Consider the following 142,536-nt stretch of genomic DNA (forward strand, 5'->3'; position numbering starts at 1 on the left):
AGTGGTTTTCCATAGAAGATAACTCAGCCTCGTGGGTCAATGCACAGATTTTTATCCCAGCTCTGAGCTCCCATCAGCTCTGTCTGCAATGGTTGTGTCTGTGCTTGGGTTTCAGCTTGATCTCATGTTTTACCCACAAGTGAAAAATCAGAGTGGATTTATCCTGTGGGAATGACTCTGTCCTCTCTGGTGCTGGAAAACCACAGGATCTGGCCGATTGCTTTTGGTTGGAAAAATAACCACCCATAAAACTTAATTTTTTATTTATTTCAAATAAAAATTTCCATTGAGGACACCCTGAGAGTTGAAATATCCCAGTAATCCATGGGCATCTCCCAGGGAATCCCTGCAGAGGAGTATCAAGGGTTTTTGGTTGGATTCCTCAGGCAGCAGAGGACAAAAACCAAATTATGGAAACTGCTTATCAGACCCTTGGCAGGAGCAGTTTTTTCCAGACAGATCTTGGATATTTCCTTGTCGTCCCCTCTCCTTGGAAAGTCTTTTCAGAGCTTCCATGGCAAGTCTGCCCCAAACCCAAGGAACAGCAGAACTTTTGGCTGCAAAGCTGTGCTGAGATTTTGGGTGCTCATCACTTAACCCGCTCTGAGTGGGCGATTCCATGGCACCTGCTGGAATCCACCCTGGAACGCTCCCGAGGAGACACAGGAGGAATTCTTAGGATGCATTTCCCTCAGACCACAATATATTCCATATGCTCCCAGTGTGGAGGAGAAGGGAGCTGGGTACATGGAGTTGCCTCTGGAAAATCCATCATTCCCAGCTGGGGGGACAGCCAGGGCTTATCAGGGTTTTCCCGGACTTTCCAGCTGGAAGAAATTTGCAGCCCAAGGCACAGTGGTGGTGCAAAGGAGGGATAAGCCCTCCCCAGCCGTGCTTACAAGCTCCAGTTGTTATCAGAGGATCAGGGGGCTTTGGAGCCCCTTTATTGCTGCCCACCAAGGGCTCCTCCTCCAAGGGAGCCACTCCCTGTGGGATCCATCCCAGGAGCTTTCCCAGCAAGAGCCTGGGATGCTGCTTTTCCAGCCCCTGGAACACACCTTGAGGAAATTCCCATTAGCTGGGAGTCTGCACCTTTCTGAAGGTGCTGACAGAACAGGTTTTGTCCCCTCCCTTCAAACTCCTTCCTGGGAAATCCCACAGCCAAACCTCTCTTGCTGCATTCCAGATTCGTTTTCTGCTGGGGAGTTTTCCAGAGTCTCCCTCCTGTTGGAGCTTGGCAGGTTCTTCTTTGCACGTCCTAAAAATGAAACATGGCTGGAACCCAAATATCTGCTTGATTTGGGACTTCTTTGGGATCTCACCTGAGCAAGGAACATTTTATATCCCAAATCCACCTTCTGCTTTTGGCAAACTGGCAGCGCCTGAATATCCAGCTACAATTTTACGATTTAAAATTTTGATAAGCAATTTTTTTTTTTTACCATGCAATTTTATAGGCTTTTCAATTATTTACCTTTCAGCAGCTGTCGTTGATCTCTGGGTTTTAAAACCATTGCTGAGCTCTCCCAGTCCCACATCCTCCCATGGAAAGGTGAACTTGGCTGAGGGAGCCCTGCTCAGGTCATCGAGGCTGGCGTTGGGAAATGGGGCCTTGGGGAGGGCAGCGAGATAATGATTGTTATCTAAACAATCGACTTGTTTACAAGCACCTGTTATAATTAACTTAATTGTTCTAATTAACATTGATTGTTTCTATTTAAGTGGTCATTATCTAAATTGTCATCTAAACTACAGGCAGGTTAGGCTGTGCTTAAAATGTCCCGTGTCTTTGCAACCAGCTTCTGCTTTTAAATACTATTTATTAAAACTCCAATAAACTGGAGAAAAAAAGTTCAGTATCTCAAATATGCTGGTTTGCCATCAGAACTAATTTTTTTGCCTTTGATTTTTGTTTTTCAGCTACATAAAAATATCTTTTTGCTGCCTTGCAATAACAAACCCTGTATATACCTGTGCACGTGGGCTATGATTCCCAAAAAATCCTGATTATCATTAACCCAGCGTTTGCAAAGTGAAAACCAAACACAAAAACGAAGTGTGGTCATCACAGAAGGCACGAACAGCCATGAGGAAGCAGATGGAAAATTCAGGCTTTTAATACACTCCAGCAATGAAAAAAATAATAACTTGAAAAACACCAGGGCCAAGCTCCACCGTGGCACAACTCCACCAAAACCAGTGAGGATTTTGGGCCAGCAGTGGATGTTCCCTGGATCTGAAGAGTTTCTTTTCCTCCTCTCGCCCCAGTTCTCTGTCACTGATGGATGGGTGTCCCAAAGATGCTGAGTGGAGGAAGGCAGTGCTGCCAGAGCCGGGTTTTGCTGGGTGAAAGCAGAAGGGCTGGAAATGGCAAAGGGATTTCTGCAAGAGCTGCCAAAAAAATAGATTAAAAAAAAAAAAAAAGGCTAGAGGTTGTGCTTTCTGAGGCCACTGCCAATTTTTTGAGAAGATAATCCCAGTAGATACAGCATTAGATGACAAAAGTCCCGTTAGAAAATGCTGCCAAGTTTTGAAACATCAGCATTTAATCTCTTGGCAGCAACACCAGTCCAGCTATGGTTTAGCTTTATTTTTTTATAGTCAGCAACAAGATATTTGCATAAATTACACCAGCAGCCCGAGGAAGGTTCATTCACTCTGCAATTAATAGCAGCATGAAAACCTTCACACAGCAAATACAGGCTGAACAAACAGACAGAAATCCATCCGTGTTAGAGCTGGAATATGGAGAGAAAAGGGATATTTGCCAAGCACCTGCCTCTATTTCAACCTAATTTTCATCCCAGAGCAGCAGGTGAAGGACGCAACAGGTTAAATCCAGTTCTCCTGGTTTTTTTACAGATGGAATTTTCTAGGAATTGCAAAGAAGATTTAAGGAGCTGGGACCCAAAAAGGACTTAGGGCAGGGAGCAGAGCACAAAGCCAAGACCCTCATGGCACCCCATGGCAACAAGGGTGAGCTGTAATGAGAGGCTGAGTGGGAAGAAGCCAAGGTGAAAGGCTGGGGAGCCACTGAGCTCTGAGCAAGGCAAGAAACCCCTTGGAATTATTTTTATTTATATGCAAAACCTTTGAACTTTGGCAATATGTAGAGAGATACAACGTTATTGCAGGGCCATGACAAAGCAGAGAGTGACTTCGCAAAGATGTAGATGTTTTTATCTGCATTTTATATACAGAAGATATAAAACCAAACCCAGTTTCAGCTCAGCTCAACTGGCACTGCTGTCCCACTCTTCCCAAGACAGAAAAGCTTTTATTATAATTGAGAGCTACTCTGATTTATGGCGCTGTTTTTTAAACACCACTTAATTCAGTGGTAGAACTCATTGAGAGAGGAGGTTGTGCAAGCCAAGAGCATAAATGGGTTCAAATAAGAATTAAAAACATTGAAAGATCCAGCCTGGGCAATTAATTCCACACGAGGATGTGGATATGACCTCTAGCTCTGGAAGTCCTTCAGCTGCAAATTTCCAGGAGTTGGAATGACCACAGGAAGAATCACGAGGGACTTGCCATGGTTTTGCCCTGAACATTTGCTGCTGGCACCATTAGAGACAGGATTTGGGGAGAGAGGTGTCTTTGATCTGAGCCATTCCAAAGTCTCCAAAAACAAGACCTTTAACAGATTTACTCTTTCCAAAAGATTGTGGTTTAGGGCTGCAAGATACAGACCTGTCTCAAAAGCTGTATCTTCTCCATCTGGAGACTGAGCCAGAACCTCAGGTCAGGAGTTCAGGATATCTTCCAAGCTTCAGCCTCAAAAAGTCCCTCAAGAGCATGTTTTCATTAAAGGAATTTTCTAAGGTAGAAAATCTTGATAAACAAATATTGCAATGTTTGGTACAGATTTACAGATTGCCCAAGTTGGCAATGCTTTAAAAAAAAAAATCCAGGGAGAACAGGGGCACCATTCCCTGCAGATGAGTTTTCTTGCTGGCTCCTTGGCATGGCACAAACCCAAAAAGTGGTGAACATTCCACTGAAGAACACACGTGGAGTTTCCCAGAACATACTTGGAATTTCCCAGACCTCAGCTCAGGGTCTTCTTCAGATGCTCCAGATCCTCTCTTCTGTAATAAAAATGGGCTGAAGGGAACCAAATTGTGCTTATTATTTATGTTTATGAAATCTTTGACAGAATCTTTTCATCCACGCAGAGGCTCCATGGGAAAGCAGGGTGTGAGGCTGAGCGTATTTACAGGAATTTTTCTGAGCTATAAATGATGACAAAAAATAAATCACAAAGGAAAATCTGGCCCTACAATTCATGGACATGCCTTTTAGTGGGAGGGTGTTTTGCAAGGACAGAGATGTCATAACCAAAGCTCACTTGTTTTTAAATGGAGATCAAAGGGCCCATCATCTGAGAAGTCTCAGCATTTAATCTCTGAAGTTTTCCCAGCCACTGATTTTTGGCCAGCCCAGGTCTAGGGGCTGGCTCAAGAAAGCCTCAGCAAATAATAAATGCCAGCCTTGAGGGCACAGAGAGCTGGGATTGCACTTCCCTGCCATGAGGCTGGGACAGTGAACAGCACATTGGGCAGCACAGAGGGGAGGTGACAGTCCTGGGAAAGCCACAGCAGGGTGACAGAGAGACTGGACTGGAGGGTGGGCAACAGCCAAAGAGAATCATCTTGCCAGTGCTTGGGTACCTCCTTTTATTTGAGCTTTTTCCAGTAAATAAATCCCCCTTATTTATAAATCCAGGTGGAACCTGGATGTCCCCAGGCACCACCATAATAACCCAGCTGCCCTAGAACCACACACCAAATACAGGAAATTCTTATTTCCCTTTTGCCAGGGAAATTTTGAGCGTCCAGTTTTGTCAGCAGCTGCAAGACAGAAGCATAGACCAGAGAAGAAATATTTTGGCAAGTGACTAACGTGGCACACAGCTGGAAAATAAGGTATTCTAGTAAAAGAAGTATTTTAGGCTCCCGAGAAGGCGGGATTCCTTTCAACTTTCCAGACAGATTATAGTGGCCATTTCACATAGCATTTATCACCTTGCCCAGCAATTTACAACCTGCAGAGTTTGCTCTTTTTAGCCCGACAAAACACTCCTGGCTTGGGAGAAGTCAGCGAGCTGGCACAGGTGACACTGCTGAAGTCCTGAGGTAACAGAAAAATCTCATTACAACAAACTTGCTTAGGCAAATGAGCCAGCTAAGATTTCCTATGGCAAAGGACCTCAGAGCTTCTACAGACCCAGCTTCAAAGCTGCTCCTGAATTTTAAAAATCCCTATTTGGAGAAGAAACAGGAGGAGATTTTGTTTGTATGCTTGATTTCCTCCTCTATTTCTGATTTAACATGAGGGTGTGCTTGGCTGGAGGGGCCCAAAACACTTTTGCAAAGGCACAGCCTTCCCTCCAGGCAGCCAAGCTGGGGATTTGCCCTCTCCTCTCCAGAAATCCATGGCACAGCCAGATCCCTTCAGCCAGGAATGCAGCCCTGTCAAATCTCAGCCCCCGAGCAGGACTGCCCTGACCCTCTGCTCCCTCCCAGCTCTGCTGGGCTCTCCCTGATCCCTGACCCCTGTGCCAGGAGGTGCCACTGCTGCTTCCCTGAGCACCCATTCCTGCTGCTGGGGGTGCTCACAGGCCTGGGATCTGCATCCCTGTGCTGGGATCTGCATCCCTGTGTTGGGATCTGCATCCCTCTGCTGGGATCTGCATCCCTGTGTTGGGATCTGCATCCCACTGCTGGGATCTGCATCCCTGTGTTGGGATCTGCATCCCACTGCTGGGATCTGCATCCCTGTGTTGGGATCTGCATCCCTCTGCTGGGATCTGCATCCCACTGCTGGGATCTGCATTCCTGTGTTGGGATCTGCATTCCTCTGCTGGGATCTGCATCCCACTGCTGGGATCTGCATCCCTCTGCTGGGATCTGCATCCCTCTGCTGGGATCTGCATCCCTGTGCTGGGATCTGCATTCCTCTGCTGGGATCTGCATCCCAGTGCTGGGATCTGCATCCCTCTGCTGGGATCTGCATCCCACTGCTGGGATCTGCATTCCTCTGCTGGGATCTGCATTCCTCTGCTGGGATCTGCATGCCTGTGCTGGGATCTGCATGCCTGTGCTGGAGGATGCCCAGGTGCTCCCCTGGCCGGAGCTGTCCCTCCAGCTTTCCCCTCCTTGCTGCCTGACCAAGCTCAGCACTGTCCTCCATGTCAATGCTGGAGAAACCCAAGAACACTCTGGCTGTGAGCGCTTCCATCCTGGCTTGCACAGAGTCTCCCAGAAGAATGCAGCTCTCTCAGGCCAGGATCATTTTTGTAAAGCAGGAGATAGACTCTTTTCCTGATTTATTTATTCATTGCCTATAACGGCTTGTCCACAAACATCCCAGCTTGGTTAAATCTTTGACATGTAAAACATTTCCAGAAATTCTTGCTGCCAGCTGACAAGACAAATGGGGAAGACTTGGCTTAATTTTTTTTTTTTTTTAAGGCTCCTCACTTTTCTTCGGTTTTCTCCTTTCTAGTGTGACTTTGTCTCTGGCTTTCCCAAAGCAAGGCACTCATTTATCAGGCTTGCAAGTTCTTAGGGATTGGCAGACTCCGTGGCTTTTCCGCTTGGCTCGGGCCTTGCAGCCACCATATGGAATGAGTTGCACATTTTCACTCCTTATCGGAGTTTAAGATGGAAATATTTCCTTGGTTCTTCTCGGGGCATTTCTGCAATTGCACACATGCTGCGAGTGTTTAACCCTGACATTGCTGATGAGGAGCTGCTCCTGTTCAAATGCCAGCCAGGGCTGAGCTGGGAATCTTTTCCAGGGAGCTCTGCCAGTGGTTTGATTCTGTTCCTGGTTACAAATCACTCCTTCAATAGTTTGGGAGTTCTGTGCACAGAACGGAGGAAAGCTGGCTTGCTGTCTGCTTGTCTGTCTGCTCGTCTCTCTGAAGAGACAACCTTCCCTCCCTCCCTGCACACTGAGCCAGTTGTGCTGCCGTGCTGGTGCAGTGATGTCTGTGAAGGCAAGGAAAGCTATTCCCTCTCCATCCTGCCCTTGTGGAAGTGGATAACAGCTGAGGACAGACAGCTCTTCAGGCACAGAACTTCCATGCATGAAATCTCCCATTGCTGTTCACCTACTGGGGCATTTCTGTCTGCTCCCTGTGAAGCCACATCCCACTCAGGGTTTGGTCCAGCCTTTTTCCTTAGCCCAGGTGTGGGAAGTGGGGTGAGCCCATCCAAGGCAGGCTCTCTGCATCCTCGGGGGTAGAGGTGCAGCCCCCAGGTTCCCTGCTGGCCCGGAAAGCCCAGGGGAAGGTGAGACAGGGTTGGATTGCAGCTCCAGCTTCCTCAATCCCTCACATCCACAAACCTGTAACGGTATCAGGAGGTTCCTTCCACTGCCACCAGGATGCTCCCAGACACTTCAGGAGATGCTGCAGCCAAACCCAGCCCCAGGCAGAGACCAGGAATGGCTGCACCAAGTCCTGATGTACAAATCCACAGCTCTGCCCCAGTGAACAGGAGCAAGATCTCTCCTGCTCCTCCCTGTGCCCTTTCTCATGGCTGCAGCACCTTTTTCTGTTTAACTGTTGCTTCCAGCTCCACATCCAAGGCACAGATCTTTCCTCATCAGACATCCAAGCCTGGAAACCCTTGGATAATATCAGTGGTGACAGATGTGTGCACTTCTTTTCACAGCTGTAAACCAATTTACACATTTAAAGTGAGCTGAAAATGAAGGATAAAGTTCCTAAATTTACAGAGAAAAATCACAGCAAAAATGAGACACTAAATATGATGCAAGATCTTAAACTTCAGTGTCTCTTCCTCAGGGTTTCCTTCATGAAAGTGAGAATCTTCCACAACAAAGGCCTGGGGCTGGATTGATGCAGCCCTTGTTGCATTTGACAACTTGCTGCAGCTCAAATGCATCATTGGACTCTGTAAATCCAGATTTTTACACTTGTCAGTTCTGCTTTTCCCATCCTCTGTGGTGCCTGGCCACGTCCAGCCCAGCTCCCTGCTATCCCAAACCAGCCCACAGTGGTGGAATACACAGGCCTTCAGTGGGAAGGGAACTGAACTCCACTTTTAGGCTCAGGAATGCTGCCAGGAGCTTGTAAAACAATATTATAAACAGAAAGCAGGCTCTGGTGTCCATAGATCTGAGATTGGTTATTCTTGGTCAGGTTTCTTCCATACTATTATTATTATTATTAAATTACCTGATTTGCTTGTCTGGCCTGTGAGTATTTCATGTGAGCCCCATGTTTTTCCATCAGGCTCGACATCAGTCCCACGGTTGATTTCCACGTTCGATCCAGTGGTTTCAGCACTAGCTCCAGCTGCCAGCACTTCACCTTTAGTGAGCACACATCACCAGCAGTCTCCAGAGCAGCTAAAAACCCCAGGTTTCCATGGAAATCATTGCTTGTCTGGTTTTCTTTTTTTTTGTGCCCACAGTTAATGGAGTAGAAAAAAACCTACATGCATCTCAGTCTTTTAAAATTTCTCTCTTCACAGTGGAAAGGCAATAATGTGTAAAAACTTGAGAAGAGGGATGCAGTCTGATTTTCACATCCAGAGCCCACAGCAGCTGCTTTTCAGGAGCTGGAGCCCCACTGATGCTGTGCCAGAGAGCTGCTGCTTTCCTTGTCATGTGTAAGAGGGATGGGAAGTGCAGAGTTTTCCTTTATATTTCATCTGTATTAACCAACAAATTTCCCTTCCTCTTGCCCCTCTGGAGGAAGAAAAACCACCAAATAAGTGCAAATTTTTCCTTTATATTTCATCTGTATTCACCAACAAATTTCCCTTCCTTTTGCCCCTCTGGGAAAGCAGTGCAATCTCAGATCTCCTCGGACATTTGGGCAAAGTCAGAGGAAGAAAAACCACCAAATAATTGCCAACTTTAACCTGCATTAGAGGTTTAAGAGCCTCATTCAACTTCCCATGTGCTTGTCTCCTCCCACTCCAGCCTCTCGCAGAGGCAGCTGACCCAAGAGAGAGTTTGGGTTGAGTTCCTTGCAGGCAAATGACATTTCCCCACCTCTGGAAGACTGGAAGGGCACTGGTGGCACTGTCCAAGACAATTTTTTCCTCATGTTCAAAGGATTCATTTTCTAAATCACTTTCCAGCCCTTTCAGCGAACGGGAGGCTCTGAAAACACTCTGAAAGCTTCTCCTCATCTTGCTGCATCTGTTCTGTTTCTCCTCCATCTGGACAGAGCACAGGTACACAGCCCAGAGCCTGGCCTTTGGCCGACACGCTCTTTCCAAGGAATTTTTGGATGCTCAGTGAAAAATCCATCCAAAGCTCACTCTGCAAAGGGCTTTTATTTCCATTTGAGTCCACTTCAAGGGGCTGCAGTGGGCTTAGTGATGTTATTTTTGTTCCCCTTTCCAAAAGGACAGCGGAGCAATCCAAAGTTTGGATTTGGGGAATTATTGGGCTGTTGCTGAAAAGGAAAATAGGAGGAGCTGCCTCTCTTCCCTTGTGTCTCGGGAGCTGAGCTGACCACTAATTGTACACCAGATTAAGTCCTCACTGTCATTGCCTAATTCCAGATCAGACTGCTGGCCTGACTTCACAGGGCTGGATGAGGCTGGAGTAAGAGCTGGCAGAGCCCAGAGATGCTGTTCTTCTCCAGCAGGAGGAACAGAGCTCTGGGAGTGACACTGGCACCTCCTGGAAGCAAGATGGGAATGCTGGCTGGGAGATGGCACCTGCAGGGAGCCAGGACAGAGGGCACAAGCTGGCACATCCCAGATAATTCCTGAAGCAGAGCGCCAGGTACTTCAGGAGAGACAGAAGGAATCCTGTCTACCTGCAATTTAAAAACAAAATCATCATTCCACTCCAGGAAGGACATCTCTGCCAACTTTCCTCCAGGATCCGAGTTCAGAGCAGGTGTTTTGGCTTCCCACAAAGCACTTTGGAATCTCAGGGAAGGAGTGGATGAGCTGAAGTGTGGGAAACTGGAGAAGCCAAGGTTTGCCAGCAGGGAAGCTCCACAAGGAGGTTGGGCAGAGGAAAGCAGCCTCCAGCTGCACCCTCCTGTGCCAGGAGCTTTGCTGCCAACAGGGACACAGTGACATTGTGCCCCAGGGTTGGGGACAGGGCCACCAGGAGGGCTGGGAACACCCTGGCAGGAAAGGCACAAAGGAGGAGGAGGTGAAGCACACCCATGTGCTGCAGATGAGAAACCTGAAGCTTGCTTTTCCAAAATAAACTCTGGGCCTTCCGAGGCTGACCTCCTGCCTCCCAAACAGCCAAGACAGGATTCCTCCCGTGGAACCAGCCACCCTTTCCATGCACAGAAACACTCCTCTTTTTTCTCCCTCTCTGGGGCCAGAGGGGAGGAAGCCTTTAGTTCTAGATTCAAAACTGCCAATGGCTTTTCCAGGCCTGGGAGATGAGAGAGTCTCCCCAGGCAGAGCACACAGCCTCTGCCACAGACTGGAATTAGACAAGAATTTCCTCTTTCAAGACCATTTCAACCACTTCCTTTTATTTTATTCTCCTGTCTTTGATCCTGGGCGGGGTGCAAGAGGAAGAACAAGGCTTGGATTATAGCAGAGATTTAGGAAGCTCAGCTCCAGACTGAAGTACTTCTGACCAAACAGCAGCTGCCTCTTTGCTGCCCCGTCCAACAGTGAATTTTACCTGGAGAACCCTTCCCTGTCCCAGTTTTCTGTTTTGCAGAGTAGCTGATCGTGCCTGATTCCTGGTGACATCCAGGTTGTGAACCAGCAGCTCGTCCAAGCACAGCAGGATTGGAGCCAGGTCCTCGAAAGCTTTTTTGTGGTTTCTACAGCAGCCATTCCCTTTTCCCTCATGAATTGCCTTTCCTGTTCATCTTTGAACACAAGAAAAACCAAAACCATTTCAATTTTGACTCTGGAGCAATGTTTTTCTTTCTCTCTACTCACTTGGGCCAGCGAGAAAGTTTCCACAGATTTTCCCAGGTCTCTTCTTCGAAAACAGAGCAGAACAATTCATGGAAAGCAGTGTTTGTGTTGCCTGCTGCTGTTTGTTTTGGAGGGCAGGAGCAGGGTGGAAAAAGGAATTAGATATCCTCATGTAGCTCCTGAGCTCCTGGATTCACCTCTGGAAAATGGCTGAGCAGGTGCAGGACTTAAATCGCTACTGGAAAATGAAAAAGCACATGGAGAATGAGCTACACCCAGCACAGGAGCAGTTCTGGGGAAGGCATCTCTCAGAACATCGAGCTAAATTTGATGCTCAGCACATGCCCAGCAGCAGAGATGGCTTGAAATTTGCTGCAGACAAACACCATGAGCCCATCCTATCTCATGGCCAAGGTCTGGATGTTCCCTTGAGGTCGAAACAAATGTGTGATGTTCAGTATGATGGGGTTGTGCTGGTCTGTGGGCAAAGGTTTGGCTTCAGAGAGGCTCCTTCCCTCTCCTGAGAACCTCACCAAGTGCAGGGAAAGCCAAGAGTCTGGAGAGCCACATCTGCTGGAAAAGCTCCCTGCTGCTGGCTTTGCAGTCTCTCTAGGTGCTGCTTTGGAAGGGGTTTGTCAGCTGAAATGAGCAGTGAGAAAAAGCAACAGAGCCCAGGAGGGACCACGTGTGCTGACCCAAAAGGCACCCAAAGCTCCTGTTTTCCAAACAGAACGAGGAGTTTGTCTTTGTCATTGCACTGGATGATCGTGGAACTGTCTGCTAAGGAATACATGGAATGATTTGGGTTGGAAAGGACTTTAAAACTCATCTCATTCCACCCCCTGCCATGGCAGGGACACCTTCCACTGTCCCAGGTTGCTCCAAACTCCGTCCAGCCTGGCCTTGGGCACTGCCAGGGATCCAGGGCCTGCCCACCCTGCCAGGGAACAATTCCTTCTGTACATTCTGTATAATATCCATCACTTTTCTGACACTGGTGACTCCAGAGCTCCCTTACACCCAAAATGAACGGCAGGTCTGGCCCAAATTGCTCCAAAGCCCGGCTGTGCCAGTGCTGTTCACCCCTGAGCCCCATCCCCAGCCAGTTTGGGGACAGCAGAGCTGTTGCAGTTCTGAGGAGCACGTTGACCCTCTGTCCATCAGACACAGCACAGAATTTGCTCTCAGCTTGCTCCAGGGGGCTCCTGGCTGCTGGAGCCCCCAGCCAGGGCTGGGGGAAGCCTGGGGCTGCTCGGGTTCCTCTTGTAGAGCTCTCTCTATCTCCCTTTCTATTTCCAGTGCACTTTCAAGTGCAGGGCTGTGTCTCCTTATCTCTTCCCAGCAGGGCTGCAGCAGCAGCAGCAGGCAGCCCCAGCCCCTGCCAGAGCAGGATTTAGGAGCCAGGCCGAGTGGACATGTTTTTTATTGTTGCTGTGATGATTATTGTCTCGTTGTTGACTTGCTCTCCGCTTTGGAGGAATGCAACCACCCCCAAGAGCAAATATCAGAGGAGAAGCTGCATTTGTGTTGCTCCAGCCACTGTTTCCCATTTCTGTTTATCTTTCTGTCTCGGCCTACGAGAGGCTCCGAGAAGAAATCTGAGTCTGTGCCAGCTCCCTGTCCTCACCCAGAGCCAGAGCATTGTTTTGCACTGCTGGGGCATCCCTACAAGCACCACATGCTCCCTCTGTATTTTCTGCTGACCTGTGGAGCCTCCAGGAGCTGAAGGACACACGCTTATTTCAAAAAAGCCTGGATGAGTAGCTTAAACTTGAGGCAGAAATTTGAAATTGCTAAAATTAGCTGCCAAGGACTCCCACAGCCCTGAGTGCAAGAATCCCAGATCTCTCTCAGAGGCAGAGCTCTCTCCGTGGGCTGTTCTGGGCTCAGATAAAGTTAATTTTCAAGGAAAGCATCTGTGGGGATGGGGTCACACTGCAGCCATCCCCTTCTGCCCTGGGAGAGCACTGCAAATCCTGGGACATGCAAGGTAAAAGCTCCCAGGTGTATTTTGAGGGTTTAGAACCTTTTCCTGCAGGTTAATGGTGATGGTGCTTGGAGGAAAATGCAGGAGCTGGATGGAAGTAGAGGAAGCAGCTCCCAGGGACATTCCCCCAGAAAAGCTTTATGGCCTCTGCTCTATCTGGGCTTGCTCTTCCCAGGAACTGATGCAAGGCAGCTTCACATGAACCAAGCCAGAGTGGGAATCTGCTTGGAAAGCCCCTTCCATGGTGGGGTGAAGGAGATCAGGACACAGATCTCAGGCTCACAGGTCTCTTTGGATCTGTGAGCCCCAAAACACGTCCTTGTTCCCTGTTCCCACTCTGTCCAGGATTGCTCTTTCCAAGAACTGGTCCAAGCATCTTCACAAGAACTAAAGCAGAGTGAGAATCTGCTGGAAAAACCCCTTTCAGGTAGGAGTGAAGATCAGGACACAGATCACAGGTGACTGGTCTCAAACAGAGCTGTGAGCCCCAAAACACGTCCCTTTTGCCACTTAGTGCATGGTATTCCCCTCCTTTCCCTGTGAGAGTCCCACATGCAGTTATTTTCTTATAAAAATGTCTGACTGCATCCTAAAAGCACATGGGACCTTTGTGGCCCTCCACCATCTGACTGTGCTGCCAGGGAAGAGTTTTGTCTGGAATTCCCTTTTTTTTCCTAATGGTCCCACTGACTTTGGACCTTCCCCATATGTGTTTGGGCCATTGACCATGTGGGGTCTCTTCCTAAATGGAAAAATTTCAGGGGTTTAGGTACCCCCATCAAAGAGAACACTTTGGAGGTGGACTTACCCCAGGTCGTAGGGCAGTGAGATCCTCCCTCACCACCACAAACCAAGGCAGGCTCAGGCTTCTTTTGGCATGCCAAGGTGATGCCATAACTGTATCTGGCCTAAGTTCCCAGCTGATTCCTTGCTCCAGGGAAGCACTGTCCCATATTCTTGTGCTGGCTGTGGTTTTTATCCCATTGTAGCTTTAGAACTGAAGGCATCAAAAGATTTCTGGGATTTATGAGGCAGCTTTAGGCCTTCCTCCTTTCTCTTTTGTCCTAACAGCCTGGCTTTTCAATATGACCCAAAAACCATTCTGATGTCTCACTGGATGGATTCAGAAGTGCCCATTTTTGTGCCAAGAAGAGTGATTATTGATCAGGAATTGAAGAGCTCTCATTGTTTAGGTTCTGGGGGGAAGAGCAGAAGGAAGCTGGTGTGGAGTGAGAGCAGAAGCCCCTGAAGCTGCTGGCCTCTCCTCCCTCCCTTCTGGACACAACTCTCAATCCTCCACCTCCAAAAGTGAAATTCCAAAAGACACAACCTTATCAAAGGACAGGGAACACAGCCCAGCCCTTCTGATTCCCCAGAGAATTTCAAATGGCAAGGAAACAAATAAAGCCAGAGATTACATTACAGAAATCTCCCCTGATCCATTTGAAAGGCAGTGCACATTCCAGACTCTCAGGCACTGCAAGCTCCAGGGATGCTCAAAATCCTTCATTTTGCCAACATTTGTAAGGCATATCTTGAGGCCATTGATCACTCCCAAAAGCCAAAGTTATCAACCTCTCTTATCTGCTCGCTGTCTTTCTCCAGCTGGAAACCACTGTGTGCTCATTGAAGCATCCTTCAGGCAGGGTCTGGTTATTCATCATACCTTAAAAAGGGGAATTCAGTGCCTTGGCCACAGTGAAAGCACTTAAAAAGGCAGGGATGGATCTCTGCATCTCCCACTTCTGAAACCATCCAGTGAGACATCAGAATGGTTTTTTGGTCATGTTGAAAATCCAGGTTGTTAGGAGAAAAGAGAAAGGAGGAAGATCTAAAGCTGCCTCATAAATCCCAGAAATTTTTTGATGCCTTAAGTTCTAAAGGTACAATGGGATAAAAACCACAGCCAGCACCCCCTGATCCCAGCTCCACCATCCAACACACTGGGGAGCAAAAAAACCAACCCAAAACTCAAGTCCAAAGGGGCCTCCTGGGAGTGAATCCCTAAAATAATCTTCTCCCAGCTGAAGCAGGCAGGATTCAAGCACAGGGAATTGCTCCCTGCTGCCAGGAAGGAGGAGCAGGAGTGGCTGTTTTTGGTAAATAATTAGATGGACAGGCAGATGGAGACAGATAGATATGTATTTATATTTTTACACATGTGTTTCTATTGAGTTGGATGCACTGAGAGAATTCTCCAAGCAGGTTTGTGCCCCACAGCTTCTTTGACCTCTTAGTCTGTTTCCCCCTCTCTGAGTGAATAATCTCCCTCCTGGAACCTTATCAAGTGATGTTTGACAGTCTGGGAACTCGATTGCATCCAGGAGCTTTCTGTCCTGCACCATAGCAGCAATATCTCCCAAAAACTCCTACTAAAGCCAGGCCCACTCCTCATAAATCACAGGCACACATTGGCTGTCTCTTAATCAATCTTCCCCAGGTGTTCCCTCACTCAGCCTCACCACCAGCATCTTGAGGCTTTTCCTGCAAATTCTATATTTTTTTTTTTTTTTCCTAAAGCATGCTCAGGGCTTTTGGATTTTCTCTGTTTTCCCTGGTCATGTCCTGCTATCAATTTTCTTTTTGCAGAACTCCCAAGGGTCCATAGATATCTTCTACAAATGTCTGATGAGTTAGAAACTCCCCTCAAAAATATCATGTTGCCATTTCTACCTCTGTTTGGTTGTCCACCAATCAAGCAGATTAAAAAGAATTTCAAAGAGACCTTAAAATACTTTATATAAATATATAAAATCAGCTCACTTCACTTGTTTTCTCTGTCTCCACAACATCTCCAGGAGCACTTTCCTGGTACCCAGAGAAAGCTTTTCTTCTTGAAATGATTTTTCTCCTCCAGGAAGAAAAAGTGATTTTTCAACAGAATGATAATTTTTTACCTTAAATTACCTGGTCTATTTGAAGACAGCTGATAAATCACTAAAGAAGTAAAACACTTCTCTGCATTGAATCATCTTGTAAGGAAAAAGATTAATTTTGTCATAGCTTCATTTCTGGATTTTTTTTTTTTTTGGTGGCTTTTAAGTGTCTCATGAAAAACACCCTGTTTGTAACACGCCTGCTCCATTTCAGCTTGTAAAAAAATAATTTTAAAAAAAATCAATGAAAGCATTTTTAATTTCTATTTTAGGGAAGAGCCCAGGCTTAGCAGCCTGACAAAGCCAGGCAGGGCTGGCTGAGGCCCAGCCAGCAGAGGGGACAGGCAGTGAAGGTCGTGGATGCTTGGAAAACCTCCCAGAGACATCCCCCAAAATTCCCTGAGCTTCTCTGCCTAAATCCACAAGGTGATCCCCCTCCCAAAAAAAAAATCCATTTCTGAGAGAGCTTTGATAGCCTTCCACAAAAACAAGTCAAGGTATGACCCAGGGATGCTCCTTGTCCCCCTTCCCTGGCTGTTCCCTGTCCCCAGAGCTCCTTGGAACCCTCACAGCGCTGGGACATCCCTGTGCCAGCACCTGAGCTGTCCCAGCCAGGGTCACGGAGCCCTCTGGGCACAGATGCCACCTCCCAGTGACATTTCAAGCGCTGGAGCACAGGCAGGGACCTTCTGCAGGGCTGCACGTGCTCCCCAGGCAGAGCTTCCCAAATTCCTGCGCTGAGCTGGGACCAGCCAGGCCCTCCCCAGCTGTGTAAAACACAAAAAGTGGCACAAATCAGGGGGGAAGAGCCCTTCTGTGCATTGTATCTATTGAACACCAAATGTTTGGGTCAAAAGCTGGAAAATTGGTGTTTCTCAGCTTGACTGTTTTGTTTTCTGGGTGGTAATAAACCCTGCTGTGCATAAAGTCACGTCCTGCTCCCCTTCCCTCACATGAGACCCCTGCTCTGAGCCACCCTGGAGCTGCCTGAAACCCCAACAAGCTGAGCCTGTTTAGGATGTTTGAACAAAGGGGATTTCCTAGAGGGGGAAAAAAAAAAAAAAACAGGAAAAAAAAAACCTATAAATCCTATTTCTAAGCAGCTTTAATAGAGAGCCCAACTCCTGTGCAACTGAGCCTGTTGTGTCTGAAGTATCAGGCACTTGAGATAGCCCAGGGAAGTCGTGGTCCTTGCCCTTTTTATATCCATTGCCTAGTTCTGGAAAGCATCCTGTGAGGAGCCACTTGGACTTTAATAGGATGAATCATTGTTAAAACCAGCATGTGCTTCGAAATGTTTACAAGAGGGGGCCTGAAATGGAGATACCAGGAGGAGAAAAAAAATAAATTCAGCTACAAGCTGCAGGCAGAGCTGAGAGACACTTGTGTGGAAGGTTTCAGATCTGCTGGTTCCTTGTTTGAAATCAAAGTGTCACCTCAAGTAGAGAATTGCTAAACCCAGCGTTTGGGGGATCTCCAGAAGCTCTTTCCCCTGCTGATAAATGACCCTAGGACCAGCAGTGCCTGATGCAGAGGGAGGTAATTCAAAGGAATCGACATCTCCTGGCTCTGAGAGCCACAGGATTATTCACCTGGAAGGAGATAAACCTGCTATATGAATCTCCCAAAAATCACTGAAAAGCAGCAAAGAGCAGAAAAAGAGCAGCCTGGCAATGCCTCCCTCCTGAAGAGCATCCAGAGCACAGCTATAACACAAATCTCACTCTAACAAGTGATATTTTCCTCTTGCCTTTAGGAGAAATTGCCATCAACCCCCGTCATTAATCCGTGTTTTTCTTGCTTTGTATTCCACTCAAGGCATCACACTGGGTATCTGAGATCAATTCTAGCTTTGGGCCAAAGTTGAGGAAGCATTTTGAGGCTGTTTCTTGCAGCCAGACGTGTTATTTTTAAACGCCACGTGCACCCAGGGTACTGCCAGACAGGCTGGGTATGTTTGAGGGCAGGGTAAAACAAAGCTCCTGAGGGCTGGGGGTGAGATTCCCACCAACTCCAGCAGCTTTGAGATCAAACCCTCCAGGAGATAAACCTCAGGCCCCTCACAGACTGCTCTGGGATCTGGGAGCTTTGCCCTTGGCTTTGAGACTTTGAACCAGGGCCAAGCGATTGCAGCTCCTGGTTTAGGGGAAAAGGAAACAGAAAGGAACTACAGGCTTAAAGGATTAGAAGGAAGAGCTAAAAATAAAGTACCAGCAATGCCAGACCCCCAAATTTACTGCTTTCCTGCGAAGAGGATGGGTTTTCCTGTTGTTTTAGTGAGGGGAATCAGCTTTCTGCGTGACTTGGAAGAGCAGGACACCGATGGGCAGCTGAGTGCTGTAACTCTCCAGGAGCACAGTTGTTCCTGTTGTTCTTCCTTCCTCCTGGAACTCATCCTCTGCCTGAACATGAAGAGCAAATGGGTCTTGGGGAGCATTTCCCAGCTACTTCAGCTGATTTCAGTGAAGGCTTGCAGGCACAGTTACAGATATTGGACATTTCTGCTGGGGGAATTCCCTGCCTTGACTTTTCCTCCATGCTGTCCATCTCCTCCTGCCTTTTCCTTCAGCCCTACATTGTCCTTCCAACCTGGTTGATCCTGTCTTGGAGCCTGGATGGCCTTTGTGGGGTCCTCCAGATCCTATCTCCCACCCAGCCCTTTCCAGGGACCGCAGCTCAAGGAGAACAGGAGCAGGTGCCACCAAGACAGGCAATTGAGGCTCACCGAAGGAACTTTCTGTGAATAAAAGGAAAAAGCTGAGGGTGGCTCTCTGCTGCTTTGAGCAGGCAGTTGGCTCTTGAGAGGAAGCCCAACACTCAGCCCTAAAAACTCTACACACACAGATATGTTACATATTTATCCGAGGCAGAAATTGGCCAGGAAATGGCTATAAAACACACATTTTGAATAAAAGGGGGGAGATTTATGGCTCTTTTGTGAATCTGAGTCATATCTTTCTGCATCCCCCAGGCAGGAATACTCTAATCACTAACATACCCCAAACATGGACGCACAGTGGGCCGGGAATTGCTTCCTTCTGGCCACAGCTCCAGCTAAAGATGTGATAGGGATTGAGCTACTTTATCTGACAGTTGGTAAATGAATTGCCAATTCATTCTGAGCTCGGAGGGGGAGTTTTTCCCCTTGAAAAAAAAGGGTCCTTTTATATATGTCTTTGATCAGGCAGGGCCTTGACAAATTATTTTCCAAGGAATTTCTTGAGCCCTAATGCCACGAGAAGGAGAAAGGGGGGGTTGGAAAAAGAAAAAAAAAAAGTATTTGCTCTCAAAGAGAAGCTTTTATGTCTCCAAAAATCACAGCAATGTAAGGGATTTTCTGCCATTTCCCTTCATTCCCTTGGCTTCAAGGGAGGGAGGCAGGTAGCTTGAGGGTTTTTCCACGCCAGGGGAAGCCAGGAGGAGGTGGATGGAGAGGAAGCAGTGCCAGCTCTCCCAGGCTGATCCCTCCCCACTCAGGGGGAGCTCGGTGAACTCCAGCTCGGGCTGAACATAAAGGTCAGGGCCATCAGTGACACTGGGAAAGAGCCCCTTCAGCACCAGCACCAGCCACGGGAGCAGGGGACAGCTCAGGGTCGTGGCACCACTGAGCTGCTCCTTGCCACGAGTGCTTTGGAAAGGTTGGGAATCAAGGGAGCATCTCCTGCCAGGGTCACTCCCAAGTGTGAGGAGAGAGCAGCGTTTGCTTGTCTTTTACTGGAGTCTGGGGGGTTTTTCCTGGCTCTGCCATTTTTATCCTCCCATTTAATCCCTCTCCTCCAGGCAAGGATCATGTCCTTGATGGAATCCCAAGTGAGTTGCACAAGCCAGGTCTGGACAATGGCTGTGCTTTCTGTTATCCCTAATATACAAATCATTTATTCCCCTGTTATCCCACTCTTCTGTCCTGAAGGAGAACAGATCCCCACAGCACAGCATTCAATAAATACATTTCTGCTGCACTGAACTTCATCAGGATGGATTAAGCAAAAAAAAAAAATTAAAAAAAAAAAAAACACACATGACCTTTGTCTCCACCCTAACTCTTTGTGGGCCTGTCTATCTAAAAGAATATTCCTGTTGGAATTCCCAGCAGCACCCCTGCTATGGACAAAACTGATGGATAAAAGCTTCTGGTTAAGGAATAGTTGGTGCAGAGAGTCAGGAGTAGCTTAATTTCCTAAAGAAATGGGCATCTGCAGTTGTCTTTTGGGATCTTCACAAGCAAAATTCAACCACCTTCAACAAAAACCCAGAAGAATTTCAGGTTGAATGTTGAGGGTCCTCAGTCAAATGCCATTGAGCTTGGAGAGTTCCTCCAGTCGATTCATTCTTTAAATAGTGCCTGCTCAATTTTTCCTGGCTCCCAAACTCTGCAGATGAAGCCCTAATTTAGGTTATATTTAGCTACTGTCCCATCCCAGCCTGCTGCAGCTCTCAGGCAGAGTTACCTGTCCTGAAGTTCTCCAGGATTCTGTCCTGAGAAGTGCAGCCTCCAGCTGGTGATCCAAGGGGCTCTGCCCCATCCATCAATAGCTGATCGAGCTGTTAAAAGCCCTAAAAACTGCCACGGCCAGGTGAGAAAGGACATCTCACTTTCCTGTACTTTATTCACAGCTGTGCCAATTGAACAAAAATCCAAGCAAACCAACCTTAAAAATAATCCCATATCAGGCTCAGGAATGACCTGGGAGGGTGATAATCCTGCTCAGACCCAGAGCTCAGTTCCTTATGGGTCAAAACCTTCAAGTAAAGGCACAGACTGAACCCCAGTGTCTGGAAGACAGTGGGGAAATACTTGAGATTTGAAATTATTATTTACATTATAGATTATATTAAACTATTATATTAAATTGCTTAATTACTAATAAATATTAAATTATATATTAAACATATTATCTCTAATTACTATTAAATAATAATAACATATAGAATAGCTGTATTATAACACAGCTAAGAATCATTTGATCCTTTTTGGTTCCTGACTTCCCCATGTTTTATTCCCTCTTTGAATACTCTTTACAGCTGAGCAACAAGTTGCTATAATTTATGCCAAAACCTAAGCAGCTCTGATGCTTCCTCTTCTAGCCCATGCTTTCCATAAAAGCCAATTGATTGTTTCAGGTGATTGGGTTAAAAATGGAGGAGAAAAGAACAACTGCTACTTTGTAAGTGAAGCAATGATGTCATGCAGGGCTAAAAGCAGCATTCTGCTGCTGGTTAAACACACCCAAAAAGCACAGGTACCCACACAGGTCCGACAGTGGTATTTACCCTCCTTTGCCAAGTGTTTTTGGAGGCTTTGAAAGCCACCCAGCAGTGCAAGGTTGCTTCAGCCTGGAGCTACGAGGTGGTGCTGCCTCCCTGCTTTACTACCCAGCGCCAGGGCAGGACTTGGAAATGTCCCACACCAGTTTTATTCTTTGCTCCCCACGTAGGCAAGGGCTGCAGGCACTGCCAGCCTGGGTTTGTCATCATCCCGTGGGCTGGCAGCACCCCAAAATCAATACTGGGGCTGTCACTCAGCCTGTAAAGTGTCTGTGCAGAGCCATTCTCTGTCCTGGCTCTCCGAGCAGCTCCACACTGTCCCAGCAGCACAGATCCCACATCCCACACCCACAGCATCCTCTGCCTTCAATTAAAAACTCTCCAAGTCTGGATTTACCTCTCCTTCCCCGTCCAGGCAGGGGAGCCAACACTACTGGAACAGCCCCAAATTCATCCTTCTACCCATCTTTGGAACCAGGCTTCAGCTGGGCCTGCTTTCTCCACACAAAAACCATCCTGGGTGTTTGTGGGCTACTTCTTTTCTAATTAGAAGCTCTGATGAAGAAGTTGCAGCCAGACATCTCAGGTGTGAAGTGCTCCAGAGATGGGAAATGCTGGGGCATTCCCAGTGCGAGTTTCTGATGAAGATCAGGACCTGACACTGCCTTTTACAGAGATCTGCAAGTGCAAACTGATGAGGCAGGGACTGGGTAAATAGACAGCAGAGAGGGTGGAACGTTTCCTGGGCCAACAGATCCCAGGGGGATCTGTAGCAGCCAAAATTCCAGGTGGTGGTTGGCTACAAGCAGCATCCCTCAACCATCAGTATTGGCACCGACGATTTGCAATAACTTCATTTATTGAAGCCTGGGATGATGGGACAGGACACCCAGTTCAGGGAGCAAAACATTGGAAAGCAGAGCTGCTGCTCGGATGGATCCCAAAAAACTGGGGAACTCCCCCAAATTTGCAAGGCAAAGCCCTACCCCGGCACGGGCAGTGCCCTGAACCAGCTGGAAAGAAGGAGCAGGAAAAGAGGAGCTGGGATTCCATCTCGTGCCTTTTGCAGGAGAATGGGAAGACCCAGGGGCAGCAAACAAATTCCTGATTCATGGCAGTGCAGCTCTGAGGAAAAGCTGAAGGGAAATTTGCATTTAGGGTCGCTGATGTATTTAGGGTCGGTGACAGGGACATCACCACAGCACCACGGGGACACGGGCACACATTGGTAGAGGCATTCTCCACATGGCACCTCCCACCAAACAGAGAGATTATTGCAACAACAATAATATTAATTAATTATAATAAATCATTATCCTTAACTAAAATATTATGATAATTTAAATAAATACAAAATCAGTAAAATGTGTTATTAAATTATAATAAAATATAAATAATTAAAATATTAAAGTATTTTAATGAATTAGTATTAGAATATAATTATAATTGTTATTATGATGATGGTAGTACTACTACTACTACTAATAATAATAATAATAAAATAAAAATAAAAATAAAAATAAAAATAAAAATAAAAATAAAAATAAATATAAATATAAATATAAATATAAATATAAATATAAATATAAATATAAATATAAATATAAATATAAATATAAATATAAATATTAATATTAATATTAATATTAATATTAATATTAATATTAATATTAATAACAATATTATTACTACTACTACTACTACTAATAATAATAATAATAATAATAATAATAATAATAATAATAATAATAATAATAATCTGGTTTTACCATAGACAACAAAACCACATTTATGAATACAGGTACCCCCAAGCCCTCAGTCCCTTGCTGTTGAAGGACTCACCATGTTTGCCTCTTCCTCCCTCCCACCTTAGAGCTGTACTTTTCATAATTCAAGCAATATTTTTTGCCCTGAGACAGATGACAGCTCATTTCTTTGGCTGTAGTAGAAGCAAATGCCTCTGGGTGAGAGCAGTGCCCAGGTGACATCCACAGTGACCAATTCCCATATCCTCACCACATCCTTTTTTTGATTTTTTTTTCCTTTTGCTCACTTGTGCTCCCAACAGAATCTCTACAAGGAGCTGATGCAAAACCCCACCCTCCTCTTCCCCCTGCCTTTAATCCCTGTGCTGGGAGGGCTCCTCCAGGGGCAAATGGGGCTGGTAGGAAACTTTGGGATTGTCTCCAAGGAAATCCCAAGGGTTTTCCCAAGTGTTCTCAGGAGAAGTTTGAGCCAGGATGTTCAAACCAGCCCTTCTGATTGACTGTGGGAAATGCACCTTTATTTCTGCATTTATCTGTCTCAGGAACACTTTTATATCCACTCTTCTGTAGCTGAGGCCTTGCAGGGCAAAATCTCCAAACCTCACAGCCAGAACCAGGCACTGAGTCTGAAGGATTTGTTTCAACCAAAAAAAAAAGGAATAGGAAATATTGGAGCCCCTGGGTGAGATGGGTTCAAGTGAAACGTGTCCTTCCCAAATGACTTCAGGTTGGAAAATTTCAATGGAAATTTTGAAAGAGTAAAATCTAAATTTGAATGAAGTATCGTCCATCTTTGGGGGTGGGAATTTATTCAAACCACTCTCTGAACATTTGCCACTCACTTCAACTTTGTCATTTTTATTAGTCAAAAGTAATGCAGCAAAAGCATTGGCTTTAAAAGAGAAAAATAATTTTTAAAAGCAAACAATCAAATTCTAAAAACCCCCAAAACTAAGTATTTCTGAGCCATGATGAGCTCTAGCCCCACCTCCCCAAGTCGTGGTTTCTCTGCCTCACCTTTTCTCTCCAGTAAAATTTCCAACTTTACAGTATATTCTAAAATCAAACAAAAAGAAATCAAAACCACGGCAGTGGGGGAAAGACTCGGAATCCTTTGAGAACCTCATATATTCACTGGTCTCCAGGAGCTGGAAATTTTAGGAGAAAAAACTAAACCACACTTTTGCAAATCACATGAGACCCATCATAAAATTGTCAGAGTTGGCAGCACTGTAAAATCTATGATATTGTGGGCTGGATTTATGGACAAGAATCCTGAGGCTTTGGGATATTTTTTTCCCTCAGCCCTCGAGGCACAACAGCAATTTTTGGGAGGTTGGCTCTGCCGTGGGAGCAGCCTGAGCAGCAGAGGGGTGACTTTGCCCCCTACAAGCCTGTAGGAAAAGCTTCACCAGTGCAGGTTTGGGGGCTGCTGGTGGGGAAAAATCATCTCAAAACCCACCCTGCACTGTGGCTGGTGACACCTGAAATGTGGAGTGATTGATAGGGGCAGACAAAGAGCTCTCTGTGCCTCTCAGGGCATCAAAATCCTCCCCAGGTACCCAGCAGGGAGTGTTTGAGCCCAGGGAGGCAGCTGGAAAAACAGCATTGTGACCACAGCCTGGAATTGCTGCTCGCTCTTTCAGAGGTGTTCTCAGCACGGGTTGGGTTTCCTGCTCTGAGGAATTGCTCAGCCTGCTCTTGTTTATTCTGCTTCATCCCTAAAGGCCCGTTTGCCTTCTGCCTGGTGATGTTGCACAGCTCCTCTCCTCACCAGACTCCCTCTCGAGGGGAGGACGGGCCTCCACTGCCTTCTCCCCCAGCTCAGCAGCTCTCCTCCTCCTCTGGAGCTCCCTTTGGAGGCCAATTCCCTCCTCTCCTGGGCTCTGGTTCCATCATCCCTGTCCCCAGGCCGGGGGCAGGAGCAGCCCAGCCCACCCCCAACACCCTCAGTGGGGTTTATGGAAAACCACCAGAGGATTGGTTGGGGATGGTCCTCCTCAAGTTTCAAGGCTTCTTATTAAAGAATCATGGAATGGTTTGTGTTGGAAGGGATCTTAAAGCCCATCCAGTGCCAACCCTGCCATGGGCAGGGACACCTCCCACTATCCCAGGCTGCTCCCGGCCCCATCCAGCCTGGCCTTGGGCACTGCCAGGGATCCAGGAGCAGCCACAGCTTCTCTGAGATTCCTCTTCCCCATCCTCACAGGGAAAAATTGCCAGTTTAGCTCTGATTAGTGTGAATTTTGCAAGCTCTTTTGTCCAATTCATCCACTGACAAATGTCATTTTTCTCCTAATTTTGCTGTTTATTGTTATCGTCGGCATTATTATTCTTGGCTAAGAAATAAATCCATAAGAAAAGAAATCAAAGAAATCACATTAGGCTCTTTGGAACATCAAAGGGAGAGGATAACCTTCGTCTTGACAGCTCCTGGTGTTGTTTTGGGCCACTTGGGGAAAAGTAGAAGCTCGAGGTAGAACAGGCACATCCACATCCAGGCTGGGATCACTTTTCCTTTCCCATCCTGACTCCTGCCAGTCCTGCCCATGGAAATGGAATTGCCATATGGAAATGCCACGCTGACAAACTCTTCAATAGAGGAGGAAAAGGCTGTATTGGATCCTCCCACCACCTTTCCTTTGCCTTATCCCAGATTTTGCTGCTGTGACAAGTGATGACACTGATGGCCTCCCTGCTCCTCATACCAAAGTGGCTCCACAAGGCTGTATCCTCAGGGATCTGCCTGGTTTTCCAACCCCAAAACCCATCACAGAATCTCAGCATAACCCCAAAGAGCCAAAAACCAAATCTGAGGAAATGAGTGGAGTTGGAAGCTTGAGGCTTTCCTTACAACACTTAAGAAGTCATTTTCCATGGGAGTTTAGTTCTCCTTAATCCTCTTTGAGATGCCTGGCAGGCATTTCTGGGGAGACCTCTTTACTTGCAGGGTAACCACTGCCCCTCTAATTACATGGGAACCACTCGATGGGGATTAGATGATTACATGGTCAGCAGTGGGACAGCAAAGCTGGGAAAGCACAATGCAGATGACAGCTAAATACAGTGTAATTGTTGTGTTCCTTGACTCAAAATGCAATTTACTCATCAATCCTTGAGCCCTGCATGTTCTGTGTGATTTAATGCAACGTTTGGGTGATTCCCTGGGGGTGGTGCATGCAGACAAAAAGATTTGCAAGAATTGAGGTCCCACATGTGGTGCCTGCATCTCCTTGTGCCCACAAATGTTGCTGATACCCAGAGCGAGCTCCAGCATCACATTTTGGCTGTGTCTAACCCAACAATCACGACGTGTAAAAGCACACATCCGAAAGAAGAAAGTTTTATTGGAGGCAGTGCTGGGAGAGGCCCAGAAGATCCCGTGCCCCACATCCCTGGGGCAGCAAGGTGGGAATATCTCTGTGGAGTGGCCCTGCTGATCCTGTGGGGTGAATGCAAGCACAGAGAGCTCCCAAGGCCTCCAACACAGAAGCTCCGAGATAGAGATGGATACAGGGTTTGACCAAAGACCTTGGAGAAGGCTTGAAGCTGTAGAATAGACTAGTGAAATAGACACAAAATAAGAATAAAGAGTTGTAGTTTCAGCAGAAGTATGTTTTAAGCAAGTAGAAATAGGCCTCATATAAGTGAATAAATATGCTAAGCCAAGAGAGTAGAACACAATTAAAGTTTAGCAACAGAACTTGTTAGAGAGTTGATAAAAAGTAGAAGATACAGCAGTAAGTTTCTGTAGTTAAGTGATTGAATAGAAAAAGATGCATTGCTGTAAATCGTGTAAAACTCAGCAATTAGCAATCGGTTAGAAGTATGCTAATGAGCTCTGTGGAAGGTGCTGATTGGATAAGAACTTTATAAAAGACATTGTAATTAGAATTATAATGGCTTCTGATGCAAGGCTTCTAATGTGATGGTTTTGGGTGCAACAACCTTACAGTCCCTCCCTTCCACGAGACTGATTTTGCAATAAACCATCTCTAAACACCTCTTCAGCCGACCCCATCTTTCTGTATCCCAAACAATCCTGCTGCCTTTCTGTGCCTGTGCAGGGTGTCCCTCGGTGTCCCTGCCATGTGGGACAGGCTGGGGACACGTCCTCAGCTCCTTCCCAGGACCTGGCCATGCTCTTCCTGAGGTGATCCTGGCCCAGCAGCCACACAGAGCCAACCTTTCTGTTGGGATTCCCAACTGCAACCTCATCATCGCCCTGGAGCTGATTTTCCCACCTGGTTTCCAGTTCCCAAAGCATCTCCCTTCCTTCACCAAGGCTGGGACACAGCCTCCCCTGGGCCAAACACCTCCCACCAGCCTCATTTCCCTGGGAACAGAGTGGAAGTTCCACCTCACTAGGGATTCCCAGTGCCACCCCAGCACCCACCAAGGTCACTTGGAAGTCTGCCTGGATGGGAAAGTGACCCCAGGCCACAGCCCCAAACTCAGCTCAAGCTCAGCCCATCCCTACCTTCCCCCCGTGGTGTTGCACCTCCTCTGCTACAGCAGAAATCAATAAAAATTAAATTACAGGAATCAAATAGAAGCAAAAAAAAAAAAAAAAAAAAAAATCAGGTAAAACCACCCCAAACCTGAAAATACATTAACAATAGATGGACACTCCCCTGTCACTGAGAGTGTGTGGTATTTAGCAGCCATAAATTGGCACACGAAACCTGGCACACAGCTAGCTTGGGATTATTTTTTTCTCCTTAGCTCCATGGCTTTGGATACTTGTCTATATTCCCTCCCAGATCAGAATTCCCACACATTCCCACCCACATTCCCAGAGGCTGACACGCAGGTATACCTCTTTAGTTAATTAGAATTACTTTTAATTAAAAATATATGTAAATTATATAGAGTGTGCACAGCTTGGAGAGGAAAAAATAAAGAAGAAAAGAAAGCAAACTTCCATTTCAATGAAAATTTGAACCTCTTGGAATCAGCTGCTTTTGTGACATCCTTGGAGTTATTGGAACTCCCACGTATAAATAAATAGGACCAGGAAATTTTACACCCGAAATATTCTGCAGTAGACATTTTTCCTTGCACAAATTTGCTTTTCCTTCTCTTTTTGCCTCCACCACTCCCAGCCTCTCATGATCACTTTCTGCCCCTTTTAAACACATTTATTTAATATCTTGCTTCACACACCCAGACTGATATCCCTTTTTTTTTTTTTTTTTTTTTTTTCCTTTTTCTTTTGGAGAGGAAGCAAAGGAACACAGGAGAAAATGAAAGCCTGGGATTGCAAACAAGCGTCATCATCATTTTGGTGAGCAAATTTTTTCCTCTCAGTGTCTGCATTCTCTCCCCCTCTCCCCCTGTGGCAGCTGGCTCAGAGCCTGGCTTTCCACATGCTGCTAAAAATCCAGCAGGACTCAAGCTGGGGATGTTTGCAAGCTTGGAAATAACCCCACACTTCCGTCAGAGATGGCTGAGGGACCAGGAAAGACCAGGAGATGGGAAGGGAAGAGGAGTGAGAGAATTACAAGTGGGAAAGGAGATGAGGGGATGGTTTATGGAATGGTTCCTGGAGACAATTTTGGGGAATTTGTAAGGAAACACAGCTCCCTGTGGGAGTAATTTCACTCTTGGTGCAATGCCTGGGTGAGGTAGGTACTGGATTTATTGATCTGGGGGTTCTCAGTACCTCTTTCTGTTGAAAGTAAAGATAACACTAACTAAAAAAAAAAAAAAAAAAGAAACACCACTCCAAAATCCACCCTTGGTAAAAAGGGCCGGTGTCTTTTTCTTTTTTTTTTTTTCTGAGAAAATGGAAGGAAAAAATATATATTATTATTTATTATATAACATTGTCAACATCAACACCACAAAAAAAAAAAAAAAAAAAAAAAAAAAAGAGTAACATCCTAATTGTTCTCGTTCAAGCATTCTGACCGTGGTGAGAAAGGCAGCAGGAGTTTGGTGTCCCTTGGAGAGCAAAAAGAGCAGAAGGGCAGGGGGGGGATGAGGGTGGTGGCAGCAACACAAACTGGGTGGGACCGTGGAGGGACAGAAGTGTGCTGGGCCATTGGCTTTTCTTTTGAGACAAAAGAAAACAAAAGGGGGGTCAGGGCAAGTCACAGCGAGGCCGATGACTTCCAGCCGTGGTTTCAGTCACTGTCCATCCCTCTCGAGTGCTAGCGGTGAACATTCACTTCAAGGAGTCTTGCAAAACGCTTTGTTATCAACAGGGGGATTCTTTTCCTTTTCCTTCTCCCGTCTGCTGGGATTTTCCCGTGGCTCTGGCATTCCCTGCCCCCCTGGTTAGCTGTTCTCGCTCCACTCTGGCACCATCCCCACGCCGTGCACCGAGTGGTACTGGTGGGGCGACAGGGTTCGAGGCACGCCGTGGGAATAGAGGAATTCCGCCGGCTGCAGGCTGCTGGGAGGGGACTGGATGCCCGTTTGAGGTCCACACTGCCTGACGATGGGCTGGTGAGAGCTTTGGTGCTGGAACATGCTGTGGGTGTCTGCGATTTGGGGCGACGTGTGGTTGGCCACGCTGCCCAAGCGGGGCATCAGCGGCCCCGAGGTGAAGTGGGCAGAGAAATGCTGGTAGGGTAACCTGTCCATGGGCTGCATGGCAGACACTGTGCAACTGCTGTACGAGGGCACGCTGGGCCACGTGTTACAGCTGATGTCCTCCAGGCTGGGCACGGGCTCCGTGGACGGCGCCGAGCTGGCGTACATGCAGGCCTGGCGCTGCGCCGACTCAGTCCTGTACGACGTGTTCAGTCCCTGCTGCTGCGGGTAACTGGACCTGTAGAAAGGGTCCTCGTCTGCTGGAGAGGTCTCCATGTAGGGCTTCTTGTAGGGATGCTCGGTGGTGGAACATTCCTCATCTGTTGGGAGAGAAAAGTCCTGGTAGCCACCAATGATAAGGCGCCCGCAGCCGAGCATCCCTATCCACACTCCTGCTTTTACCGAGAAAATCTGACACTGCCCTCGGGGTAAATCCCCATCGTTTCCCTGGAACGGATCTCAGTTTATCCTGTGGAAACCCAGCCTTGCATCTGGCCCGCTCTGCTGGAGCAGGGAAGGGCTTAGCCAGGAGCTCTGGGAAGAAAATGAAGATGCTGGAGGGATCCTGAGGTTTATCGGGCTTGGTGATCCCCCCACATGCTCCCCATCTCCTTCCTGCTGCCACTTTTACCTGAGGAATAACATCTGCCTGTGACCTCTGCACCTAGCAGGATCCCCCCTCTCCCCCAGGAGGCTCAAAGCTGATGCTGTCAGCTCAAATCCTTTACAATAAAATATTTCCATGATAAAATATAAATGATAAAAAGAGACAAAAATGGAGATCACAATAAAATCCTCCCAGCGTTGGGACAATCAGATTTGGAGTTTGACAGCCCCAGCCTTCAGCTGTGCCAAGGCAGCTCGGCACATAAATCCACACAGGGCTGTGGGCACATAAATCCACACAGGGCCGTGTGCTGGAGCCAAGGGGAACAAAGGAGAAAAGTAAATTTCACAGCTAGAAACAACAAGGCACATCTTGCAGAGCCCTTTGTTTCCTGCAGCATCCCAGGCCAGCAGAGGGAAGGAGATAAACAATTTAGGTGAAATCTCCAGGGTGAGGCCAAATGAATAAATGAATGTGCACTTATTTATTCATTCACAGGGTCATCAAATGAAATCCAGCTCTGCTGGAATGGATGGCAAAATTCCCAGGGATGAACACTTCACCGAGAGACTTTAAGGACAGTGTGGCAAGGGAAGGGGAGCTGTTCTGACATGGATTAACTTTGCTGCTGCTTCAAAAACAAGATTTCTGGTGCAGGCAGGAAAACATCCCACTTGGTTAGAGCTGTCCTGGCTGCACCCTTTGAACAGGGGTCAAATTTGAAAGAAATTTGGAACAAGTTACCCTTTACAGTTTTTCTCCACCAACGTTTTGAGCTGTAATTTTTTTCACCCCCAAAATACGGTGGGGAAACAATCCCCAAGCAGTTGCACAGAAAGGAGGACTGAGAGCATCTGCCCCACAAGAGGCACAGAGTGTTGCTGCTGGGCTCCTCTGAGGAGAATGCCCATGTCACATCTTCAGGAGAGGCAGGTGGGCAGTGCAGGCATCCTTCGTTTCTTCTAACACGCACATGTACGTAACCCTTATTTCTCTAAACAGCCATGAGGGCTCTGCTGGAAGCTGCACCCTCTCTGCATGTAAAACAACCCCTTCTTCCCACCCAGGGGTCTTCCAAATCCAGCGTGAAACAACTGCTGCTGTTCATCTTGGTCCAACAATCCCACAGAGAGCAGGTACTGAGGGACACCATAGGGACCCACAGTGGCCTTTGGCTCTGTGCTAGCGTAAATTCAGCTGAAAAGCCACAGCCCCGTTTCTTTCTTCCTGACAACATCAAAGCCTGGCTCCTTCACCTCAGCAATGCAGAGCCCTGATAATTGAGTTTCTCCTGTGCCTTCCCTGTGAATTGGGCTGGGAAGCAGGATGAGATAAATGAGCAATTCCATCCCATTTTTAAAACCAGCTGAAACAATGAGCAGGGAGATGCAGGAATGTGTCATCCTCCTTAACCAGGTCAGGTCCCATTTTCGTAGGAGAGGGGAAAGGATGAAGTCCCCTGAAAGCCAAAAGCTGGAGGCACAGGTCTAACCTCTCTCCTGATCTCAGCTCCATGACAGGAGATACATCTGGAAGAACAGCCTGAGCTGGAGCTTTTATGGACAGTGTAAAAAGTTTGGATTCCTGACCCACCGCTGAGTAATAAGAACACTGGGGTGGAAAAACAATGTCTTGTAAAATGCAGCATTGTTCTGCTAATAAAGTTTTCAGCATTAAACCGCATCACTCTGCTGGCACCAGAAATCATTGGCTTGGGGTTTGACTGTTTATTTTATTTTGATTTTTTAAAATATACAACACAAACCAGTCAAACTCTGTTTTTCCATGGTGTAAAACTGCCTGACTTACAACCTGAGCTTGCTGATTTTTCCATTTAGCCCAGACATTTCACTGCCTGCCACAGTCCAGCTGGGCAGAGCTGCAGTGTGACAGAAGCACTTCCAGAATCCATCACAGGTGAAGAGGAAAAAACATGGGATTTCAGTGGAAACCCCATAAGTACCCTCTGTCCTTCTGTAAGCTCTCAGGATCACTCTGCTGGTCCCTCTAGATCCAGGTTCCATTATGTTTTATGTGGAAAGGAGTTTTAAGGTGTGTAAGGACCTTGTTCCCATCTCCAAACAGGACCTAGGCACTAACAAAGGATTGCAGCCTGCCCTAACAGCTTCTGCCTGTTCTCCTGCCCCTCTTCCCAGGGATTTTCCCATTTATGGAGCCCCAAAGTGCTGGAGAGGGAAGAGGATGGTCCATGTGCATCCCGAGGTGGGATGGTGCAGAGCAGAGAGCCTCAGCTGGGGCTGCCTGAGGGATTTATATCAGCCCAGGCTCTCTGGTCTTGTCCCACCACTCCTCACAGAGGAGACCAGAGCCAGCACAGAGCAGCTGGAGGGTGGAAAGGTGACATCTTCAGTGACAAAAGGAGCACGAGACAAACAGGTCTCTCAGGCAATGCCAAAGGCTGCAGTTTCAATTCATCCTCACGGGCTCTGGAGCCTGGACAGCGCAGCTCAAGGGACAATCCTGTCCCTGAAGGTCCTCTTATGTCCTCCTGTCAACGTAAGCAGGACACTGGAGATGTGTGCTGCCTGTTGAGGGTTTGATTGCTGGTGCTGGTTCCCTGACAGCAGCTCCTTGTCCTTTTCCAGGTGCCACTGAGCCCTCAGAGGGGTTGTTGGCTATCCTGGGAGATATCCTGATCATCCCCCCCTTGTTGCTGCTATTCTTGGAAGCCAGGGGTGGTGATCAGCTCTAGGGAGCAGCCCCTCGATGCTGCACAAACCTCAAAAAGCAGGAGGTGCTGCCAAGCAGGGGCAGCTGCCAGCACCAGGGAGAAGCTGCTCTGAAGTGAATCCAAGGAAAACGGAGCCTGAAGAATGGGGTGGAAACTGGCTCCCTCACAAGGAATTTGATGATCTATCTCATGAAGGAGCTTGAGCGAGAGCATGAGTGCTTCCAAGGTTTCCGGTATTTACTACTTCCAGCTGGGTTGTAAATACCACGCAAATGGCCTTTTAAATGGAATTTTCCCAATTCCAAGATTCGGGCCACGTAGAATGAAATGCAAACATGGAAAGCCTCTGGACTTCAGGGTGCACTGGGCCTCCCTCTCCCCCCTGGTGTAAATCAGGAGAGCTCCTTCCCCATACGTGACACTCGGCTCCCCAGGGTGGAAGACAATGAAGAATGGGACACGACTCATTTGGTTTTCAGAGCTCACCCACTCTTCCAGGGCGTTACAGGAGGCTCATCCTGACTTTGTGAGAGACACACAATGGGTGATTATCACTAACTCTGTTGTTTTATCCCGTCTGGATTCCAGCATGGATCTGGCACAAGTCTGAAGAGCCAATAGCAGGGTGCAAGAGTGACAAAGGTTGTCCAAGAAGAAAAGAACAAGGCAGATTCAATCAAAATGAACATCTCTAAGGGGCAAATAAGTCCTAAATCCTAGGACACAGAACCTAAGGCATGCCAGCCATTCCAGCTGCATCTCACTGTCTGTGATATGGCTGTGTTGTGTTGAACACGACAGGGCTGTGGGGCAGGGACAATCCAACCCCCAAAATCTGGAATCTTCTCCACAGGCAGCAAGCTGCCAGCACTCCCTGCAGGGGCACAGGAGGCACCTCTGACCGGAGAGGGGGTTCAGAGAATGGATCAGGTCGGAAGGGACCCCAGTGGGTTACCTGGTCCAACCTCCCTGCTCCAGCAGGGTCATCCCAGAGCACATGGCAAAGGATTGTGTCCAGAAAATTCTGGAGTATCTCCAGGGAGGAGTCTCCACACCCTCCTGGGCAGCCTGACTGGAAAGAAGTCCTTCCTCATGTTCAGGTGGAACCTCCCAGGCATCAGCTCCTGCCTGTTGTCCTGCTGCTGGACACCATGGAGCAGAGCCTGGTCCATGCCCTGGCACCTCCCTGCAGACACTGACAGACCTGATGGGGTCCCCTCTTAGTCAAGACTGGCCCAGCTCCCTCAGCATTTCCTCATTAGGGATATGAAACTACATTGCCACAAGAGCGTGGCTGCTCAGCAAGAGCTGGGTGCACCCCAGCTCCCTGCACATCCCCCCATGTAGGGAGTTCCTTCCTCACCCTCAGTGTCCCACAACCACCCTGCTGTGGGCTCCACTGCATCCCTGCAGCTGCAGCACAGCCTGAGCCTTGGCCAGCTCATCACATCTCCAAACAGCAGCAGGGTGAGCAGCGTGTCCTCCAAGGAGGCATCCCGTGCCCGAATCTTGTCCTACAGATTCTTTGAGTGAAAAAAGCAAAGCTGGGTGGGATGTGGGAGAAGGTGGTTTGGTCAACAAAGAGGTCTGTGCACACTGACAGTGACTGTTCTTGAGGAGAAGGTGGAAAGGCATTGCTGTACCAGCACTGACCTTATCAGAGCAGGAAGGAGAGGAAAGAGAAATCCTTCCCCAGGGTGATGTCCAAGTTAGGGGGCTGAAGGACATGGTCCTTGCTGGTTGGAGCCAGTGGATTCTGCCACATCCCTCTTCTCCCTCAGAGTGCCAACATGACAACTTTTATAACCTCCCCAGGGAGAGGCTGTTCCAGTTGCCTCCTGTTCAGCATCGCAAGCATCCCAGAAATCTGCCAAGTGGTTGGGATTGTGTAAGGCTGGGAGGGAGCAGAGGTTTAGAGGGATGACTATTTAGTCCACAGGATGTCTGAGAGAGAGGATAATACAAGGGAAAACAAGGCCCAGTATCCTAACTGGGATGTGGGGCTGAATGAAAGACACAAGGCAAGCTGCCTGTTGGGCTTCTCCAAGCACAACAATGGGAAAGGGAGAGGTGGAGAACAACCAGAAAAAAAGACAAAGCTCCAACTGCTCTTTATGTCAGCCTAAAAATCCACATCAAGAGCTGAGGCCACTCCTTGACGAGATCCAGGGTTGGAGGTAGTCCATCCTCTCAAGACCAGTGCCTTTGTCACATGCCATCAGCAATCCCAGTGTGGGGCTGGGATACAAGGCAGGATGATCCTTGCCATTCCCCATTCCTGGAACAACAACCCCACTGCAGTGCACCGGGGTCATTCCCAATGCTGTGACCCTGCCCTCCCACCTGCACGCCAGGAATCACCAGATTAGGAGCTCTGGGATGTGTCCTTCCTTCCTTCCTCAGCCAGGAGAGCATCACCTCCCTGAAGCAGGGAAGCCTTCAGAGATAACACTCCCTGGCAGCCCTGCTGCTCTCCCCTAATGTAATTCCATATCAGATCTCCACAGTGAATCCATCTTGCCTTGACAGCTAAGAACAACACTGCCAGCCACAGAGAATTATCCTTGTCTTGGGTCACCAGGAAAGCAGAAGTTGAACAAGGTTCCTTTGAGCTGGGTTAACACAGACCTGTCCCTAACTGAGCTGACCCAAGGCTTGCCTCTGATTGAAGAGGAGGCAGAGAAGCTTCAGGAGATGTCAAAGCTGGAAGGAGACCAGCTTGGAATTCACCCCAGAAGATGCAGACAGCAGCTGGTCTCAAAGCCAGCTGAACTGCCCTCTGCCCCTGAGAGCACTTATCCATAGCCACAGCCTTGGGAAAGGAAATAATCCGCTTGGGATAAATCCTAAACTGCCTGAGGAGGAGTCAGTGCTTGGGCAGTGGGTAGTCCAACACAATCAATAAGATTTCTAGTCCAGAAAATGGACAGAGGGACAGACAGAGCAAACAAACTCTTGCTTTTGAGTTTTCTGAGGTGGTGAGGCTTGATAACTGTTAAGCACAAATGTAGGAAAGCAGGAGTACTATGAAGGGAAACTCAGAAATGAGAGGCTGGAACAGCAAAAAAAAGAGGAACATCATACAGAGGATTATTTTCCCATGTCCAACAAAGATCCTTGCTGGTGCTGGAAGGAAGTTCCACGCTCAGTGACATGAAACCTCGTATCACGCTCTGATTTATCCAACACGATTCGCTCATCTCTAGTGAATTTTTTTTCCTTTTAATTAATTTCACTTTGCAAAGAGCTGCTTGGCAGCTCGGGCTGGCTCTCTGGTTCCCATTAACTTTGTGTTTCTTTCCTCTCAGCCCTGGTGGCTGTTTTCGATTTACCGAAGGCGCGGGGAGGGGAGGGAAGCAGCGGGACACCCAACCTTGGGAAGAAGCCGCGGGTACCGGGCAGGACGCTGCTCCTCTTTGATTAAAGCCTTTGGCGGCTTTGATAAAAGGCCCTTAACTGCTCGTGCCACTCAAGCCATGGCAGAGATAAGGAGGGGCCATGGGCCCTGGGACCAGGCCTCCCTTGGCCGGTCCCCGCACGGGGCGAGGGCCACGCAGGGCAAGAGGGGCCGGGAGCTTTATTCCAGGGCAGATAGCCGTGTCCTCTGTGACAATAAGAGGAAGTGAGATAATTGGGGGATTGAGGGAAACCACCCATGGAGACACCACTTAGCGGGAATCCCAAAACTGGAAGGAAACCTCTGTCGATTCCTTATCGCGTTACAATGCGGAGGCGAATGATGAATTGCCCCGCGGGGCAGGGACGCGCAGCAGTCGGGGATGGTCCCGAGGGCTGGCTGTCATTTGGGCCGGCTTGTTGTGGTTAGTTTTGGAAAAAGGGGAAGAGGAGAGGTGAGAGCTCAGCTCCCAGGACAGAGGGGCTGGGAAAGGAGTCCCAGGAGCTGCAGCTCCCGGCGATGAGGAGGGATCAGGCATCACCTTCCAGCACCAGCAGTGGGACTTTGCAGCACCCCAGCAGCTCACACCCCCAGCAGTGCAGGGGTAAAACAGGCCACACACCCCACCTCTGACCTGGGGTCACTTTGGGTGGCCACTGCATCTCCTTATTCCCTGCCTTACAGCCAACTCAAGGCCAGCGTTTCCAATCCCTGCTCTGACACGTTCTACGTGAGCACAGTCACCTGGTCAGCTGGAGGGGACAGAAAATGCCACCTGTTTTCCATTGTTTACCTCAATCTCAGGAAAATATTAGTATTTCTCAGTTTGTTTGGTTGTTTTTTTTTACTTTGCATACCTGTACACAACCCACGTGCTCCTACAATATCTGGGGGATTCACCAAGGACGTGGGAGAGATTTCCACTGGCCTCCTGCCTCCTCTGCCAGCACTTCCCAGCCTTCCCTACCTTAGACTGTGTGTCTGCACATCCCAGTGCTCCAGGGGTTATGTTGCTAAAAATAATGGCATGTGTCTGACTGATAGGGTTGCGCAGGGAAGCGGGAAGGGCTCTGCTGTGGGGAGAAATTCCTGCTGCACTCAATGCCATGGTGCTTGCTGCCTTCTGGTAGCTTTTCCATAGAGGAAATCCCAAGAAGGGCAACAGGGTTGGCAGAAACCAGCTCCTGCCCATCCCTTGTTACATCCAGCCCTGGGAATCCCCTATTTTTTTTCCAAGTAAAACTGATCTAAAGCTTTTGCTATCTCAATCCTACAAGTGGTGCTGCATTGAAGCATTCCCACTGCTTTGGGAGAGGAGGGCAGAGAGCACAAACCCCTCGCTCCTGCCTAGAACAATTATCCCATCACTGTCAGGGGCTCTTCACGCCAGGACGAGCTGAGCAGTCAGTGGAAAGCCCTCACAGTTTGATCCCTAAAGCTCTGTCAAAGCTGCTCAGTGGCAGCAGGAGGGAAGGACCATGGATATCATGGGTTTCAATCCCAGGCACCCTTCATTAGCCCAAGCATTTTCACAGAAAGAAAACTGTCTCCCAACTGTGAGACAGCCCTGAGTTGAAAACTGGGCAAAATACAAACTGTCAAGGTATCTCCACTTGGAGATTAACCCTGTCTGAGGGGCTGCAGATAAGTCATCTTTATCTCCAGCACCAGCTATCTCTCCAAATGTGGATTCATGGTGGGTGAAAGGCACTGCCAGCCCTCCAGATAGCTCATTCCCAAGCCAGCAGAAATGGGATTTTAGAGTTTCCCAGCCCAGCCTGGGGGAGCTGCCCACAGCCCTCATGCCTCACTCATCCTCCAGCAACATTTGTTGTGTGCTATTTTTGCCAAAAAAATCAACAATTGGGGGAGCGAGACAAAGGAAAGTATTTTCTCACTGAGTATCTAAAATACTCTCTTTCTTTCACTTTGATGTTTTTCTATCCACAAAGGCACTTATCCTTGGAGCTGTCCAAGGGGAAACATCAGGAAAACAATGCTGACAGTCATGCTAGGAGGGGGAAAGCACGAAGCAGGGAGCAGGCAAGCTCTGACCTTTTCTCTTGGTGCAGTGGTAGATCTGGCCGTGCTCCTGGGAGATGGGGTAGGGGTTGGCAGGAGGCAGCAGGTCCTGGGAGGTGCTGGACACCCCGTTCTCACACTGGTACTGGGAGCCCAGGTTGGAGGAGGCAGAAAGGACCCTGGTCTCGCCACTGAAGGGGCTGTGATTCGAGGACACTTTTTGTCTCACTGTGCTCCTGGGAACAACTGGGTACTCTTTACTACAAGCAAAGAAACAAAAGAGAAACAAGTTAGCAAAGCAATCAATTAATAAATAGATCAGAGGATTAATAAATGAAGGCAGCACATTAGTGTAGTGAAGTTTGTTTAGGCTTTCAGGGAAATGGAGATATCCCTCCCAGGAGGCTGCAGCCCCGTCACACTTTATCCATGCAGAACTCGTTATTCCCTTTCCTTTTAGTCCCCTTAAATTCATGCCTTTTCCACCACCAGTATTTTATACACACACATAAAATATATAAATGCAGTTTCAGCAAAATAAACACTATTTCTGTTTACATATTGTAGCATTTATAAGCTGTATGCTGTTTGTAATGTATTTGCAATATGCACTTGCATGTAAATAAAAACATCATTTCTGCCAAACTGACTTGGAAATTAATTAAATATTTAGGTCTATTTTTTTCCCCTTACAGTAGTTGTCCCTACTCTTTTGCCTCGAGTCTGTCAGCCTGGTTGTCCTGGATGGGAGATCCCTGCACCACAGAGCAAGCTCAGAAAAGAGAAATAAATAAATCACTGAGATTTGATGCACACCAGAGCCTCAGCAGAGCCAGGATGGGAGGGAAAGCCTGGACTGTTCTCTTCCTCCCAGATCTGGTTTGAAGTTGGGATGCTTTGCCAGCACAGGCTGGAAATCCCCTCTCCTCAAAGACCCTTTGGTGTTTTCTGGAGATGTTTCTCCAAACACATTGGCAGTGTGGCCTAAAGATGATTGCTACTCTGCAGAGAGAGCTGAAGCTGAACAGGGGGTCTCGGACACTTCAGGTGAGGTAAAAGTCTCCTCCTGAACTCACAGACTTGTTAAAATGCATAAAGATCAGGTAGTTCAGCATCTCAAAATGTCACCAGGCCCCGAGCAGCCACAAAAGCACTGATTCAAACACAGGTTTTCTCCTCTGAGTCTCCAACCACTGGACCAAACTGGCTTTGAGGTACCCCCCTCACCTGTCCAAAATCATTGTGCTCGAGCTCCTTAAATGCCATGCACAGGCTCACCTGGCCATTTGCAGGCAGAGGAGGAGTCCTGAACCTGCAGTGACACCCCTCAGGGGGGAATCTATCACCGCAGAACTCAGAACTTATTTACAAAATTTAACAATAGCAATCATATAAACCTACGCCAGCAGGGAGCTTTCATCCAAACCACTGCTGTGGTTCCTGCCAGAAACATCAGCAACCGAGCTGGAATGGAAGGGAAATTCACCCAGGAGCTCAAACCCAAAGAAATGTGGCTCTGGTTGGGCCATGAAAGTTTTCCCAAGCCGGGAACCAGGGGCTTGCCAAGGAAAGCCTGTCCAAAGGTGGGGTTTCATCCCCTGGAAGCAGCATTTGCTCAGAACTAAAATCCAGGCTGTGCACGAGGAATAAAAGACAGATGGACTGGGAGGAAGCAGAGCTTTAGCCCTCGGATATTCAGGGCAGCCGTGAACGCCAGGATGTGTGGTGGGATTCAGAGGACCTGCCTGTGGACACCCAGCACTTAATTCCACCGGGAGATTTAACAGGAGGGCAGCTTTGGTGGCTTCTGGGGAAGGTCAAGAGCTGTGGTCATCAAACCTCAGGGATGACCCTCAGATCTCCCGGGTTCTAAGGGATCTCCCAGCCCTCTCAGGTCATAGCTTTGAGCTGCCTGTTCCACCTTCACACCGGGATCCTCCATGAAAACTGCACCAACACAACACCCCAAACTGCATCCTCACCTTGTTTCCCTCCCAAGGAGATGTCCTGCCAGGAGGTGACTCCTGGGTGTGCCCTTAGCTCTCCTTCCCGAGGAGAGGCTGTGTGGGTTGGCTGGGTTCATCTCTCTTAGCCTCACATGACCAACACCCAATTCCCAAAAAATTACAGAGCCTCCTTTTGTTTCCCAGGGGGAGCCTGAGCGCTCCAGTGGAGGAGGAAGAGGGACATACCATGGCATGATGCCAGGCCGTGTGACACTTGGGAACATCTTCCACTGGTAGATTTGGCCATAGTGGATAAATCTTGGATTAAATCCTAGAGGTGTTTTCCATCCTCAGTGGATCTATGACCCTTTTCAAAGGATGTCTCTTTTTGCAACATGACCTCCATGAGGATTTGTTACCATAAATTCTCAGTGGGACCCCATAAAGGTCACTGTGCCAAGCCCCACACAAACACTGGGGAGCCATCCCCACCCCAGACACTTCTCACCCAAACCAACACTTTTCTCTCTTTCAACAGAGAGCTGAGAGCAGGGAAAAGTGAACAACCTGATTAGGGATTTTCTTTCTTGATGAAAAACTATTTTCCTAGAATCATGAAGGTCAGAAGAGACCTCCAAGGTTGAGTCCAACCTTTGACCAACACATTTGTTGGAACTCAAAATGTCTCTCAGACATTTTTAGAGGTTCCAGGCCTTGGTCAGAAGCATTTTAGACCCTGGCAGGCAGCTGCAAACAGCTGTGATTTTGAGTTTGAGCCACGGAATGAGTTACCAACTTCGGAGGTGGAACAAGCAGTCACAAAGGGTTAGATAGTATAGGAAAAGTAGTTACAAAACAGAGGGGAAATTTTTTTAGTATTGTACAGGGGGGTTTTAGCACCTGTACAGGGGAGTTTTTACTTTGTACATGGGGGTCAGAAGTTCTAAGATGGAGGAAAGTGGGCTGATCCTGTTCTTCCTCCTTCTTCTTCCTTGCCTCCATGTTCTTGGTGATGTTGGCACTCACAGATTGGTTTAGAGTAGAAAAGCACTTTGTAGTATAGGTAGTAGCTATTGGGGGAAAACTATAAACATGTAACACGTAATATATCATATAAAAGACAGCGGCAGCCCTGGGCGGGGGGAGAGAAGAAGACAGCAGACAGAGAGGATGTCAGGGTGTGTGTGTGCCTCTGCCTGAGCTGCTGAGCAAACTGCAGTAGCCAGAGAAGAAAATCTTTTAGATAACTCACAATAAACTGCCTTGAGACCAAACAGCAAGAGCCTGCACAGTTTTTCTTTGGAAGCACGGGTTGGAGGAGGAATTTCACCACCACATGGGACCCCAGAGCAAGGCTGGGGATCCCACACACATTGCCAAGTGATCCAGAGCACTGGGTGCCACATCCAGTCATTCCTTGGACACCTCCAGGGATGGAGACTCCACCACCTCCATGGGCAGCCCATTCCAATGCCTGGCCACCCTTCCAGTGATGGAATTCCTCCTGGTGGCCAAGGGGAAGCTCAGCTCCTTCCAGACCAAGAAGGAGCTGCTTGTCTGCATAGCACAGGGGTGTTGGGCTCCAGGTTCCTTCCAGACTGCATTTCCCAGGGAATGTGAGAATCTCCATGGCCAAAAGACAGGACTGTGGTGCTCTGGACGCAGCAGGAGAGGAACAGGTTGGAGTCACCACGTTTCCAAACAGCAATTCCCAGGAGGTATCGCAGTAACTTCTCTCCAGACTGAAATATTTCCATTCCAGTCAAAACACGTTGGGTGCTATTTTTGCCAAAAAATCAGCTACTGGAGGAGGGAGACGAAGGAAATGTTTTCTCACTAAATATCAAAAATATTCTCTTTCTTCCATTTTGATGTTTTTCAATTCACAAAGGCCATTATTTCTGTAATTCTACATATTCCTCCTTATAGGAGCTGAGCTGAAATGAATCTTTGGTATCTTCTAAAGCAACAATCATCTTAAAATATTTATATTTTTTCCTGAGCCCACTCAACTTGTAGAGTGTACACCTATCATTTTTAAAGACTAAAACTAAACTAAACTAAAATAGATCAACATCTTTTTTTTTCTAAAAATCACTATTCCCAAATTAGTGGTTGTCATCCTGAGCAATAGTTGAATAGAATGAAAGGTTTCTGTCATATCCAGAAATGTTGCTGTCCAAAAAAACTCTGTAGCAAAGAAGGGGAAAAATGTATTAAAGCTTGACTTAAGCAATGTAGGAAATTGTCCACATAGCAAGGATGAGGTTGTTGATGCTTCTGGGCCAGAACGTTTGTTTTACGTGGGGTGTTAATAGACTACTTTCATTTCTGCATTAAAAATTGCAAAACTAAAAGAATTTTTTTTAAAAGTTGATTGGGAAAAAAATTTACAAGGAAAAAACATGTCCCTGGTCTATTTAAAGTCTGTTGGAGGCTAATAATGAATATTTAGTTAGAAGGGGACAGGAAGGAGCAGCGCAAGGTGCTGTGTAGTATTTTGATTTTTGTTAAAACTTGGGAAAAGAAATAATGAATAATGTCCAAGACTGTCAGTGCTGAAGTCTGGACTCTGTGCTTGCCTCCCACCTGGCCAGAGGTTTCCCAAATCCACAGGGTTGGACAGCAGCTCTGCAGAACTTCCCCGTAGCACCCACATTCCACTTCCAATCCCTCACAGAACTCCCACCCCACAGACCAGGCCCGAATCCCTCCTGCAATCCCCAATCTCAAACCCCACCTGTGCCAGGTGGAATTAGAAACTCATTCCCTTTTCTCTCATGACAACTTCCCCTTTCCCTGGCCAAGTGATGCTTTCACCACAACAGACTCCAGAGTTTTGTAAGATCATTTCTGCTACAAACTCATGGCCAGTAAAGAATTCAAAGGAGCAAATTCAAGATGATTTTGCAATCTTGGAACCAGAAAAACTTTGTTGGCCACTGCAAATTACTAATAACTGGAAAAATGATAAATACAGACCTGCACAGAGCAACATCCAGTTCTCTTTCTTGCTTATTGCTACACTCTAAGAGAATAACAATTTTCCATATATTTTCATGTGCAGACATGAAGTTTCCTGATGTACCAGCCAAGGCATAGTAAATGAAGCTTCCAGACAAAAACCTGGTTAAAAATCTGTTCAAAAATCCACAGTTTAGCATCAGGAAGCTCCAGCATTGAAGCATCCAGTCCCTACTGGCCATCAACAAGTTATTTTGAACATGTTCCTGATATTTCTGCAACAAAAGCTTGGATACCTCAAGGCTTTCCAGAGCTGCTGTAGCTCATGGCAACAAGGCTTCAAAAAACTTATTAAATATCAGATCCCAAGGATCTGCTGGAGGTCAAGGTGAAGCATGAAGTGGGAAAGGATTTCCTTTCCATGATTTTACAGCAGCCTTGGAAATCCCTGAACTGTCTAAATCTCATTCACAATATCAAATCTTAGCCTAAAACCTGACCCAAGGATGAACACAGGGATTCCTCTCCACTCTTTCCAAATTTCCAGATTTCAACTCCTCCTTGGGCAGTCCCAACAAAAGGACAAGTATTTGTCACCCCACCAGTGCTGTCCCCTCTACCCAGCATAGAATCAACCCCCAATTCCAGATGTGCAAGCACAACTCAATTATTTTGGGGTTGATAGTTCCCAGGCCACCAATTGTTGTCCTTCCTGCTGAGGCTCCAGAGGAGGGAAGAGGTGGAAGTCAGCCATAACAGACACAGCAAAAGGAAGAATGGGGAGGAAAAAAGTGCTTGGAATAAACAGATCATCTCCCAGGGAAAAAAAAATATCAAACCGAACCCAGTTGTCAGTGTGCATTCAGCTGATTCCTAGCACATTGAAATAAAATTGAACCACTCTCAAGAGGTTGTCTGGAAGGGGATAAACTACAGCAGGAAAGGCTGTGGTAGGAGAGGAATTCCTGAGGACTTGCAGCAGCCTCAGCCTCTGATTGAACACGAGCCCTCTCTGCGTGGGGACTGGGGAGCAGCCCCGCAGAGAGAACAGCCGAGGCTGGATGTGCAGCAGCACAAATCCAAATGCCACTGAGGAGTACGAGAGTCTGCTCAGTGCCCTGCTCTCCTCAAACACAGCAAGTGCCCTGACCTCCCTGCCAGGACCTGAGGGGCTCCAGGACCCTTGGGCTGGGCATCTCAGGCAGCTGAACAAGGCCAAGTGCTGGGGCAGGGCAATCCTGGGATCCAGGGATGAAATGATGGAGCTGCCCTGGGGAGGAGGGACTGGGGGTGCTGGTGGGGAGAGCTGGACATGCCCCAGCACCCAAAAAACCTCCCATGTCCTGGGCTGCCTCCCCAGCATCATGGGCAGCAGGACAAGGGAATGTTCTGCCCCTCAGGTGAGCCCCACCTGCAGAGCTGCCCCAGCCCTGGCCCAGCACAGGCAGGATCTGGAGCTGCTGGAGCACATCCAGAGGAGGCACCAGGATGAGCAGAGGGATGGAGCAGCTCTGCTAGGAGAAAAAGCTGGGATTGGAATTTGTCTCTGGAAAAGAGAAGGCTTCAGGGTGTCCTACAAGAAAGTTGGAGAGAGACTGTTTACAAGGGCCTGGAGTGACAGGAAAAGGGAATATGCTTTCACACTGACAGAATAGGTTTAGATTGGATATTAGATCAAAATCTGTCCCTGTGAAGGTGGGCAGGCCCTGGCACAGGGTGCCCAGAGCAGCTGTGGCTGCCCCTGGACCCCTGGCAGTGCCCAAGGCCAGGGTGGACAGGGCTTGGAGCAACCTGGGCTAGTGGAATGTGTCTCTGCCATGGCAGGGGGTGGGATGAGATGATCTTTAAAATCTTTAAGATCTCTTCAACCCAAACCATCCCCTGATGATCCTGTGGTCTGTCAGCAACTCCTCTGAGCAGTGCAGCCCAAAGCCATCACTGCAACCAACCCAAGAACCAGCAATGAAAAGAACCAGGCAGAGACCAAGAGCTCTCATTAGCAGGCAAATAAAAATATAAATTTCTCCAGAAAAAGATGCTGGAGTAAGAGAAACACAAGAGAATCTGGAGAATGGACGTGGGCTAGAGGCAGCATCTCATCCCCTCATGCTGGGCTGAGCTTCTGCTGATCAAACCCTGCTGCTGAAATCCCCAGAGGAAGGTCAGTGACAGAAACTGCAGCTACCCTGTGTTTCTTGAGTGGCTTTCTCACTTCAAAAAAAGCTGTGAATAAGTGAGCTCTGCCCAGCTTCCTTTTGGATTTCATCTGAATTCTGTCAAATTCTACAGAACACATTTCAGCCAGGAGCAGGAATATTTCCTGGGGGATGTGTGCTGGAGGAAAGCATCCCCTCCCCAGCAGATGTTATAATGCCAAATCTCACACTGAAAACCTTTCAGACAGAGGGTGACCCCTGGGAGATTTCCCAGAACCTGGGAAATGGAAGTGGATTCAAGATGTGAGGCAGTGAGAAGGCACAAGAAGAACGAGGTGACCAAGACTGATATGCTTGAGTCAGCCTGGTGCCCCTCAGTCCAACAGGACGCTGGAAAGCCAGGGAACACCAGAGCTCACCATTTCTTCTGCTGGCACCCCAAAATGCATTGTCATCTCTGTCACGCTGGCTCTGACTCACGGAGCTGACTTTGTGTCCTCTGTGTCTGGCCCTGTTTCTGCTCTCGATGACACATGGGAATCTTTGGAATAATTCCTTTGGAGCCAAGAAGATTGCTGTGGATTAATGCCAAAGGCAGCAAACTGGCTCGTGATCCTTGTCAGAGAAAACGCAGCCACCACGTCAGACTGCGCTGTCACTCTTCCCTCTCACGTGGAGCCTTCTGGATTTTTTGGTCACTTTTCAAGGGCTCAGAGTACCCACCAAGAGAGCCAAGAGCCACCATTTCATGGCATCATCACCCCCCTCAAAAGCCTTCCCAACAGAATCTTCAAGGCTGAACTGCATTAATTTACAAAATTAATTAAATTACAAAATAACCAGGGCCTTCCAGACTACCAGAAGCTGCCCAGCCCCCAAAAGAACCACCACAGATAACAGGAGCTGCAGGTGAGCAGCAAGAACTGCTTACAGGGCTGACCAGAATTGCTCCCTCCCAGTGTTCCAGACCCACACACGTAGTAAAACTCATATCCCTCTATGTTTTTTCCTTGCTTTTTAGTGTTTTTGAGGGGGGGGATCCCTAATCAATAAAATAAAAAACTCAACCTCATGCTCAGAAACTTGAAAGCTTTGAAAAACCTACCCAGGGGGTCCATCCTACCAAAGAAGCTGCTGAAGGCACCTCTTGTGCTTCAGCAAAGAAAGGCAGTGGGAGGAATAGGAACATTCACTGGAATTTGGATCTCTCTGGACTCGTGGCTCCTCTTTTCCAGTGAAATCCTCTGCTGCTGAAAGTCTTCCCACCACTCCTGAATGAAGTTCTACCTGGGCAGACTTATTGCTTTTTTTTCTGGGAAATCAGAGGAAAAAAAAAAACAATATGGGAGGCCCTGGAAAGGAGAAAGCCATGGAGAGGGATGGACCCAAAGCCACGGTGGGTGAATGTCAGCTCAGAAGTTTCTGGTACAAAAACTCTGCACTGTTATAAACATGTGGGGTTTTCCAGCTACTTTTTTTCATAATGAAGGAATAGCACTAAAAAAGCATCCCACCATCATCTCCAAGGGCACAAATGGACACCATTCCCCTAAAACCAGAATAGACTGACTGGTCCATCACTGGGAAACAACATCATAAACATACATTTATATATTAAAATATATAAAATACATATTTAATTACATTTTAATACATATTTATGTGTCAAATCTATATAAACCCACAAAAGGCAGGGCATAGTTCTGCAATATTCTCAATCCTGAATGGTTCTTTATCTCATAGACACAACCTATTTTTTATAGCTGCAATTTATTTATATATATAACTGATTTTATATATGGTTTTATATATTTTCATATATAATTTTGAATATATTCATATATCTACATAAAAAACCCACAAAGGTGGGCACATATTTGCAACCTTGAATGGGTCTTTGTTTTACCATAATCATCTTCTCCTGCCCTCCCTTAAAAAAATGCCACCTTTGTAAAAGCACACAGCCGTTCCTCTGCTGAGTTATTAAAATGAACATCAGAAATTATCCAGTAAAGGCAACGATTTTAACCCTTCCAGCCCTGCCAGGCCTGAGTGGGTGTATTTATGTATTCCCAGTGTTCCTGTTCCCTGGATCATGGACCGCAGCGCCTGCATAAAAATGCCAATCAATTTTTAGCACGGGCTCAGCGTGGCTTGATGCCATGCTCTTCATATGGCACCGAGCCCTTCCTAAGAGTCCTCCCTGTTCCACCTCCTCCCTCCTGCTCCAGAAACACCCCCCCACTGAATCCAAACCTTCAAATCTTTCCAGTGACTGTAATGAAAGGGTGGTTTGGCAGCAAAAAAAAATATTGGCGGGGGGGAACACATCATCACTCAAGTTCCAGCAGGAGCTGGGAGACTGGCACGGGTGGGGGGAGCTATTTCAAGGGGTAGTGCCACCATAAATAAATAAATATTGACAGATCCTGCCAGGATCTGTTGGAAAGGGCAGGCAGGGAACACAGGACACATTCAGGAGCCCATGGAGATGATTTCGATGGAGCAGATTAAGTGGTACCTATACATTTTTTACTTTTTTATGCATCTGTCTTGGCTTTTCTGGGGCTGAGTCTGAACATGTTTGTACACAGGAGGATATTTGCCCAGTTTGAGTGGGTTCCAGGTGTGTTTGCAGGACTGCAGGAATTATTTGGTGCCTGACAGCAGAATTTTCCTGGCTATGGAGAGCCACACTCAGGTCATCAACTACAACAACCAGAAGTGACCACCTACAGCTGGCTCCTGGGTGGGCAGTGGGAAAACCCCTCCCATCAGAAGGTCCCAAAGCTGATCTCTCCAGCAGGAACCAGAAATAAAGGATCTGAGTGGCTCCTCCCCTCCTAGAAAATGCTCTGAGAGAATCTCCATCTAAGTTCGACTCATGGGTATGGCACCATTCCTGCAAAACATTTGCACCAGGAAGCAGCTTGACACATGGAGAAAGTTCCAAGTGAAGGGAAAAGCATGAAGTTAATTACCAGCAGGACCTGACATTTAGAAAAGGACATTAAACAGGATTTTCAAACAAGATTTAGGCTTGGTTTTCAGCTTAAGTACTTGCAGCCAAACCCGAGATTCGAAAAGGTCTCCTCAGCCACTTGGCCCTGGAGATCCCAACATTTTCTAACCTTTCCTTCTTCAACCTGAAACCACCACACCTCTGCTCCTGCTCTGCACATCCAGAACCCAGCAGGAAAACACTCTCCTCCTGCCAAAGCCCCTCCAAAGCCAGTAACAACAGAGCACAGGACTCTCACCACCACCTCCAGAGGCAGCTGGAGCAAGCTTAAAAACTATATTCCCAAAAGAAGGCTGGGAGCTTTGTCTTTAAAGCACTGTCACCTGGGAGAAAGAACACTCAGGAATTCTCCCACAGTAGCCTGGTGGCCAGAGCTTCTCCTAGCTACTCCAAGTTTTGAGTGGGTCTAAGTCCAGCCTCAGAGAGGAGAGTTTAGTATAAAGCTAAAGGTTCTTCTGGATGGGGACGTGTCTGAAAGAAATGCAAAGCTCCTGTGGCCAAGACACAAGTGAGGTCCTTTCTCTGCCACCCAGCAATTCAAGAATTCCACTGGGAGCAGAAAGTCCTGGATTTTGGCCCCATGTCCTGGGAATATTTCAACGCCCTGCTGTAGAACACCCATGCAGATGCCGAGGCAGGGAGCAGCACCATGACCCGGCACAGCCAGGCCACAAGGGACGTGCCAAGCCAGGCCCAGGTGGCTCTGGTGGCCCTGGGAGGGTCCCCATGAGGGTGACACATGTTACCTCTGCATCCTGGACATCCTGTGGAGCTCCATGTCGTCGCTGCCACGGAAGCCTTTGGCAAAGGGATTGTTCTCGATCTTCAGCTGCGTGATCTGAAAGGGAGGAAACACAACGGGGTCATCGCCAGTCCAAGGCTTGGCCTGGGAGAGAGGGGACAGGGGATATTCAACCCAAGGCAGGTGGGATGGGAGGGAAAACACAGCTTGCAGGATCTCCAGTCATCCCTCAGCTCAGGCACTGACCACTCCAGATGGGCCTTTCCCTGGAATGCTCCACAGGAAAAACATCTCCGGCCAACAGCCTCTCGCTTCTCCCAGGCTTGTCCTATAACAAACATGTGGGACTGCTCACGCACATTTTTCTCTGGAGAAAATTTGCTTTCTGAGAATTCTTACTTTTGTTTTGCTGCTGGGACAGGAAGGGCTTCACTGCTTGGAGGACCAGGGATGGAAGTTAGGTCTGAACAAATCCCAACAAGTATTTTCTCATCGATGCACAGATAAGACCAAAACCTCACCTCTCAGTCCCTTCTCACTCTCTCCCGGGTGTTTCAGACCAGCTAAATGTGCTCCAGGTGCTCTGCATTTCCATCCTGCCCCACACCTGCCAGCACTGCATGGGCTAATTACCTAAATTACTTAGAGAGCAACTTCACCTGTGACCATCAAACCCTGGAGGACTTCTTGTCTCCCCATCACTTCCAGTTTGCTCACCAAATGAGCTGCCTTGAGAATCTAAAGTTTAGCCAGATTAATCCTCTCAGACTCAATTTTGGTCCTCTTAAAACATCTAAATTTAGCATTTAAAGCAGCTTCTAGACAGACCATGCCCTTACCCAAAGGGACTGTGCTGCTCCAAGAGGTTCATTCCCCTCCTGCACTACTTTTCCTGAGGGTTTTGGTGAGCAGGGCTTGTCATTTAAGCCAATATTCATTGTGGACCAACAACACCCTCAGCTACCCTGTGGATTTTGTAAAAACTCACCATGCCATGCCAAATCTCATGCAAATGCTTTGGTGCCTTGGCAGAAGAGGACTGAGCCTGGACCAGGTGTGATATCGCTGCAAAGCCCCAGATATGGGCAGAAGAAGGGAAAGTTCCCTTTTTTCCCCTCTTTTTTCCATCGCTGCCTGGCAGTCTGAGCTCTCAGCAAGGAATCAGAGAGAAGACACTTGCCCGGGAGGAAAGACAAGCCCGTGTTTGCCACTGGAGGAACGTCACGCTCTCCCCACGTTTTATGGAAACCCCGTCCTTCCTTCCTGGTGAGAGTTGGCCAAGGGGAAGGAAAGAGCTCAGGATCCACGGAGGGAGAACAGAGAGAGGTTCATGTTCACCCAGTCAAGCACAAACAGCCGGGCCCAGCTCCCTGCCAAAATCCAAAGAGGAAAACCTGGCTCGCCCAGTGTCAATAGCAAACCTCGCCAGGTGTATGCACAACCAGATTATTTTGCTCTTCTCTTGTATTTTTGCATATTTTTTTCCAAGGGACTTTTGTTTATTTGCCATTTTTGCCTCGTTCAGCCCCAAACTTCTCAAAGAGCCCCCCACCACACTTACACTTATCTCCACAGGCATTCCCATTAAATCAGGACCATACTTCAGCACATAAACAAGCCCTTGGCACTTTTGGCACTTTTTTTTCGGTCCCTCATTTCAGATTTCAAAGAGAAGGGTAAACAAACAATCTTTTGGGGTTGATTTGCCAGTTGAGCCATTCTCTAGCAATAAAACAGAGGTGCATTTTGTAATTAAAAGGCCTGAATTATTACACAACCAGCTGTGTATTTTGCAAAGCAACTGCCTATCGGTTTGAAGGTGGGGACTCTTCTAGAATGAATAATAGGCATTATTCAACATTTTGAATGTTCCTGAAGCCCTGTAAATGTAGGAGTTGTCCTCCCTTGCCGACCCCAATGGCAATATTTGCTCACATAAGTGAAGTCCTTCAGTGAGTGAGGATTTACAGGATTGGCACCAGCACACAAAGGCACAAAGGGCCGGATTCATCCCAACCTGACCAAAGGCATTTTAACCAAGGCGCCTCACTGGGAGCCTCAGCTCCCTGCTGGAATCAAGGGAGGGAGATGGGGACTGCCAGAGGGCTCTGGGGTGGGTGGCAGTGCCTTCACAGGTCCCCAGTGCACTCTGGTCACTGGAGGAGGAGCCAGCAGAGCTCCAGCCCCTTGTTTAAGCCCCTCAGTTGAATGCCCCGTTTGATTCTTCAAGCTTTTAATGACCCACGAAATTGCAGACAAAATCTCGAAATGGGACCTCAATATTGCAAATCTGGTGATTTGGGAGAAGTCCCCTAACCCACACGAGGGACACACTTACAAGCAAAGGTGTTGATGCTGGTGGCCAAAAGCCCCAAGAGAATCACAGCCAGCTTCAGCCTCCTTAAAATTAAGGATCTGCTGGATTAAAGGCATCTAAAAACCAGGGACTACATCTTTAGAATTAATTCTCAGACCTGTGGTGTACTTCAGACGGATTGGAGCTTCCAGAACAAAGTTTCACAACAAAGGTGACAAATCATGGCATCAGCCACCACAAAGCCAGGAGAGCCCAAGCCAGATTTAACAAAACTGTACACAACGAACTAGAAAACAGAAAAAGCTGGAGAATCCCTGCTTTAGCAAACAACCTGTGGAAGATGTTTCATTTGGCCACTTTTTTGCCTGACTTACAAAATATTTCAGAGGTGGAAAAGCAAATTCAGGGGTGGAAATAACCTTCTTCTAGATCAGCTTTGCCACAGCAAAACTGAGTTTAATTGACTATAACTCATGGTGGGGGGGGGGGGGGGGGGGCAAGGGGGGGAGAAAATCTGTCAGAAAGTCAAATGACAATTACCTCATGAAAAATAAAACAAAATACAACGTCCTGAGAGGTCATTAGACAGAGTGCCCAGGGCTGAATTATGCAGCACAGGTTCAATAAAACTGAAGGGCTTTGTTTGTGTATTTGTGACTGCAAAGCTTCGCTGGCTCCTGAAGCTGCCACGGACCCTTGGAGACCAGAGCTTTGCAGGGTGAAGCCTCCCAGATTTCCACTTTTCAGAGCTTGTCTGACCTATGGGTTCATCTTCACTTTAATGGGAAGTGACAGTTCCCAATGGAATTGGGAATCCCAAAGGAATCCCTGGGCTGCTCCCCTGCACTCCTTTCTCTGGGCTAATTGGCCACAAAACGCTTCTGCTGAGACCTTCCCAACATCATCTTTAGCTCCAGCATGAAAAAATTCAGCTTTGTATCGAGTTAGGTTGAAGAAAGGTGCTTTACTTCTTTTTCCTTTACCACAGACATGTATTTATATGGGATTTGTGCCTAAGGGCTCATGAATATCATTATGGCCAAAATCAAAACTACCATTTTGTATTATTTTTTTATCAAGAACTTGCCATGATAAGATTTTTCTCAATTGTTTCTCACTTTAGAAGTTGGAATAAAATTGAAATTTTGTTAGGGGTGTGTGCTCCACACCAGGTGCTCTGGGCTCTATTTTATTTACATATTTTGCTATCAATTTATTTTTAAGCACTTAAGCTAAGGGAAAACACTTCACCCTGATCTTTTTAGGCTCTTCTGAAACTAAAAAAGGTTGGACATTCTGGAAAAGGAATGTGGATCCTTAATTTCTGGGTTCCTACTCAGGTCTTCTTGAAGAACTTAAAACTGATTGGGGGGGGGAAAATCACTATTTAGTGATGAAAAGGTGCAGGTGAGCACCCTTGAGAGGTGCAGAGCACTCACAGAGCTCCTGTCCCCGTGGAGATCTGTGTCTCCCTGGCCTGCAGGTGGCTGTGGCCCTGCTCAGGGGGGCAGAGAGGGCTGGAGCTGCAGTGCTGGAGGCACAGGAGGCTCCCCTGGCACGGGAGAGCTCACAGAATTTCCTTTCAGGCTCTCAGGTGGGAACCATGGCAGGATGGAGGAGGAAGCCAAGGCAGAAGAATGGGAAGAAGAAAAAGAGATGAAGACAAGGTGGCTGCAGAGCCCAGGGACACCTGGGCCAAGCAGAGGAGCTGGATGGGAGCTGGGACTTGGAGCAGGGGTAAAGGCCAGGAGAGGGGAGGGGAGGAGCTGCTGGCCGTGGGGAGAAGATGCTGAACCCAAAGGCAGTGAAGGAAGTGGGAGGCACTGGGAGGCTGGCTGGGGGCACTGGGGTGAGGCTCACTGAGGAGGCTGCTGCCTGAACTGGGGCACAAGGACCAAGGATGGGCAGAGAGACTCAGCACAGGGTTTTGGGGAAGGAGATGAGTCTGCAGGCAGGATGGATGCCAGATCCAGAGGCAGTCTTGGCCAAGCTTGAGGAGAGGGGCTGCTTTGAGGACCAAAAGGGTCCAGGGGCTCGGGGCTGGCTGAGCACCCCATCCCAGGGCTGGCAGGGAGCAGGGACAAGACTGGGGACAGAAGGAGACAAGGCTGCTTCAGCCAGAGTTGTGAAGGACACAAGATCTCTGGAAGGAAGCACTGTCCCACCGAGGCTGGAACAGCAGTAAGGGCCATGAGGAGCCCCAGAGAGGGTTGGGGAGAGAGCAGCAGCTCCCTGCCATCCTCAGGTGCCCCAGGGCTGCACAGAAGCCACCAGCTCTGGTGATGAAGAGGAGCTACTTGGTCTCACCTTGCTCAGCCCCAGGGAGCTCTGCACCCCAGCACTTGGGGTCCCCTCTTGGAGAAGAGCCTGCCCTGGGCAGGGAGAGGGGCTGTCCCCTCTTGCCAACCAGATGGAGAAACACAGGGACAGTGACCCCAGGAGGGGCAGGGAAAGCTTGGGGGCTGCACGGGGGCATCCCATGAGGTGCCAGCCTGGCCACCACACTGCTGAAGAGGTGGAGGTGCCCACCTGCGACCGAAGAGAAGGACAGGGGAGCTCTCAGGAGAAAACAGCCCACACCCAAGGACCTGCCCACCTCCAGCCCTCAAAGACAGTGACAAGAAGCCACAAGCTCAGGGGGTACAGGCTCCAGAACTCCAGAATGAAGCACCAGCTGACTCACCAGCATGATTTTAGCGCTGGGTCTTTCTAGGGGGAAGGATGAAGCTCGGTTTTCAGAAATCCCACCAGATCTCTGGCAGTGAATCCAGTCTTGGGCCATGCCCTGCCCCTCCCTGGTGCACACAGCATTTCTGGGTGCCTGTAACATCCCAGTCAGAGCTAACGTTTCCTTAAAAGAATTTTGACTACCAAGAATGTTAAATAACTTAGGGTGGGGGGGAAAAATCAGCATAAAACCAGATATCCTGGGGGGGGGGGAACCAATATAAAGCCCAAGTCCAGCTAAGGGGGGAAAGTAGGTTGTAAAAATTAATGAGAATAATTGTTGTGAATTCTTGCTTTTGAAAGAACCCTCGTGAGGGCAGAACCTTAATTATTTCTGTCTATTAGGTTCATTTCCTGGTCCTAAGCAGAGAGCTCGTACCTAATAAATACGAGCCAGTAACACAATGATTTAAGCTACAGCAAAATGGTGCTTAACTGCAGGGGAAGTTAATATTTGGGAATCAACCTGATTGCAAGCACCCATTGTGTAAATGGCAAGGAAATGAAATGTGCATGTGACCTTTTTTAACACCTCACTATTTCTGGGGTGTTTTTAAGGGTAGCAGAGAGGGGGGAGGTGACCAATGGAGCTGCTGACAACCACCCTGAAAACTTCACCAAAACTCTCCTCATAGCTTAAGCCTCTTTTTGGGGAGTAGGGCTGAGGAGAGGGAGATCCCAGGGTGCTTAAATATCTTTTCAGGCTGTCTAAAATACCAGGGGAAATAAGCACAAGTCCTACACTGGGATTGCAGCTGTGCTCTCGAAATAAATTGACCTATCTGGATGCAGGCAGGTATTTCTATAAGCTGTGTAAGCAGGGACTCAAATGCATTTTGGGGTGAGTCACACAATTCCTTCTGTAATAGAATTCAGCTATAACAGAGCTCTTGAAACCTAAACCCCATGCAGGGATGAATCTGTGTGTGTGTAAAATACATGGGTGTATAAAACAGTGTAAAATGTCAGAGGCTGGGTGGGGTGGATGGGAAAGATTGCATGAGGGATGAGCTACAGGTGAGAGGTGAAGGTGAGAGAGAATTGGGAAAAAATCAGCAGTGCATGACAGCAAGAGCTGGGGATGCCCCACATGTCAGGGGCTGCCATCCTTTATGGCTGGGGAAATGCAGCCTGCGTTGCAAGAGGAAAATCTGATTTTCCAAGCAACCTCTCAGCTGTGAAAGCTGAGCTCAGTTTCAGCTGGTGGAAAAGACCCCAACTCAGTTTCACCCACCTCAGCTGGAAGATGTTTCTCCTCAGCATTTGCATCAACCCCAATATCATTCCCCATCTGCACTGGGGTGAGCTGCAAGTTTTATTCCCTTCCCTGCAGGGAGATGCCATTTAGGGAAGATCATCCCCCTGGTTTATTTTTATGGCTCTCTCTTTCCCAGTTGGGATTTTATCGTGGGGCTACAGCCACTCTTCCTCCTTTCCACCCCTGACTCCAAGCAGCATGGGGAGGAATGTGTGTGTCAGGGGCAGAGGGATGTCAGAGTCTGTGAAATGTGTCAGGGGTGTGTAAAATGTGTCCTGGTGTGTCTGTGGGGATTCCTGCCTGTGTCAGATACACAGATGTCATTTCTTATCACACAGATGTTGCTGATTTACAATCAAATATTCCTGCTCCTCCTAGCATGGCAGTTTTCCCAAACTACTGTACTTACATGTTCCTGCTTTGCTTTCGTTTTATTTGCATGATCATTTCTTTTCCTATAAACCAGCCCCGTTTTTCTTCAAAGGAGAGCAGTCCCATTCACGTCTGTTTTCTGCTCGGGAAATGCCTTTAAAGCAGGCAGTGTGTCCTGTTTTATTAACTCCCACTTCTATTAATATTATATTCTTTCTGCAAATCCATCAAGCAGAAGTTAAACTTGATTTTATAGCATCCACAGTGGAGTTATAATTTAAGGCATAATTTGGCAAGGACTCAATTTGGATTTGGTTTGCTTGTCCTGGCCGTGCCAGCAGCTCCTATTTTAAAGGGCAGGGAAGTATTTTCCTTTCTCCCTAGTTATGGTGGAACACTCTTTCTTCTCCAGCCCAGCTCTGCTCTCTGCATCTTGCTGGCCAGCTGACGGATGGAGGAAATGCAATAATTTCACACTGGTTAGGAACCTGCATTTCCAGGAAAGCATCCAGGATTTCTTTGGGGTGCTAAATGACTTTTCTCTGTTTGAGAAACAATTATTCTATCGGGTACCAAGGAGCCATCCTACCTGCCTGTAAGTACAAGTTTACAGTACATGATTTTTTGTGTGATTAAGAGAGGAATTGAGTTTTCATGGGGCTGTGGCACAGTTGGTGAAAGACATCCCTGATTCATCTGTGGAGAACCACGCTGCCTTCACCACTCAGCCTTCCTCCTCCTCCCCTGCTGGCTGGGGAAGCCCAAACCCAAAGCAAGGAAGGAGCGGGAGCAGCGGGCTCCTCACAGAGGGGCAGCGACAGCACGCCAAAAACCCCCTTATTCCACCCAACCCTTCTCTGCTCCAGCAGAGGACAAAGCCAGGCCGTTCTTTTCGTGCTTTGTTTGCCTGCTGCCGGGAGCTGAGCCTCCCTTTCCTGGCCGGGCCTCCCGGCTGCCGAGCCCGCAGCCCCCGTGGGCAGCCGGGTTATCAGCGCCCGGCCGCGGCGGGGAGCGCCCGGCTCCCTCCTCCAGATTAGGAGCCTTTGACCCGTGGGGAGGGGGGAGATAAAGCAAACTTCCTCGCTTGGTCGTCTCCGTGTGAGCAAAGCATCCTGGTGAGCTCATTCCCCCCGCCCCGGCTCGCCCCGAGCCTGGCTTTGTGCGGCCAGGAATAACAGAGGGGATGGGATGGGAGAGAGGAAAGGGGAAGGGAAGGAGCGAGAAGGAAGAAAATGGGCAAGGGAGAGGAAAGGACAATAAGAAAGGACAAAGGCACAAGGAGAAAGGGAAAGAGGGGAAGAGAAAGGAGAAGGAAGGAAAAGGAAAGGACAGGGAGGGGAGAGGAGGGGGAAAAGGAAAAGGGGGACAAGGAGGGGGAAAAGGAAAAAGGGGACAAGGAGGGGGGAAAAGGAAAAAGGGGACAAGGAGGGGGAAAAGGGGAAAGGAGGGGGAAGGAGAAGGACAGAAAGAAAAAGGAGAAGGAAGGAGCGGAAAGAAAAAGCAGGGGTGAAAGAAGAAGTAGGGAGGGCAGAGGGGCTGAGTCTCTCAGGAGGAGGAAGGGTGAAGGAGCGGGATGCGCTTTGCCGGGGCGGGGGCCGGCCCAGCCGCTCACCTTGTGGTTTTGGTAGGAGGTGACGGCGATGAAGGCGGTCTCCGGGAAGACGTGCGTGCAGAAGGCGGTGTTCTTGGAGCCGAAGCCGTTGTTCTCGTCCGCTTTCACGATGTGAAGCCGGGGCTGGTATTTGTGCATGGAGTTCAGGATGATCTGGGCAAGGGGAGAAGGAGAGGACATCCCGTGGGAATGGAGGGGGCACAACACGGCGCATTCCCCCCCTTTTCCTCCCAGGGAAGGAGGAGACACACACCAGCAGGAACCCGCAGCCCCTTCCCCAAAATGTTTGCCCTTTTCAGAACCCCCTCGGAAGGGCAGATTGCGCTGCTGGGCTAGGGGCACGGATCTCTCCAGAAACCCTCCCGGGAGGTGCTGCCAGGGGCTTCCTCACCTGCTCCCCCCTCCCCAGCCCTTCTCCGGCCACACAAACCCCTGAGGGGCCAGAACTGCTCCCCCGACACGTGCTGGGGCAAATGGGGCATCTCAGCACCCCCATCCCATCCCGGGGGTGGGTAAAGAGTGAAGAAAGGGTGAGGGGCGAGAGCTGGAGGGGTTTAGGGCCATCCCTCCCGCCAGCCCCCCGCAGAGGAAGGTGGCGGAGCCGGAGGGGCTGGCGCGGTGCCCCAGATAAAGAGCGGGCCCGGCTCGGTACCGGGTTAGCCTCGGGGGGGATGGGGGCGGCGGGGGGCCGCTCGGCCCGGTAATGACTGCCGGACCCTGGCGACAGCAGACGCAGCGCGTCCCGCCGCCGCCTCCCCCGTCCCGGGGGTTTAAGCAAATTGCTCTGACATCCAGGAAAGTCGTAGACATCAACGGTGAACGATCTAATGGTTTTTAATTTCATTACAGCGACTCTAATTGAGAGGCTCCTGGCGCAGCTCCTCCTCTGAAGTCCCTTATTGTCCCCTCAGCGTCTTGGGTTTGTTTGGAGGGACTTTTTTCCCCAGAGCCGCCTGTTCCCAGCGGGGATGCCTGGCCCCTTCCCCCCGGCCGGATCCCCCCCTTCTCCCCAAAAGCACCCCGGGGGTGGGATGGGTTCCCCCGGCTGCGCTGCTCCCCTCCCTCTTCCCGCAAGAAAACTCCTGATCCCTGGGAAGCAGCCCTTGCAAACTCCTTCTTCACCAGCTCAATTAGAATTAAAATAAAATTCGAATTAGAAAAAGAAAAAGGAAATGAACCCCCGCAAATAGAGGTGCAAAGGAAAGCTTGTAAATGATGCTCAGCATTGGGGTGGGCTGGGGACTCTGCTGGCTCCTCTCCCCTAAAGCTCTCTCACTTCTTGGCTACCACGTGGGCGAGGATTTAATAGCACAAAATTTATCATTAAAAAGCGAAGAGGAAAAAAAAAAACAACTTGGAAAAAATGAAACTGAAGTGTTGAAACGAGACTGGAGGAAAATCCACTTTGGAAAGGGCTGGCGGGATCTGGAGTCACATATTCGTTCAATTACATTTTTTTTTAATATATATATACATATACTTTTTTTAATTCATACATGCACATATATATTTTCTCAGAGGAACTTGCATCTTTGGAGACCTTCGAAGGAGGGCTGTTCCTGGCTGCAGAATTCACACAAATTTTCACGGCCCCACGAGTCTCGCAAAGACCTTTTTAATGCCCAAGAAGTTCTAGCGGAACTTCAATTTCTCTAATTGTCTTTAATTATTTTTTTTTTCCCTTATCGAGGGATCCACATCGTTTAAGGTCCTATTTCCTCCGTTAATTATGCCTGATTGATTTTACCTGTTAGGCAAATTCCCGGAGGCAGCGGGCGGATTTTAACGATTGGGGATTCCCCATGCAATTAAAATCAGGGTGCCCAAATACTCAGTCAAGCCGGGAGAGTTTCACCCACTCGCCAAGTCCAGGCCCGGGGGTCTGGCATCAATTCCCACGAAATAACCCGGATTTAAAGTCCATGCTTCTGTTCCTGGGGGTTCCCAGCGGGGCTCCTCCCGCTCTCTCAGGGCTGGAAACAACACCTGGATTTGCGGGTGGGTGACACTGGCACCACCTCGGTGGCAGGGGACACCGGTGCCCTTGTCCCAGCGCCGGTACTTACGTGTCCGAAGGGATCCAGGTGGTTGTTGGTGAGTTTGAGCTTCTGGAAGGAGACCAGCTGCCTCATCCAGTGCGCGCCGGTGGCCGGGGAATCGGGGTGCACGTACAGCCTGCCGGGCATGGCCGGCTCCGCCTTGCCTGTCACCGACCTGCGTGGGGACACGGGGCTGAGCCGCGGCACCGGGGCCGGCCCGTGGGCTCCTGCACCCCGTCCGCCCCTTCCCGGGGCTCCCGCTCCCCATCCATCCTCTCCCGTGGGCTCCTGCACCCCGTCCGCCCCTTCCCGGGGCTCCCGCTCCCCATCCATCCTCTCCCGTGGGCTCCTGCACCCCGTCCGCCCCTTCCCGGGGCTCCTGCACCCCGTCCGCCCCTTCCCGGGGTTCCTGCACCCCGTCCGCCCCTTCCCGGGGCTCCCGCTCCCCATCCATCCTCTCCCTGGGCTCCTGCGCCCCATCCGCCCCTTCCTGGGGTTCCTCCCGTGGGCTCCTTCCCCGTCCGTCCCCTCCCACCCAGGTACCCCGTGTCGGGGAGCAAAGGCATTTCCAGCGCAGAAAGGGCATTTCCAGCACGCCTGGCTCGGGAATTACTGAGCTCTCTGGCACCTTTCCCGTCGGAGATGGCTCTCGCCGCTCTCGCCCGTTTAACCCCATCCTTCCCCTTTCCAGAATTAAGGGCCAGGAGCAAAGGACCGAGCCTTAAAGATCCTCCTGCCCGGACATATTCCCTTCCTTAATATAATTAAATAATCAGCTCCACAATAGCAAATAATGCCATCGTCAAACAGGATTCGTTAATTGCGACAGAATTCCTGCGGGTTTTCCTTTTTTTTTTCGGATGCATTTCTCTCCCAGGGGCTGTGGGAACGCCCCACTACGCCCAGGTGAGGCTCCTGCAGCCCAAAATTTTGCATGGAGAAAGAAGGACGAGGCGCTGATTAAAGGATTTCTCCCACCCGGGCAGCCCGGAGGTCTCGTCCCTCTCCCCCACGCGTGCCTACCATTTATTATCCGCGAATTTGTATCTGTGGTCATCCGCGGGCACGATATCCATCAACAGGATGTACTTCGTTTTTGGATTGAGTCCAGTGACCTTCACTTTGTAACTGGGGAACATTCGCCTGTTGAATAAATAGATAAATAAATAAAAGTATAAAAGCAGTTAAGTTTGCCAGGGTGGTTTCGCGTGAGGGAGACACTGGGGAGAACATTTAACAAAAGGGTTAAACCACATTGCCGGGCGGATCTTCCCCTTGGGTGCTGCTGGTCCCATCCCGGGCGAACCGGGGGTTTTATCGAAGCCAAATCGGAATTTCGAAGCTGGTTTGTTTATTCACCTCCTCTTGTGCCTGCTCATCTGTTACTATCTTTACTAATTACTTCTTTCACCAAATTTTGAATTTCCATTTTTCGAACAAATCTGAGGGTGAGAACTTTTGGAAGCAAGTTACTTCCCTCCCTGCATAAACCGCTGGAACAGGAGAGGAAATTTGCCAAAAATAGTTTTAAAATCAAAGTTATAATATAGATACTCCTATAAAAATTATATTTATATATCTTTCTATAAATGTATAAGTTTATGGAATATGTATATGTTTTTATGTTCTCGTCTATTACATATATAGAAATATAAACATTTTAAAATACATTTATAGTAACACCTTGAGGTTCTAGGGACAGATACGGGGCAAAAACCCTGCACGCACTCAGGTGTAAGAGAAAAATCCGTGAACAGCCGTGTGGTCACCCCGGGAGAGCAGCAAGCACACCTGACAAATCCTTGGAAACCCTCGGACACGCACAAGGCGGGCGCTTTTCGAAATATTTTCCATTACTACAAGGCAAGCACTTAAACCACTGCTGTTATTTTAGTTCGAGCTTTCCAAATATTTAAAAATAAAGCAGATGAAAATGGAGCCCTGAGCTTAAAACACGCATAAACAACCAAAAAAAAAAAATAATACCCAAAAAAAAAAATGTCCCACACCTCTAAAAATACCGCGCTGCTCTCCGGGGCTGGGATCTTATCGCTGCCGTGGGCACCTGGGCTGGGCTTTAATTCGCTTCTAGAAAGTTAAAGGGGGTGAAAAGCACCCAGCGAAGGAAGCGGGTGTTGAACTTCAACGTTTTAAGAGGGAAGAAAGCAAATTCCAGCTGGAGATTGATCTGCAACTGCATCGAAAACACCTGAGCAGCAGGACCAGGGGCAATGATGTAAAAAAGGAAACCCAGCCCGCATCGCCCCTCGAGCCCTGCCTGTAAATGTCTCTATTTTATTGCTCTCCAGATGAGATCTCTGTCCGCAGGGATTTTTGTTTGAAAATTCTGCAAGGTGGTTTCTGTCTCCCTTCGAAAGTTGATTTTTTTTTTTCTTTTTTTTTGTCCCTGTGAACCGGGGTTTTTTTTGTTTGTTTGTTTGTTTCGAGACATCCCAACACCGACATCATCCCATGTCCCCTTGGCCACAAAACCCTTTCAAATCCATTTTTTTGCAGAAGAGAGGTTCAAGGGGAAGGCGAGATCTATTCGCTAAAACTTTATCCAACCAGCTCGATATTTATTTTCCCCCTCCCTCTTCAAGCAAATTACAACAAATACCAGCTGACAGCAAAATGAAAGTTTTCTGCCTTGTTGTGTCCCTACAATCTAAAACTATTCCTACAGGTGGAGGTTTTTCCCCTTTTCCTCCAAGGATTTTAACTGAAAATCACAACGAAAAATCCTCCCTGGGGCTGCCCCCAATTTGTTGATAGGACTGGAGAGACTTTTTTACTGCGTCTCGCTGGCCACTCTTCAATTTAACAACCCTCCAGCACATTAATATCCAGGATAATGTTAAATCCCCTCAAAAATACCCGCGTCCACATATAAATATCTGCGGATCAGGTTTACACAGCTGCTCATGGAATCGATTAGAACCCCAATAAAGTCGAATTTGCAAGGCTGAATATTTTTCCGCACACCCACGCAGATAAACACCCGCACAGAAACACACCCACATGATATTTATTTGCGGACGCATCTATCTCTGCATCTAAACAGCTTTGTTATCTCTCTATAAACAGTAGCTTAAGACCGCCTGGACTTTTAAAAAGGATGAAGTGGCTGAGATGGGAATATTCGCTCCAGAGTGAGCAAAACTAAATAAAAAACTCTGTAAAACGGCATGAAACTTTAGGGGGGAGCGGAAGAGCCAAATTGCTCCAATAATAATAATAATAATAATAATAATAATAATAATAATAATAATAATAATAATAATAATAATAATAATGGCCCACCGAGCTGCTCTAAACAAAGTTGGCTTTTTGGCCAAGTGGTTACAATTCGCGCTCGCCTGGAAAGTTTCCAAAGGCCTGAAGTCGGAATTAATGATCCAACTGTTCTGGTTAAGAAAGAAGCCAGAAGAAACAATTTCTGCCGCCTCTCTCCGGGCAGGGAGGGCTCTCTCACACACACACACCCACACGAGGGCTCGGACACGAGAGCTGTGACCGGCCCTGTGCCAGGAGGTGCCCGCTGTGCCCCCCGGGCGGGTGTGTGCCCCCATGCCCGGAGCCCCCTTGCTCTTACCTCCCGGCCTTTGTTATGATCATCTCCGTGCCCACTTCGTGGAACTTCAGCCACAGCTCGCGTTCGTGCAAAAACACCTTGATGCCCTCCATGCCCTGCGGAGCGGGGAGGCACACAGCGTCAGCCCCGAGAGCCGCGGGGACAGCCCCAGGGGAGCGGGGACAGCCCCGAGAGGAGAGGGGACATCCCCAAGGGGAGCGGGGACATCCCCGAGGGGTGTGGGGACATCCCCAGGGGGAGCGGGGACATCCCCAGGGGTTGCAGGGACATCCCCTGGTGTTGCGGGGACATCCCCAGGGGATGCGGGGACAGCCCCGAGGGGAACGGGGACATCCCCAGAGGTTGCAGGACATCCCCAGGGGGAGCGGGACATCCCCAGGGGTTCCGGGGACATCCCCAGGGGTTCCGGGGACATCCCCAGGAGTTGCGGGGACAGCCCCAGGGGGAGCGGGGACATCCTCAGGGAGTGCGGGGACAGCCCCAGGGGGAGCGGGGACAGCCCCACCGGGGCGGCCGGCCCCGCACGGCCCCGCGGGGAGCTGGCCGGGGCAGGGCCGGGCTCTGCGGGCCGGAGCTCGGGGCAGGGCCGGGATAACCTTGCCTCCGGGCCGAAGCGTGGCGATGCGTCTCAGGGCAGGCCCGGAGCGGGGTCCTGCGGGCCGCGGGGCTCCCGGGGCGGGGACGGTGGGACAGAGCCCCCGGAGCCGGCTCCAAGCGCATCCTCCCGGAGAAATCCCCCGGCACCCCGGCCCAGCCGCTCCCAGAACCAAGCGGAGGAGATGTACACGGTCCCACGAGTGATTTACACCCCCGGCTGCGCTCTGCAGGCTGGAGCGGCGTGGGGTGTCACCCTACCCCCCTCGCCCCCGGATTTTGGCTTTGCCACCCGAGAGCTGCGAGCCCTGCGGTTGGGGCAGATGCCACCGCGGGGACAGAGCATCCCTCCAGCCGCGCTGGGAGGCACAGGGCACCCCCGGCCAAGCCAAGCACTTCTCCCCTCGCTAAAAAAGCCCGGCCAGACTTCGGGGGTCGCTTTCCAAACACCCCCGGTGCCCTCCGAGCCTTCTGCCGCACCCCGTGGGCAGCGGGGTCCATCGGGGGGACCTGCCAGGGAATAAGGGGGAACCCCCCAGTAGGACGGCGGCGGAAAATCTCCTTTTCCCGCATTTCTCCCCTCCGCTCGCAGGGCTGCCCGAGCCCCCGGGGCCGCTGCCAGCACCGGGAGCTCCCAGCGCGGGGAGAAGCCGAGGGACGGCTCGGAGCACGGAGATCCCGCACGGAACCCACGCGTGTCCCGGCACACGCAGCGCCGGGAGGAGCGAGGGCTGAGGGAGGGGTGAGCGACACCCCAAATGTCGCTCTGGGGGTACCCACGCGTGACCAGCCTGCGCTGAGTGCCCGCTGGGGCTGCGGGGTGCAGCTGTGCCCGCCTGGGTGCCCAAGGCGTGCGCAGAATGCACTAAATATATAAATTTATATATCTATATAAAGGTATCTCCGCTCTCTGGGTGCTCGCCCGTGCGTTTGCCCACTCAGGCGCGGACACTCGTGGGTGTAGGGGTGCCACTGCAGGGCGGCTTCCCCTCGCTGTTATTTGGGCTCCTGCTCCCCCAAAACTCTCACGGGCACCTCCCCGCAGCTTTGGCGCTTGAGCGCGACCTCAAAGAGCACAAAAGCAGGACGGGGCCACGGCCAGGCGAGGCTTTGCCCTGGAAGAACCCAACCACGCAGCCGGGGCGGGGGCAAAGCGTGGGGAAAAGGGGGAAATGACCGAATGGGAGAGGGCCGGGTGGAAGGAGAGGAGCGGGGCTGCTTACCTGCTGCGTGAAGGCCGCTTGCGGCGAGGTGGGCGGCTTGCTGCTGGCCCCCAGCTGCGTGTCCTGCTTGCCTTCGGCCTGCAGCTCCTTGGCCTCCGGATCCGCCGGCGTGCTGGGCAGCCCGAAGCCTTCCTCGCTATCCGCCATGTTACGAGCTTCCTTCGCCGAATCCCCCACTGCAGGCACACATCGGGAGAGAGCAGAGATAAGAGACGCACGAGTCAATGCTGAGGTTTAATAAAATATAGCTATTTATCGAGCGCGGCGGCCCCGAGCCAGCGCAGCGGCCGCGACCGTGGCAGCACTCACTTCAGCTGCCCGGGGAGGGAGCGAGGCCCTTTAACTTTGGGAGAGGGAGAAATAAAGACTTTTATTTATTATCGCAGCCCGCAAGGGATGATAGGATTGGGGTGGGGGGAGCTCGGGGGGGTGGAGAGGGAGGGGAAGGGGGAGGCGGTATTATTGAATGCATCTTTTGGAAAAGGTAAACAGCGCGTTTTTCGGGCTGCCCGGCAGCACGCGGCCAGCGAGGCACCCCCGGGGCTGCGGAACGAGCAGCTCACGGCACAAACGACTCGGGAGAATCGGGGGATTCGAGCTGGGCGCTCCAGAGCCTCCCCCGAGCCTTGGTCACCTCCAATTCCTCCCGGCTCGCTGCGGCCCAGGGGGGTTTAAAGTCCCAACTTTCCTGCCAGGGAAGTGGAAGTTTTCATCCCGCTCCGGTTTGGAGCAGGAAAACATCACTGACACACGAGGCCACTTCTGGCATCCAATTCCCAAGGAAAATTCAACTTTTTGCACCTCTTGTAAAACAGGAAAAATTTTAAAAGCCCGTTCTTCTCTTACCCCGGGCAGTTAGAAGAAAAGCAAAGGATGGACGAGAAAATTACAATATAAAATGCAAATAAATCAGTCGGACAAACGCTGTGCGAGGTAACGAGGACTCGGGCTGGTGAACGGGGGTGGAATTGGGGCTGGAATGAACTAAGCCATAACATTTAGGATAAAACTGCATCAGCAGAAAAAACGAGCTTTAAAATTACATGGTTTATATCTGATGTGAGTAACCGCAGTGAGTTTTAAAACCGTATTTTGACTTAGCTTTAAAGGCTCTATCAGGAATGGTAAAAGTTTAATAGCAACACAAAAAAAAAAAAAAAAAGAGAGAGAGAGATAAAAGCCATTGAATTATCTCTTAGGTTTTTATTGTTCTTAAGGAGTGCGGAGTTTTTGCAGCTTTGAAAACAATATTTCTAGCATGTTTCAAAGAAAGGGATTAAGTTTTGAAAGGCGAACCATATGGAGGCAATATTTGCTTTAAATACATGAGAATGTTTTTAAATGAGTTCTTCGCCCTGCAACGATATTTGAAAGCTGTTCAAAATCAAGCAGAGAGAGCGAGAAAAAAGGCAATTCTCCTTTAAAAGCCACGGAAAATTGGGAGTGGAAGGGAGTGGGGAGAAAATGATCTTCCCGGCTAGCGGTGGGGAAGGCACACACGGACGGATATATCGTTTAAAAGGACAAAAAGCGAGGGGACTCCGGTCCGCACCTCTGGAGCTGCAGCTCGGGCAGACGCGGCCCGTGCCCGATCCCTCCCTCCTTCCGTCCCTTCCCAAAGGGGTTTTTTTCAGCCACAGACCCACGGGCGAAGCGAAAGCGCTGCGAGCGCGGAAAGTGCGCGGGGCGCTGCGGGAGCCGCCGCGCCGGGCCCGGGCCCAGCCCGCGGGGGCAGAGCCGCAGCTCCAGGGACCATTTAAGGCTTTTCTCTTCCCCTCCTCCTCCTCCTCCTCCTTTTTTTTTTTTTTTTTTTTTTTTTCCTCCTGGACTGTTGTGATGTCTTGTTTGTTTGGGTTTTTTGGGTTTTTTTTTTTTCCTTGGGAAGTGCCGCTTATGCATTTTTAAATCGATTTCCCTCCAGCTTGGAGCTATGATTCCCCTAGAGCTGGCAAGGTTAGGGGGTAGAACGAGGGAAAATAATAATAAAAATCCCTAAAGCATGTTTATTAAAACAAAGAGGGACCCAGCCATGACAGCGCAGCCCAGCCCAGCGAAGCCTCCTCGATGCTGTCCGCGTCCAGACATAATTAAGCAGATATAAAAATAATCATAATTTTAAAAACAGAGGGTGTGACGACAAAAAATAACCCCACAACTAAGAACATTTGGCGATCCGTAGCTTCTAATTTCTTTTTTTTTTTTTTTTTTTCCCCTTAAAAGAGCTTCTGAGAAGAAATGGAGCTTGACAGAACCAGGCCGCGGTGGCCGGCTGAAAAATGCATCTCGCTTTGCTAAAGTAGCGCCGAGAGGGAGGGGAAAAAACACAAGGAGGGAAATAAATAGAAATAAAATCAAATCTAATCACCACCCTCTGCTTTTGTTCCGGCTTCGGCCCGGCCCCCCCAGCCCCAGCGGAGCGCTGGGCAGAGCAGCGCCCGCTCCGTGCCCGCTCCGTGCCCGCTGCCGGGGCTCCCGGGGCTCCCGGGGCTCGCTGCCCGCGGTGCCCCCGGGCTCCTGCCGCTGCGCCTCGCTCACGCACCCGCACACAGAGGACAGACCCCACGGACAGACATGGCAATGCAAGAGCCGTTACCTTGCTCGTCGAGTTCCATGCAATCAATGCATCTCCACATATATAATGTGTGGCTCTATTTCCCCCGTTTGCAATGGAAATTACAATGGGATCAGGCTTCTCGTGTGCATATTTCCTTTTATTTATTTATATTTGCGGATCAGCATGTGAAAACCCAGCCTGGAAGAAAAAAATCTATCCAATGCAAGCCTGCTTCTCTCTCTCTCTCTCTCTCTCTCTACTGCTCTCTCCAAACACTTCCAGGTTGTCAGACGCACTAGAAAGGATCCTGAGACCAAGATAAAACCCCCACCCCCACCCTTTTCTCAGCCTGATCTGATGCAGTTCTCCCCAGCCCACTCTTGCCGCTGCTCAGCTAAAAATAATTTAAAAATTTAAAATAGTAATTAAAAAAAAAAAAAAAAAAAAAGGGAGAGAGAGAGCGCGAGAGGGCGAAAGAGCGGAAAAAGAAAACAGCACCCTCTCGGAAAAAAAAAGAAGAAGAAGAAAAAAGTTTCGGGCGGCTGGTAAGCCCCGCTCCTCCGGGCAGGTTCGCGGCGCTGCCGCGGAGCGCGGAGCCGGGCGCGGGGCGCGGAGCAGCCGAGCGGAGCGCGGAGGTGACGTGGGCTCGTCCAGCTCCGCTCGCCAAGTGCCGGGACCCACTGCCCAACCAGCTGGGATCCTGCTCCGGAGAGACTCCCTCTCCCACAGCCCTCCCTCCCGCCCCCTCCCCCCCAAACCTCCTTTTCCAGCCTATTTTTCTGGCCGGCAAACAAGAACAAGGCACAAAGACAATCATCAAACTCCCCAGCAACCCTCCCCCTCTGCTTTACCTCCTTCCCCGCTCCCTCCCTCCTTCCCTCCCTCCCTCCTCCATCCATCTCTCCCAACCAAAGAGAAAATTCAGCGTCTGGGAATATCCTGCCCCCCCCACCCCTGAATAAATCGCCGGCTCCGCTAAGCTCGCACCACCCCCAGTTCCCCCCTCCCGCCCTCAAAGGCAGCCCCGAGGTGTGGATTTAAACCCAGCTCTAAATTTGCTGGTGCTCACAGAGGCCTTTTATTGGGGGGTGCGAGGTGTTCCCCTAAAACAGATTTTCCTAATGAGTAGACCCCCCCAAAAGAGCGCGGCGGAGCGGGACTGAAGGCCCCGGGCCGTGCGCGAGGGGCTGTGGCCCTTGTCGCCGCTTGTGGCCGCATCCAAGGTCCTTCCCCTGCCCTTTCCATCCTCTTCCTCACCCCTCGCCTCTCTGCCACGGCCGAGGGCCGCAGCCCCCCGGAGCTCAAATAATCAAGCCGTCAGCGAGGAGAGGGGCTGGGGGTTTATCTGCATCTTCCTTCGCTCTCTCTTTTTCTTTCTTTTTCTTTTTTTTTTTTTTTTTTTTTAATGTATTATTGGGAGGGTAAAGTTGAATAGGTCAGCGCAGGGTAAACAGCCTCCCTGTCGCATTCTGCAGGCTGAAGAGAACCAGATTGGCGAGGCGGATTTTTGATAAGACTCGGAATAAATGGCATGGTTCAGATCTGCTCTGCCCACCCTCCTCCTCCTCCTGCTGCTGCCCCCACCCTCTGCTCGCCGCTCTGTCCCGTCCCCCCACCCATCCAGAAAAAAAAAAATCCCTCACTCTCTTTTCTGCCTCTCAGTCAATTTTTTTTTTTTTTTTTTTTTTTTTTTTTGGCGTTTTGAGGAAGTTTTCAGCAAATCCACCCTCGCTCCCAGCTCTCGCAGGGAGCGATAACACCGGAGCCCTCTGAAAGTTTGAGGTGAGGAAGGGGAAAGTCTGGGGGCGAGCGGCTCTTGGGGAGGGGGGCGCGTCTGCGGGTGTAGTTTGGCATCTCCCAAACCCTTCCCATGTGCACGCCAGTCCCAACAGCTACTTGAGAAGAAACAGCCAACAGTAAACGCTCGCAAATAAGAATAATAAAATAACTGCACTTGTAGCCGCAGAGAATAAGCCAGAGAACGCTACTTAAACAAACAGAGCGAAGCTTGTCCCATATTTCATTATTTTTCGAGGGGGAAGGAGCCGTGGAGCCCTTCCAAGCACAAATAAACGAGGCAGCGGAGCGGGCGCTCGTTCCCCCGCGGGGAAGGCGGCGGCCGCAGGAGCGGCCCCGGGCCCGGCCTGGGGCGGGCGGGCACGGCCCCTCCGCGGTGCCCTTCCCCTGGCACGGGCACGGCTCCCAAAGTCCGGGGAAAGGGGGAAAGGAGCTCAGCGGGCGGGCACGGCCCCTCCGCGGTGCCCTTCCCCTGGCACGGGCACGGCTCCCAAAGTCCGGGGAAAAGGGGGAAAGGAGCTCAGCGGGCGGGCACGGCCGGCCCCGCGCCGCGCGTGTGCTGCGAGCATCCCCGAAAGGAGAGGGGCTTTTCCCTAAAAAAAAAAAAAATAAATAATAAAGCAAAAGCAACGAGGAGAAAGGTTTCTCGCAGAGAGCAAGAGCTTCCCTCCCCTCGGCGGAAAGAAAGGGAGAAGTGAAAATGCTGAAGTTCGGAAGAGCGAACCCGAGCACGGCCGCTGCCTAGAAAAGCACTCACCTCTCCAGTGCCAAACTAGCTCTCAAACACCTTGAAGACAAGCTGAAAACGATGCAAATAAATCGAATTTATTTCCGTCTGCAGGTTGGGGGGGGGGAGGAGTGGACAAGGAGGGAAAGGAGGGAAAAAAAAAAAAGCAGCTGGGGAAAAAAAGGACGGCAAATTCAGGCTCCCCCAGGACTGGAAGGGTAAGGCGAGGAGCCTTCCAGCTCGAAGCCAGTTTGTGGTCTCAGACAAATTAAATATTACTGTTTATTACCAGCCATACTCCGATAAAATAAAGAGAGTTCAAGGCGATAGCTGCTATCTCACGAGCTTTGCTCCTATAGGACACGGAGACGTCACCAACCACGCAACTGGCCTATTCTGTCATGGTTGACTGCAGCAGTAATGGAAGGTTAATTTGTATTATTCTCCTCTTTTTAGAGCTCGATCAGGGAGAATCCTGCGCTTTTTTTTTTTTTTTTTTTTTTTCTCAAAACAAATCCATTCGGTAAAATGCAAAAAAAAAAAAAAAAAAAAGATCCGTGGCTGGGTGTGTGCGACCTCTATATGATGTATGTTTATATATATAAATACAGATATTCACAAGGCAGACTTAGACACGCCGGTGTGAGGGGTTTTATATCATACACGAGCAGGCACGGAGCCGCTGGAAACGTCAGGGAAACCCACTCGTCCTCGGAGCAGAAAAAGGAGAAAGCAGAAGCAAAACTCTCTCTTCACCACAAGTTAAATAACCCAACGGGATTGGCATTATTCAGCTGAATTTATTTTTCCAAACAAATAATTCTGTGAGGGTGAGCAGGAAACTTGTCCAATGAACGCTCAGGCGCCTCTGGAAGCAAGCACGCTGGGCTATATATAGTAAATGATAACCTGGTTATTTGCACGGATTCAAGTGTGCTTCGGGAACCAATTATTTGCTCTGATTAAATAAAAAAAATATAGGGGGGGATAAAGGAAAAAAAAAAAAGTAGTAAGTCCAGGCGATTATTTGCCAAATGAGATTGACAAGGAAAAAAAAACAACTCAAAACTCTCCAGATCCCTCCATGCGCAGCCAGTGGCTGCAGAGATGCCGCTGACGCTGCCCTGTGTCCCTGCTCTCCTTTAATCTGGAGGAAGTTTGGGTCGCAGCAAGAAGATTTCACTCAAAATTAAAAAAAAAATAAAAATGAAAAAAATAAAAGGAAAAAAATAAAAGGAAAAAAAAAAAACCAAAAGGAAAAATACACACACACACACATATAGATAAAAAGGTGCTAAAGCGTTTTTTCCTCCAACAGAAAAAGAGAGGAGGAGGAACAGAGAGCGAGGAAATAAAGAGCACCACGGAGGGAAGAGCGAGGAGCTGAAGGCTGCCCAGGTGAGTCCCAGTGGGCACCGCAGCCCTGCCCGGGCCGAGGGGCTGAAGCAGCACCCCCGCACCCAGCCCTGTGCTCTGCCCTGAGCCCCCGGGGAACCAGGCCCGCAGGAAAAGCACCAGCAAGGACGGAGAGAAAAAATAATAAAAAGAGATGAAAAGGCCCCCTTAACCCCGATGAGCCCCATTTGCTGGATCTGGCCGTGCTTGTCAGCTCGGAGTCCTCCCAAATGTCCGGGATGGAGGGAAAAAAAACCTCGGAGAGAAGGGAAAAAACCAGCGAGGATGGTTCTCCAGCTGGCACCGAGCGCCCAGAGTGCTGGCAGCGCAGCAGGACAGGGCCTCACCCAAAATGAGAATTAAAGCGTTTTCCCCCGCGGCCGGCATCCTCTGCTGCTGCTGCCGGGGAACGAGAGACCCACCGGGGAGCGGGGAGGATCAGGGCTCGGAGAGCAGGAATGCAGATGAAAATACACCTAAATAGATGTATAAGTACAGATGTGCATACAGGAGTGCGGACACCCCGTTTGCAAACACGCCCCACACACGATGCCTCTTCGCTCAAGCTTAAAGCGATTTTTAGATCTCATGTATTCCATGTATTATTGATTCGGTATCTTTAGACTAAACGTGCAGTGTAACCGCACGAGTGCTGAGATCCGAGAGTTCCTCGTGAATAAACGTGGCTGTTTGTACACGGAAATACCCACAAAAATCGCGTGTGTGGATGTGCAGGTGATGAGATCTTCACAAACACTTGCCCAACAGCGTTTCCGCCAGCTCAAGCCATCCCTGCCCCATCCTCTATTGGTTTTATATGGATATTTACATTTTTACCGGATTTCAAGACGCATTTTGGGTGCACACAAGCCTTAATCTGCCCCCACCCTCCTCACAGCTCAGTGGGAGTGGGCGCACCAGCAGAAGGCGGGCGAGCGGATCGGCGTGGATGCACCGCCTATGCGCCACACTCTCCCTATACATATATATATATATTTATATATTACCCAGAAATCCAAACCCCACACACTCATTCTCCAGCAGCCACGGCCCCAAACACCGTGCAGCACTTACCTCCGTGGGGGGTGTCCCCCGCGAGTTCCGTGCAGCCCTGCCGGGCTCGATCCCCGCTTTTTCAGCTCCTCGGGCGCTCCGGCCCCGGCAGCCCCGGCGGCCCCGGCCGGCCCCGGCACCCCGGGCCGCGGGGAGCCCCGGCCCCAGCGCCCCGCATGGCCCCGAGCCTCCCGGGGCCGCCGCTCCGTGCCCCGGCCCGGAGTTTCTCCCTGCCCCGGCCCGGAGTTTCTCCCTGCGGGATTCCCCGGCAGGCGCAGGGAGGGGGATGGCCGGGGTGCTGGCTCGCCGTGGGGTCGAGGTGTCAGCAGTAAGAAATAGTGCCGAGCGTGAACTCGCTCTCCCCCCTCTCCGCCCGCCCTCCACACCCCTTTAAAATCACTTTTTTGGGTCGGCTTAACCAAATCGAAGAGGCTTTTGCATTTCTCTCGCGGCTCCTCGGCGGCCACCCTGCCCAGGGACGGGGCAGCGCGGCCGCCCGGCTTGTAAAATACAGAGACATCAGCACTTGCGGCTTCCCAACCCTCTTTTTTTTCCTCCTTCACATAATTTCAGAGAAAATCAGCTCCCTCCTAGCAGGGATTATTATTTTTCCTTTCCATTTTTAGATAATTTACTTCCCCTTTCGGACCAGTTCTCTCTTTGCTTTTATTTCCCTTTTGTTGGCCGCTTTTCGCTTTGGCGAAATACGCACCTGGGAGCAAACAAGTGTTTAAAATAATCCTCCTCTCTGGAAGCATTTTTGTCCATTCACTTTTTGGGATTTTTTTATATGTGTTGGGTTTTTTCTCCCAATTGCTTCCTATTTTCTTTCCCCTCAGTCATGGGGGCAGGGACTGACTGCATTGATCTCAGAGTTGGTATCAACAAAATATTTGTATGAAAGTCCTGCCAACACAGTTCTGTCGTGTCATTATTTCCATTACAAAATCCCGCATTTAGTGCTGCAGAATTGCTTTAGACGAGCCTTCGAGGGGAGATACCTGGCTCGAACTTTTTTCTTTTCTCTCTCTTTTTTTTTTTTTTTTTTTTTTTTTTTTTTTTTTTTAATTACAGGTGAATAGAGTTTTCTTTTAAAGTTTGTGGTTTCGGCTGTTTGGGATTTGGTTTTTGTCGATTTGTGGGGATTTTTTCCCGCGCTTCTAGCTACCTTAAGAAAAAAAAAGTTTGTAATTAAGACACTTTTCCCCTCCTTGGGCCCATTAATTTCCCAGGCGAGCTACAGGCTTTAAAATAGTGACGAAAATGAAAAAGAAGGAGCGGGGCAGAGGCAGGGCTTGGCATGGCGCGGGCACGGCGCTGCCCTTCCGCACCTCCCACGCGTGGGGGTGAAGATCCCTTTTCCTCCTGGATGCCGAGCAGAGCGTGAGGATCCCTGAATTAATCCCTAACGGAGCAGAAGGGATCCGTTCTCTTTTCCCCGTTCCCTCCAAAAGGCATCTTGAGAGCAGAGGAGGAGGCAGGAGAGTCCCGGGAGACAGGGGTCCACCGCCCCCTCCCCAGTTTTCCCCCAGTGTTGCCCAGGAAAAGAGGGAATTGCGCTGCATTTCTCTTTGCGCCCTTCTCATGGGTGATTTTTGGGCTCCATGCCCGATCCATCCCGGTGCCCCCAGCGGAGAGAGGGGCACGGCCGGGGCTGATCTGCTCCGCTCTGCCCAGCCAGGGCGGTAGTCAAGGCTTTATCTCAACCCCGAGGAGAAATAAAAGCTGATAAGGCCTTCGCTCTCTTCGCTCCCTGGGAAGAAACGAAATGGGGGCAAAAAGGGAAAATCCTCCGCGCCCCTGAGAGCGATCCCGCCGTGACCTGGAAGGGAAGGCGGGGGTGGCAGAAGGAGCCCGATCCCGCGGGGTTTGAAGCTAAAAGGCCTCAAAGCATCACCTGCGAATGTTTTTCCCTCCCGGAGCCCTCCCGGAGCCCCGCTCTCCCCGGGAGAGGAGCCTGGGCGGGGGGACCCCCCGGGCACCCCCAGTTCCCTCATCCCGGCCCAATTTCTTGCTCCCTTTCTCTCCAGCTCATTTTTCTTTCACTCTTTACTCCTTTCCAAGCCCTTTCTCCTCTTTGCTTCCACATTTTCCGTTTTCCCCCCACCCTTTTCTCGCCCCCGGTCGCTTTTCTTCCCCTGCCCTAAATAACGCCGAGGACAGCGCAGGGCGGCCGCTCCCTGATATCGCGATTATCCTTTGTATTCGGCTAGTCACGAATTTTGGGAGCGGGAGACGCTCCCAGGGAGGCGGGAGTAGAGCTGGCTGTGGGCCCCCAGCACGGGAATTGCGTTAACTCGGCTTTGGACGGGTATCACGGGCATCCTAAAATCCATTTTTATCTCCGCAGGAAAAGTACAGATTATATCAATAACGCAAAGAGTTCTTGAGATTTCCTTTGTGTGCGTGTTCGGAAAAGTTAAATACCAAAAAATGATCATAGGAGGAATAGAAAAGAAAAAAAATGAGCATTTCCCCTCTCGTTCCAGGGCTGGGTGAGGTCCCAAACTGCAACTTCAGGGCCCTGAGCTACCCGAGTGCAGAGGAGAAATCGGTTTTGGAGGGGCAGAGCCCCGGGGGTTATCAGCGATATCTGGGAGCAGTGGGATGCCCCATCCTGCTTCCCGAAATGTCATGGAGTTAATGCTGAGGGCAACAGGTATCTTCCCTGATGAGCTTTTCCACACAAACAGAAGTGGGAATCGGGGCTGAATATTTGGGTGGTGTCGGTACTCGTTGTGGTAAACCTGATTTTTTTATAAGCCCGCGTGTGCTTCCATCCATACAACCCTATAGATTTGTACCTGTTCCACGGATATCAACAGTTCCTGCTGATACGTGCTTCTCTGTCCTGTGGTTTTGGGCACAAAAAAATTTCCTACTTTCACCCCAACTGGAGAAAATTTTAGGAGCTCGTTTCGTTCCTGCCTGGGATTTTTGGGGGGCAGCCAGGCGTGTTTACCTGCCCCGTGTGTGTCTGCCAGGCTGCCACCACAGGGGCCGTGGGTTAATGATTTTACCAGCTCATTTTGGGTTGAAAATCGTTCATTTCCAACGAAAAATTCTTCTGAGGGGAAAGGAGCGCTCGAATCTCTGCACAAAAAAAAGCTCCCTGGGAGCCCGGGTGGGACCTGCGGAGCCGAGCCCGGGTCCCCCCGCAGGCTGCGGGCACAGGAGCCACCAACCCCCCCACTCCGGGGGCCCGAGGAGCCGCCGTTCAGGACAATGTCTATTTTCTGTCATTAATAACTCGTTTCTTCCTTTAAAAAAAAAAAAAATCTCGTTTGGATCCAAGATTGTTTTTATGATTCAGTCGGACAAGACGGAACACATGTTAGTTTAAGCAGGTTCATGAAATAGCTGTAAATCAAATAAAGTTTACGAGTTTAGCAGGAAATACTGAAAAGATGAGGGGGAGGGAAAAAAAAATCCGCCGAGGCAGAGAGCAGCAGGCTGAAATAGTCGGTGGAGTTTTGTCCTGCTCTGTGTTTCTCTCTGTTCTCTTGTGCATCTTGCCGATTAAAGGCCTCGAGACCCCGTGTTGGCGCCAAGTGGCATGTTATTAATCAGTTATCCCGAGGTTCAGTCCACAGAAGAGAGAAATTTAATCACCAGAAACCAGACCCGACATAAAAGAGAAATCTAAAATCAATTCCCTCCCGTCGTCCCGTCTCCCCCTCCCCTTCCCCACCTCCGAAGCGAGCAGAACGAGCAGGAGCAATCAAGATCGCGCTCCCTCTCCCTCTTAATTGCGGCGGGAGAACCGCAAATTTATCCGAGCTTTACCCCGGAAAGAATTTGGAAAAAATAATAATGACAATAAAAAAAACTACAGAAAAAAAAAATCTCAAAGACCCGCAACAAGTTTGTCCTTGATCTCGCTATAAAAACGTGATGGGGGAGAAATATCCCAAGGAAAACCTTTTCTAATGGAACCGGGGGCTGTGGGACGGGGGATGCGGGTGGAAATCCCATTTATCGCTGGGGAAATGATCTTTGAAGGCTCCCAGGCCTGGCGGGGAGGGGTCCCCTCACCCCAGATGCTCCGCAGCCTGTGCCTCCTTCCCCCAGCCCGGGTTTCACTCCAGGACGGGAATTCTGAGGGAAAGGGGGTGTCTGTCCCCAAAGCTGAGTGTCCCCACAAAAATGAACGCACTTGTGGACACACCGATGTTGTCCCCACGCAGCCCTTCCTGCCAGGACGTTTTGGGGTGGGAATTCCCAGATTTGGGTTAGGATAGGATAAAAAATCCTCGTCCCTCCTTGCTGGCCCGGGACAGGGCAGCGGGGACGGTGCCACCATCGGGGAAGGACCGGAGGTGACAGCAGGGCAGAAGGGACCAAAAAACCCATTCGCTGCCCAAAAATGAAGCCTGCTCGGAGCCCAGGGAAAACGGAGGGCGATGGGGATGGGCCCTGCAGCTTCCACGCGTGTTTCCATGGGGTCACCCCGTCCCCGTTCCCTCCCGGCTGCCGGGGCGCGCTCGTCCCCCCGGGCTGCGTGAAGGGCACACGGAGGAGCTGCGAGCCGGGCGGCCGCCCCGGGGCTATATTTGGAAAAGAATTTGGAAGCCCTTCCAGCAAATCTGTGCGAAAGGTACCGGGCCCCTTTCCCGAGCCCCCCGCAAGGGTCGCCCCACGCCCCGTGGCACTGAGCAGGATGGAGAGCACTCCTCTCCAGCCGCGTGTTTATTCCTCGAAAGAGAAACCACTCCACAAAAGCCCCAGCTCAAAGTTTTGCCTGCCCAAACCCCAAGAGAGGCGACTTCACCCCACGGCAGCCAAGGCTCTCATTTTGTGCCAGCCGGATTTGCTTCTTCTGCCCTAAAAAATATAATAGCAAGCGGGAGTGCTGCGGGCCTGGATCTGGGGAGGATGAAGGGCGAGGGGGGAACAGCTGCCTCTCTGCCCTCTTTCCAACCCAGCAAAATGGCTTGGCGGTTTTTTTTTAACGAAAACCATATTTTCCCCGCATTTTTCTCTTCCCCAACAGCCTCCCAAAAACCTAGAAAGCAGCGCTGTGAGCTGGGTTGCCTGATGGGTTTCTTTCCCCCCTCCACGCTCTATCTGCTCGTTTTCCTACAGCCCAAACAGCCTGGAAACCACAGAAAAAATAATCAAAGTGCAGCATGTTTTCCCACAGTAGGAATTCATGTTAGCACTCTCTCCACGTCTTGATCCTCTGTTTGCGTGTGGGGATCCGGGCGGAGATGCCTTCAGATGCACAGGCACGGATGCAGGAAGAGATTTTTGGGGTGTCCAGAAAACACCCAGCCCCACGCACGTGTCCGCCCCCGGCCTCGTGGGGAGGATGGATCCCCGTGGATCTGAGTTTTTCCATGTAAATACGGGAATTTCAGCGCACAAGGGGGAGTGGAGCCAGCTCCCACCCACCCAGCAGCCCGTGGCTTCCTCCGTGCCCGTGGGTGCCCCTTCCCCGCTCGGCGTTGCCCCACAAACTCCTCGGCTCCTCTGCCACCCGGCCGAGCCCCCCCACCCCGGGCATCACACGGGGGGAAAGGGTGAAAATAAGAGGGAAAAGGAAGATTTGGATTCCCCACCCACGCAGGCAGCGGTTAGGAGAGCTGGTGGGCTCCGGGGGGAAGAGAGGCGAGGGGAGAGGGCTCGTTCTCCAGGAGAAAAGGGTTTTCCAAACCCCCCTGGCTGTCAAGCCCATCCGAAACTCCTCCTCTGTCTGCGGAGCGGCTCCGCTCCCCCCTCCCGGCTCCCGCAGCTGGGCGGCGTAGGTAGCTCCAGATAAGTGAAAGTGGTATTTTTATAGGCTGATAAAAGGGACTTATCTCGGCTTTCCCGAATCTGACAAAGATTCCCTAATTGGTCATTTGCCCACAGCAGACTTCCCCAGCCCAAGGCCTGCCTGACGCTATTTTCAGCCTCCAGCGGGGGTGTCGCACCCCAGGTACCCCCTCGGCTGCTGCTTCCCGGCCTCTTCCTTCCCAAATCCGCTGCGATGGCTTCTGCTCGCTCCCAACCACCCACAGGGCTGGGGAAGCCGGGGAATCCCGCATGCCGAGGAATCCCAGAGCGCTTCTCCCACAAGGAATCCCAGAACCCTTCTCCCACGAGAAATCCCAGAGCCCTTCTCCCACGTAGCATCATCCCCAGGGACTGCCCGCCGAGGCTGGCGTGTCCCACTGGCCACCCTGTGTGTCCTGCCTGAGCACACCCACGATCTGATTATTCGGCTTTTAGCGACACCAAATACATCTTATCACACAAATACATTTTATCAGCTGGGGAAAAAAACCCTATCACATGCAAAAGCACATTCAAGCAGACAAAAGCTCTGTACAGACAGAAAACGGGTGGTGATGTTGAGTTTTGCACCAAACCTTCCTCCTCCAGCTGCCAAGATTAGATGAAAACAGAATCCCTGGGATTAAATGCAAATGGCAAAGCAGAGATATCCCATTTCTACCACAGCTTCCCAGGCAGCCCAGGTCCTCCTGAAACAGGCAACCAGACTCTGCTCCACACATCAGCTGAGAGTTTTTTTAACTTCCAATGCATTTTAGTCAGCAGGCCACTAAAAACAAACAAACAAAAAACCCCCCAAAACAAACAAAATAACAAAACAAAAACAAAAATACCAAAAACATTACAAAAACCCCCAAGAAACCAAACTGAGGAAGAGGAAATGCATTTCTGAGCACCCAGAGCTTGCAGCCAGTTGGCACCACAAGCCTTGAAGCGAGCTGGGAAGTCATCCACTAAACTTATTTCTCATTTTCCTTTTTTTTTTCCTCTTTGGAAGGGGGAAGGGAATCTGGATTAACAGCCCATCTGACCTACCAGTGGTGTTGGGACATGAATCAAACACAATCAAAGGCCCCAGTGTCAGCATTAGCTTGACCCCTACAACTGCTCGGGCTCGGAGCTGGTGGGGCCGGCTCTGGCCAGGGCAGGGTGAACCTTGCCCAGGGTTATTGGTGAGCCCAGGTTATTGGTGAGCCCAGGTTATTGGTGAGCCCAGGTTATTGGTGAGCCCAGGGTTATTGGTGAGCCCAGGTTATTGGTGAGCCCAGGGTTATTGGTGAGCCCAGGTTATTGGTGAGCCCAGGGTTATTGGTGAGCCCAGGTTATTGGTGAGCCCAGGGTTATTGGTGAGCCCAGGTTATTGGTGAGCCCAGCAGGGTTATTGGTGAGCCCAGGTTATTGGTGAGCCCAGGTTATTGGTGAGCCCAGGATATTGGTGAGCCCAGCAGGGTTATTGGTGAGCCCAGGGTTATTGGTGAGCCCAGGTTATTGGTGAGCCCAGCAGGGTTATTGGTGAGCCTAGGTTATTGGTGAGCCCAGGTTATTGGTGAGCCCAGGTTATTGATGAGCCCAGCAGGGTTATTGGTGAGCCCAGGATATTGGTGAGCCCAGCAGGGTTATTGGTGAGCCCAGGTTATTGGTGAGCCCAGGTTATTGGTGAGCCCAGGATATTGGTGAGCCCAGCAGGGTTATTGGTGAGCCCAGGGTTATTGGTGAGCCCAGGTTATTGGTGAGCCCAGCAGGGTTATTGGTGAGCCTAGGTTATTGGTGAGCCCAGGTTATTGGTGAGCCCAGGTTATTGGTGAGCCCAGGGTTATTGGTGAGCCCAGGTTATTGGTGAGCCCAGCAGGGTTATTGGTGAGCCCAGGGTTATTGGTGAGCCCAGGATATTGGTGAGCCCAGGGTTATTGGTGAGCCCAGGGTTATTGGTGAGCCCAGGTTATTGGTGAGCCCAGGTTATTGATGAGCCCAGCAGGGTTATTGGTGAGCCCAGGATATTGGTGAGCCCAGGTTATTGGTGAGCCCAGCAGGGTTATTGGTGAGCCCAGGATATTGGTGAGCCCAGGTTATTGGTGAGCCCAGCAGGGTTATTGGTGAGCCTAGGTTATTGGTGAGCCCAGGTTATTGGTGAGCCCAGGATATTGGTGAGCCCAGGGTTATTGGTGAGCCCAGGTTATTGGTGAGCCCAGAAGGGTTATTGGTGAGCCCAGGATATTGGTGAGCCCAGGTTATTGGTGAGCCCAGCAGGGTTATTGGTGAGCCCAGGGTTATTGGTGAGCCCAGGTTATTGGTGAGCCCAGGGTTATTGGTGAGCCCAGGATATTGGTGAGCCCAGGGTTATTGGTGAGCCCAGGTTATTGGTGAGCCCAGAAGGGTTATTGGTGAGCCCAGGGTTATTGGTGAGCCCAGGTTATTGGTGAGCCCAGGGTTATTGGTGAGCCCAGGGTTATTGGTGAGCCCAGGATATTGGTGAGCCCAGGTTATTGGTGAGCCCAGGGTTACTGGTGAGCCCAGGGTTATTGGTGAGCCCAGGTTATTGGTGAGCCCAGAAGGGTTATTGGTGAGCCCAGGTTATTGGTGAGCCCAGGGTTATTGGTGAGCCCAGAAGGGTTATTGGTGAGCCCAGGTTATTGGTGAGCCCAGGTTATTGGTGAGCCCAGGGTTATTGGTGAGCCCAGGTTATTGGTGAGCCCAGGTTATTGGTGAGCCCAGGGTTATTGGTGAGCCCAGGATATTGGTGAGCCCAGGGTTATTGGTGAGCCTAGGTTATTGGTGAGCCCAGGATATTGGTGAGCCCAGGGTTATTGGTGAGCCCAGGATATTGGTGAGCCCAGCAGGGTTATTGGTGCCTGCCCAGCGGGGTGCAGGGCCTGTGGGATGGTCCCCCCACAGCAGGATGGCCCCGCTCTTGAGTGAAAACAGATCTCCCACCCCAAAATCATCCACTCCAAACCAGGGAGAAGAGGAAGGGAGGTGTGGGTTTACAGGGGTTTTCAGATATTTTAGGGTTTTTTTGTTTCATTGTTTTTCTTCTCATGACTTTTTCCTTTCCAGGATGTTTTTGGTGTGATTTCCCTTGAGTAGATTTGGAAGGAACAGCTTGGCAAGGCCAGCCCCGTGGGAAAAGGCCAAACCTCAGGGCCACCCTGGGAACTTGGGACTCACACCCCAGCAAATGTCTCCAGACCCGACCTTGAGGCTCAGCAGGTGCTGAAATGTGCAGGAACTGAGCTTTATTAAAGCCCAACTATCCCATGTCATCTTCAGACACAGGATGGCACCTGAGCACACCCTTTAATGCCCTTTCCCATCACAGAAAGGAGCAAAGAGGAGCACATCAATTATTCCTAAATGAGATCTCCAGCAGGAGAGTTGTTTGTCTGTAGGAGCTGATTTTGATAGGGAGATTTCAGGAAAAAAAAAAATCTGGTTATTTTTCTTCTCAGTGGACCTTCCCCACACTCAAGAGAGAAACAAAAATCAGCAAGGATCATCAGCAGGGAAAGCTGTTCTTCCCTGGCTCTGCAGGAGCAGGCTCCAAAGGGGATGAACATGGTGCTGTCAAAGTTTCAAGCTCACCTTCCATTTAAATGTCATTTTTAATGGAAATGGTGCAAGCTGCTCTTCTCTCCACCAAGCCCAGCACGGGCTATTTTTATTTCTTGTATGCACGCTTTAACTTTACACTGACTTGTGCTTTTAACCTGCTCTTTCCAAATACATAGGAATGAAATCCTCCTATTAAAAAAAAAATGCCAACACTCTCCACAACACTTGGCTCTGCAGCTTTACCAGGTGAGCTGGCATTAAACCTTATTCCTGTATTTTCTGCAGCTGCTGGGTGAGAGAGAGCTGATTTGGGAATGCCCAGTGGGAGCTGGTTCTGCTGGATCTGCTGATGCTCCTCCTGGTACGAGAAGGGAGCCCGCAGCAAGGCTTACATCAAAGCCAAGCTGCCTGAGAGCTCAGAAATCAGCCCGAGAGGGAATTCAGAGTGGGGATGCCCACCCAGAGCAGATTTGGGCCAGGCAGGTCTGTGAAACTGCAGCTTGAGCCTGTTGCCCTGCCTTGGGCATCGCTGCTGGACAGGCAGGGATGCTGGAAGCTCCGTGCTGGTCACAGCCCTCCCTCTGCCAAAGCTTTCCTGCCACCAGGTTTCAGTGAAGATCGGGTTCCAGAGCGCAGCTGCTGCCCCAGCTGCCTGTCAGACACCTCCTGTGGCCAGAGAGGCTCCTCAGCTCAGCCAGAACAGAGCCCGGGGTCACAGGGATGGACAGGAAGGACACATCTCCCCATGGCGAACCCCACGGCTGCAGGGCCAAGAGCTCACCCTAAGGAAGTCTCCAGCCAGGATCCTCCTGCCCCAAATATTTGCCTATCAAATGGACAGAACACAGACCTGAAAATACAGACCTGAACATATCAGTTCTCTGCGTGTCACCAGCGTTGTGAGAAAACATCAAGATTTGGTGTCTGCTTCGATTTCAGTGGGATGCAAATTCCCACATTCCAGACACTTTGGGAAGCCCTGGGTGCAAGAGCTGCTCTCATCCCAGCCAGCAGATTCCCCAAGGGATCAGTGGTGTCTGTGCAGTCCCTAGTGCATGATGTCCTTATTACACGTGTGTCCTCAGGGCCAGCAGCCCGTGCCACACTTCCAGAGTTCCCCAAATCAGCATCCACTCATGGGAGCCCTGGTTCCCTTCCTAGGAAAGGCAAAATTTCAGCGTCTCTGACAGAAAATTCCAACACCTCTCTGTGATTTTGAGCCCTTTTTTTAACAATTGTGAACCTATTTGTAAAATGACAGAGTAGTCTGATGTCTTTTGTGATGCCATTTGGGTGGGACAAGTGCTTTGAGATTTCATGGTGAGCTCATCCTCTATGAAAATAAGGAATTTCAGCATCAGAGCTCTGCAAAAGGACAGGAAGAGAGCAAAACAGCCTCTATCCATTCCCTCCCAGCCCCTCTTAATTCTATCCAGAGCACAGAGCTGGCTGCTTCAGCAAGGCTGGAAGCTCTAATTTGGATAAATCTTCCTGGCAAATGCTCTAAAATCCATCTGCTTCCACAGACACGGTGGAACTGCAGCCTGAGATAGCTCTGACTGCCACTGCTGCCTGAACTGAGAGCAGAGAGCGCAATCAAAGGGTGCAAAAGAGAGAAACAGGCTGCAGGAGTGCAGGAAACAGAAGCAAATTGGATTTAAGAACAAGTCCTTCAGCCTCGTTAGTCAGGTTGAAGTGGTGTTGGGGCTTTTACAAGCCCTGTGCATCAGAGAGGGTTTCAGCAGAGGCACAGAGTGGCTGCTCTGTGCTCAACCAGCCACCACGGAGCTCCAGCCCTGAGCCAGGCTGCTCAGGCCAGGACCTTGGGGAAACCTTTCACAAAGCTTTGTGTCACTTCAGAAGGCTGACATTGGTTCTAAGCCATCAATCCAGTGCACCACAGCTGGCTGGGGACTCCTGCAAGGGGAAAAAAAGCAGCTCCAGCGAAATCCAAACTCATTTCCCAAAAAACCTGGGGAGTTACGGGGTCCTCCCTCTAGCAGCAGCCTGGCTGGGTGGGATGGAGCTCCCCCACTCACCCCAGCATCTCTGCACAGCTCTGCAGCCTTGCCATTCCTCCTCCTGCGGAAAGGCCTCGGCGCACACTTGGAGCAGTTTACAGGATGATGATGACAATGTGTTTCTCCTAAATAAAATCCATTTTTAAAGAGTACATATGCAATTACTTTGGGTTTTGGCCTGTATTCAGGAAAGAATTTCCCCTCGGGTCAGATTTGGCAGGGACTGATGGGGTTTTCTTGCTTTTCCTCTGTAGGGTGGGCCATGGTCCACTTCCTAAGATGGTCTGGACATTTTCACCTCACAATTTCCCTGCTACTGCTGGGACCCAGGACACTGGCAATGCCCTTGATCTCTCCTGCACGTTCAAGGTTTTGTGGCTTTTGGTCTTTTGTACTAAGGGTCTTAAATTTGTTATAGGGTGTTGGGAAGTGTTTTATGGCCTGCAGCCTGCGGTGGATGTGCTGGGGACCCCTCTGGATTAAGCAGCTCTTCCATGGTCACCTGGAATTGTGAGAGCCTGTGCTCCATGAGGCAGGTGGCCCTTCCCCAGGCTTGCCAGCCCTCCCTGATCTTGCAGTAGCAGGGCTCTGCCATCTGACTGCCAGCAGAGTCAGGTGGGACATCTCCCCTTGCTCTCATTTGAGGTGTGATGCCTATAAACCAAGGTGAGAGGGGCTATTGGTATCATAAACAAGGTGGAACTCCTGGGACTGAGAAATTTTGGAACCTGGGCTCTGCTCCTGTCTTGCAGGACACTTCCCTCTTCACTCCTCCTCCACCAGACCACACAGGTTACTCCAGGTTCACCTGAAGTCAGAAGAAAGGGCTTTTATCTACTTTTGGAACAGAGAATCCTGCATAGTTCAGTCCTAAATCACTAAATTTCAGCCCAGGCAAAACCAACACCTGTGGATCAGGGAGACTTTAGGGATGAGGCATCGTTCTAAAGCTCACCCTGCCTGACCCGAGTCCTTCTGGTGCTCATGTTCCATTTACATCCCACCAGCAGCAGCAATTTTGTTTAAATCTCCTTCAGATCTCTACAATCCCCCAACTAGAGAAGCTACAGCTCCAGGATCACCTCCAGAAACACAAAATTCCCAATGGATTTTGGGCAGGATTGCTGGTGGGTGTGCTTGGGATCAAAGGCTGCATGCTCAAGACCTTGGCCGAGTCCTGAGCTCCACTGCTCAAACAGGCTCTGCACAGCCAGGAAATCTGCTCCAAAGTGGCACCAGAAACACGCCCCTGCTACCAGATCCAACGTGCAGCACAGAGCCATTTCCCCCTTATCCTCCAAAGAGAAAAACAAACAAGCACACAAATGCCAAAACATTAACTACTCCCCAAATTACTCAGCCTTCTGCTAATTAGTAGAAATTTACAGCAGCTGCACTACTGGAAGTGAGCTCAGCCTTTCGCCCTGGAAATTCCTGGGGAGGAAAATTTTCTACAGTTTTTCTGGACTTACAGAAATCTCCAGGAATGTTCCAATATACCAACTAACTTCAGCAGCATTTCTAAGCCTTCTTTATTCTGCTCCTGCTGGGCTAACTGTGAAGCTCACAGGCATAAAATCCACAATTCCCTTCCCTCTCAAAGGCTCCTGTGCACAGCAAATCCAGGGATGTGCGTCCTGGGAACCACAGAGGAGAAGCTGGGGAGCTCTGCCTGGGGTTTCCACCTCGTCATCAGCACAGATCAATTCTCAGAGCCTGCCAGGGCTTCCTCACGTTTGGATTTCGTGTCCCAGTTTCCTGGTGGAATTAGGAATCTTCTGTGTGCATCCTGAAGGCTGGGGCTCGACAGAACACAATGCAATGTGGGGTATTTTTGGTAGGATGAGCTCTAGATTTATTTGTCACTGCTCTGTGGAAAGCTGGAAAGGTGCTCTAGGTAATACAAGCCTTGATAACTCAATAATTCACCAGGCTGAGAGTGCAGCAGCCATCAGGGTTTGCTATCAGCCACCTTCCTGATGGGTCTCAGCAAGACAACAGCGCTTCTGTAAATAAAATGTAAATAAAATATAAATAAAATATAGCCACCCATCTGCCACAGGAGATCATTTGGCCACATTGAGACCCCAGCTATTACATTCTAACAGACTTTTCTCCCTGAGTAACCCTCACCCATTTAGACCTCACTTTCTGCTCCAGAATGGGAGACAAGCTGCTAAAAAACTCATGTGTGCTCCAAGAGTGGATCCTGCAGGAACAGCAGGTAGGCAGCCAGGTAGACAGACAGACAGACAGACATGATGATAAGCCATACATCTGGCATGTGAGGATCATGGCAGTGGAATTACCATTCCCCAGCCAAGTTTCACGCTTTGGGGAGTTGTTTTGACATGCTGTCAATGCTGCACCAGAATAACCTGATTTATTTCCCTTGTTCTCTTTGAAAAGGTCTATTTGGTGCCATTTATTTTGCACTCACTTACTCGCCATCCTATCAGGAGGCGGGAGGTCAGCAGGGTCACTCCTGAGAGAGTATCACGTTCTGTACAGAATAGAGAAAATGCTCCAAGTTAGTGGGAAGGGAAGAATTCATGCTGGGGCCTCCTTTCAGCCTCTGCTCTCCCACAGTGGACTCAGAGACCTCTTCCCTTCCCACATCCTTGCTCTTCCTTTCAGATGGAAAAGCCAGTTCCACTGTCACTGATATCCCACCAGTATCAATCCCTCTTCTGCTTCAGTTTTGCTTCATTTTCACCTCTGCTGATCCTTGGCTGGGAATTCTCAATCCATCCTTCATGTATCACACAATAAAACCCTTCAGTCTTTTCTGTCTTTGGATCTGAAATGGATGTCGGGTCCCAGGTGGCTGCGAGAGGAACTGGAGGCACAGCAGCAGACAGCAGAGATGCATTGCTCATTTCCACTGAGATCAGGGTCATTACAGCGGGCTGAGGCATTTTTAGGGATAGAATATGTGGTGAGTACCCGTACTGGTGTGACACCAGGGTACTGTGTAAGCACAGCGCTCATGCTGGTGTCCAGTTTGGGTCAGTGGCCACACTGGTTTTGCTCTGGGATGGCGAATCTCAGAGCCCTCCAGGCTCACCTCAGCTATGGACACAAAAACTGTTGTGGCAACAGATCTGGGGCTGAGACACCCTGAACCCACCGAGCAAAGCCAACTCCATGACCACCATACAGCAGCTCCAAAGGCAGAAGACAAAAGAGAGAAAGCACCCCTGAGTCACAGGACCTTTTTCCTCTTTCTGGAGCATAACATGGATGGGCCAGGAGTGGAAATAGTCCGAGCCCGATGGATCCATCTGCAGCAGAAGGAGCAGCCCAGGGAAGCAGAGAGCACAGGCAGCAGTCCAAGGCACTTGAGCTCAGCAGCAGCAGCTCAGAGCTGCTCGGTAGCAAGGCAGGATCTCCCTCCCTCTGGATAAATCCTGTTTTATCACTGCCTCCCGCACACAACCTGCCTTTTGCACTCTCCCCATCAGTCAGGAGGGCTCCCTGCACGAGTGCAGCTAAGGCTCTAACAGCACGATTTTAACCGGAGGCTTCAGCTGGCACCTTTGCTTTGTTTAGCTCCTTAGCTGGGGACATCCAAGCCGAGCACGAGGGGGTGACCGGGCATTAGATCATGGAACAACACGAGCTCCGTGCACAGCTGAGAGGCAGCACTTGACACTTGTCTCCTTCCGTCCTCACAGCCCTGTACTCGTGCTGCTCCAGCCTGGAGGCCTCCATCCAGTTAATCAGCCTCACACTTGATAGCTCCTGCCTGCCCGGCTGTCCTGCTGTTCCCCAACACACGGACCCGGTCCTCCCCACCGAGGGGTGAGCGGCTCACCCGGCAGCGAGCACTGCGGGAGTTATGTATGCTCGAGATAAGCACGGGGGCAAAGCATAGGCATTTATGCAAAGGTCTCCTTCCCCTCAGCAAAGGAGAAAAGGTGACCTCATTGGCTCAAAAAATCCTCCAAAACCCAAAAAAAACCAAAAAAAAACCCACCAAAAAACCTCATTAAAAATAAGAAGCCAACAGTCAAAAATAGAAAGAAAACACTACTAGGAATAGAATTTTCTTTCTGTTTTTAGAAAGACTAGCACCCCAGAAGAAGCAGTCCAAGAACCCAGGATCATGATCTAAAGTAACATAAAAATAGCCACAGATTCTAAGGGAAAAGAGGGAGATATTTCCAGCTTGCACGCTGCAGAATTCCCTCTGGAAATGCAAACGGGTTTGCTTCATTTCCTCTTCAGCTTTTGCTGAAATATCAAGCAGCACAAAAGCCCCCTCTTTGCACTGAGAACACAACTGTTGAGTGCATAAGCTCTCCCCGCATCACACCAGGCACTTCTCCATTCAGCAACCAGCCTCTTTTGACTCCCATCCCTGCTTCAAGAGGACGCAAAGCTCAGCTGAAGAGCTGATTTTGACAGTCCTTTATTTGCAAACCTGCTTGTCTTTCAAAGGCATTTCAGCTAGGAAACTTCCCTGAATGGGAGAAGAAACCCCTCAGCGATTCCTGCATCTGTCCAGAGCAAGGACTTCCCTAGAGGAGGAATGGAGCTCGTGGAGGAGGTTTCTCCTCCTGTTCCCTGCTGACACGGCCTCTTTCCCTGTTCCCACTATTCAGTCCGAGCTCTCCCACATCCTTATGTAAATTCCAGCTGCTCTTCCAGTCTCTCCTACCCAGACCTGTCTCAGCTTCCCCTCACAGAGGGTTGCTTGCAAAGCTGCCTAAGGACCATTTCCTAGTACATGTGTTCCTCTTAAATTAATGTAGTGCTTAGAAATAAACAAAAAAAAATTTAAAAAAGTTAAAAATTAAAAAAAAAAAAAAAAAAGAGAGAGGGAGGAACAATGACAGTTGAGCTTACAGACGAGTTTGCAGGACATAAACTGAGAGGCAGGACTGATAACCAGCACTGTAAAACCAAGGTTTTTACAGGGGAGAGAGGTGTGGGCAGCCTTCCTCCCCATTTCACAGCCCGAGGAGCAGGAGGGGACGACGGCCACATTGTGGTAAAACAACCAGGCTGGTTGAGATCCCCAGACCAATTCTTGAAGACAAGAATTGAATGAGTACTTCAGTACCCTGCTAATTACTCCTTTTATGATGGTGTTTGGGTTACCTCGAATGGAGGCTGCGAGGGGATTAGTAAATAACGCTTTCCTTTGTTAACTCCTGTCTACTTTTCCCTGCTCCGACACCCTCCAAAACAAACAGAAACCGCACGAATAAGTAAAGGCTTCATTAGCTCCACGAGGTGTCGAAACAAGAGCGGTGAGAGAACACCCGCAGGATTCCCGGCACGGGATCTCTTCCCAGCAGGTCGCATAGTGACAGGAGAAGGGATCGCTGGATATTTCTCCTTCCTCTGGCAGGGTGACAACAGCTCCCGGGAGATGCAGGATGTATCCCTGCCCTGCCGAGGAGAGCACATCCATCCTCCAGCTGACCTGGTGTGAGCTCAGCCTGCTTCGGGCACCTCCATCTCCCAGGATGAGCCCCTGCTGCAGGCTGTGAGCCGGTACAGCACCAAGCCCACCTCATCCAGGGCGTTTTTCTCTACTCCCCACTCTGTATCGACATCCCAGCCCTGCTCCTTGCCAGTTTGCTCTTCCATGTAGCGAGGGAAAGAGGGAAAAGGGAGTTTCAGTGCCCAAACCTCAAGGTCCTTCTGAGAGGTCTCTCCTGCCGCAGAAAGTCCCTTCATCATCCCTGAGATTCACATAAAAGCAGTTGAGGTTAATATTGGAGAAGCCAAACTATAAACTGAGAATTACGCTTTAGCCTAAATAAATCATCACCTCCGAGGCCGGGTCTGTGGCTGGCTGGGAAGGGAGGAGGAAAAGCCCCTCGGACTTCCCGGGACTGGGAGAGAAGGGATGCGGCATTTAGGGGCTGAACACCCAGAGGCATCATCCACTTTACTGGGCTCAACCTCCTCGCTGTTCCCCAGGGGGAATCTGTGCTGCTTTTAGGGGGCTCCTGCAGGGAGAGCCTGGCCCCGGCACCCCGGGGCCGCTTCCTCTCTCCCTGCGGGAAATGTCCCTCTAATGATTCCCCTGCCCCGCTGTTCTGCAGTTTGTCAGGCTGCCTGACTTCAAGCCATCCTGCATCTGTTTCGCCTAGAGAGCCACGCTCGCCTACATTTTAATAAACCCTATAATTTACACATTTCCCTCGTACCCTGTAATTTCACCACCCCGAGACGCAGCGAAGGGAGAAAGCGCAGAGCTGGGAGCAGCTTGCAAGAGAGCATTGCCAGAGAATCGAGAAATAAGTAGAAGGGCTTAAATCTGCAGCAGTAAAATAATCCAGGGGAGGGAGCCAACAATGACTGAAAAATAAACATCTCCCCCTGCGAAAACCCGCAGCCAGCCCCGCTCCTCGCAGCCTGGCGCTGCCAAGAGATCGGCTGCGCTGGGAAATGCGCCTGAGGACTCCAGGAAAAAAATGGATGTGGGTTATATGGACCCCTTTTATAAGGCAACTGTTAGCGGTAACTAAGTTTAAATTTATATGTTCAATAAAGCCTCTTCCCCCCCCCCCCCCGCCCCCACCACCACCCCTTCCCAAGTGCCAGAACCACTCAAGGAAGCCGACACACGCTTCCCATTTGAAAATGTGTTATTTGAGCATTTTTATTCTCCGCTTTTGTTCTCGGGGCTGCAGCCCCTCCGAAGGCGAGGGGGGGCATTTCTGCGCCGAGATCAAAGCGGCTCCGTGTATACACACACTCGCGCAAATTATGTATTTGTGATCAAGTAACGCAGCATCAGGAAAAGCCAGGCGGGCATGTGGGAGAGTGAGATATTTACACAGGCCTGGCCAGAGGCAGAGGCATTATTTTAAGTGTTTTTTGCCGGTGCCAAGTCATCTGTTCACATATCCGTGTGTGCGCGTAAAGATGATGGAGAGAGCAGCTCGCCAAAGCCAGGAAATTCAGCATTAATCCCCCTCAATTCCCAAGTGTATCCTGCCGGGACTCCTGCCACCCTCCAAATCTGGGTGTCCCGGTTCAGAGCCCCCGTCCCAGCGAGTCACGATCGCGCAGGACCCAGGACTGCAGCAGGTCCCTCTGCCTTCCCCAGCGCAGCTTTATAGCCCAAATAAATGGATATATATATTTCCCCTATAAAGACACGACTTCACCAAAGGATCTCGAGTTCTTCGGCATCAGGGGGAATAAAATTTTTAAAAAAAATAAAAAGAAGGAAAAAAGCAAAAAAGGAAATAAATCGTCGGTGTGTTGCGCTTCCCAAAGGGGAAATGAAACTCTGTCACTCGAGTGTCGGGGTGGAAGGGTGGGAAGCAGAAGGTGAGAAGGGAGCGCCGCGGGATCTCCCAGCCCGGCTCTCCCTGCCTGTGAGGGATGGTTCCCTGCTGTCGGGATTGTTCCCTCCTGTCTTTGCCAGCTGGACGGGGGGAAAAGCTCCCCCAGCGCACCCCGGCAGCGCCCCGGGGTGCGGCAAGCGGAGCCCGTCCCGGGCAGCCCAGGAAAGCCGGCATCGGAAAGAGGAGCCAAGTCTGGCAGCGTGTTTACGATGTAAAATTCCGATAAAACTCGCACTGAAATGATTTCGAACTCGAGTCCGGGCGGGAAGGGCTCGCATCGATTGGAAATGTCCTTTCCAGATGGGTGGCTGCCGGAGGAGCCGGTGGGAGGCTGGGTGGGGAAAGCTCCCCCGGGGATTGTGAAGCAGAAATCTCTGCTCTGAGCCAGCACGAAGCCTGTGAGGCGCAAACACAGCGGAGCAGCTCCAAAACTAGCCGCAAAATCGCGGAGAAACGGGGAGCAGCTCCGAGGGAGGAAGGGGAGCCCTACCCGCAGCGGTCCTGCCTGGGACAGGGACACGCAGCCCCGCGGAGCATCCCCGGCCCGGCTTCTCCCCCCGCTTCCCCTTCTCCTTCCACTCCATCTGCATTATTATTAGCAGTATTTTATCCTAGGAAAAACAAACGTCTCCCTCCCTTCCCACCACACGCCGGGGGGGTGAAGGGGTGGCAGGCCCAGATAACAAAGCAGCTGGTGTGGAACGAAGTTGTAAGGAAATAATTGATATGTAATAAGGCTGAGTGAATCTATCCCAAAGAAAATATTGCGTAAGCGGTTATGATTAAACATGCCCGGGCGAAAGGCGCTCTCATAAAGGAGTAATGGAGCTAAGGAAACAAATGATCATTGGGAATGTTAAACACAGAGGGGCATTTCATCACACAAACATAAATCCAGCTTGAAAGAGACTTAACGGGGAAAAAAAAAAAAAAAAAAAAAGAAGACGAAGAAAGCCCCCTCCCCCCGCCCCGTTACCCTCAGGTTGTGCGACGGACGCTGTTTGAAGATGCTGGAAGTGCGGGAGGGGGAGACGGAGCTTGGAGATCCCGCTGGAGGAGAAGGACCCGATCCTGCCTCATGGGTTTAGCAGACCCGAGTCTTCATCCACGCAGCCCTTCCGTTCCCCAGAGCTTCCTTTGGGTCACCCCCCACCCCCGCAGCTCCCCCGGATCGGGGCCGGATCCTTCCTCCAGCAACGCTTACCCCATTTCCCCCCCGCCCCATCACGGGATATCCCTGACCAGGCAGCGCATCCCCTACCGAATCCCGGGACTTTCTCCATTTTTATTTAAAAAGCAAGAAACGGGGAAAAAACTCAATGTTACATCAGAGAAACTCCATCCCCCAAGTACCCCATTTCCCCCGCGCCCCATCACGGGATATCCCTGACCAGGCAGCGCATCCCCTACCGAATCCCGGGGCTTTCCCCATTTTTATTACAAAGCAAGAAAAGGGGGGGGAAAAAATTCAATGTTACCCTAGAGAAACGAGACAGAAAAATTTAAAAAGAAACAAAATAAGAACAAAAACAAATTGCCAGAGCCTCGCTTCCTTTTCCCAGCTCTCTGCCGTGCGGATCAATCCCGTTTGCACAGCCAAGGAGCGCACGGTGGGAAAGTCGCAGAGTTTATTCCGCAGCCAGACCTCCGCCCCTGGAGCTGGCGGCTTCACAGGCGGCAGCGTGCGCCTGGCCGCAGCACGGCCAGCCGCGCTCGCCGGTTCTCAGCACAGAAAGAATTCCCTCTCCCGACTGCTTTCGGGGCAACTTTGGCTCGGGGGAAAGCAAGCCCAGCTCAGCTCCCGCCAGGCTGCGGCACCAGGCGCTGTGCCGCTTTGCTAGGAAGTTTTAACCTATTAAAGTTATTATTGTCGGTTTTTTCTCCTTTTCGAAGCCCAGCTGAGCTGGGTGCTCGCAGCCACGCCGTAGCCCCAAATCCGAGCTGGTTTTGGGGCTGCAGGAATTTTTTCGTTCGAATTAAACGCGGGGAAGGAGGAGGGGGGGGGGAAGGACAGGGGCGGGAGATATTTGTGTAACAACTTGAAATAATTTACCCGAGAAAAAGGAAATCTGGGCAAGAGTTTATCAGGCAGTTCCCTTTGCCAGCATGTTTAAAATGTATAAGTAATTTTAAAGTGTGTCTTCACTTAATATATTTTCCCCTTTCTCCTTCAGATGACAAGGAAGACCAGTGATTGCAAGATGTCTACAGATAGCGCCCTTTAAGAGTTTCCACATTGTATGGTTGGGGGAAAAAATGTGTTTGCGGTTCCTCCGTCCCTGCCGACAACTTTCTTAGAGTCTGGGTTTACGGCCCCTATTGTTCGGGCTGAAGGGCGGATTTAAATTACACCGTTCCCCCCAGCCAAAAGCGGGAGGGGGGAGAAATTCAGGAGCGTTCTAACGGGAGAGAAAAAAGATTTACTCTGAAAAGACAGGGGGGAAAAAAAGGAACAAATTCGCCCAAACTGCGTCCGAAGTGGCTCCCCGTAAATCCAGGTTTAACGGTGGGGCTGGGTTGGTTTTAGTGAGATATTTGGGGGGGCATTAGAATCACTGAACGTTTCGTGGGGTTTTTTTTGAGGGGGATTAAAGCGGTTTATAGGAAATGTGAGCGAGGCATCCCTGATCTTGGAAGAGCGAGGGGAAGGAGCTGCCTGGCCTCGGGCAAAGCCCGGCTCCCGTTAGGCTCGGGATTAAAAACCAGCGATCGCTGCCAAATTAGAGCCGCTCGTGAGAGAAATTACAAGAGAAAATAAAAAAACCCAAACTCACAACTTTTTCTTTTTACCTCTCCTTTGGAAAAGGAAGCGAATCCCTTGTTTTCCACGCAGAAAACATTTCTCTTTTCCTCTCTAGCGAATGGAAATGACGAATCTCTCTCGCCATGCACTTGCTGGGACAAACCCGGCCGTGCTTTTGGCCAGGGAGAGCTCCCGGGCGGGATTGAGTGTCCGGAGAGTTTCCACAGTTCTTTCTCCATCTCGGAGATGTTTCATTTCTCATTTCCCCCTTGGCTTTTCAAAAGGGCTGCGGGCAGAGCCCTCCAACCACCCTGAGCTCAAATCAAAGCTTTGAAACAACCTTTAAAGCCAAAGGAAGAACGGGCCAGCTCGTTTCTTCGGCTTCGTGGCGAATATTAAAGTTATCTGGGGAAATTAGCCGGGGTTTCTGCAGCACGGAGCAGCCCCGCAAAGAGAAGGATGGAGAAAATTGCCCTGGGCTCCAGGAAAATCTGGTTTTTTTCGGAGCAGGCAGCAGCGGCAGGCAGGAATTTGCTTGGACACAAGCACCTATAGCGGACCAGGCTGGAGAAATCAAATTTCGGAAATGCATTTAGCCACGGCTTTCCCACAGCAGCAGCCCAAGCCCTGAAATCGAGAGCAAAACGGGGCTCTTGAACTGCCAAATATTTGGTTGAGTTTAGGCGCAAACATCGTTTGGGATCCTGAATTTATTTTATCCTCACACTGGCGAATATAAACCAGAAGTTACTCAGGTTTTAGGCTTATTTAAAACCCCGTCCTAAAACGAGCCCCCCCCAAAACGGCGAGGCACTTGTTACCCTCGCTTTATAAACTCGATGTTAATTCTCCAGTCCCCGTCTTACTCCAAATCATCCCAGTGCAAACATTTTTTTTCCCCGGTGTAACCATTTACCTCATTCCTACCACTGCTTTTCATTTTTGTGAACCCCGGGAGATGAGCCAGGAGGAACCTTGAAGCTCTCGGGCAACGGGAAAATCATCAAAATATATGTTTTTTCCTAATGGATGATAATTATAAAATGGAGGGGAAAAAAAAAAAAAAGAAAACAACAACCCAAACCAACCCAAATATTTCATCCCCGTGTCCCCGAGTTGTTTCTGAGAGCTGGGGATGAATGGAGCCCCTGCCCCTGGCACCTTTACAAAATCCAGACACATTTTGTGCCACCCCATGGACACACAGAGCCCCCGGGCCTCGGATCTGTGGTTTTTATTACTCACGGGGTAGGAGAGAAGCAGAAATAGTAAAGAAATATATATTTATATATTTATATAAAAATATATTTATATATTTATATATTTATATATTTATATATTTATATATAAATATATTTTATATAAATATATTTATATAGGCATAGAGTTATACATACAGTTATATATTTATTTGTATTTTATATATTTGTATTTTATATGTAAACATAAAAATATATTTATCCTGAGCTACTTCTTGGGCACGAGCAGTGGTGGAGATGTGGCGCAGATCCTTGGAAGGACCGGGGGGTGGATTCAGGGGCAACTCTCCAAACCCACGCGTGTTCCCATCCCGACTCCCAGAATTAATAGTGAGGGGATGGAACAGGGACGGTGCAGGAATGGTGAGGGAAGAGTGAGGGGATGGAGCGGGGATGGAGCGGGAATGCTGCGGGGATGGATCGGGAATGCTGCGGGAAAGCCGCTGCCCCTCCGCATCCGTGCTGCCTCTCCCTGCTCGCCCCATCCCTCACAGCCCACGGCGAGGAAGAGCCAGCCCCTCTGATTCCGTGCCAAGTTCCTAAATCACAGCGCCAAAGAGCGCACTGGAAAATAAAATCAACGACAGCAAAAAAAAAAAAAAAAAAAAGAATAAATAATAATTGAAAAAAAAAATCAAACGCTAAAGCTTTGTGCCGTCTCCAATCAGGGGGTGCTGGATCCCACCGACGGCTCAGGGAAGGGGAGGCGGAGAAAGGGGATGGGGTTTTCTTTGATGAATTCCTAAGCAACCCCTATTATTAATTTCTTCGCCACCAAGGTTGAATAGGGGCTCCAAATGGCAAGATTTGTTTTTCAAAGAGGAACGTGAAATCAAAACACCTGTTCTACATTAGCCCTCTCTCGCTTCCACCTCCCCTGTAAATGAAATTATTTAAATAATGAAAAAATATATATATGAGAGAGAATAGGTGCATTGTTTTTCTTTTCTGACATATGGGATCAGAGCTGGCAAACCGGGTATCACTTCAGGTGAATAAATTCATAATCAAGCATTGAGGAAGCACCATGGTGAATTCTACCAGAGCACATTTGCACCCAAAACTTCACACCCAAACCAACCCCAAAATCTCCACCCTCTGCTGGGGATGGCCAGCAAGTCTAGAAACAGCAGTCAGACACTCCCAGGCTGTGCACCCCACTTTTTTATGGGTGGGGCCCCAAAACCTCTCTGCTGTGCGATCCATCTACATGCATCAGGCCTCACATTCACCATCCCCGTTCGGGTGCCCCGGTGCTATCCCTGGTGCCATCCCTGGGTTCCATCCCCAGGTGCCATTCCCAGTGCTATCCCTGGTGCCATCCCCAGGTTCCATCCCCAGTGCCATCCCCAGGCGCTATTCCCAGTGACATCCCCAGGTTCCATCCCCGGGTTCCATCCCCGGGTTCCATCCCCGCGTGCCATCCCTGGGTGCCATCCCCGGGTTCCATCCCCGGGTTCCATCCCCGGGTTCCATCCCCGCGTGCCATCCCCGGGTGCCATCCCCAGGTTCCATCCCCAGGTGCCATCCCCGGGTTCCATCCCCGGGTTTCATCCTCAGGTTCCATCCCCGGGTTCCATCCCCGGGTTCCATCCCCGGGTTCCATCCCCAGGTTCCATCCCCAGGCGCTATCTCCGGGTTCCATGCCCAGGTGTCATTCCCAGGTGCTATCCCTGGTGCCATCCCGGGCTCTATCCCTGGTGCCATCCCGGGCTCCATCCCTGGTTCCATCCCCGGTGCCATCCCGGGCTCCATCCCATCCCAGCCCGGCCCGGCCCGGCCCAGCCGGCTCTCCCCGGGCGGGGCCGGCCGGGGGTGCAGCGCAGCCCCTTTACCTTGGCGGGGGGCTCGGCAGAGGTCTCATGGATGCCGAGCAGCCCTGGCAGAGCTGGCAGAGGGCCCGGCTGGCTCCCGGCCCTATTTCCGCTTGTAACTACGAGGGGACACTGCCTGGCCCGATAAGGTATCACAGAGTCGCGGCGGTCGCGGGCAGCGCCTCGCTGCGAGCTCCCGGCCCCGCTGGGCCGGCGGGGAGATGTCGAGGCATTTCTGGGAATAATCACATCACACAAGTGCTTACATTCCGGCTTCCTTGCTCTTTATCCCTACCACCAAGTTTGAAGTCACACCTTCTACCGGATTGTTTAAGGTCTCGGGGTTGCTGGGGGGGGGCTGGCAGGGAAGGGGGGGTTGCTGGTTGTTAATCTCGAGGGTTCCTCCAGGCCAATAAAAGGAACGTGGTCAGAAATTTCTTTTTTTTCCATAGAAAGCTTTCCTTCTCCCCCCCGCCACCCCAACCCCCCAACCCCTAACCCTTCCTGTTTGTTTTTTTGCCTGGACTTCAGGGTCTGCAAAGAGCGCTGGGAAGTCCTGAAAGTGCTCAAATTGAGCTGCAAAGTTACAAAAAAGACTTTGTTTGCCCCATATAGCCACAGAGGGCTCCTGGTGGACACACAGATGTTGTGGGAAACGCACCTGGAAAGGAGAATATAGAAAAATATTTTATCCACATCCACTGGGACAGGTTTCCCAAAATGCAGCTTTAAGGCCTTAAACCTGCAGCATCCAGGAGGTTTGATAAATGTGCTGATATTAAAAGAATTTTCAGTAAACATCAGGGTGTGTGCGCACAAATACTTCTTTAAACACCTGATACACACAATTTACATACCCAGGCATTGATCGTGATTAACTCGAGATCTTAAAAGCCTGAACAGTGCGATTTTGACAGAGGGATGGGTATTCCAGTGCTGAAAGCAGCTCTGGAAATTCACATTTTCCAGCACAAAGTCCACCAGAATCTCTTCCCCTGGGCATTTTGCTCTATTCCCCCTCTTCTCTCCAGGTTGCTGTGGCTTTGTGCCACCACCTGCTGAGCTCTGAGCTCCCCTCATCGTCCCCTTCATTGGGATCTACTTGGGATTCCTAAAAATCAACCTGATCCCCTCTGCTCGTGTCTCCTACCAGGCACTCAGCTTGTCCAGCAAGCAGCAGCAGAAGACACAGAATGGTTTCTATATTTACTTTTTTTCCACGCCCCTTAGGATTCTGGGCTTTACTGCTTTACAAAAAGGGTCATTTTGGGACTGGTAATGAAGTGTCCAGTGCTGACACACTTTGAAAAGGTAAAATCAAGCAGATGGAGACAAGTGATTTCTGCCTGAGGGGCACTGTCAGAGGGCAAACCTTTGGCAGTGGCCTTGTCACCCTTCCCATCCTTCACTGAGGTCACTTTTTTCATGCTGTAACCACCCTGGCACTACCTCTTCTCTGTGCAGCTCTTGCACCAAAGCAGACCCCCCCTCACAGAGAAACTCTGCTGTTTTCTAATAAATAACCAGAGCATGTGTGCACCATGCCTATGGCCACAGAAACCCGGCCTTTGGCTGGGATTTCTGGTTGTCACCTCATGCCAGTAATAATAACAATAATAATAACAATAATAAGAACGTTGCTTTGTGGATTCAGACCTGCCAGAAAGGCACCAAGCCAAGTGTTACACTTGTGGGAGGTATCTTGCAGAGTACTCCAAGGATCTTTTGTTAGGTCTGGCCTTATTTAATATTTTCATTAATGACCCAGTAAATGGATTACACAGCCCATTAATAAAATTGGCAGATGCTACCCAGTTAAGGGAGCTCATGAAAGGCAAGAGAAGATTAAAAAGGGAAGGGAAAATGACAGAGAAAAGCAGGAAGAAAGGACAGAGAAAGAATGCAGAATTATTTGTGATGATGAAATTCAGGGAAAGGTGGCTGGAGGATTATTCAAAATCCAGATTCTTTAATTGTGGTTTTATCCACAATCCAGTAAAAATGAATTATTAGTCCCAGCGAGAGATGGGGCAGAAGGTGAGGCTGGAGTTTGCAGGGAGGGGTGGCAGGAGGGCAGGGACCACAGCGGGAGCGCTGCTCACACACAGAGCGGGGCAGGGACTGCACCCTCCTGCTGAGCAGTGCCAAAAACACCCCCGAGGAACCTGCAAAAGGACAAAAAGAACTCCTCGTGCTGAAAAGGGTAGGAGACACCCTTAATTTTGAGGGTAGGGCTCAACAGCAAGGCAGGGAAGCCCTCATGTTTTGGGGTTCCCTGTGCTTGTGGCAGGTGTCATCAAATCGATCTGGATCAGTTTGAGTTTGGGGTATCGGTGCAGGAGACACCAGATCTTAGTAAATGAGATAAATGTGACAGTCTTGGAGCTTGACTGCCCACTTTTCTCTCTCATCTCTTCCAGGGGCATCTTGTGGAGCTCTGAAAAGAACATTAACCATGAGGGGTCTGTGAGGAAAAGCGCCTCATCAAAAATCTGGGATCCCACAGCTGAATCCCTTGGGTGGTTCTCCAGAGCAGAGGCAGCTGGTGGGGACCTGCTGGGTGAGCAAGAACCTGGCCCAGGAAAGAGGTCAAGGTACAACAAAACGTGGGCAAATTAAACAATAAGCAGGAAAATCCTCCTCAGGAATTCTGCTGGCCTGAGAAGGGTGGAAGATGTTGCAATTCTCTGCTGACCAGAGACCTAAAATGATGCAAAAATCCTCTAATTGATCAGGTGTAAAGTGGAAATAGGGCAAAAAGAGGATGAAGAGTAGGTGTTTCTACCTCCCTCACGTCCCCTAGGAATTTCAGGAGGTGCAGATGGAGGTACAGAAGAGCAGTGTGGCCTTCCCAGTGGTTACACAGAACAGCTCAGACCCTGAACAAACACCAGGGCTTGGGAGCCCCTCTGCCAGAACAGGTCTGTGGATTTAAACTGAGCCAGGGACATGACCACAAAGCACCAGATGTTCCACTGATGGAAATCAGAGTGGATCCAATGGCACCAGGAAAATTCTTACAGCACAGGCTGGGCTGAGGGTTTGATGCATTAAATACTCCAAGGCTCTGGATTTGAGTGTGCCCTTCTTAATAGCTTTACACAGATTAAATTCTCATGCCTTAAGCTTTTGCAGGTTATTGGGCAGGATTTTGGAGGATCTGTTATGCCAAGGACTGTAGCTTGACCCAAACTGTCACCCTTTTCCTAAATAATTATGATACCATTACTTCCAAAGAGAAAGAAGGAATGAAAAACACCAGCACTGGGCTCAGTTTACCACTGCTTTACACCTGTTTGACATCACAAACCTGCCTGCTCCAAAGAATCAAACCTCTATTCTACTCCTGCCCATCTCATTTAGTCATGAATCCCTAACATCCTGAGCATTTCAGCGTTTTCTCTTTTCTTTCAGCACTTGCTGCTCACCTATTTGATTTTTTTCACTTTCCACTGGGTCACCACTACAAAAATCTTGGCCAAACTATGTGAAGCCATGAATATGATTATGGTCTGCTAATGTAAACAGGCAGGAAGGGGTAAAATAGGTTGGTTTTGTGTGTGTGTGTGTGTGTGTGTGTGTGTATGTGTGTGTGTGTAAGAGAGAGAGAGAGAGAGGGAGAGAAGGATCCAGATCCAGTTTATAAACATCCATCTCCAGTAATGAGTCCTCTAGGAAGAAATGAAAAATAGCCCAGGCCTGGTAAAGTCAATTAAGTTGCTTTTAAATAAGAGGTTACCCAGAGAGGCCAAGAGTTAACATGTAAAGGCTTATTGCCAGTGCTGTAAAAAATAAAAGGAGGCTTGAATATTTGAAGACATTTGGTTGCTATTATAAACAAGTGGATCTAATAGTGTGGGTACATTCATAGACTAACTGTAGAAGTTGGGCATCTTACAAGGACACATTGAAAGGAAAAAAAACTCCAAGGTTCCCTGGCTAAATAATTCCAAATGGGTCATTATAAAACCACTGATACAACACGTGTGGTTGGGACCCAGGGCATTTATAAGGAAAGCTTTTCAAACCCCCCAATAATGAGCAGCTAACAACAAGAGCACAGCCAAAGGTGTGTGTAATCTGCAGGGAACACATGGCAAAGCTTTACCCTGCAAATTCTTCTAATGGCCTGGAGAGCAGATGGCCCTGACACCACCTCCAGCCCTTTGGAAAACTCGACTGAGCTTTATCCCAGGGTTGGGATTTGGAACTGGAAAGGTGAGCGTAGTGACAGCACCTTCCAGGGAGGGAAGGGCTGTACTCCAAGGGATGAGAAAAGAAATTAAAGGCAAAAGGAGAACAAAGATGCTCCTCCTTTCTGCTCCAAAGCCTAGATTTTTTTTCCTTGGGCCCAAACCCCATTTTTTGGGAGGTTTCAAGATTACAGTGGGCTGCTAACACAATCTGGGCCAGACCTGTAATTCCTGCAAAGACAAATAACCTGGAGTTGGCACCTACACAGCAAAGTCGCCTTCTCACAGAGGCCAGTGCTGACCCACTAGCCCCATTATAAAGATTAGTGCTTTTTTCTTCTTTTTAATGAGCAATTATGATATGGTGATGAGAAATTTCATATCTGTTTGGACTTTTTAAAATGTATTCGTAACTTTTAAAAGGTGCATATGAGAAAATCTGTTTATATATGCAGAGGAGCGTCCCAAGATATCCCAAGCTGCCAGCTTGTGCCTTTGGAAGCAGTGGAAATGCTGCTCTCTGCTCCAATTCCTGCAGGAGCATCCATTCCCAGAGCATCTCATGCTGTGTGACAGCCATCCACTCCCATGGAGGTGCTTTTCCAAAGGAAAATATCCTGCTTTGAATGACAGACTTGACAAAGCCACAGCATCCCTCCCTAAAGGCAGATTCAAGACATGGATCAGAAGTTTTGAGCACCACAGACCCTTCCTGTCACAGCTCAGAGCTGGCCCCTGATCCGAACCATTCATCCCCTCTCATCACACTTTTAAATATCTGAGCTTCTTCTCACACTCATCTTCAGATCACACAATTACAGAGAGCAGATGTAAAAGGGAGGTCCAAGGAGACACGAAGGACCACATTTTATGGTCCTAAAGAGGCAGAATGACCCTCAGTGAGGGCGTTTTTAGGAGCATTGATATAAATTTGAGTTAAATATTAAGCTGCTCCTGCCCCTGTCAGGCCCACAGGTGAGGCTCCAAAGTGAATTCCAGGAGCCACAGCATCCCCACACAGGATCCAGGATCAGAATTCCTCATTTTGAAATGAAAGTTTGAACAATGTATCCCTCAGCATGGATCCTTGAGTTGCTGCTCCAGCTCTGGTGATGCCTCAGGTTTGGCTTTTATGTTTTTCAGATTCAGTGCTGCTTTAGTGTGTACTTCTGAGCTTCATATTAGGGATGGTGAGTTCTCTTCACAGAGCAGGGAGACAAAACAATTCCTTCTCTAGCTGGGGACCAAGGACAAATGATCCAAATCTCAGGCCCAAAAGCACAAACAACGTGGGCTGAAGAGAGAAAACAAGAAGGATGGGAAGAATGTGAAAAATATAAAAGCTAAAGCCTGAGGCACCACCAGAGCTGGAGCAGCAACTCAGGGATCCATGCTGAGGGGACACATTGTTCAAACTTTCATTTCAAAATGAGGAATTCTGATCCTGGATCCTGTGTGGGGATGCTGTGGCTCCTGGAATTCACTTTGGAGCCTCACCTCTGGGTCTGAGAGGGGCAGAGGGGGGCATCAAGGAGCATCCAGAGCTGGGCAGAGAACCTGACAGCAGAGCTGGCTGCTGCCCTGGCTGCTCTCTGGAGTGTGGGATGTGCAAACCTGCCTCTATTTATTTAAGCCAGCAATAAATTAATGCTGCAAATCTGCCAGGCTGCCCCTGTGGTTTCATGGAGATTTTTCTGGCTTTCTGGTCTGGGGTATTATACACACAGGTTTCCTTTCTAGCCCTTGATAAACACTTCTGACCAACTACTCAGGAGGAACAGGGTGGGGGGAACATTCCCAAATCCCAGTGTGAAAACCCCGAAGCCTCCCCTCTCCTGTAAACAGTGCCCTTGTCAGGAGAGCCCTGCTCCCAGGGTGGGGACAAGCTCTCCCAGATGTGGTTCCTGTGTTCTGGGGGGGTCACCTGGCAGTCAGCAGCAGGGATGCTTACCCTGGGTGTCAGCTGCTCTGTGCCACCCCAGGCAACCCCTGGAATTATTTATTAACTTGCCCCAGTGCTGTCAAAAGGGACAGCAGCAGGAGACACTGGGGTGAGAGAGTCTAGCTGGGGAGATGCCAATAATCTCCATAAGATCCCTAAAATCTGGGTCCAGAAATTGCCCAGAGCTCCACTGCTACCCTCCAGAGACTCCAACAGCACCTCAAGCCAGTAGGAACAGCCTGGAGCATGGTTTGGGCACTGCTGCACATCCAAAGCTGTGGTGAAGGGGTCCACCCTGGAGCAAACTTGGGGAATAAGGAACTAAATAAACCCTTCTTGAATCTATTTTGTGGGTGAAAATCCCTCTATTTTAGGGATGTGCCCAGTGTTACAGGGTCATAAATTTGGGGTCTTTCCCATTTGGTGCTCAGCTGTTCCTCTAAGGGAAGGGGGTGAGTCCTGCATGCCTGGACCTGCCTCCAGCAACAGATTTCTCTCTCTTGTCTCCATTCTCAGTTTTGGGGTGTCTGGTCCCTTTTTCATGCTATCACTCCTAGAAACAAAGTTCCTGTGCCACATGGCCTGGGAACAAGTCACTGGCTTCAGAGAATCCCCAGAGGAGCACCATTAGAAAAGCTGCACACATAGCAACAAACCTATGGATAGACACCAGAAAATCCCTCCCAAGAACAAATTTGACAGCCAAATTTCTTCAGTTTCACCACTCGTTTGTCCTTTCCAAACCTCCCTTTGAGGCCCGCTGTGGCAGAGGAGCTGCTGAGGAGGGGGAGCTCACTCTGTGGAAGGGCTGCTCCACCCCTGCCCGCGCTGAGAGCGGCCAGGAGGGACCCCAGGGCACAGCTGTTCTCCAGGAACATGGAATAATACCATTTACACAGCAGCCAGGGGGGCACTGGGGGCTGAGATCTCACCAGCGGGGCAGGGAATACTCTTGGATTGATGGCAAAGAGGGAGAAGAAGGTGCAGAAACTTCAGGTCACTGCAGAGGGCTGACACACAACCCAGCAGGCAGCCACACGGTCAGGGAGCTGTCCCTGCATGCCAGCAGCAAGGCAAGCCCAGGGAGATTCCAGCTCCTTCTCCTCCCTCTTCCCATGGCACAAGCAGCCCAGCCTCTCTGGCACAGCTGGGAATTCTCTTCTCCTGCAGCACTGCAAATGCTCAGCGTGGCTGTGCTGATCCCAGGTGAGATCTGCCACACTGCAAAGCTCCTTACGTGCACCTCATCACTTCTTTCCACACACACAGCATCTCTCCTAAAACCCCCTTGTCAAATCCCAGAGCAGGGAAGAGAAGAGAGAGATGTGTGACCAAATTCCAGTTTGGCTGCTGGGTCGGGCTAAGTCAGGTCCCACAGCTGGAAGGAGCTGCATGGTGTCATAAATCCTCGGATTTTTTGGGACTGGAACCCTCTGCTTGGTTTCACTCAAACCTCGTGGCTGGGTGAGAGGAAGGAGCAGGAATTTGTGTGCACGTGTGAGCATCATCCCTGTGCTGTGCCTGGGACACAGGTCAGTTATGGAGTCCCATCCTGAGTTTCATGCTCAGGTGGTGCACAGGGACATCGACAGCTCAGCCTCAGGGCCAGGCTGGCTCTTAAAACCCCTGCTCTGAGCTTGCCTTTCCCCTATGCAAAAGGAACATCACGACTGCTCCCAGAGGGAGGAAAAAAACCCCTCTTGTATCAGCCAGGAGACAAAATCCACTTAGTATCGCATCAAAAAAAAAAAAAAAAGGAAAAGTGCCCCTAGAGGGAGATCAGTCAGCAGGGGGTTGTCCCTGTGCTGCAGCTTGGATTAGATCCTGCAGCAGGGAATAAACAACTTTCACCTTGCCGTGACCCCAGGGGTCCTGCAGCCCCCCGGGCAGCGCTGGCAGTGCCCCACGGGAGCCCCCCTGGAACCCCGGCCGTGCCAAGCCAGCAGGGACCTGTGCTGTGGGGCACCTCCAGCCCTGAACTGCAGCCCATGGAAGAGGGCTTCACACAGAGATAAATAATTTTGAGTCTTGGGGATGAAACAGATATTGAATATATATCATCCTTGGCTTCCTGGCTGAGATGCACTGATTCAATCTGCCTGTATTTTACTTCCAGGCTACTTGTCAGGCATCCTCCCCCAAGCCAAGGGGGAGGGATCCATCTGAGCCTCCAATTAAAGCCCAGCTCTCCTTAAAGGCACCATTGTAGGTAAAAGGGGAAAAAAAAGAAAAAAAAAGAAAAAATAAGAAAAAAGATAATTCTGTCAGCACAGATGTCTCCTACGCTGAGGGGTTTGCAAAGAAGTAAAACCTGAGCCTCTATTAGCCCATTTGCAAAGTTATGGACTGTAAATAAACAGAGCAGAGCAGTTCCCCCACCTAGGAGATACCACAAGCCAGTGGACAGCACTGACAAGCCCGAGCCTTGCTGTAACTGGCTTATCTTTCTAATCCTCTGGATTATTAATAGTAGTAGGGCTGTGATAGAGTCCAGAGGCCACCCCATGACAGACAGCACCGTGTGAAGCATCCCACAGGCACACAGGGAGGGGCTGGCCCTGTCTCTGCAGAGCTCCTGTGGCAGGAGGATGGGACAAGGCAGGCACAGGAAGATGAGGTGAAGTGTCTGAGACCACAGGACACGTCAGTAGCAGAGGAGAAAACAAGTCTGCTCCCTCCCAAACTCTCTGTCTATCCCACCAAGTTCAGAGCAGGATTCTTGCTGCTCTTGCTTCCCATTTTCCCCTCCACAGTCCTTTGGCAACAAAGAAAGGGTTGGAAGCCACCTCGCTTTGTCACACCAAAACCACTCCAAGTCAGGGAAAGGATCAGAACCATATGGGATCAGCCAACAAGTGGGCAGCTCAGTGCCTGATCTGGCAGAAAATCCAGTTTCTTTGCCATATTGTTATGAGGTTAATCCAGCATCAGCTCAGCCGAGGCTGCCCACCCCACAGGCAGACCCTGCACGGTCTGAGCAGGCAGCAGCTGTGGAGATGGAGGAGGAGAGGCAGGATCAGCCCAGGCCTTCCACAGGGGCTGCCACTGGAGCTGAGCTGGGCCATCAAACCAGGCACAAAGGTAAGGAGAGAAAACAACAAACCCAGATCCATCCGGCCTGGGATGGAGTCACTGCTCCGCCTGGGCCGTGCTGATTTCCTTCCTCCAGAGCACCTGGAGCCTGAGGGGGCTGCAGAGTGGGGTAGAGGGGTGGGCTGAGGAACAGCAGCACCCCGGAGCACCTGCTGGGACACCAGGTCTGGGGTGCCTGGGCTGGCCTGAGCAGAGCTGGGGAGCCAGCAGCCCACGCCATGGCCCAGCCCAGCCCTGAGGCTGACCCATGGAACGACCACAGCACCTCACAGCCAAACTCGAGGACAGGGAAAGGGGCTGGGCAGGACAGATGCCCTCTAGGATGGGATTTGCAGATCTTTCATTCCAGTTGGATGTCCAAAAGGAAAGCCTGAAGGTCAACAGGAGCTGACAGCATTGCTGAGCTCACCGATTGTGCTGTCACAGTCCTGCTCCCTGATTTCGAGGGAACCCTCAGGCTCCCAGCTCTGGAGCCACAGGACAGCTCTTCCCACGGCCAGATCTAATCTGCCACAGAGGTGTCACCACCTTGCCTGCTGCTCTGACACCACACACTCTGGACACTGCTCCCACCTTGGTGATGGCTAAAATTCCACATTTCTTTCTTCCTGCACCCTCCTACCCAAAGCCAAGGCCCCGCTCCTAATCCAGTGTCCCTGAGAGCATTTCCCTTTGCCTCCTGCTCGTTTATTTTGGCTCCTGCCTGGATGCCCACAAAGCCTTGACTTTCCTGCTGCCTCTGTGCTGCTTGAGCAGTTTCCTCCAGAGGCAAATGGGTGCATTCAACAGAGCAATAAAATCCCAGCGACTTTCTGGGCACAGGGCCTAATCCAACTCCCAGGGAAAACGAGGAGGAGGAGGAGGAAGAGGAGGAGGAGGGTTTGGCCCTTCAAGTGAAAGGGCTGAGGGGAAAGGCAGGAGGAGGGCTGGGACAGTGACACTGCCATCCTGGTGGACCTCTTCCGAGGTCAGCACTGGGAAGGCAGCAAGTGGTAAAAGCCTTTTCCTGCATGGATGCCCCCTTGTTCCCATTCATGTTTTCTCAGTGCTACCTTATGCTTCCTAAGCAAGCCATAAATTCAGTCATATGGGTTTTCTCTGTCCTACTTCTTTTTTTTTTTTTTTTTTTTTGACATCCATTTAATGACTTTTCTCTTTAATATATGGCAGGCATTTTCCTTCTAAAATACCTGAGGTTTAGGACAGGTAGTAAATGGAGACCTCTCACAGAACCACTGGCCCAGAACCCAGTCTTATTGGCACTTAGAAAAGGAGATCCATTTTTCCTTCTCTGCTCTTCAATTAGCTGCAATGTTTGCCTTTAAAACATAAAATTAGAAGCCTTTTTTAGAGGCACAAAGCAATATTATACTGCAAAACACATTTTTATTCTCCCCTCCCTGCTACCAGTTCAGCACAGCAGATATATGAGACAGCTGGTTTCTAGGCACTGCTCCCTTCTGAAGATTTAGGGTCCGACTTGCAGTTCCTGTGAAAATAATGACCTCCCTTGCTCTTTGTAGGCCTGTGCTTGATCCTGCCCATATTAGCAGGACCTTTCAGGTCGAGCACTACAGGATTTAGTGCTGGAAAGCAGAGGAGGCACTGAGCAGGCAAACATCTCCGAGCCCGTGCAGTGAATGTACAGGTCAGGACTTCTCACATATCCAAGAGCTACCTTCCTCAAGGAAAAGCTTCACACGGCCACTCTCACCCACCCAGGTGTCTTCTCACTCAGGAATCAAAAACCAGGGGTGGGGAAGACTCTGGGAGTGAGTGACACAGGGACTGAGATCGCAGGGATCCAGGCTGTGCAGAACACAAGGCTGGGTCTAATGCCAGCCCCTTCGGCCCTGACTCGTGCCCACATCAGACCCCAGCCCACCACCGCCTGACCACGACAAACCCCTGCATCAGGAGCCACATCCAAAGCAGCAGAGTGCTGCCCACAGATCACAGAGTGGCCCCTAGGTTAGGAAAACCAGAGCACAACGTAATGCTCCTGCTGCACTCCAACACACAAATCCCTTCCCGCTCTGCTTCCCCCTTTTTGATCCCCAGTCCAAAGATCTCTGAACCCATCCCTGCTCCAGGTAGGCAGCTTCAGCTCAAATCCTAGCAGCTGAGGCTGCTGGCTCTGGAGATCTGTGCTTTGATTGCTGGGAGGCTGCAGAGCCCAGCCACGGCCACCCAGACTTCTGCAAATCCCCAGTCGTGTGCTGTTACAAAGGTGAAGCCAACCCAGCTCAGAGGAACAACTCAGATGTTTGTACTCATGATATCCAGCTGGTCCATGCCATTCTCCTCCTGGCATCGGCCTTGCTGTCACAAATTCATAAATAAACACGATCTAAGACAAAAAGCAGCTAACATTCATATTTTCTTAAAGTGGTTCAAATCAGCCACAGCATAGGAGAGTGAAAAATATCCTGGGATGGCAGCTATTGATCTCAAGAGGCAGTGAATTGTGCTCCATGTTGGATCAAAGGGGAGCACGGAGCAGAGAAGAGCCACTTTCTCCACCACACATCGATGATTTTCCAGATGTCTCTTGTGGGAAATAATGGCACTCAGCACTGTTAACAAAAAGCAGCCAAATCGCAGGAAAGGGAGGCTTGACTCTTTTATCTCACTGGTGTTACTCATCCATCTCTAGAGCAAGCTGATAGCAGAATGACTGATTCCAAAATTACAGGAAAGAGGAAAAAAAGTCCACGAAACCACTAAGATGGATCAGCAGTTGTACCTGCCCCTAGAATTGTGTCGGTGCCCTCAGTCCCCATCTGCCTGCCTGATCTGCTGGGCACTGGGCAGAGAGCAGCAGGGACAGGGCTGCAGGCACTGCAGCAGGACCCCAGTGCTCCTGGAGAGCCCCCCAGGAGAACACAGGCCACTGCCTTGGGACTCGCCAGCTTCAAGTACCCAAAAGAATCCCTCTTTCCCTTCCTAAACAATTTCCCGGGATACAAAAAGCGGCTGATTTTCCTTAATTTTTCTTTATTTTTACTACTTTTCAAGTGCTGTTGCCTCTTTAGCTTAAAGTGACAGGAGGGGACATCTCTGACAGACAAAGCATCAAACCAAAATCAGAAAAACCTGTGGGTGTTCGAATCTTTAAAGTCCCCAGCCAAGCTCCCTGTGATCCTGGGCTCCTCCACCACTTCCTCTCTTCTACCAGCACCTGAGTATTTGTTCCCAGGCAGCGGGAGGTGTTTGGTGGTGTGGATGCCCCAGGAACACTTTTGGAAGCCGGGAGCTGGGGCTGGGCTGCCCGGGAATGCGGGGCTGAGTGGCCGAGGTGGCTCCTCTCAGCCCTTCTCCCCATCTAACATAAAGCAGGTGTGGTGCCCTGCCCCTCCCAAACCTTTCCAACTCCACCAAGTGCTTCAAGTCCCTGATTTTTGGCATACAGAGGAACTTTTCCTTGATGCTCCAGATCTTCTCTGGGAGGAAATGATAAAGGCAGTTCAAGTCACATGCAGGCAGCGAGAGGAAAAGGGCTCGACTTTTGGGGCAATCAACGAGAGCTGTCCTCCTTGTCCTCACCCACATTTCTGAGGGTGCAGCACTTCTCCCTTTCTATTTAGGTGCCTCTAACGGGCTGGGAGAGGCATAAATTTAGGTTTGCCCCACCAAAGCCCTAGTGAGGAGCTTGACGTTCAAGAGCTCGTTGAAAACACACGGGATTTGTGTGTGTGTGAACACTGCTCATTGACGTGTCTCAGGAGCTCCAAGCTTTCCACTCCCTCCGAGTTGTTTCAAAACCACGCATTTTCCCCAAAACCATTCACCCAAACCTAACCAAACCAAGCGGGCTGTTTTCTGTCAAAGTCTCAAAAACACCAAGCCCACTGCAAGACACGTCTTAAGAATCCCTCAATTAATGAAAATGTGAAATCCGAGGGAAAAAGAAAAATCTTCAGGAAAACAGAGGAGAAGTTAAAAACAACTCCTTCAGGAAAGAGAATTTTAATTAAAAATAATATCCCGGTGAATAATTTATGTTTCTACCTAAAGATTTAAATTGCAGAAGCAGCAAAGTAGATTTTTTTTAACGCCATCAGCATCTGAGAGTGGAAAACACAGATTTCAAATTCATGTATTCTATATTTGAACATCTTGTTTCTATTTAATAAAATAGGCCTTTTTTCTCCGGATTTTTCTCCTTTTTTTGCCATTTTTTCCCCCTTCCTTTATTTTTTTTTTTTTAAACCCAGCATATAATTCATCCTAATATATTACAAATGGCACACTGAAAGAGCATACCCGGAAAATATTAATAATTGAATTCAAATGAGTTTTCCCTAAAAGTCTAGAATCGAGGGGAGAAATTCTTAAACGTATTTTTGAGTGGAAAATGGGGAGGAAAAAAAAAATAATCGAGACAGAGAGATTTTTCCAGGCGTTCTGAGAAACGAACTGTGCTGTGTGGAGTCTCTCTGAGCATGACAGAAAAGGGATTAAAGCAGGTGACACTTTGAACTTAGCTTAGATAAGTGACCCTCAAAATCAACAGTCCAAAAGTTTAGTACACAGATTCCCTGGACACGTCTAGTCGGGTCTTCGTCAAAACCTTCCCGACTTCAGTAAGTCAAATTAAAATAAAGAAGACAGGTTGCTCGGGTTATCTCCTGCTATTGTTTTAGCCACTTATTAGCGCTAATGGACAATTAGTGGTCGGCGCAGATATTTTCTGCAATACGAGGCAAAGGGGATAATTCTTTGTTTGCTTCTGTGTGGGGGGAAAAGCTCATCTGCGGTCAAATGTATAAAAATAGCAGCCAGCAAAAGAAGTGTGAAAGACACCAGTTAAACAGCCCGATTTCCAATTTCCAAAGAAGAATATAGTTGAAAACAGATCCGGCTACGGAGTTTTAAGGAATCCTCCCGATGTACTTGAAGCACAAGGAAGTCTGCACTTTATAAACAACCAAATATATGCTCAGGATAAAAGGCGAGGCTTTTTGAACTCCTAGCTGGCGTGTTAGGAAGACCTTTAATGACATTAGCAGTTCTTCAAACCCAGAAAGGCCACATTATTTCTGATCCGATATGGTCACCACATGTAGCTTTATAAAGAGGGGGAGAGAGAAAGAAAAAAAAAAAAAAAACAAAACAACACCAAAAAACCAAAAACACAAACCCTCTCTTCATGCCAATAAATAACTTGCCAGAAGAGAAAATATTTACCGCTGCTTTTCTAAATTCTTTACTCGTGCAGTAAAATCCTCCTCGGAGAAAATGAGCCCGTAAAGAAAAGCCAAGGCGTTTCCTCCGAGCGCTGCCCGCGCCCCTCCGCGCCCCTTTAGTCCCCCCTCGTTAACACCTCGGGCTTGGGGCGCTTCCCAACGCCAGGGAGGGATCCGGGATGCGCCGAGAGGAGCACACGCGGCGGATGGAATAATAAAAAAATACAATCAGAAGAAGGAGAAGAAGAAGGGAGATACCTGGCGCGGAGCTGCGCGCTTTGCCTCCGCCGCCCGGCGCGCAGGCAGGGCCGGCTCCCGCTCCGCGGAGGCGCTGCTGCCCAGCGAGCAGGAGATATTAATGAAGTTATAATTGAGGGATAACAGACCCGGCAGCACCTTCCGTGCTCGGGAGGGCTCCCTCGCCTTCTTAAGCGGCAAAATAAAGCGGCGTTTAAAGCGAGAGGAGCGTTCCTCCCCCGCCAAGCCAAGGGTTCGGGCGGAAAAATTGATATTCCCTGGCTCCGAGCAGCGGCACAAAATATCCGAGGCCAGCCCTGCGCCCCCCGCGCAGCATCCGCGCTGCAGGGCCGCGGCTCTGCGCCTTTCAGGGAGATCAATGGTTTGTTTCTGTTTGGGGGGAACGCTTTCAAACAAACACACAATAAATCACCTCCGGCTCCCGGCCCGGCTGCTCTCGGCCCGCGGAACCGCTGCTGCTCCGCTCCGAGGGCACAGCGAGGGGATTTGAACAGCCTCGTGCAGCTCCAGGCACCGGGGCTTGATATTCTCCCCAAAGCTCTCGTCGCTCTTTTTTCCCTTCTGGCTCCAAACCCGCGTTTTCTAATCACGCCGCAGGATTCTTTCTATATTTCCACCCTCCTAAATGGGTCAGGTTTTTGTGTGTGCGTGTACTTTAGGGTTTATAATTATTATTATAAATAACGCTCTTTTAATTATTATTTTAAAAACCCCTCCAAGGAGCCCAGCCGTATTTTAGCCCCGGATCGCATCTTTCTCGACCAGTAAAATCCATCCCATCTTTCCCAAGCGGTAAAATCCAGTGGCGAATTCACTCACTGCCGCCGCACGGGCAGCTCGAGAAATTGGTTTCTGCGAGGAAAAAACCCCAACAAACAAACCCCTGATCCGGCAGAAAACTTTATCCTGGCACCCAGACTGTTTTCCATCTAGTAATTCACCAGGTCGTCTTAGTACAAACGAGGAAAAAAATATGTAAATATACATAACGAATTAAACAAAAAATTTTTGGCTGTGCAAATAAACGTTGAGGGCAGGAGAAGGCAGTGGTGCGGCAGAGGGGCCTGTTATCCCTACGAGCTCACAAACAATTGTAGTTTTCCCCTTTTTCCCGTATCCAGCCCTAAAGTCTCTGCTCCAGGGAGGGATTTGGGGGAAGACGGCGGCTCCGTCGCCTGGAGAGGAGAGGCAGAGGCACGCTCGGTGGGTAACAGCAGCCAGCACACACCTCCACGAATAATTCTTGATTTTCTAGTTATTATTTGCCTTTCTTGTTTTTATTCCCCCTGAACTCCAACCCTCTCATTTGGATCCACTCTACCCGTGGCTGCCTGGACACAGGTTTGCTTTTTGCCTATATACTCTTGGCTCTTATAAAATACTTATATTCCTATAAAATAATAATAATAATTAATATTCTTATCCTTTCCTTGACAGAGGCACGGCACAGTCCGTGTGACCATCCTACCGAGGCAAGAGCGCCCTGCTCTATCCCCGGTAGTTTCCCATGGTGGAATCCACTTTTCCTAAGGAAATTACAAAGTAAAGATACCCCGGGCCAGGTCTTTTTAGTTTAATATCCCACAAGCATAAAGAAGGCAATGCCACAAAACTTTGTACTTTGAACGCTGTAAGCGTTAAGATTCTCTTAAGTTCTTTGCAGAAGTCCTAATTATCCAAATATTAAATATTTCATTTATCCTCACAGTCTTTTTTTTTACATTTAATTTTGTCTGGGGTTGTTCCTGTTCGTTTTTCGCCTGGGTGAAAGGGATCAGCCCCAGCCCGGAGCGCTGAGGTGACCGAGCCGAGGGCTGGGAAACCTTCACGGACAGAATGCCCCGTTCCTTCCCAAACCCCACTTCAGCCCTGCAAACTCTCCAGCTCCTCTCCAGGAACAGGAAAAAGGGAGAAAAGCTCTTTGCCAAACTATTCGCAAGCGCACTTCAAAATAAATGAGTTGCCTACTAAAACTTAATGTTATACAAGATGTCTATTTGTCTATATTAGATTTTAAGCAGCTGTTCGCATGCTCAGATCCACTCCCCCTCCCGCGAATTTCACCGAAGAGGGGGAAAGCAAAGAGATAAAACAGAGCGATGTTTATTTTCCCGGCTGCTCGGGGCTGCGCTGGAGCGGAGCCTCCGCGCTCAGGCTGCGCCTCTGCGCACAACCAGCGCTTTGCCCAGAGCAGCTTTTAAATTGGTTCTTTGTTCCCTGAAGGGGAAAAAAAAAAAAAAAAAAAAAAAGAAAAAGAAAAAAAGAAAAAGCAAGCGAGAGCCGGGGGAAAACCAGACAAAAGAGGAGCGCGGGGTCCGCGCCCCCCCCCGGGCCGGCCGCCTCTGTCTGGCCTTATCGAAAGCAGCGCTAAGAGGAGATAATTTGGGCCGTGAGAGTGCGCTGGTTTGGGGTTGGGTTGCTTTGTATCCCCCCTCCCCACAGCCAGGCTCCCGGCACTTCTCTCCCCAGCTTAGCCGGGCGGTAAAAAAGGGAAAAAACGGAAATTTCACTCATGAGAAGCGAGTTTTAGTGTTCGAAACGGCGCGGTTTGAGGGGAGCAGCGGGTCCTGGAAAGCGACTCCCTCCTCCAAAAGCCATCCCCAAAATCTCGGCCCATTCCTCATCACAACACTCCTTTCTCAGTCTGTCTTTTTCCTCCTTCCTTTCGGTGTCTGTGGGACAAGTCCCGTGGGAATGCCAGCTCCCAAAATCCAGAATCTCTCTCCCAGGATCAGCACGGGCTGTGTGTGCTCTGTACATCCCCACCCTGCACACACACACATTTCCTGCCCTTTCCAGCGATTCCACCACCATTTACTCCGCGCTTTCTCCATCCCTCATTAATCTCGCTTGCCAATTTAAACCGTTTCCCTTCTGCTGCACGGATTCTTTTAATTTTTTTTTTTTTTTTTTTTTTTGGTAAGGAAAGAGGTATTTTCCAAGCTCCTTTCAGGCAGCTCCCGATCTCGCCCTTCCCATCCCCTCCAGTTTTTCGCTTGGCAGGATTGGACCCCTAAAATTCTTCCCTCTCATTGTTGGATAATTAGAGAGCCGAGGTCTGTAGGGGATGGTAATAGGGGATTTTTTATTAAACCAACTGACATATCGAGCGGGAGCTGGAGGGGAAGATAAACTTGCTGACACACAAGCCCTTCTTCGGGGTTTTAAATATGCTTGCTCGAAGCCAAAATCCGTTGCTTTTTACTCGGGGAAAAAAGAAGAAGAAAAAAAAACAACCCCAAAAAAACCCAAACCAAACAACTACAAGCGGGAGGTTAATAGCTCAAATGAGAGACTGGGGCACGGAATGCAGGATCGACTCCCTCCCCCCATTAATAGCCTTAAACGACTTTACATTTTATACCCCGGGCCGAGTACTCAAGAACTCTGAGAGTGTTTGTAAGACTAGAAAGATCTATTGAGAGACTTTCTTTTTTTCTTTTTTTTTTTCTTTTTTTTTTTTTTAATAGCGCATTAACGTTTCCCAAGACTTCATATTAACTCGAGAATCACTGAAGGTCGATTTGTAAGTGTCTGGACACTATAAAAGTGTTTGTAAAGCAAAGTCAGTTGCGTGCATTAAAATAAGGAGGTTCCTTTGTGAGATTTCATGCCAGGCCAGGAGCCCTTTTAAATGCTATTCAACTGCCTCATTAGAAGGAGCTAACAGGAGTCAGGCCTCCTCTTTAACCCCCCTCCGCCGTGTCCTCCCCTCAAATCAGCCCTTTAATACATAGACTGGCAGATTAGGGGCTTTTAAGAGCTGGCTCTGTCCCGGACAGCCGCTCTCCTATCCTGCTGTTGTGACAGCTCTTCCCTGCTATCAATTCCATCCCACCGCAGTGCCCACCCCTCCTGCCTCCCAGAGCCCCTCCGGCGGGGCTGAGCCCGGCTGCCCCGCCGTCCTCCCGGGCATCGCTCCTGCTCTCCTCCCTCCGGCCCCGAGCAGCGAGCTGAACATCCCATCCCTTCCCTTCCTCTCCCAGGCCCGCCAAAAAAAATTAAAAATAGTATGGCCGGCCCCGAAAATCCGTTTCCGAATAGATTAACAACCCCTCCTGTGTTAACACCAGCTCTGTTCTTTTTCTTATTAGATCGAGGAGATGAAGGAGGCGGTGGGGGGGAAGGTTGGTCACCATTATCTGTGCTCCACATGTTCTCTGTGGGTATATATAAAATATAGGAATGGAGTCCCCTTTAAGTAGTCCTTTTATGACTTGTTTTAACAGAAAACACAGAAGAAGCCAATGTTTGATATTACAATATAAAACACATTTGTGGTATGCTAGGGGCTGGTTTGCTCCTGCCTCTTTCCCCCAGATCTGTTCCTCACCCAAATCTGCTGCAGACCCCACCCCTCTGAGTCAAGTGGGCACAAAGCTTGCACCTGAACTGGGTCCTGCCTGCTCCAGAGCCATGCAGAGGTTCAGGCTCTTGAAACACAATTTAGGCTTGCCTCTCACAAATATGTACCTCCAGTTCTTTATTATTACTATTGCTATTAGGCATGATGTTGGAATCGTAATTCTCCATTTCTATGAGGCTTAGGATTCAAAAAACCTATTGGAGCCTCACAGAACAGAACTACCTATAAATCTGAAACCAAAGCCAAACACGTCCTAATAAAAACCAACCCAACATCAAACCCCTGGTCCATCACAACATAATAATCCAGAAAAACTCCAGGCTGGCCACAAAACCAGCCCAAACATGCCATGTGCAGCCCTGGGAGTGTGGGCAGAAATGTCAAGAGAGAAAAGCACAGATGAGAACCCACTCGCTTTTGCAGAGGCTCCCAGGGCTGTGAGTCAAGAGTGATGTTTCACATGGGGTGAGGGTTCTCTGTTCTAAACCTAAACTCAGCCTCCCTAGGAAAGGATCAGAATCCTGAGGTCTCCTCTTATGCTGGGACAAGGCTTTGAGGATGGAATTAGGGCCAATGCCATTGAAAGGAAATGGCTTTGAGGACTCAGGTGTTAGAGCAAAGTCACTTTTTACTCAAGGGAGGAGGATCCCTGTCCCTGAGGGAGCCCCAAGAAGTTCAGACACCACAGAAGGATGGCAGAGGACACTGGGGTAAAACAGCAGCATTTGCACTGATTCAGCCTCAAACTGGGCTGGTCCTGCAGCGGGAAGGGATCCTGGTGCAGGTGAAGTGCTACAGGCTGTGACAATAAACCAGCACTTGGGGTTTATGCTGGCCCTAAAGAACAGCAGCCCTTCTTTACAGCCCTTCCAGTCCCTTGCCCAAACAGAGAAATAAAATTCCTGGTTTTCAGGGCCAAATATTCCTTTGTGCTGCTGCGAGCCCGGCCACCAAGCCCTGCTGACAGTCGTGTCTTAGCCTGAAGGCCCCAGTTCAGCAATGCACCCCATCAGCAAACCACTTCAGCACCTGCTTAACTTTGGGGCTGGATTAAAACAGCCTCCAGAACATGCTTTCAATTTATTAATAGTTTAAAGCAGCAGGAACACATTGCAGGGGGTGGAATTTAAAAACCAGGCAGCACCAGGAACAGTATGGGGGGGAAAGTAACGCAATAATCAAAAAGATAATTATTTAGGTGGGAAAAAAGGATGAAAAAAAAAAGCATGAAAAAGTCTCCCAAAATAGATATATTTTAAAAGAAATGCCTCTGCCTGCCCCCTCCCCCACCAGCATATTTCAAGCACTTTGGATGTTTGTGTCTGTCTTCCTTTCAAGGAACCCTGAGCACATGAATGGGCAGAGCAGCAGAATGAATGGGACACTTCAAAGAAAATGAAAACCATTACTGGGAAATCTGTTTATAGAGAGAATGAATGATTATGAGAGAAGATGCCAGGAGAGAGAGAACACAAGTGAGGGTGCTCTCTGCACAGTGCACGACATAACTCAGGGGGGCTCAGACATCCCCTTGGCAGCACACCCTTGGAGCAGTTTGGGGTTAAAAGCCCCATCTCCAGACTTCCCAGCAAGCCCAGAGCCCCCTCCAACACCACAGGGAATGACAGCATTCCCAAGCCCCCCATGCACCTGCTCCTGAGCCCCCAGTGGGGTGATCCCCCTCCCTCCCAATGTCAAGATAGGATATTAAAAGAAATTATTTCCATTGCCTGGTGTAGATGAGAAATGGATAAACAACATGTCACTCACGTCCCAAGTGGGTAAACTCCATTTAGCCTCGACACCACCACGCTGAGACCCTGCCCTGAGAACTGCAGATTTTATCTGAACCTCACAACATTCTCCCAGAGACTCATCCATCTCCACTACTGCCTTGTGCTCAGCTCACAGAGCTCCCTCCATTGCACTGCCAGCTCTGGTTTGGCACTGGTTTGGCACTGGTTTGGCGCTGGTTTGGTGCTGGTTTGCTCTGGACCCAGATGCCACCTCTTCTGAATCTATCCCACACAACTGCTGGAAGGAAAACTAGCACCTGGGCATCTTTTTTTGGGGGAAAACAGGAATGCAAAGGGCTGGCTTTTCCCACCTTGGCACGGATGGCACAACCAGCGCAATCTTCCCCACAGATTTCCACACCTCCATTCAGCATCCAGAGGCAGAACAAACAGTAAGGCTCTATTTAGAGCCAGAGCCTCACCCTAGAGTGAGGAGATGGCAGCAGAAAAGAGCCCTCAGCCACCCCTGTTGCTTTTGGCATGGAGAGGCAGAAAATATTTGTCCTTCTTTGAATGCTAAGAATATTTGTACCATGAGCAGTGTGGTTTTCACAGCGCTCTCAGGAGATGAACACCAACATCCCTGGTGGTTTGCAGGACAGATGCAAACATCAGATCTCCAAGGGCTCCACAAGTGATGCTAGCACAGGACAGTGGAGCCACCAGTTTTTCTGATTTCTGCAGGAGAAAAATCCTTTCTAGACACGCCCAGGAAAACAGAAAACCCCAAGGAAGATTGGTGCCTTCACACTGGAACAATCTGTGTTCCTCAGGGTCAGTTTAGCAAGGCCAGGGCAGAGCTGGGCCTGCGAGACCTCCAAATAGCACGAAGCTCAAGGAAAAGTGTGTCCTGGAAAATGCAGCTGGGAAGCTGCCTGGACACTTTCCTCAGAGCCTCTCCTGCCTTGGCATCCCTCTGTTCCTCCCCTGGCAGGGGATCAGAGCCCGCCCAGCTCTTTGGGATGAACCTTTCACATAGGTGGGCACCATCACCTCCTTGCCATTCCAATCATCCCCCATGAAATTCGGGCTTGAATAATGCAAAGACTGAAACAGGCTGAGCTCCAGCAGGGCATGAAGGCAGCAGCAGCTGTGCCAGCCAGCTTACAGTGCCTCCTTCCAGCTGTGCTTCCCAGGGGAAGGACAGGGAACACTGTTGGATGGGCTCAGGGTGGATTCCCACTTGCAGGGCTCATTTCTCACATTTGATCCCCCAGCCTCTTCCCAGAGCTGTAAGAAATTGGCCTGTGGAGAAATGTACCTGCAAAGAGATTCTCACCAATTGCTAGCCATTTAAATATTTGATTTAAATGCCTGTTTTGTAGAGGAAGTGGATAAAGTGTCCTTTCCATCTCTGTGACAGATACACATGGGCACAAGCCATTAAATAAAATAATAATAATAAAAAAATTCCAAAACCCTGAAACAGCACTATTCTTCCAATTGTTCTTCCAAGTTTGGGTGCTGCCTGCCAAAATCCTCAATTCCTGTCCCAAGAATCATCTCCAGCTCTTTATAGAGTCCCCTTGGGTGCACTGACCATCAGCTGGTACCACAACACCAATGCCAGTCTAAGAGAAAAAAGGGAGAAGGAAACACCAACACTTCCCACTCCAGCCCAGAACCATCTCCCACTGGAATCATCCAACAGGGGTGGCCACACAGGCCTGGGGAAAGCTGCCAGCCCGAGCCACACAATGCCAAAATCCTCAGCCTTCACTCCCTTGGTTTACCATGATGTCACCAAAGCCCAGGGCCGTGTATTTATCTAACAGGAATAAATGATTGGGAACCACAAGCTGCAAAATTATAAATATGTCTGGAGAGGTGACATCCTAACAAATGAGATGAGAGCAGAGCTCCTGTGACTTCTGTCGTCATCACAATCCCTGGATGGATGCAGAACCTGGATACAATTCCACAGCTTTTGTTGAGGGTGATTGCATGGCTTTTTAAAAAAATTTCAATAAAGAATAAAAGGCTCTAGGTCTGATTTATCTTCATCACACTTGCCCTGGAATTGGTCAGCTCCCAATTTTATTTATTCTGTTCTCCGTATTTTAGAAGTATCAACTCTTACCCTAAGATTATATTCTCAAAAGAAAGGAATAACAATTTAAGCTACTTAAGTAACTCTTTCTGCATGAAAACCATAAAAGGATATGAGCAAATTATTTGGTTTGTACCTAAAGAGTTTCTGAAGAGTGTCAAAGAATGAGGAAAAGGGAAAGAAATCAGATTTTATGTTAATTTAGTTTCAATCTGACTTGAAGGGATGCTGAGCATCTCCAAGTTCCATTAATTTAGGGGAAATATTGGAGGGTTCAGGATCGCAAGCCACATTTTAAAAAGTAAGGAATGAAGGAAAAATTTCCAGAAAGCCCAGATCTCTAGCATAGATGCCAAAGCATAACTAGAAGAAAAAAAAAAAAAATCAGTGAAACCCAGGGTTGGAAATCACTTTAATCCCTGCAAATTTTACGTTTGCATCCAAAGTCGCTGAGGCATGTGGCTAACACTGAGCTCATGTGCTACTGCCAGGAAGTCTCAGAACAGCACAAAAACCCACACTGCAGCAAAGTTCAGCAGGCTTGGGATGCCAAAACTTGTTCATCTTCCTTGGAAACCCTGATTTGAAGTTGGAGAAGCAGCTCTGGAAGGCAGAGATGCTCCTGTTGCAAACAGCAACGTACCCAGGTGAAAACAAATTTCACTGCTCTCCTCCAAAGCTGGAGAGGGAGACTGGTGTGGGAGGCAGGAATTGGCCCAGGGCACAGCCCAGGGCTGAAATCCTTTGCCCCAAGTCAGAGGAACACAGCTGGGTCCACATCCATGCAGGAAAGTGAATTTACTGACAGCAGCTTTCCTTTTCTTATGAGGTTCTGGGTTGTTTTTTGGTTTGGTTTTTTTTTTTTTTTTTTCCCAGTCCACAGAGTTCTGCAAGCCACATGCTGGCCTGAATCTTGGGAGGCCAAGCAGTATTTCCTTCCCCCAAGCAGACTTCCTATAGGAGACAGGAATGTCCTACAGCACCTCTGTCCAGGTAAGGAGCTCTGGCACAAGGAAAACAGGGATTAGAGCCACACCGTTTTGAGAGCAAACACTTCACAGGCATGAAAACCTGGGAATCTACAGCTGAAACATTGCAGGGGTTTTCTATTCCTCCAGCCAGACAGCACCAAACTTCACCTCAAACCTCACAAAGGGTGGGTTTTTTGTTTGTTTTCCAGACCCCCAAGCCCATGTTTGCTTTTGATACAAACCAAAGGTTCAAACCCTTTCAAATGCGAGCAAAGCTTTGCTCCAAGATGCAAGCTCCAAGGCTGGGGTTTTAATGGTGTATTTACTGATGAGGTGAAATATGAATCTGGTTTTGACTTTAAAAAGCCAATTGTATTTTGGGGGCGGAGGGAGGGGGGAAGGGGTGCTCTGACCTGACCCGCTAATCTCTTTTTCTTCCTTTAAAGTTGTCTTCTAAATCTGAACATTAAAGGTGATTAGATACCTAAGGGACTTCCCATGTCATTAGTTAATACTTTAGAGCTTGTTTTGGTTCCAGCTAGCAGTAATGCAGAGCCCTTTTGATAATACATCACCCTGCTCAAATATGCCTGCACAGTCTCCAGATGAAATACCCCACCCGTGTCTGCCTCTGCACAGCTCGCAGATTGGAGGGGTCGGAGACGAGTTTAATTTAAAGATGAGCCGCCCCTGGGCTGCCAAAGGAAATGGCGTGTCAGCTACGTCAAAAATAGATACTGTTGTGCAGATATATGGGGGGAGAGATGGACGCTGCCAGTGCTATCAATTACCTGGATTGCCTTTAAATGTCAAAGCAAATCCTTACCCATTCCTTCTCTAAAACCTAAATCACTGAGAGAGACAAGGTCAAGCCGAGCGGGCTGGAATGCCGGGAGAGGGAAGCATGGACACAGCGCTGCGGGCGTGAGGGGATCATCTGCGTGCACACACGGGCTGGGGGAGCATGCAAAGCAGAGTGGCTCAGGGGGTTCAGATTCTGCGTTTCCAGGTGCCATCAAAAGCATCAGTCCCCAAAAGAAAGATCCTTTCCAATTCAGCAAAAGTGGCCTCCTGGGCTAAATGCAAGGAAATTCTCCTGCCGCTCCTATTTTTGCGTTGGTAAAGGTTTCTCTCCCTGTGGGGATATAGGTGCCTTTGACAGATTCAAAAGCAACCTCACAAATCTGAAGTGCTTTTGGTGAAGGCCAGAGGTTCTCTCTGTGTATCCTATTCCCTCTTGCTGCTGAGCAAATAATGTAATGCAACATATGTGCACCTACAAATCTGCATCCTTCAGGGCAGTCCTCCTGGGGAACAGCACAAAACCATCCCTTGGGAAGGGCCCCAGCCCTTTTGGGAACAGGATATGGGGAAATTGAGGACTGCAGGGAAAAGGGAAATCATCAAATCCTACAGGTGGGTAAATAAAAGGAGACACGGTTTATTACAATAGAGAGGCAAAACATAAGGTTTAGACTGGGTCTCTTAAGAAATGAGGTTTCTGCAGTCAGCCTGCACGTGGGATACATATATAAAATATAAATAAAACAAACATACTCATCTCCCCCGTCTCCAATAACTTCCAAATTTGTTGGCCAATTCCAACCCAGCATGGTGGAAGGGGCAGAGGTCTTATAGTTCCTACAAGTTTTATGAAAATAGGGCCCTCTCCTGTGCCCTGAGACCTATTAATGCCCCACACTGAAAGAAATTGTTGAGATCACGTTGCAGCTTATTAGGAATATTACTAGACACCGGAGAATCCACAGGGGAGGGAGGAATATTAAGACAGCCCCAACGGCAGGAAAAGATTCAGTTGGAGTTTGCACCTTCTCAGACACCAGAGGATCCAACCACAAGACACCAACTGCTTGAAACCCCCATTTCACTGCATCCCCTGCTAAGAACCACTTCTTTTACATAAAGATATTTTGTGTATTCCCAGCCCAGCCTCCTGTACCTGAGCCAGCCAATTAAGCCAAGCTGTAATTTACAGCTCCCTGCTTCCCTCTCCTTCTTCCTAGGAGGGATTTGTGAGCGATGCTGGGACACAGGGAGCAGGAATGTGCTCACAGGGTACATTTATCACCTGCATTTTCACCAGGGGCACTGATTTCTGTGCTCTTCTTCCTTCAACAGGATCATCTCCTCTAGATAAGTCTGCACGCCAGACGTACATTAAGCGCTGATTCCAGCATCCGAGGGCCCAGTCGCTTCCCAGGCACGGGATGGAGGGTAAAAATGTAAAGAATTCCAGATAAACACATTTGGAAAGCCACTTAAAGCTACTGGACAGATGAAGGCGAGGAAGGCAGGGGAATATTTTCGCAGTGAACAGACAAAGAGGGACATCGTTCATCTGTCAAAGTGTGTGAGCTGCTCTCCAGTTCCAGACGTTGAGTTTTGGAGACTTTCAAACACCAGAGAGTAAGAAAAGGAGCCTTAAACAGAGCAGGGAGGCCACAGGGGAGGTTGAGGACATGGATCAGCTCTACAGTAAGGCTTGCCTGACAGCTGTCACTGGGCTAATCCCATTGGTTTGCCAGATTTTGGGGAATACTCAGCACGAGTGGGAATAAGGCTCCCACTGCACAGAGGAACAAACACTTTCAGTACCACACAGCCAAGAACATCCCAAGACAAGACAAATCCACCTGGAAGCTTGCCCTCCCTTCCCAAAGGGAGATAAAATAGCTGCTAACAGATAAAATGCAGCCCTGACCCACTCCCAATCCTACAAACCCATCTCCAGCATCCCTGGGCATCTGCTCCAAACACGGGAGCCTGATTGTCTCCCTTCCCACCCTTCCCACAGCTCCATGGACACAGCTCCCTCCTTCCAGGGCTCCTTGTCCTCTTCCACCAAGCTGGACTCCACTGCGCGGTTTGAGGGGAAAACAGGGAAATTTTGAGTTTCACTGCAGCTCTGCCAGCAGAGTCAGGATGATGGAGGTGGCTGGAAGGACGAGCCAAGGAGAGGACAACGGCCTGAAGCAGAGCCAAGAGCTGCCCAATTCTGCTTGGACAAAAACCTCCCCTTTCCCCCAAGAGGAGAATCTAAAGATTATTGTGGGAAGCAGCAGCTCACTACTGGTGATCCCATAGGAACCGAGGCACCTGAGTTCTACAAGGCTGGGATTCCATCCTTCCTTTTTCATCAAATTCCCCTGGCGTGCCTGGAAGCAACTCCAGCCCAGCAGCTTTGCACAGTGCAGCCAAAGCTGGTCAAAGGCACCTGCCCTGAGCACCCTGGGCTCCGTTCCAGCCTCCAGAAAGCATTTATGGGGTCAATGGGAAGTTCACCTCGGCCCTCAGGAGAGGGGAACTTACCCATCCAATTAACAGCTCCAACACTGCTGCTTCTCATCCCTGCAGCCTCCCAGGGCTGCTGGGGTCTCTATGAATAATTGATGGCCAGGTGGAGCTGTGGTTATCAGCACATGTGCTGGGAAGAAACGTCCAATCCATGAGGAACAACGAGCTTCTCCTTCCCTCCTCTCACAGGAGCGTTCTGACCCCTGTCTCCCTCCTGCACCTCCCTCCAGCCCTGGACACAGACTCCCAGGATGGTCTACAAACATTTCAGGGACTCAGTCCTGCAGTGGAGAAGTTGCAATTTCCCCAGGAATGCCTGGAATTTCCCCCTTTATGCAACACACGTTTGCAGGTTCCCGCTTTGATGAGGGAATATCTTCATTTTCCAGGGGAGTATTCCCACACACGTGCTGTCTCTTTGAACAACCCAAGCCACCACTCTAAACCCAAGGCAGATGACTTGCTCTTCCTCCTTTCCAGGGCCTTTAAAACCCCGAAATACCTTTTTTTAAGTGTGCATGTTTTGATTTAAACCTCACAGAGCAGGCTCTGTCTTTTCTTCAGTTCTTATTTGCCACTTTGCAGGAAGTGCTGGGCTTTGCCAACTGGAAAAAAAAAACCCTTCTTTTTAATTGTTATTATTAAATTATTAAATCTTCAACTTATTTTGCAATCAAAACTCCCATTTCTTGGTTTATTACCAGAAATGGGTGTTGCTTTAATGTCACATTATTTGATAAATTACTATATGAAGAGGGAGACATTTCAGACTTGGAACTGAAGATCCATGCTTTGGAAAAAAAGATCTCTCCAGAGGTTATTTGTGCTTTCAGTTTTTAACAAATTGAGCAGCTTGAGGAAACTTCTCCAGCTTGAATGCTGGATTTTAAAAGTTTTTCTGGTTTGTTTGGCATGCAGAATTAGCTTTATGTTAAGTGTTACGAGGATCTTTCACAGCAAGGTGAAGGATCTTTTCACAGAGGGGCAAAGGGCTCTGCTGGTCACCACTGAGCTGCTCTTGAAGGGCAGCTCTCAATATTCTCCATACTCAAAGGTCACAAATATTGTCTCTCTCTGATAGCTTGGGTTTTAAGTTTTTCTGTTCTGCTTGGTGTGCAGCTTTAGCTTTATGTTAAGTGTTACTACGATCTTTCAAGGGGTGGGGGGTAAAGACAAAGCAATCCTAATTCCAGCTGGAGACTCAAGGACAAGCTCTTCAAACTTCAGGCCCAAGAGGAGGGTGGGCAAGCAAGCAAGGAGGATGAAACTTCATCATTTGAAGATATTAATTAGACAGTTAAATCCTATATGCAAATGGAGTAAAATTTATAAAAATGTGAGATCTCATGACCAAGCTCTCTTTTGCTCCCATCTTGGAGCCATCCAGGCAGAGATTGTGGCTCTGGTACTCTCAGGGTGTGGCCTTTGGAGGCTCATCAATAAATATCCACTCTATTCCTCTTCACTGCATCTAGCCTCTGTTCCAGCTCCTTAAGGCATCACTCTACCTGCAAATTCTCATCAACATCCCTGTTCCGTCCCCCAACTCATGGCCTCTTATTCCAAGACAAAAAATCTTCTGCCAGATAAAATATTCCTTGAGCCTTCCCATCTGCCGATGTCAAAGTGTGGATCAGTGTTCAAACTGCATCGAGGTTTGCCTTGGCCTCGGCACAAATATCAGGCAGAGGATGAACCGAGAGACTTCCTAGGAACACACTCCAGCCCAGCCAAGCCATCATCCCAGTTCAACACACCAGCAACAGCAGAAAGGCAGTGTCAGGAAAAGCTCAGAAAACAGGATTCTCTCTCCAAAAGAGATCCCATGCTGTTGATTTCATTTCCTCCTGATTTCAACTTGGAAGGAAAAAATAAAAGGCAGATCTTGAGATATTTTGCAGAATGAAAATTTTGAGATATTCCAAGATAGAATCATTAACTTTAATGTGCAGCCCAAAAAATCAGAACCAATCTGAGTCACAATAAGGTCAAAGTGAAAGGGCAAAATAAGCATTTTCATTTCAAACTGTTTCCAAATTTCCTCTGACATTCAGTTGAAGGAGGACAATTTGTTCCTGTAGCACCTTCCACCACAGGCAAGACAGTAATTCTTAGGGAAACCTCTCCCTCTCTATCTTTGGGAGCAGGAAACCAAACATCCCCTGCTCAAATTCAGGAAAACGAGACAGAAATTGTAACCTCTCTACCAGGATAAAATATGCAAAATACAGTTTTGAAATTGTCTCCTCTGTGCGTCCCTCTTCTTAGTTCAGGGCCTTATCTCCAGAATTCAGGGTACAAAAACCAGATTGTTCCTGGAAGACCTGGGACTCTTAACAGGACTGAAGAAAGGGGAGCAAAACTCCACAGACCTGTGAAAGCTGCAGGAAAAAGTCTCCTGGTAGGAAAGCAAGCCAGCAAAAAGCAGCGATGCTGGGCCTGCGCCATTCCAGCCTTGCTTCGAGCTCCAGCGCGCTGATTTATGGCTCAGACGGAGGGGGAGAGGAGGAAAAGCTCCTTTCCCTCGAACTCCGGGGATGGTTTGGGACCAGCCGCCACATCGCCCCAAATCCGCATCCTTCCAGTGCCCTCTCGTGGCCGCCGCTCCCGCAGCAGCCCCGGGATGCGCGGCCAGAGGACGGGAACGGGGATGGGGAACGGGGGAACGGGGACGGGGACCGTGGTGAATGGGGATGAGGAATAGGAATGGAGGAATGGGGAACGGGGGCATGGGGGAATGGGAAAAGGGGAATGGAAAACGGGGCAATGGGAACGGGGAAGGGAGAACATAGGGGAATGGGGAACGGGGGGAATGGGGGGACAAACCTGGGGGAATGGGAATGAGGTGAATGGGGATGAGGAATAGGAATGGGGGAATGGGAAACAGGGAATGGGGGGAATGGGACAATGGGAGTGGGGAATGGAGAACATGGGGGAATGGGGGGAATGGGAGAATGAAAATGGGGGCACAAGGCCAGGGGAATGTGAACGGGGGAATGGGGGGACAAGTGTGGGGGAAGGGAGAATGGGGAACGGGGAGAATGGGGAACGGGGAGAATGGGGAACGGGGAGAATGGGGAACGGGGAGAATGGGGAACGGGGAGAATGGGGAACGGGGAGAATGGGGAACGGGGAGAATGGGGAACGGGGAGAATGGGGAACGGGGAGAATGGGGAACGGGGAGAATGGGGAACGGGGAGAATGGGGAACGGGGAGAATGGGGAACGGGGAGAATGGGGAACGGGGAGAATGGGGAACGGGGAGAATGGGGAACGGGGAGAATGGGGAACGGGGAGAATGGGGAACGGGGAGAATGGGGAACGGGGAGAATGGGGAACGGGGAGAATGGGGAACGGGGAGAATGGGGAACGGGGAGAATGGGGAACGGGGAGAATGGGGAACGGGGAGAATGGGGAACGGGGAGAATGGGGAACGGGGAGAATGGGGAACGGGGAGAATGGGGAACGGGGAGAATGGGGAACGGGGAGAATGGGGAACGGGGAGAATGGGGAACGGGGAGAATGGGGAACGGGGAGAATGGGGAACGGGGAGAATGGGGAACGGGGAGAATGGGGAACGGGGAGAATGGGGAACGGGGAGAATGGGGAACGGGGAGAATGGGGAACGGGGAGAATGGGGAACGGGGAGAATGGGGAACGGGGAGAATGGGGAACGGGGAGAATGGGGAACGGGGAGAATGGGGAACGGGGAGAATGGGGAACGGGGAGAATGGGGAACGGGGAGAATGGGGAACGGGGAGAATGGGGAACGGGGAGAATGGGGAACGGGGAGAATGGGGAACGGGGAGAATGGGGAACGGGGAGAATGGGGAACGGGGAGAATGGGGAACGGGGAGAATGGGGAACGGGGAGAATGGGGAACGGGGAGAATGGGGAACGGGGAGAATGGGGAACGGGGAGAATGGGGAACGGGGAGAATGGGAACGGGGGGATGAGCCCAGGGAAATGGGAACGGGGAACCGGGAGAATTGGAATGGGGAACAGGGGGAATGGGAGAATGGGAACAGGGGAACAGGCCTGAGGGAATGGGAACGGGGGAATGGGAATGGCCCCAGGGGAATGGGAGTGGGCCCTGTGGGAATGAGGAACGGGGCACAGGGGGAATGGGGCCCTGGGCGAACGGGGCCCAGCGATGCCGCAGGAGCCGCTTCTCCCTTCAGGACACAACGGGCTGGATTCGGTCCCACACAATTCCTCCCTCTCTGAGCAGACTCATCTCTTTTCAGACCAACCTGGGGCCTCACCTCTGCAGCAGTGACTTTTGGCACCTCGTTAAATCTTGAATTAAAGTCTCTTTCCCACCTGCTTTCTGACAGGGCCGCCAAGGAACCAAACCTCTACTAATCCCTCCCTGAGCAGCAAGGATTTCACCTTGCACCAGGCGCAAACAAGGATCCTCTAGGCAGGAAAAATGAGCCAACCCCTTCAAAACCAGCACCCCAGGCTGTGTCCCCTCAAAAAACCCTTGTCCCAGGCTGTGTCCCCCGAGCCTCAAACAGGCTCCACATCTGGAGCAGCAGCAGATCTCAGTGAGGGAGGGCAGCTGGGATGATGCTGGAGGCTGGCAACGTGCCTTCACAGGACTCTCCCCTTCCCTCTGCAGCTCCCCAGGGCAGAGGCTGAGGACCACGAGCACAGGAGGTCCTGCAAGCACAGCCAGGTGCTGCCTTGGCTGAAGGGAGAGGCTGGGAAGGGATCCAGGGGTGAAAGTCTCCCCCAGGCTTGCCAGATCTGATAGCTCGGGCAGAAGCACAGCTTGCACATGGCAGGGAGGTGAAATAATATGTAAGTTAAAAAGGGCTTGCTCTGGGCAGAAGGATAGCAAGAAGGACCCTCAGAAAACGTCCTTGTGCAGAGAAGCAGATCCTAAGACCCAGAAAACCCTTCACCACTGTACCACATTCAAACAACGTGGGTATAGGTTGCTCAGTTTTAAACAGCTGGAATGCTGACCTACAGTACAACCCAGTCCTTTTCCCAGGGATTGTAGCAGCATTCAAAGCTTTTCACATGCATGATTTTGCCTGTTTTGGTGACTTGCTCTATTTCTACTGCAGGCAGGCCTCAAAAGATAACCTGCCTCAATTTCCATTTAATTCTGGTAGTATCAGCATTATGGGATCCCCAGTGAACGCTAAATGATCCCTTTGTTTCTCCAGATTCATGGTAGAGTAATTCCAGACTAAATGTTAAGAGAACAGATTAAATCCAAATTTAATCCCATTCTGTTGGAAGTGTTTGTCTGGAGATTTACCCCACGAAGAAGAAATCCCTGTTCTCACCTAGCAGGAGTTCCCATGCTGAAAAGCATCCTGGACATGGCTCTTCCACACACATACAGATCAAAATTTCTCTCTGCAGTTCAAGTGTTTTATTCCCAAATATTATTTTCATTCACAACAACTGCAATTTACTCTTCAAAATAATCCACATTAATGCCAAGGGACTAAAAATGGGGGAAGAGAGTGGGAGCCACCCCAGGCAAAGCTGCTTTCCTATCCAAAGACCCCAAGGAAACTCAAGAGAAGCAAAAAACTTCAGTTCCTTTTGTTTGTCCCCATTCTTGGCTCCTCCAGAAAGGATCAGGGTGAATTTGATTTTATTGAAGAATTTTCTGGCATCCTTTCCTCAGTGTGGAACAGATCAGCTTTGCTTTGGGTCCTGCTGAATGGCAAAACCCTTCACAAGGGAAAGCAGGGTCAAAAAAATTGGCGTTTGGGCTTGCTCTGGTCCTGTAAGACTGAAGGAAGGACTGAATCCTTGGAATTCAGCTATTTTAAGGATTATTTTTAGCTTCCCTCTCTCCTGTACCCCTGACTCTAAGCAAGAAACAGGGAAAGCATCACATCCTTGTCTTTCTTCTGCCCAACTTCTTCCTTCTGCTGCTGCCTTCTGCCAGCTGGCAGCACCTTGGCAATCCAAAATCCTCCCCATTTCCCCTGAAATGCAAAATTCCCTGTTAGACAGGGTTGGACAAGGACCTTGTTCATCTGACCTGAATGCAGGACAGGACTCGGTGTGTGGAAAACCCAGGTTCTCCACCCCTCAGCCAGCTCTGGGCACTCACACAGGCCCAAGATCCAAGCCCAGGTTTGCTTGAGGGACAAGAGGAAAACCCTCCCTGGCAAGAGCATGTTTGCAGCCAGCAGAAATTCCAGCCAGGAGGAGCAGGGAGGAGAACAAGAGCTCTGCAGAGCCAGACCTGTAATGCCAGTTGTACAGCACCTATGCACAGAGCTGAGCCTAAGGCTACACTCTCACTGCTCCCCAGATCTCCCAGTTTTATGCATTTCTTCAAACTTTGATGCAGGATCTATTCCTCAGATCCAAATCCCTGCCTGAGGCACTGCAGGACAGAGTGAAAGTTCCTTTCTGAGGCTGGATTTCTCCATCTCCAGCCTGTTTGTGCTATCCCACCCACTTCCCAGCCCTTGCCAAGAACATGGGTTGCTGCAAGCTTGTTCTTGTGCAAGGCAGAGCCCTGCAAATGGCAGAAAATGTGCTTTGTTCCCAAGTTCTGCCTCAGTGGAATGAGAGGATGTGCCCAGGGAAACCTGGCTTCAAACAGCCCTGCCTGTCACTGCCACATCCCCTGAGCCTCTTCCAGCCATGCAAAGCAGCCAGGGAGCAGAGGAGGATCTCCCAGGCACTGCCCGCAGCCACTGACCCGCCGGGGAAGTGCTGGGGGCAGGAGGGAGCAGATTTGCTTTATTTGCAAATCTGTCTCCCAGCTCCTGCTGGGCCCTCACACACTCCCCTCCTCTGCCACAAAAGCAGCTACGTGACCTCAGCCGAGTCCCTGCCGTGTCACCAGACTCTCCAGAGGGTGAGAAAAGACCAAACCCTTCAGGACAGGGACTGCCTTGCCCTGAATTCCATCCAGATTTCCAACCTGCCAGTGCCCAGCCCAAACAAGCTGGGATCCCTTCTGATGCTGATCTGGGATCACTTTGGAGGTAAAACCCTGCTGTTTGCAAATCCCTGCTGCCAGCCAGCCGGTGGAGACCCTTGGGAAGGAGGAGCAACATCTTTTATGTGCCTGCTGAGGTTGGAATGAAGGGAAGCAAGGGGCAGATGAGCCCTGGCACACGGGTGCTGCTCAGAGCACAGCCCCAGCAGCTCTCAGCACTCTGCCAGGCTTGCAGCTGGCACAGCCAGGCCAAGGTGTTTTCCTCCACCTCCTTCCAAAGCTGGGAGGAGCAGACATTTCCTCCCAGGCAGCACAGGGCCCCAGGCAGGCATGCCAAGCTCCAGCTCACCCACAGCCCTCCCATCTCCCCTGCCAGCAGAGAATTCCCAGGTGATAGATGAAAAGCAAATGCCTTAAACCAGCTTGGAACTGAAAGCAGAGCTCCCAAAAGGGAATTTCTATTAAAAGAGAGGGGCTTTAAGCTTTTCTGCCAGGGACACCAGCACCCACTTGGCCTCTTCCCATTGCAACCGCCCTGCTTCCATCTGTGCCATCCCTGCAGACAGAACCCCTGGTGGTGACAAAGGACAATCCCAGGGACAAACTGCATCCATGGGAGAGGGATCAGAGAGGCCATGGATGCAGCACAAGGAGCACAAACACCAGGACATTGCAGTTGGATTGTTACATCCAGCTTTTTTGAACATCTCTGCCTTTAATTACAGGGTTTTCAATACTCCTCTATCCTTCCTCAGCCCATTCTGTGAGTCATGGCTTGGGCTGCTGAGCAGAGCAGGGATTCCCAGGACTGCTGCAGCTGGAGGAAACACCAGTATCAGGCTCTGGGTGCACTCCACACAGAAGGAAGGACAGATCCCCCTGGCTGCACAACACAGGTACAAACACAGGGAGAGGCTGCATTTAAAGAGGTGACTTGGCTGCAAGCAGCATCACAATTCACCTCAAGGTTCTACTCTTAAGACAAATGAGAAAATTCAAATGTTAGAAAGTCCAGGAGTTTCTTACTCGGACTCAGAGTTGGTTGAACACCCCACTTTGGCAGGGTGTTCCCCAAATGGTGCTTTACCAGAGGTCACTGGAAAAAAAAGCACAATTTCCCCCATCCTCTCACCCACAGCTGCTCTTGCAGCAAATTCCCATCTCCTGCAGCCCTCCAGAGATATGGGACCCGCTGATTAAACTTTGGACATCTTCCCCTAACCACTCTGCTTCAAAATAATCTAAGAGGCAGCAATCAAAGCTATTTTCATTTCTAGCTTCAAAGAGGATCCTCCAAACAAAAGGAAACACTTCAGTAAAGCATGTATAAACAGGGAGCATCTGGTCTTTCCCCAGCAGCACCGAGCCTTGAGACAGAAACACAAGAAAAGAGCTCCCAATGAAGTCAGGGAAAAAAATAAAATGTCTTGTGTGGGTACAGCTCTTCCTTAGAGCCCCTTGAGTGTTTCTCTGCTTCTTCTGCAGAGGCAAAGCCCCAAGGAGAGCAACACACACCTGGCTCAGCCCCTTGCATTTGTCTCAGGAAAGCAGCTCTTTGTTCTCTGCAGCCTTGTCTTTCTTCTGCCCTGGCAGGAGGCAGGAACCAGCTGCTCCTCCAGGGATACAGATCCTGCAACTTAATGGAAAAGCTCCTCTGGGTCAAGTGGCAGAGCCAACTGCTCTCTTAATGCAACAGCTTCATTTTGGGGAGGGAGGGGAATCAATTAACAGCCTCGCAGCAGGGCAGTCTCCTGGTGAGCAGTCACCTGTCAGAGCTCACCCCCAGCTTTTAGTGCACCCAGGCCAAGCCTCCTCCCCACTGCCTGCAACAGCTCTGCTGCAACCTCTGCCTTCATCTGCAGCCCCACAAAAGCATCTGCCAAGCCAGCAGGAAAAGATAAATCCACTGACAGGGACAAAATCTGCCTGTGAATAAGACAAATACAAGCTACAGAGCACAGCCACAGGGAAGAAGCTTCTCTCTGGACAGAGACACTTTCCCCATCCATGATATCCTGGGTGAGTATGCTTTTATTGTTTGAAATGCTGACACCACAGAAGCTTCACAGCTTCATTTCTCCAGCTCCCCTACAACTCAAAATATTCCCAGCTCAATTACTCTAAATTAGCAAAGAGATCCCTCTGCCCCTGTGAACTCTGAGATCTCTGAGACAAAGCTGGACCACACCCCAACACTTTCACCTCTGGAGGTGCAGTTTGGAAGCACCTCTAAAAATAATTGGCTATGATTTTCTTCAAACCACCTAGAAATTCATATGGTGCCTAATTAACCTGGTCTCAAAACCCTAGCAGCAAGTCCTAAGAGCACCAGGAGTGTTGCTACCTGCACTCCATCTTAATAACAGCGCTGTGGTTGTGTGCCTGAAAATGAACCAGTGATGGGCTCGTGGATTCAAATTATCTGTGCCATGTAGTACAAATCCTGAAGCGAGCTTTATTTTTAAAATGCTTTCAAGCCCAGGTAGTTTCCAAACAAAACAGTAAATCACTGATCTCACCGAGCAGAACTCATTTCACAATTAATTCTTACTGTGGGACAAAGACTCCTTGCTCTAAGTCAGGAGATCAGAACGTGGCTGCAGGGCTGAGAGCTTGGGTAACACTAAGAAAATATCAATACACCCCTGCCATGAGCCTCATAAATAATGATGAGCATGACAGAGGTGAGGAGATCATTACAGACACACAGGGACTCGGGTGTGTTAAGCACAGCAAAGCTGTGAAGTGCATTAAGGGATTTCAAGGTGTTGCAGGCATTGCTGAAATGCAATTACCCAGGCAGAGCAGAGGGCAGCACCTGCTTGAGCAGCTGTAGATGCCAGGCTTCTAGGACAGAGAATGGTTTGGCTTGGAAGGGACCTTAAAGACTCTTCAGCTCCAACCCCCTGCTACAGGAAGAGGATTAGTGAAGGTTTCAGCCTTCACTAATTCTTCCTCCATGAAGGTTTAATTCAATTAAAGCCAAAAAGTTATTAAATAATCCAGCAGCAGATTATCAAGACAAGGTTGAAAACTGCTACAGCCTCTTCAGAGTAAATGTCAGGGAGGAGACAGACTCGCAGAACATAAAGGCAATAAATGCCAGTGAGGAAACCAAAACCGCAATTCTTGTGCAAGTGTGAAGCTCTCCCACCTTTTTCTCCAAGGAAGATGAGCTCAGAAGCTGTTTTAAGATTTCATAGGGTTTCATGCTGAATTAAATCCATTTCTAAGATAACACAACTGCTGTGTGACCATTCACAAACATTTATATCCCCATTTTTGTTAAGAAATGCCACTGAATTGGGTGTGCTGTAGGAACTGACATTCACGGTGCCCAAGGGATACCCCCAAGTCACATTCAGTGCCACAGGGATAATTTCTGCTGCAAAAATGTGAGATTACATTATTTTGCTTTGGGATTTTTCCTCTCTTCAAGGTGAGGAAAGATGGAGAAAGCAGTAGAAGAACAGCAGTGGAGAAAACCCTTCTGTCTGACAAATTAACAACACAAGAATTGCTGAACTGTCACAAATTCTACCCAGTGTGAGTCCCTGAAGCAGCCACTGCCAGGGAGTCATGGGAGTTCAGCTGAAGAGACTAAACCAGAGCCTAAGACCAAATAATCAAAGTTGTCACTGATTTTTTAAACCAAGACAAGCAACACTGTGCCAGTGTTTGGTGGGAGGAGATCCTGGGGTAGAAGCTGGACAGTCAAACCTAAAGCTGTGATCCAAAAGAGCTGCTGAGCTGACACAGGAGCTCCTGATACACTCCCTGCTGCAGCTGACAACATTTCCAGGAGTGTTTTCAGAAGCAGAACAGCTTCTGTCTGAGCAGCCCAGACCCTACGAGAGCCATACAGAGCAGCACAGATGTGCATGAGGTCCTGGCCTGAAATCCCAATTTATCCTGGGGAGCCAGGCCTTCCACCCCTGAACCCTCTGGAATCATTGTTGTACCCTAGCTGGTGGCTAAAACATTGATCCAGTGTGTGGGAGAGCATTTCTGAGAGAAATTGATAAATGCTGGCATGGAGCTGCAGCTTCCCTGAGTGTCACAGCTTGGGGGGATTTTCCCATCTCTGCCCCTCATTCCCACTGAAGCCAATGAGCTTCCAGGGAAACTAAAGGCAACAAATTTTAATCCAACACCATATTAATAGCAAATCCTAATAAAACAGCAAACGTTCCTCAGTCTGCTCTGTTTAAACCTTCCTGCTTTCCCTGCACATCAAAAAGAGGCTTGAGCTGCCACTCAAGGCTCTGATGTTTTTACCAGTGCCATGCTGCCATGGGTGAAGGATTGCTCAAGTCCATTTAAGCACCAGCTATCAGTAATTCCCACTGCAAGCCTGCATTGCCATTACATGCCCAGCACAATCCAGCAGCTTGGTGCTTCCAGCAGATTCATTCCCGCTTTCAGGGAGAAGGAGGCTCTGAATTCCCTGGAGCATCTGCAGCTGGCCTCAGCCTCTTGGAGGATGTTTTCACTAATTGAAATTAAGACAATCAGACCATGGATTTGATTAGAAATGCTGCTGAGACTTACTGGCTTTCCCTCTCGATTCCCTCTCTCCCCAAACACAGAAGAGCAGAAAGTGCCTTAGTCCAACTTCTATTTTTGTTAAAACGGACATTAGTCTTGTTCCCACTAAAATTTGGAAACCCAGACAGGAGTTTCAGCATTAGGCAGGATGTAAAGAAATCCACTTCTTGCCAGGATTTTGTGCTTCTTTAGTAACTTCAAGAAATGCAAAAAAAATCTGAATGCAGAGCCAAAACACACCACTTGGTCTCACATGGGATCTGATCAAACATCCAAAGGCATTTGAAATTCCAGGAAGGCAGAGCTTCCTCATTCCTAAGCAATACACCAAAATGTACAGAAGGAATGAATTTATTTCATTCCACATCCCTCATGATTTATCCCTGTGATCAATATAACCCAACAGTGCCTCAATATTCCAGGCACTTACCTGCAGTCTATGGGAGATACAAGACACCATTCAATTAAAAGATAATAAAACATCTTCAGCATTTGTTTGTTTGAAATTCAGAAGGGGTTTCAGATCTATCTGCTTCACCCATCTCCTCCAAAAGCCATAAATCTCCTCCAGCTAAACCAAACCATATTCCTACATTTAAATCCTGGGAGCGAGCTCAAAAACCAGAGGAATTTGCAAGCACCAGCTCTTTTCCTCCTTCCCAACATCCCCCGTGGCCTTTGACAAGTCTCAAAACTCCCTTTCAGGAGCAGAGGGACTTCTTGTCTTCCATTTGGGAGATGTTTTTTGAAGGACATTCTGCTGCTGTGGTCTGCTGGTATCTGCACAAGAGCACAAAAAGGATCTGACTTGATCCCAAAATTGCTATTAAAAGGCAGGGGTAGTCCATGCTTGCCTGGCACTCGTCTGAAAGTCACCCTGGAGGTGCAGCTGGGTGGAGGAAGTCACTGATGAACAGCCAGCTGATATCTGGAGCAGACAGCCGAGTATCAGACCCAGGCAAGCAGCACTGAGCACAGGAAAAGGGAAAAGATGGAATTCTGGGCAGTTCAGGCACAAGAAACAAGCAGCACATTTCCCCCAAGGATCCTAAAATCCCATCACCCACCCTTCCTGAAAAAGCTGAATCTTCCTGTGCCAAAGGGGATCCTGCAGTGTGATCCCATCCCAGGGAAAGTCCTCCAGGGAGATAAGGCCTGTCAGCTGGGAAAGGCAGCAGCTGGCTCCATGGATGTCAGGGTGAAATAGGGGCTCAAACCCAGGAAGCTCAGGGAGGGATGAGCCCATAAATCCTTCTGCAAGACCTGGGATGTGTCTCATCCCACTGGGCACAGCTCTGGGGTGGGACATTGGGCACCCCAGTGTAGCGTGAGGATGTCAGTCCAGGGGCTCATCCTGATGGGCAGGAATTAACTCTGAGATGCTGCTGGTATCCCTGAGCAGACTTTCAATCCAAGATTTTTAAAGGAAGGCAGAAATAACCTCCAGAACTAACCTCCAGTGTTTAGACTTTGAACTCTTGGAAGATGCAGCTTGCTCCTGGAGAGCAGGAGGTGCCACCCAAAATGAGAAGGACACTGTGAAAGGAAGCCACTGGAATTTGTTTCAGGGGAAGGTTTAAACCCTCCCCTCCCCACCCCTCCCCAGAGCAGGAGGAGGGAAAGCCAAGAGCAGCAAACTGAGAACGAGGCAAAGAGAGATTTGTGAATTTAAAGTGCTTTCGCAATCCTCAAATACTTCTGCTTCCCCGAGGATCCATCATCCCCCTTCCAGACAGCAGCAGTGAGGTGGTCTCCCCCTTCAGAGAGCTTTGGATGATAACCAGCAGGAACATTATGTCTGAGCTTCAAGGACTGAGCGTTCCCCCAGGATTCACGGATGGCAGCGCCGAGCCAAAGGATGCATTTAACAGTTGCTCAAATTCTGGCACCTGCACTTATTTCCCTATGATAAAGTCCAACACAGGCAGGCTTCAGATGTTGTGTAAATATTGTCAGCACTCTGGCAGAGCTCCTCTTTTTTGTGATTTGTTTTACACAATCCCCAAGTGTTTCATAAACACTAATTATATCTCCCCATTCCTCTAAACGAGCGGCAAGTGCTCCACAGAGGAGGAAACAAAGGCAAAGTGAGGATCTGCTTCTCACCAGCAAGGTGAGCAGCCTGGGGGAGCTTTATCTCCTCTCACAAATGAGGCCATCACCTGGCAGGAGATGACATTTAGTGGGATTTAGCACTGCTGCCACCTCAAATATGATTTAAGGTTTCCAGAGGCGGAACCCTGAGTCCAGTGTTAGGAGCTTCTCACTGACAGCTCAATTTCTCCCGGACACAGAGGGAGCGTCCCTTCCAGCATCTTGTCATAAACTCTCCCACCCAACTCCTCCAACTGTGGATGGAGTTCCTAGGCCGTGGATCCTCCCCCAGATCTTGCAGATATCTTCAAAGCAGTAACAGTACAACCAGTTCTGTCCCAGCACAGATTGCTCCTTTGCATTTTGCCCCAGTCCATAACTCCACCAGGCTGAAGACATCCCCTGGGACCATATTTCCCTAAAGACTCTTCTGTCAATTCCTGTGAGCTTGCCAGGCCTCTCGGAGTGCCAGCAAATATCAAAAGAACTGAGAGCACCACAAATGAGATTGGAGCTCAGGAGAGCATTCCCAGAATTTCCATGGGAGCACTGGTTCTGTGCAAAGCTTTTATTTTATGATTCATGACTAATTGCAATCAACCCCAGCTTCAAGAATTAACTTTGGTGGAGAGCACTCCTCTGTTTTCCAGCCCTGAGTCTAGAACTGGGTGTTGATTGTCAGAGTGATGGGTGTTGTGAAGATAAACTGAGATTAAACACCAAAACCATTTTAAGGGAAGATAAATGGACACGATATCCTTGGCAAAGAGCAGGGCCTCAAGCCTTAATAATATGTTTCTTCACCACCTGGAAGAGGATGTTTCAACAGCTGGAGATAAGTGGAACATGACCAGTTCAGCTCCTTTCCTTCCCCTGGAGCCCAGGGAAGCAGCAGGGAGCAGTGCAAAACCACATCAGCTCACATCAGACACGCTGCCCACCACAGAAGGCATTTCAGAGCCACTGGAGCGTGCTAAGGAGCACTGGGGACCTGCATTTGGACATGAAACCAACCTTAAAGAGAGGTCCAGGGGCGGCTCTGCTAAAAGGAAAATAAAGCTATTGATTTTTGCTAAGCCTTGACAATTCCCCAGCAGCTCCCATCCCAATTTCAGACAATAAACCAGTAACAAGGTGCCACTGACAGGGAACACAGCTCCAGTGCCAGCACTGCTGGGATGTTCTAACTCTCAGAAGGAGCTCCCTTCAGCACAACCCAAGCATGGAGACTACACAAACCTGGAGGAAGGCTGGGATGCCACCTGAGCCCTGAGTTTGCAGGAAACCTTCAAAATATACCTTAAAGGGAATTAAAGCAAGAAATATTTGAGCTAATTGCTTTAGCTCTAAGGAAAATGCCACAAGACATTAAATCCATTCAATCTGCTGCTGACTCTCACTCATTTGCAGCCTTGATCCCATTTTCCCTCTGATCCTGGTGATTTGGAAGCAGCCTAAAGCTTCCCAGCACCTGCAGCACCAGGCTGTGCCACTGAGGACTCAAAACCAGCCTGTGCCATGCAGCCTTTAGCAGTGCCTGGGGCGGGGCAAGGAATTGGACAGGAATCCCCACATTCCCATCCCCTCCCATATTTTCCAGTCAGCTGCCCATTGCACTCAGCCATGGGCAGCAATCCATGGCCTCTCCACCCCCCTGCAGCCACATTTCCCAGCATTTCCTGCATCCCAGCCCTTCCTCCTCTTCCCCAAATGATGGGAAACCCCAGGAGTGAAGAGGAGGGTTTAGCATTTATGGCCCTGCAATGCCTCTTAGGGACAAGAGTCTGCCACGACAGGCAAGTTCTGCACCACTAACCAGGGCTGTGAGCTCTCCAGAGACACTTGCCCCAAAATGTAGAGGTAAAATACACCTAATTCAGCTGAGACTGACTTAAAAGTAGTCTTGCTATATCTGTAATACAGAGGGGAAATTCCATATACTACATAATTTCATCTAAAAAAAATAGTTTGCAGTGTGGGAGAAATTCCTTTTTTACAGGACCAGGTTACACCTAAACAATCTTGAGTTACAAAGCACAGCTGACAGGAGGTTTAATACTGGCATTTGGGCATCAAAATCTGCAAACATTTACTGTGCTCTGACATGAAAGCAGCAGGATTTGGGGCAGAGGTTATATTTTTATTATGCCTGGCACAAAAAAAAAAACCCTCCACTCTACAAAAGCATGAGAAAGATATTTAACAAGAGCAAGAAGCCAGGACAGACTGCTTGCATCAGATCCATCTCAGGGGCACCCTGAACCACTGAAGACAAAATTTGCATCCTGAATTTCTTAATAGTCACTTTATGGTCATATTGAATAAAGCCCACAGATTTTCTGCTGCTACCCCCAGCAGTCTGGAATAAAAGGCTGTGCCAGCTCAGCAGACAGACTCCAGCTGGGTTCAGGATGAAGCATGTGCACACCAGTTTGCTCAGTAATTGGAGTGGTTTGTGGCATTGCACCTTACACAAGGATTAGACTCCTAAATTCCAAGCTCAGTCTTTGTTAGCAAGCCTTGCCTAACTTGTGGTAACAACCTCCCTTTACTCAGCATGAAGAGGAATTTGGAAAAGGCACCAAGAAGAAGAAAGCAAACCTGAGGAGGTCCAGCTACTGTGGGAAAAGTGAGTTTTAGACTCTTCCATCCACACACATCCAATCTTTCAGTGTCAGCAGTACAAGCTGTGGGCTGAAAAATCCCAACTCGGCTTTGGTTTCTACCTGCCACTTCAAGACAAATAATAAAACACCTTGAGATTGACAAGAAGTAGCATCCACTTCTTTCTGTTTGAATCATGAAGCAGAAAAGCTTGAAAGCACCTTGAGAAAAAAATGACAATAAACAGAGTATGTGGGAGGGATATTTTTAAGTCACACAGAAGCAGGTTTTGTAAACTCTCTTTTCTGAAAGATATATTGAAAACTCTTTTAAAAATCAAGAACCATGACCTTGCTTTGCCCCTTGAATCCAGCCTGTCTGGAATGCTGAGCTTAGATTTGGGTCCAGACAGGAACCAGCAGAGCAAAACTGATGGAGAGAAGTTTCAATTGGTGACAAAAAGCGTTTCTAAGCTTTTGCCAATCAACACAAAGCCTCAGAGGTGTGGCTCTGCTCAGCTGGCATCCCTCAAGAGCAGACACTGCATCCTGCACAGGCTGAGTGGAAGCAGAGGAACTCCTGGCCTGGGGAAATCATCAGCCCTGATTTCTGCTCAGCCCAGGGACAAGGCAAACAAACTTCTAGGAGGAAGATGCAAGACACTCCCTTGCAAAAGGCAATATTTAGTACCTGCTGCTCACACCCCAGAGCAAAAGCAGGGCCAGGGCGTGACTCCAACTCCGGGAAGGGAATCCTGGCACTGTGGACACAGAGCAGGCTGCAGACACAGCCCAGCTCCACACAGGGGCAACGCTTTGAAAGCTCTGCATCAAAAAAGGTGCTTTACACCTGCTATTTCCCTCTCTGGAAACAAAACGACCACCCAGGCTGGGAATGGCTCTCTTTCCATCTCCAGAGCAATTTGACAGATTTGTTTGCTCTGCCTTTCCTGCAGGACAAAGGGACATGTGGCTTGTGGCATCAGGCAGCCTTCTAAAGCTTCCCACCACTGCAAATGAATTCATCTCAAGGAAGGAAGAGCACAGCAAAACAAAGCAGGCTCTGAGCAGAAATGCTGCCTCCAGGGAAGTTATGCTGCCTCCTTCTCCTGCCTCCTCCATCTTATCCCTCCATAAAATTCAGCTTCAAGTCCCGACAAGCAGCACTTTGAATGTTCTGAGCTGCACAAAGCAGCAGGGTACACGTGCTCCAGGAGCTGCCCCATCTCCTCCCAATCCCTCCCCTCTGCACCTCTGTTCACCCCAATTTCCAGGACACTAATTTAATGAAGATTAATGGGTACCCTCCAAACACAGCGTATGCTATTTCTGGAAAAGAAGCATCACGTCATTTTCATATTAAAGGAGCATTTTTTTCCCCACCCTGAGCACATGAAGTTGAAATGCTGCTCAGCACTTGGTGCCTGTTCCATTAAAGTCAGAGGAACCACTTAAGCTTCACTTAAGAAGTGGAACAATTCCGATTTTTCCATGGTATTTCCCTAGAAACAGCTGCATGTGCAAGACTGCTGTAGGGTCTTGGGAGACTGCAAAGTAGGAATAACACTTTAAATAGCATCAGATGGCCAGAATAAGCTAAAAATACAGCAACTAATAGATTAATATTTATCTTTGCCAAGTATTTTGGTGATGAGCAGTAGGATCACAAGCTGGCTATTCAGATTCTCCTCCAAAATTGACTGAAATAATAAAAAAACTCATGGATTTCTGACTATACAGCACAGGGGAGGAAAAAAACCAAGAGAAGCTGTTTATCAGCTGTGTAAAACCACAGATCTGAAACTCCTCATTGTCTAAGAGTAAGCTTAAACCATTCTTGCACTGGTCCCAGATGTAAAGCAGCTTAAGCTGAGCTTAATCAGAGTCTGGAGAAGCTGATACACATCAGATCCTCAGTTTAAGGAGGTGCTCACACACCTTTAGGACTTTCTGTCCACTCCAGCATCATCTGGGGGCTTGCAGAGAGCATAACTTGGCTATTCTAGTTCTGTTTTCTCTCATTTTGACTCATCCCAATGCCAACACTTCCAAACATTGCTGCACCTTGCACCATTACTAAATGGAGGACCAAAGAACAGAAAATTCCCTTGGACTTTTCATCTAATTGCTTGCACATCTCCTTGCCTTGAAGGCACTTTGTACTTTAACCCACAGTCACTGGCCCACTACTGGGATTATTGTCCAGCTTTGCCTCTTTCAGGAATTTGCACTCTTCCTTCAGTTCTGGATCAATCCCACACTTAGCCAAAGGGGGAAAAAAAGTCTTTGCAATCTGCAACAACTTCATCATTTAGGACACAAAGCCTTATCTGACTAAATCATTGCACAGCAGCCCCAAGAGTGCCTATTGGGAATACACCAAATTCATATTTCTGTCATTTTCCCCATCCTGCATGTCCATATATCCATTTATCCTCATTTCATTAGCAAATCGCCCCATCCATTTACTCAGCTATTTGTCAGTGGGGCTGTCACTTTAATTACCTCTGTCTACATGGATTGCTATTATTTATCTGTCTTATTTGCAAAGCAGCAGCCACC

General features: G+C 49.4%; 1 protein-coding gene and 1 long non-coding RNA gene across 6 annotated transcripts; one reads left to right on the forward strand and one right to left on the reverse strand.

Annotated features, from left to right (window-relative positions):
• Positions 1-27,613: 27,613 nt before the first annotated feature.
• Positions 27,614-72,189, reverse strand: TBX5 (T-box transcription factor 5). Of its 5 annotated transcripts, none has more exons than XM_085593086.1 (9): positions 72,168-72,189; positions 64,621-64,796; positions 62,804-62,898; positions 60,232-60,351; positions 59,236-59,383; positions 57,170-57,322; positions 48,888-48,979; positions 38,087-38,313; positions 27,614-29,655 (listed from the first exon to the last, which is right to left on the reverse strand). In XM_085593086.1, the coding sequence occupies exons 2-9, from the start codon at positions 64,765-64,767 to the stop codon at positions 29,078-29,080; spliced, it is 1,560 nt and encodes a 519-aa protein (XP_085449212.1). In that variant the 5' UTR covers positions 64,768-64,796; positions 72,168-72,189; the 3' UTR covers positions 27,614-29,077. The 5 variants fall into 5 exon arrangements, with proteins under 5 accessions (XP_085449212.1, XP_085449210.1, XP_085449208.1 ...); XM_085593084.1 differs by lacking the exon at positions 72,168-72,189 and adding an exon at positions 69,729-70,225; XM_085593082.1 differs by lacking the exon at positions 72,168-72,189 and adding an exon at positions 67,214-67,841.
• On the forward strand, positions 67,840-72,255 carry LOC146765999 (uncharacterized). The gene is made up of 3 exons (XR_014958655.1): positions 67,840-68,299; positions 68,881-68,956; positions 71,017-72,255. It is a non-coding gene; the product is annotated as an uncharacterized LOC146765999 (long non-coding RNA).
• Positions 72,256-142,536: the final 70,281 nt, after the last annotated feature.

Source organism: Lonchura striata, chromosome 15, assembly GCF_050655825.1.
Source record: "Lonchura striata isolate lonStrDom1 chromosome 15, ASM5065582v1, whole genome shotgun sequence".
Lineage (NCBI taxonomy): Eukaryota > Metazoa > Chordata > Aves > Passeriformes > Estrildidae > Lonchura > Lonchura striata.

Excerpts from the sequence above, each read along its gene's own strand:
- TBX5 (XM_085593082.1), bottom strand. The coding sequence starts at position 67,253 with ATGTGGAGATGCATTGATTGCATGGAACTCGACGAGCAAG. Across the intron at positions 60,352-62,803 it reads ATCATAACAAAGGCCGGGAG|GCGAATGTTCCCCAGTTACA; the intron begins GTAAGAGCAAGG and ends TTTATTCAACAG. Across the intron at positions 29,656-38,086 it reads CCACTGCACCAAGAGAAAAG|ATGAGGAATGTTCCACCACC; the intron begins GTCAGAGCTTGC and ends CTCTCCCAACAG.